The 121,896-nt window shown below is 46.7% G+C and overlaps 5 protein-coding genes and 1 long non-coding RNA gene across 13 annotated transcripts; 2 read left to right on the plus strand and 4 right to left on the minus strand.

Annotated features, from left to right (window-relative positions):
* Window positions 1–11,899: 11,899 nt before the first annotated feature.
* On the minus strand, window positions 11,900–14,297 carry LOC133625624 (UPF0598 protein C8orf82 homolog; the record flags this gene model as incomplete). Its single annotated transcript, XM_061998100.1, has 2 exons — window positions 11,900–12,421; window positions 14,252–14,297. Coding segments are annotated over 2 exons (552 nt in total), but the record flags the coding sequence as incomplete, so codon positions are not given.
* Window positions 14,298–40,168: 25,871 nt separating this feature from the next.
* On the minus strand, window positions 40,169–42,784 carry LOC133625617 (uncharacterized). Its single transcript, XR_009818900.1, has 2 exons — window positions 42,321–42,784; window positions 40,169–42,005 (listed from the first exon to the last, which is right to left on the minus strand). It is a non-coding gene; the product is annotated as an uncharacterized LOC133625617 (long non-coding RNA).
* On the plus strand, window positions 42,700–91,884 carry ZFYVE26 (zinc finger FYVE-type containing 26). 6 transcript variants are annotated; one of them, XM_061997847.1, is made up of 42 exons: window positions 42,701–42,820; window positions 43,277–43,489; window positions 44,451–44,529; window positions 45,366–45,455; window positions 45,991–46,543; window positions 47,822–47,952; window positions 48,774–48,938; window positions 49,184–49,272; window positions 49,562–49,722; window positions 52,447–52,629; window positions 53,206–53,859; window positions 54,799–54,888; window positions 55,602–55,670; window positions 56,244–56,395; window positions 57,628–57,826; window positions 58,164–58,427; window positions 58,610–58,729; window positions 58,996–59,160; window positions 60,065–60,292; window positions 61,651–61,756; window positions 62,557–63,296; window positions 63,841–64,037; window positions 64,912–65,016; window positions 65,565–65,687; window positions 66,395–66,571; window positions 67,681–67,927; window positions 69,008–69,106; window positions 70,891–71,048; window positions 71,977–72,140; window positions 73,425–73,453; window positions 75,404–75,525; window positions 75,617–75,837; window positions 76,442–76,589; window positions 77,644–77,853; window positions 78,689–78,904; window positions 80,444–80,641; window positions 80,963–81,165; window positions 82,045–82,186; window positions 82,754–82,813; window positions 83,512–83,694; window positions 84,327–84,371; window positions 91,605–91,884. In XM_061997847.1, exons 2-42 carry the CDS (start codon window positions 43,299–43,301, stop codon window positions 91,614–91,616), a joined length of 7,488 nt encoding a protein of 2,495 aa, XP_061853831.1. In that variant the 5' UTR covers window positions 42,701–42,820; window positions 43,277–43,298; the 3' UTR covers window positions 91,617–91,884. The 6 variants fall into 6 exon arrangements, with proteins under 6 accessions (XP_061853832.1, XP_061853831.1, XP_061853827.1 ...); XM_061997843.1 differs by lacking the exon at window positions 91,605–91,884 and adding an exon at window positions 85,151–87,517; XM_061997846.1 differs by lacking the exon at window positions 91,605–91,884 and adding an exon at window positions 85,151–87,517 and having other exon boundaries at window positions 73,428–73,453.
* Window positions 87,728–95,285, minus strand: RDH12 (retinol dehydrogenase 12). The gene is made up of 7 exons (XM_061997851.1): window positions 95,119–95,285; window positions 94,408–94,526; window positions 93,473–93,628; window positions 93,082–93,186; window positions 92,512–92,721; window positions 91,554–91,743; window positions 87,728–89,698 (listed from the first exon to the last, which is right to left on the minus strand). The coding sequence occupies exons 1-7, from the start codon at window positions 95,196–95,198 to the stop codon at window positions 89,596–89,598; spliced, it is 963 nt and encodes a 320-aa protein (XP_061853835.1). The 5' UTR covers window positions 95,199–95,285; the 3' UTR covers window positions 87,728–89,595.
* A 1,084-nt stretch (window positions 95,286–96,369) lies between these two features.
* On the plus strand, window positions 96,370–107,323 carry VTI1B (vesicle transport through interaction with t-SNAREs 1B). 3 transcript variants are annotated; one of them, XR_009818898.1, is made up of 7 exons: window positions 96,370–96,540; window positions 98,707–98,765; window positions 99,822–100,013; window positions 101,295–101,468; window positions 103,283–103,344; window positions 104,336–104,611; window positions 104,870–107,323. XR_009818898.1 is itself a non-coding variant. In XM_061997852.1 (6 exons), exons 1-6 carry the CDS (start codon window positions 96,426–96,428, stop codon window positions 104,430–104,432), a joined length of 699 nt encoding a protein of 232 aa, XP_061853836.1. In that variant the 5' UTR covers window positions 96,370–96,425; the 3' UTR covers window positions 104,433–104,701. The 3 variants fall into 3 exon arrangements, 1 of the variants encoding a protein (XP_061853836.1); XR_009818899.1 differs by having other exon boundaries at window positions 104,792–104,876; XM_061997852.1 differs by lacking the exon at window positions 104,870–107,323 and having other exon boundaries at window positions 104,336–104,701.
* On the minus strand, window positions 104,675–120,987 carry ARG2 (arginase 2). Its single transcript, XM_061997850.1, has 8 exons — window positions 120,830–120,987; window positions 120,427–120,499; window positions 108,341–108,518; window positions 107,995–108,154; window positions 107,107–107,201; window positions 106,876–106,980; window positions 105,934–106,070; window positions 104,675–105,045 (listed from the first exon to the last, which is right to left on the minus strand). The coding sequence occupies exons 1-8, from the start codon at window positions 120,944–120,946 to the stop codon at window positions 104,849–104,851; spliced, it is 1,062 nt and encodes a 353-aa protein (XP_061853834.1). The 5' UTR covers window positions 120,947–120,987; the 3' UTR covers window positions 104,675–104,848.
* Window positions 120,988–121,896: the final 909 nt, after the last annotated feature.

Genomic DNA, 121,896 nt, shown 5'->3' on the forward strand with positions numbered 1-121,896 from the left:
CCCACCGAACCTCCACTTTTCCACTCCAGACTCCACCAAGCCCGCACTTTTCCCCTCAGAACCCCACAAATCTCCACTGTTCCCCCTCAGCAGACAACCAACCCCACTCTTTTCTCCTTAAAGCTCTACAAAAACCTTTATTCCCCTCAGAACCCCACAAAAAAACCACTTTTCCCCTCAAAACTCCACCAAACGCCCACTTTTCCCCTCAAAACTCCAGTAAAACCCACTGTTGCCCTCAAAACTCTGCCCAAACCCATTTTTCCCCTCAGAACCGCACCAAAAACTTACCTTTACCCTCAAAAATCCTCCAAATCGCCACTTGTTCACTCACAACTCCACTAAAACCCCTTTTCTTCTCAACACTCCACAAAACCCCCACTTTTCCCCTCAGAGCTCCACTCAAATCCCACTTGTATCTCACAAGTCCACCAAACCCCGACTTTTCCCCTCAACACTCCACCAAAACCCCACTTTTCCCCTCCAAGCTCCTCCCAATTCCCACTTGTTCCTCAGAAATTCACAAAACCCCTCACTTTTCCTCTCAAAACTCCACCTTTCCCCTCAGAACCCCATTAAAAACCCACTTTGCCCCGCCGCCCCTCCCCATCCCCGCCCCCCGCAGCGGGCACCTGGCCGGGCTTCCTCCGCTGCTCCCGGACAAAAGCCGCTTCCCAGCTCTTCAGCAGGGCCTTGACCTCCCGCTGCCGCTCCATGGCGTGCGGAGCGGGGCCGTTCCCCGGCCCGGGGCGATCCGAGACCTCCCGGAGCCGCGCAGGGACCGCAGCGTCTGGGGCTCAGATCGAACTTCCCGCTGCCGCCGCCCTTCAGCCAATAAGAAGGGAGGAAGCGATGACAGACACGGCGGCAGCCAATGGGCGGGCGAGGATGGCAGGCGGCACCTAGTAATGACGCCGGGCCCGCCTTCCGTGGTGAAACTCTCGCTCTGATTGGCGGAGGGGCGGTGCCGGGGTGCAGTGCCAATGCCTGGAAGCGCGGCCGTGAGGGGCCCGGCGGGAGCGGGGCGGCGGGCGGGAGGTGAGCTGAGGGGTCCCCGGGGACTGGGGGCGTGAGGGCAGCTGAGGGGGACCCCGGGGATTGGGGGGGGTGAGGGCAGCTGAGGGGTCCCCGGGGATTGGGGGGGGTGAGGGCAGTTGAGGGGGACCCCGGGGATTGGGGGGGGTGAGGGGAGCTGAAGGGGACCCCGGGGATTGGGGGGGGTGAGGGCAGCTGAGGGGGACCCCGGAGATTGGGGGGGCGTGAGGGCAGCGAAAACTCCACTTTTCATCTGAAAACTCCACCAAAACTGCATTTTTCATCTTAAAACCCCACCAAAACCCCACTTTTCCCCTTAAAACTCCACAAAAACTCATTTTCCTTTCAGTGGACCACCAAACCCTCTCTTTTTCCCTCAGAACCACAAGACACCCCGCTTTTGCCCCAAATATCCACCAAACCCACACCTTACCACTCTAAAGTCCACAAAATCCCACATTTGCCCTTAAAAATACACCAAACCCACACTTTTAATCTAAAAGCCCCACCAAAACTCCACTTTTCCCCTCAAAGCTCCTCCAAAATCCCACTTGTTCCTCTTAAGTCCACCAAATCCCCACTTTTCTTCTCAAACCTCCACTTTTCCACTTAAAACTCCACAAAAAAATCCATTTTCCCCCTCAGAATCCCATCAAAAATCCACTTTCGCCCTCAAAAACCCATTGAACAGCCAATTTTCACTCCAAGCTCCACCAAAACCCCACTTTTTCCCTCAACACTCCACCAAAACTTCACTTTCCCCCTCAAAGCTCCTCCTAATTCCCACTTGTTCCTCAGAAGTCCACAAATCCCCCACTTTTGCCCTCAAAACTCTGCCAAAACCCAGTTTTCCTCTCAAGACTACACCACAAGCCCACTTTCTCCCCACAACACCATCAAAACCCAATTCTTTCCTCTCAGAATCTCACCAAAACCCCACTTTTGCCCTCAACACTCCACCAGAACCTTACTTTTCCTCTTAAAACCCCACAAAAACTCATTTTCACCTCAGATCCACACCAAAAACCTACTTTTACTCTCAAAAATTCATCAAATCCCCACTTTTTCACTTCAAACTCCACTAAAACCCCTTTTCTTCTCAACACTCCACAAAACCCCCACTTTCGCCCTCAACACTCCACAAAACCCCCACTTTTTCACTCCAAACTCCAGTAAAACCCACTGTTCTTCTCAACACTCCACAAAAAACCCCACTTTTCATCTGAAAACTCCACCAAAACTCCACTTTTCCCCTCAGAACCCCATCAAAAACCCACTTTCGCCCTCAAAACCCCACCGAACCTCCACTTTTCCACTCCAGACTCCACCAAGCCCGCACTTTTCCCCTCAGAACCCCACCAATCTCCACTGTTTCCCCTCAGCAGACCACCAATCCCGCTCTTTTCTCCTTAAAACTCTACAAAAAAACCATTTTCCCCTCAGAACCCCACCAAAACCCCACTTTTACCCTCAAAAACCCACCAACCCCCCACTTTTTCACTCCAAGCTCTACCAAAACCCCACTTTTTCCCTCAACACTCCACCAAAACTCCACTTTTCATCTGAAAACTCCACCAAAACTTCATTTATCCCCTCAAAGCTCCTCCAAATTCCCACTTGTTCCTCAGAAGTCCACAAACCCTCCACTTTTGCCCTCAAAACTCTGCCAAAACCCATTTTTCCCCTCAGAACCACATCAAAAACTTACTTTTACCCTCAAAAATCCTCCAAATCGCCACTTGTTCACTCACAACTCCACTAAAACCCCTTTTCTTCTCAACACTCCACAAAACCCCCACTTTTCCCCTCAGAGCTCCACTAAAATCGCACTTGTATCTCAGAAATCCACCAAACCCCCACTTTTCCCCTCAACACTCCACCAAAACCCCACTTTTCCCCTCCAAGCTCCTCCCAATTCCCACTTGTTCCTCAGAAATTCACAAACTCCCCTCTTTTCCTCTCAAAACTCCACTTTCCCCCTCAGAACCCCATCAAAAACCCACTTTTGCCCTCAAAACCCCACTGAACCTCCACATTTCAACTCCAGACTCCACCAAGCCCGCACTTTTCCCCTCAGAACCCCACCAATCTCCACTGTTCCCCCTCACCAGACAACCAACCCCACTCTTTTCTCCTTAAAACTCCACCAAAACCCATTTTTCCCCTCAGAACCACACCAAAAACCTACTTTTACCCTCAAAAATCCACCAAATCGCCACTTTTTCACTCCAAACTCCACTAAAACCCCTTTTCCCCTCAACACTCCACCAAAACCCCACTTTTTCATTCCAAACTCCAGTAAAACCCACTGTTCTTCTCAACACTCCACAAAAAAACCCCACTTTTCATCTGAAAACTCCACCAAAACTCCACTTTTCCCCTCAGAACCCCATCAAAAACCCACTTTCGCCCTCAAACCCCACCGAACCTCCACTTTTCCACTCCAGACTCCACCAAGCCCGCACTTTTCCCCTCAGAACCCCACAAATCTCCACTGTTCCCCCTCAGCAGACAACCAACCCCACTCTTTTCTCCTTAAAGCTCTACAAAAACCTTTATTCCCCTCAGAACCCCACAAAAAAACCACTTTTCCCCTCAAAACTCCACCAAACGCCCACTTTTCCCCTCAAAACTCCAGTAAAACCCACTGTTGCCCTCAAAACTCTGCCCAAACCCATTTTTCCCCTCAGAACCGCACCAAAAACTTACCTTTACCCTCAAAAATCCTCCAAATCGCCACTTGTTCACTCACAACTCCACTAAAACCCCTTTTCTTCTCAACACTCCACAAAACCCCCACTTTTCCCCTCAGAGCTCCACTCAAATCCCACTTGTATCTCACAAGTCCACCAAACCCCGACTTTTCCCCTCAACACTCCACCAAAACCCCACTTTTCCCCTCCAAGCTCCTCCCAATTCCCACTTGTTCCTCAGAAATTCACAAAACCCCTCACTTTTCCTCTCAAAACTCCACCTTTCCCCTCAGAACCCCATTAAAAACCCACTTTGCCCCGCCGCCCCTCCCCATCCCCGCCCCCCGCAGCGGGCACCTGGCCGGGCTTCCTCCGCTGCTCCCGGACAAAAGCCGCTTCCCAGCTCTTCAGCAGGGCCTTGACCTCCCGCTGCCGCTCCATGGCGTGCGGAGCGGGGCCGTTCCCCGGCCCGGGGCGATCCGAGACCTCCCGGAGCCGCGCAGGGACCGCAGCGTCTGGGGCTCAGATCGAACTTCCCGCTGCCGCCGCCCTTCAGCCAATAAGAAGGGAGGAAGCGATGACAGACACGGCGGCAGCCAATGGGCGGGCGAGGATGGCAGGCGGTACCTAGTAATGACGCCGGGCCCGCCTTCCGTGGTGAAACTCTCGCTCTGATTGGCGGAGGGGCGGTGCCGGGGTGCAGTGCCAATGCCTGGAAGCGCGGCCGTGAGGGGCCCGGCGGGAGCGGGGCGGCGGGCGGGAGGTGAGCTGAGGGGTCCCCGGGGACTGGGGGCGTGAGGGCAGCTGAGGGGGACCCCGGGGATTGGGGGGGGTGAGGGCAGCTGAGGGGTCCCCGGGGATTGGGGGGGGTGAGGGCAGTTGAGGGGGACCCCGGGGATTGGGGGGGGTGAGGGGAGCTGAAGGGGACCCCGGGGATTGGGGGGGGTGAGGGCAGCTGAGGGGGACCCCGGAGATTGGGGGGGGCGTGAGGGCAGCGAAAACTCCACTTTTCATCTGAAAACTCCACCAAAACTGCATTTTTCATCTTAAAACCCCACCAAAACCCCACTTTTCCCCTTAAAACTCCACAAAAACTCATTTTCCTTTCAGTGGACCACCAAACCCTCTCTTTTTCCCTCAGAACCACAAGACACCCCGCTTTTGCCCCAAATATCCACCAAACCCACACCTTACCACTCTAAAGTCCACAAAATCCCACATTTGCCCTTAAAAATACACCAAACCCACACTTTTAATCTAAAAGCCCCACCAAAACTCCACTTTTCCCCTCAAAGCTCCTCCAAAATCCCACTTGTTCCTCTTAAGTCCACCAAATCCCCACTTTTCTTCTCAAACCTCCACTTTTCCACTTAAAACTCCACAAAAAAATCCATTTTCCCCCTCAGAATCCCATCAAAAATCCACTTTCGCCCTCAAAAACCCATTGAACAGCCAATTTTCACTCCAAGCTCCACCAAAACCCCACTTTTTCCCTCAACACTCCACCAAAACTTCACTTTCCCCCTCAAAGCTCCTCCTAATTCCCACTTGTTCCTCAGAAGTCCACAAATCCCCCACTTTTGCCCTCAAAACTCTGCCAAAACCCAGTTTTCCTCTCAAGACTACACCACAAGCCCACTTTCTCCCCACAACACCATCAAAACCCAATTCTTTCCTCTCAGAATCTCACCAAAACCCCACTTTTGCCCTCAACACTCCACCAGAACCTTACTTTTCCTCTTAAAACCCCACAAAAACTCATTTTCACCTCAGATCCACACCAAAAACCTACTTTTACTCTCAAAAATTCATCAAATCCCCACTTTTTCACTTCAAACTCCACTAAAACCCCTTTTCTTCTCAACACTCCACAAAACCCCCACTTTCGCCCTCAACACTCCACAAAACCCCCACTTTTTCACTCCAAACTCCAGTAAAACCCACTGTTCTTCTCAACACTCCACAAAAAACCCCACTTTTCATCTGAAAACTCCACCAAAACTCCACTTTTCCCCTCAGAACCCCATCAAAAACCCACTTTCGCCCTCAAAACCCCACCGAACCTCCACTTTTCCACTCCAGACTCCACCAAGCCCGCACTTTTCCCCTCAGAACCCCACCAATCTCCACTGTTTCCCCTCAGCAGACCACCAATCCCGCTCTTTTCTCCTTAAAACTCTACAAAAAAACCATTTTCCCCTCAGAACCCCACCAAAACCCCACTTTTACCCTCAAAAACCCACCAACCCCCCACTTTTTCACTCCAAGCTCTACCAAAACCCCACTTTTTCCCTCAACACTCCACCAAAACTCCACTTTTCATCTGAAAACTCCACCAAAACTTCATTTATCCCCTCAAAGCTCCTCCAAATTCCCACTTGTTCCTCAGAAGTCCACAAACCCTCCACTTTTGCCCTCAAAACTCTGCCAAAACCCATTTTTCCCCTCAGAACCACATCAAAAACTTACTTTTACCCTCAAAAATCCTCCAAATCGCCACTTGTTCACTCACAACTCCACTAAAACCCCTTTTCTTCTCAACACTCCACAAAACCCCCACTTTTCCCCTCAGAGCTCCACTAAAATCGCACTTGTATCTCAGAAATCCACCAAACCCCCACTTTTCCCCTCAACACTCCACCAAAACCCCACTTTTCCCCTCCAAGCTCCTCCCAATTCCCACTTGTTCCTCAGAAATTCACAAACTCCCCTCTTTTCCTCTCAAAACTCCACTTTCCCCCTCAGAACCCCATCAAAAACCCACTTTTGCCCTCAAAACCCCACTGAACCTCCACATTTCAACTCCAGACTCCACCAAGCCCGCACTTTTCCCCTCAGAACCCCACCAATCTCCACTGTTCCCCCTCACCAGACAACCAACCCCACTCTTTTCTCCTTAAAACTCCACCAAAACCCATTTTTCCCCTCAGAACCACACCAAAAACCTACTTTTACCCTCAAAAATCCACCAAATCGCCACTTTTTCACTCCAAACTCCACTAAAACCCCTTTTCCCCTCAACACTCCACCAAAACCCCACTTTTTCATTCCAAACTCCAGTAAAACCCACTGTTCTTCTCAACACTCCACAAAAAAACCCCACTTTTCATCTGAAAACTCCACCAAAACTCCACTTTTCCCCTCAGAACCCCATCAAAAACCCACTTTCGCCCTCAAACCCCACCGAACCTCCACTTTTCCACTCCAGACTCCACCAAGCCCGCACTTTTCCCCTCAGAACCCCACAAATCTCCACTGTTCCCCCTCAGCAGACAACCAACCCCACTCTTTTCTCCTTAAAGCTCTACAAAAACCTTTATTCCCCTCAGAACCCCACAAAAAAACCACTTTTCCCCTCAAAACTCCACCAAACGCCCACTTTTCCCCTCAAAACTCCAGTAAAACCCACTGTTGCCCTCAAAACTCTGCCCAAACCCATTTTTCCCCTCAGAACCGCACCAAAAACTTACCTTTACCCTCAAAAATCCTCCAAATCGCCACTTGTTCACTCACAACTCCACTAAAACCCCTTTTCTTCTCAACACTCCACAAAACCCCCACTTTCGCCCTCAGAGCTCCACTCAAATCCCACTTGTATCTCACAAGTCCACCAAACCCCGACTTTTCCCCTCAACACTCCACCAAAACCCCACTTTTCCCCTCCAAGCTCCTCCCAATTCCCACTCGTTCCTCAGAAATTCACAAAACCCCTCACTTTTCCTCTCAAAACTCCACCTTTCCCCTCAGAACCCCATTAAAAACCCACTTTGCCCCGCCGCCCCTCCCCATCCCCGCCCCCCGCAGCGGGCACCTGGCCGGGCTTCCTCCGCTGCTCCCGGACAAAAGCCGCTTCCCAGCTCTTCAGCAGGGCCTTGACCTCCCGCTGCCGCTCCATGGCGTGCGGAGCGGGGCCGTTCCCCGGCCCGGGGCGATCCGAGACCTCCCGGAGCCGCGCAGGGACCGCAGCGTCTGGGGCTCAGATCGAACTTCCCGCTGCCGCCGCCCTTCAGCCAATAAGAAGGGAGGAAGCGATGACAGACACGGCGGCAGCCAATGGGCGGGCGAGGATGGCAGGCGGCACCTAGTAATGACGCCGGGCCCGCCTTCCGTGGTGAAACTCTCGCTCTGATTGGCGGAGGGGCGGTGCCGGGGTGCAGTGCCAATGCCTGGAAGCGCGGCCGTGAGGGGCCCGGCGGGAGCGGGGCGGCGGGCGGGAGGTGAGCTGAGGGGTCCCCGGGGACTGGGGGCGTGAGGGCAGCTGAGGGGGACCCCGGGGATTGGGGGCGTGCGGGCAGCTGAGGGGTCCCCGGGGATTGAGGGGGCATCAGGGCAGCTGAGGTGTCCCCGGGGATTGGGGGGGGGTGAGGGCAGCTGAGGGGGACCCCGGGGATTGGGGGGGGGTGAGGGCAGCTGAGGGGGACCCCGGGGATTGTGGGGGGTGAGGGCAGCTGAGGGGTCCCCGGGGACTGGGGGCGTGAGGGCAGCTGAGGGGTCCCCGGGGATTGGGGGGGGTGAGGGCAGCTGAGGGGACCCCGGGGATTGGGGAGGCGTGAGGGCAGCTGAGGGAGACCCCGGGGATTAGGGGGTTGAGGGCAGATGAAGGGGACCCCGGGGATTGGGGGGGATGAGGGCAGCTGAAGGGGACCCCGGGGATCGAGGGGGGGTGAGGGCAGCTGAGGGGGGTCGAGGGGTGTGAGGGCAGCACAGGGGGGCCCAGGGAGAGAAGGGGAGTGTTGGAGATCCTGCTGTAGGCTTCCTTTATGGGGTGCTGGGGGTACCCCTCATTAAGAGGGGTGGGTCATGGGTCCTGCCCTGGAGTTCCCTATTGATGGGGAGCTGGGTTAGGAGTGCTATAGGGTGCCCTATTAATGGGGGATAGGATTAGGAGTGCTATGGGAGGTCCTATTGAGAGAGGGCTGGGTTAGGGGTACCCTATTGATGAGGTGCAGATCTAGGGGTGCTGTGGGGTGCCCTATTGATGGGGGGCTGGATTAGAGGTGCTATAGGATGCCCTATTGATGGGGGCTGGCTTAGGGGTGCTATACGATGCCCTATTGATGGGGGCTGGCTTAGGGGTGCCCTATTGCTACGCGCCTATTGCTGCGCGCCACCCTCCGCTCGCCCTGCGCCCCCCTGCGCCTGCTCTGCCGCGACTTCCACGCCGAGGAGCTCTCCGTCTCCACCGTCGTCTCCCTGCTGGACTCCCTGGAGCCTGCCGCCGTCCGCAGAGTTGTTTCACGCTTCAACAACCTGGGGCTGGCGGGTCTGTGCGCAGTGCTGCCTCACCTCGGCCGCTTCCCCGCGCTGCGCAGCCTCAAGCTGCCCTACAGCAACGTGGACGTGCGCCGCACAGCCCCCGGGCACGGACGCCGGCATCCGCTGCTTGGCCGCTCACCTCCGGGCCTTGCCTGCCCTCAAGGAACTCGATTTGTACTCCTCCAGGCTTTCTGGGAGACTCAGGCAGCTCCTGGGGTAAGCTGCCCGCTGGGGGAGGGACCCCAAAACCTTCACACGCTGCAGCGGGAGGGAATGTGTGTGTGTGGGGGGGTGGCATTGGGGCATCACCCACATCCTGTGGGGGCAGATTTAAGAGGGGCTGGAGTCCATCGGTAGCTCTGCACTACCTCAGGGGGTGGTCTCAGGGGGTTTTGGGGAGAGGGTTTGGAAGGTTTGGCATTTGCCCTGTGAGCAAAGATTTAAGAGGGGATGGAGTCCCACAGCAGCTCTGCCTCGGCTCAGGGGGCTGGTCTCAGGGGGTTTTGGGGGGAAGGTTTGGCATTTGCCCCGTGGGCAAAGATTTAAGAGGAGATGGGAGTCCCACAGCAGCTCTGCCTCGGCTCAGGGGAGGCATAAAAGAGGGGTTTGGGGTGCCTGAAGATGTTTTGGGCAGCCTCAGGGTGTTTTGGGGTTGGGGTTTGGCATTGGGGAACTGTCTACACCCTGTGGGCAAAGATTTAAAAGGGGATGGAGTCCCACAGCAGCTCTGCCTTGGCTCAGGGGGTTTTAGGGGAGTTGCCCAGTTTGGCACTGTGCAACTGTCTACACTTATGAGGAGATGGAGTCCCAGAGCAGCTCTGCCTCAGCTCAGGGGTCTGGTCTCAGGAGGTTGGGGATACCTCACGGGGGTTGGGGGAGACTGTGGGGGAGCTGAGGGATTTTGGGGGATCCTGGGGGTGGAATTTGGGCAGCCTCAGGGTTTTAGGGGTCTGTGGCTGGTTTGGGGAGGGCCTCAGGGGATTTGGAGGTGGGGGAGCCTCGTGGTGGTTTGGGGGTGCTTTGGGGGTTCCCCACTCACTCTGCCACCCCACCCTGTCCTCCCAGCGGGCTGCAGACTCCCCTGGAGAGTCTGGCGCTGGCCTTCTGCTGCCTGCTCCCCTCCGACCTCATCTTCCTGTCCTCGAGCCTCCACGCGCCCTCCCTGCTCCAGCTGGACCTGAGCGGCCACAACTTCACGTCCCCCAGACTCCTGCAACCCTTGCGGACGCTGCTGGAAGCCGCTTCGTGCTCGCTGCTGCAGCTGGAGATGCTGGAGTGTCAGCTGGGGGACGCGGAGCTGGAGCTGCTGCTGCCGGCGCTGCGCCGCTGACGCCGCCTGCGCTGCCTCGGTCTCCTCGGCACCCCCCTGAGCCCGGCGGCGCTGGGCGGCCTGGCCCGGCCCTGCGCGGCCCTGCCCGACCTGCGCCTCGTGGGCTACTCGCAGCCGCCGCGGGGCTCCGGCCACCACACCCCCACGCAGGGGGAGGAGGGTTTCCCGGCGGAGCTGTGCCGGCTGCTGGCGAGCGCGGGTAGAGCAGACGCCGTGTGGGCGACCAGCCTCCAGCGCTACGGAGCCATCGACTACTTCAGCTTGTAGCATCCCCCCCCCAGGGAAGCTTCACCTCGGGGCGCTGTGCCGGGCTCTGGGCTGTGCCACTCGCTTATGGTGAGTTCATTAAAGCCAACCCCACCTTGCCTGATTAACCCAAGTCCTCCTGGGATGCTTGGCAGGAGGAAGTGGCAGAGCTCAGCGGAGGGGATGGAGCTCTTCTGCTTTTAATGGACCAAGGAGAGAGCTGGCTGCTGTTCTGGCACACAGGGCACTGACCAGAGAATCATTACAGATGGAAAAGCCCTTTGAGCTGCTGGAGTCCAACCCTGACCCCACAGTGCCACAGGCACCACTGAGCCACGGCCCTCAAGCACCTCAGCCCCACGGCTCTGGGACCCCTCCAGGGCTGGGCACTCCCCCAGCTCCCTGGGCAGCCTGGCACAGGGGCTGACACCCCTCTCAGGGAAACAGTTCTGCCTCAGCTCCAGCCTCAACCTCCCCTGGGGCACCCTGAGCCCCTTTCCTCTTGGCCTGTAGCTTTTAACTTGGGAGCAGAGACCGACCCTCTCAGCCACAGCCAGGGAGTCAGAGTGATCAGGTCTCCTCTGAGCCTCCTTCTCTGCAGACTGAACCTTTGCCTCAGGTACCCTCATTTAGCCCAGAGCTTCCCAGTGCATCTTCTCTCCCTGCAGCCCCTCAGTGTCCCTGTGGCAGTGAGTGAGGGGGCCCAGCACTGAGCACAGCCCTAGAGCTGCAGCCCCTCAGTGTCCCTGTGGCAGTGAGTGAGGGGCCCAGCACTGAGCACAGCCCTGGAGCTGCAGCCTCCCCAGGGCCCAGCACAGGGGACAATCCCTGCCCTGGGGCTGCTGCCACCCCACTGCTCAGCCCAGCCAGGCTGCCACTGGCCTTCTTGCCCCCTTGGGCACGCTGCTGGCTCCTTGCCCTCGGGCAACCTCAGCCCATGGCCACATCCCTCTGAAGAACTTCCCTTCCCTCTACACACCAGCCAACATCACCACAGTGGCACCCACAGTGTGGCAGCAACACTGTCACCGTGGCAGCACCCGTGGGGACACCCACACTGTGGCAGTAGCACCGTGTCACCCACCACAGCTGCACCAACCTCACCATAGCAGCACCAACCTCTCCACAGCTGCACCCACACTGCTGCAGTGGCACCCATCACCTCTAGGCTCATTTCAATTGCCAAAGACCTTTAATATCACAGTGGGGGACCCACACACAACACCCACATCCCTGGCACCAGCAACGCCCACCTCACCACAGCATCAGCCACACGGTGTGGCTGAGCACCAGCTCTGCCTCCTCCTCCTCCTCGCCCGGGGCCATGCAATGCCCCTTCCCACCCCCTCCAAGCCTCACCCCCGCCCCGCGGCCCCGCCGCTCTCCGCCTCCCCCGCCCCTTCCCCTCCCCGCAGCAGCTGCACCAGCTCCCCCGTGAGCCGATACCTCTTCCCCTCCCACCAAAAGTGAGTCGGGGGCTGCTCCGGCCCCTGCTCGTACTCGAAGCGGGACCCCCACTCCAGAGCCAGCGCCGAGCGCACCGGCCCCGCGCCCCCCGCCCAGCCCGGCGCCGGGTGGTACAAGCGCCCGTTCTCCGGCAGCATCACCAGCGCCTCGGGCCGGAAAGGCACGGCCAGCCGCTCCCCACCGCCGCAGAACGACAGCACGGCGCGGCGGGAGGAGGAGGAGGCTGAGGAGGAGGCGTCCGGGGGCAGGAGGCGGGTGAAGACGATGGGTCTGTGCTCGCAGCGCAGGAGGTTGCGCTCCGCGCCGCAGCGGGACACGAACGGGAATTCGCGCTCGTAGCGGCCGCTGCGGTTCCGCTCCAGCCGCGTGAAGAAGAACGTGAGGAAGGTCACGTCTGCCGGGATGGACCCTCATTAACCCGCGCCTCTCCTTAATTAACAGCCCCCCCTTTTAATTAAGCCGCATCGCCGCTCGGGAACGGCCGCTGCGGGGCTGCGAAGGGAGGGTGAGGAAGAAGAGGAGGAGGAAGGCAACGTCTGCTGGGATAAACCATCATTAACCCCTTCCCACAATTAACTCTGTGTGCTCCTAATTAACCTAACCCTCCTAATTAACCTCCAGCCCCCCCTAACTAACCCCCAGTGTCCCCATGATTAACCCCCTTGGAACAACTGCGGTTCTAAGGGAGGGTGAGGAAGAAGAAAATGAGGAGGAGGAAGGCAACGTCTGCTGGGATAAACCATCATTAACCCCTTCCCTGAATTAACTCCCTGTGCTCCTAATTAACCTCCAATCCCCCTAATTAACCTCCAACGCCCCTAACTAACCCCCAGTCCCCCCATGGTTAACCCCCTCAAAACAACCGCTGCGATTCTAAGGGAGGGTGAGGAAGAAGAAGATGAGAAAGGCAACGTCTGCTGGGATAACCCCTTCCCACAATTAACCCCCAGTGCTCTTAATTAACCCCAACCCTCCTAATTAACCTCCAACCCTCCTAATTAACCTCCAACCCTCAGTCCTCTCATGATTAGAGCTGCTCAGAACAACCACTGCTAAGGGAGTGAGGAAGAGGAAGGTGATACCTGCCAGGATGGACCCTAAGTAACCCCACTAATCAACCCCTAAACCTCCTAATTAACTCCCACCCTCCTAATTAACCCCAACCCTCCTAACTAACCCCCAATTCTCCATAATGAACCCTCCCATAGAGGCTGCCGGGGTTCAGCTCCAGGTGAGTGAGGAAGGCAACGTTAATTAACCTCACACCCTCGTTAATTAACCCTCCCCTAATTAACACCGGAGAAAGGGGGGTGTTCCTTAATGGGAAAGCGATTTGAAGGGGCTGAGGGAGGTTTGGGGGACGGGGGGGGGGGGGACAGGACACGGGGGGGGGGGGGGGGGGGGTGAGTAGGGATCAGTGTTACCAAGTGCCTGGGAGCAATTAAGGGCAGGAAGTGGTTAATTAAGGCGGTGATTAATATGCAAATTAGGTTGAGAGGAGGATGTTTTGGCACCTACAAAGGCAATGAAGGGGATGAGAGTATCTTCTCCCCACTCCACAGCCCCCCCAATACAGATGAGACCCCAAATAAAGATGAGTCTCTAATTAAAGACCCTAATTAAGGCTAAAACGCTACTGAATGGTGATGGGGAGGAGGGATTTTGGGGTGATTTGGTTTTTTGGAGGGGTTCTGAGGAGATTTGGGGGGGTTGGGGGGATTTTGATTGCTTTTGGAGAGAGTTGGAGGGGATTTGGGGGATTTTGGGATTTTTGGGGGATTTATTTTGGAGGGACTGGAGAGGATTTGGGGGTTTCTGGGGGGCTTTTGTGTTTTTTGGGGTGATTTGAGGGGATTTGGAGACTTTGGGGATTGTTTGGGGGGATATTTTGGGGGGTTTGGGTGGATTTTGACATTTTTGGGGGGGTTGGAGAGAATTTGGAGGCTTTTTGGGGGGGATTTGGGAGGTTTTGGGATGCTCTGGGGGGATTTGAGGGGGATTGTTGGGATTTGGGGGCTTTTGAGGTCGGGGGGAGTTGGGGTTTGGTTTTTTGGGAGGATTTGGGAGGCTTATTTGTGGGGGTTTTAGGGTGGGATTTGGGTCTTTGGAAGGGGTCAGAGAGGATCTGGGGGATAATTTTGGGGGGATTTTGGTTTTTGGGGGCATTTTGAGGGGTCATTTTTGAGGGGGAGGATTTGGGGGGGTTTTGGGGGGATCCCAGTACCTTTGAAGCAAGTGATGAAGTTCTTCACTTTGGTGTCATCGAGGAAAAGCTGCAGAAAAAAAGGGGAAAAGCCTCAAAATCCCAAAGCAGGTGCAAGGGCCAAATGGGATCTGGCTGGGACCCATCCAGGGGCCATCTGGGATCCATCCAGGGGTCATCTGGGATCCATCCAGGGGTCATCCAGGCTCTGCCCTGGGTCCATTTAGAGTCTTTTTGTGGGGGTTTTGTCCAGGATCCGTTTTGTCTCTGGGCTGGGATCCATCCAGGTTGTGTCCTGGGTCCATTTAGGGTCTTTTTGGGGGGGTTTATCCTGGATCTGTTTTGTTTCTGGGCTGGGATCCATCCAGGTTGTGTCCTGGGTCCATTTAGAGCCTTTTGGGGAGGGGGGGGTTTGTCTGGGATCCATCCAGGCTCTGCCCTGGGTCCATTTAGGGCCTTTTTGGGGGGGTTTTGTCCAGGATTTGTTTTGTCTCTGGGCTGGGATCCATCCAGGTTGTGTCCTGGGTCCATTTAGGGTCTTTTTGGGGAGGTTTATCCAGGATCTGTTTTGTCTCTGGGCTGGGATCCATCCAGGCTGTATCCTGGGTTTATTCAGAGCCTTTTGGGGAGGGGGAGGTTGCCTGGGATCCATTTGGGATCCATCCAGCCTCTGCTCTGGGTCCATTTAGGTCTTTTTGGGGGAGACTGTCCAGGATCCGTTTGGGATCCATCCAGCATCCATCCAGCCTCTGTCCTGGGTCCGTTGAGGTCTTTTTTGGGGGGTTCTGCCCAGGATCCATTGGGGATCCTCTCGGATCCTTACAGACACCCCTTTAACCCTATAGACACCCACATATATCCCTAGAGACATCCCATAACTGTACTGACACTCATACAGACACCCCCTTAACCCTATAGACACCCACATGTATCCCTACAGACACCCCCATAACCCTACTGACACTCATACGTACCCCTAGAGACACTCCCATAACCTTACAGACACCCCCTTAACCCTATAGACACCCCCATAGATCCCTATAGGCATCCCCCATAACCATATAGGCACCCACATATATCCCTATAGACACCCCCATAACCCTACTGACACACACACACGTATCCCTATAGACACACACATGACCATACAGACACCCCCATAACTCTGTAGGCACCCACATATATCCCTATAGGCATCCCCGAAGCCTATAGACACCATATATATCCCCCCATAGCCTTCTCATAGCCCGTATAGCCCCGTATAGCCCCCCATAGCCTTCTCATAGTCCCTATAGGCCCTTCATAGCCCCCTATAGCCCCCTCATAGTCCCCCATAGCCTCCTCAGAGCCCCCATACCCCCTTCATAGCCCCCCATAGCCTCCTCAGAGCCCCTATAGCCCCTTCATAGCCCCCTATAGCCCCCTCATAGCCCCCCATAGTCTCTTCATAGCCCCTATAGCCCCTATAAACCCCTCATAGCCCCCATAGCATCCTCATAGCCGATATAGCCCCCCATAGCCCCGTTATAGCCCATATAGCCCCCCATAGCCCATATAGCCCCTTCATAGCCCCTACAGCCCCCCACAGCCCATATAGCCCCCCGCAGCCCCCCACTGACGGGCTCCAGAGGGAACGAGCAGCACCGGCCAGACGCTTTTTATTCACACACCGTGGGGGGAGGGGCGGGGGGTGGTGCCTCTGGACCCCTCCCCCCAATCTGGACCCGTCCCCCGTCCCCCATCCCCCCACACCCCCGGCCCACGCGCGGGGAGGGTCCCACAGCCGCGGGGGGGGGGGGGGGGCTCGGGGAGATGCTCGGAGTCGGCTTCATAATAAATAAAAGGCTGAAACGGAAAAAAAGGGGGAAAAAGGGGAAAAAGAGAGAGGGGAAATACAAAAGCTGAGGGGGGGAAAGGGTTAAATGGGAACAGAGGAAGTGGAGACCCCCCCACACACCGGTGTCACCCCCCACCCTCCCCCTGTGCCCCCTCTCCCCCACGCCTGGCAGTGAGCAGAGCTGGGAGGTAGTGCTGGGGGTCCCCCCACCCCGGGACCCCCCTCACCCTGTGACATCCACCTCGGGGACCCCCTGTGCCTTGGGGATCCCCCGATTCTCCAATTCTCTGGAAAGAATTCTCTATCTTTTATACTGTGTGCACAAAGTACATTCCACGAAGCCCTCCAATTATCATCCAAATCCTGCAACTTTCAGATATATACCAGCATTAAATTCAGAGGAGTAGTCTAGTTACCAGGCACAAAATCTGTATGTCTAAATCTGTGCACACTATAAAATCAATCAAGTCTTTTAATTATCAGTCAAATCCTTTCAGTTTCAGAAAGCTGCCTGCAATAACTTAAGAAGAATACTCCAATTCTTAGATAACAATTCTGCACTTTTATACTGTGTACACAAAATACATTCCACCAAGTTCTCCAATTATCAGCAAAATTCTGTAACATTCAGATATATACCAGCATTAAATTCAGAGGAGTAATCGAGTTATCAGGCATAAAGTCTGTATGTCTAAATATATGCATAATGTAAAACCAATCAAGTCTTCCAATTATCAGCCAAATCCTTTCAGTTTCAGAAAGCTACCTGTCATAAATTCAGAAGAATACTCCAATTCTCTGGAAAGAATTCTGTATATTTATACTGTGTGCACAAAGTACATTCCACCAAGCCCTCCAATTATCAGCTAAACTCTGTCACTTTCAGATATATACCAGCATTAAATTCAGAGGAGTACTCTAGTTGTCAGGCACAAATTCTGTATGTTTTATTGTGTACACACAGTAAATTCAACCATGTCCTCCAATTATCGGTCAAATCCTTTCAGATTCAGAAAGCTACCTGTCATAAATTCAAAAGAATACTGTAATTCTCTTGAAGGAATTCTGTATATTTATACTGTGTGCACAGAGTACATTCCACCAGGCCATCCAATTATCAGCCAAAATTCTTTAACTTTCAGATACATACAAGCATTAAACTCAGATGAGTGGTCTACTTATCAGGCACAAATTCTGTATGTCTAAATCTCTGTACACTGTAAAACCAATCAAGTCTTCCAATTATCAGTCAAATCCTATCACGTTAAGAAAGCCACCTGTAATAAATTCAGAAGAATACTCCAAGCCTTGGACGAGAATTCCGTATTTTTATACTGTGTGCACAAATTATATTACACCAAGCTCTCCAAGTATCAGAAAATTCTATAACTTTCAGATATATACCTGCATTAAATTCAAAGGAGCAGTCTAGTTATCAGGCACAAATTCTGTATGTTGTATTGTGTACACACAGTAAATTCAAACATGTCCTCGAATTATCAGTCAAATCCTTTTAGTTTCAGAAAGTTACCTTTCATACATTCAGAAGAATATTCCAATTCTTAGACGAGAAATATGTATTTTTATACTGTGTACACAAAGTACATTCAATAAAGCACTCGAATTATCGACCAAATTCTGTAACTTTCAGATCTATACCACCATTAAAGTCAGAGGAGTAGTCTAGTTACCATTTTTAACCAACACCGAGCATTTACAGCAGAAGACAGCTTGCCTTCTCTTCCGATTGGCTCGGGCGTTGCTAAGCGACGCCGACGGGAGATTCCGATTGGCCGCGAAATTCAAAATGGCGGCGAAACGACGGCGCTTTCCGATTGGCCGCGGGCGGGCACGTGAAGCAGGAACAGGCGACGCGCGATTCCGATTGGCCGAAAAATCCAAGATGGCCGCGAGAGGACGCGGCCTTCCGATTGGCTCGGGCGTTGCTAAGCGACGCCGACCGGAGATTCCGATTGGCCGAAAAATTCAAGATGGCCGCGAGAAGACGCGGCGTTCCGATTGGCTCGGGCGTTGCTAAGCGACGCCGACGCGCGATTCCCATTGGCCGAGAAATTCAAGATGGCGGACGAAGCGACGCCGCTTTCCGATTGGCCGCGGGCGGACACGTGAACCGGGAACGGGCGACGCGCGATTCCGATTGGCCGGCAGGTAAAAAAGCCGAAAAAATTCGAAAAAAAGCAGAAAAAACCCAAAGAAGCGGCAGTAAAAAAGCAGAAAAAAAACCCAGAAGCAAGGGAGATTAAAGGCGGAAGCGAGGGAGCGATCAGGGAGAAGAAATTGGCGAAGAAAGGCAGAAAAGTGGCAGGAAAATATAGAAAACCGCGGGAAAAAAGCAGAAAACGCACAGAGAAAAGGCTGAGAGAAGGCAGAGGGAGGACAGAAGAGAGGCAGGAGAACGGCGGAAAAAAATAGCAGAAGAGAGACAGAAAACGTTGGAAACGAATTTTGAAACGACGGGAAAAACGGCAGTTCAAAGGCTGAGCAACGGCACTAAAACGTGGGAGGAAGCAAGAAGTAAGGCAGGAGAAATACAGAAGAAAGGCAGAAAACCGCTAGAAAATCGTTAGGGAAAAGGTAGAAGAGAAAGGCACAACAAACAGATGAAACGCAGATTAAAGCCTGCGATCTCGTTTTCCGCCACTGGGTGGCAGCGCCGCGCGGCTCCCGGGCTGCCATCTCGTTTTCCGCCACTGGGTGGCAGCGCCGAGCGTCCCGGGCTGCCATCTCGTTGTCCGCCACCGGGAGGCAGCGCCACACCGGTCCCGGCTGCAATACCGCCCGTCGCCACCGGGTGGCAGCGCCGAGAGCACCGTGGCCCGTTTCCGCCAGGGGGCAGCACCGAGCCGCTCTTCTTGCGGCAACGCGGGGACACCCTGAGCGGGCCCGGGAGCAAGGTCCCGGGGAGACGCAGAACGGCAGGCAGAGAAGCAAAGGCCTGAAATCGAGAGCGGGAAAACACGTTGAAAAGGCAGCTCTGATACGGAGGGACAGTTTCTCTAACTTATTTTAAAGCACTGTTTTACCTACCACGGAGGCAAGGATGATTATACCTAAAACTGGTAAAAACCTGAGCAGTTATTCCTCACTGTAACTCACCTGTACTAAGGTTTCATGAGTGAAATGCTGGCAATTCCAAACTGTAGACAGACAAGTACCAGGGAGGGTGTGGAGGCTCCTTCCTTCGAGGTCTTCAAGACCCGCCTGGACGTGTTCTTACGTGACCTGATCTAGCTGGACCTGCTTCTGCAGGTAGGTTGCTCTAGATGATCTCTAAAGGTCCCCTCCAACCCCCACCATGCTGTGATTCTACGATAGGTACAGTAAGAACCGTAATAGTACTTGCCGGTACACGCTCTTGGACTGAATAGTACTTGGGGTGGGGGGGGGGGAAATGCCCTGTATCACCATCAACGTAAAACAAATATGGGTATCGAAGTCCCACGAAGCCCGTAACACCTGCCTTTATAGGAGTTCCAGAGTAACAGCAAAATATTCCTTTCACATTTCTCAGAATAAAGCAAAGTTGTTACGATGAAAGCAAAAAAACCCAAAAAACCCACCAACTAAGGAAAAGAGTCAGTTAACCATTTACAAGGGAAAAAGAAGCTATTAAAGGTATCGGTTAAATAAGGATGGATACACTGCTACAGCCATAGAGAAAGTCTGCAAAGACATTACAATTCCTCTTATACAATTCTTTGGTTGTTTTCTGATTTAGGGGCTGGCTAAAGCTAGCTGCACCACTAAGTCTACAGCTGCATCTCGAACACGCTAGTCTTTCTATAGCCTCATAAAATCCACTCCCTCGCTTGACACAGAAGGACTATCCACAACGGATCTTGCCAAAAAATGCCCTTGTGCTGTGGAGGACACGGGAGTTTTTCCATCAAGACCGCTCTAGTCAACGAGATGTTTACCAAAGAAAACACCCACAGCCGAGATAGCCTCAGATTTCAGGTCTTGTGCACGTATACGTGGGAGAAGACCTCCGTAACTCACGCTACTAGCATTACAGGGGAAAAAAAAACGATGACGAAGGAGGTAACCGGAAGAACACCTTATTTAGGAAACAGCTCCCGGAAAAAAAAAACCAAAAAACCACAACATACCACGGTAGCAATGCCAGAACATCTGGGCAGCTGGGCTGCACTGCACTTTGTTACTAGCAAACATCTCTCTAGTGCGGACATCGTCACCTCATACTTATTCCCCGTCTTGCCCAAATTCCCTCAGGAAGCTCGTGGCAGAGCAGAAAATACTGTGACAAGCACCGGGCCCGGCCAGCCCCTTTATAGTTAGCCAGACTTCCCTACTCTTTCAGTTTGGAGAAAAAAATCCCCGGTAAGAGCACGTGGCTCCTCGCGTCCCTTTGTGCCGAGCTGGTAACTGCCTGGGTTGCAGTTATGTACAGATGCTACAGTCAGACACCAATAGTAACAAATTAGCAGAGAAGTCTGACCATCTGGTAAAGAGTTGATTTCTTTACTCTTCACCGTGGTAGACCAACATAGCTCAAGATCTCGCCGAGTCGGGGTATAAAACATATGGTCACGTAACCCAGCCAGGTCAGGGTCCCAGCTGCCTCCCACCCAAAAGCCCTGCATGGGAAACCTCTCCCCTCACTCAGCAGTTCCCAAAGTCAATCTCAAGCAGCTGCACCGCAAGGCAAAGGCAGCTCAGGCTGTCAGCGCGGAAAGAGGAAAGCCAGAAATCTAACGGGTATGTGCAGCAGCCCGGGAAAATGTAATCAAGCTTTAAATACGGACTTTTCCTAAAAGGTCCCAGGTGAGCCACTGCAGAGAAGGCAAACTGTCTTCTCTGCTATAAATGCTCTGCTGTATGCAAGGAGAGAGCAGCTCTCACCTGGCACCGCTGCCTCCTCCAGCCAGGGCACACCACCAGCCCACAGGGAAACCGCGATGCCTCCAGTACGGAGAGGGAAAGCAATAAGCAAACCTTAGGAGGACACTCAGCTGGGCACTAGCTACCTGTTCTTGGAATTAACTTCCCCGGGTTGGCGGGATCTCTACTTTCAACTTGGAAACCAGCTCTCTAGCTGTGTGGGGAATGCCAGAGCTGGACTGACTCAAACCTCAGCTAACAAGCCGTCAGCTCAGCTTCCCGCACGCTCACTGTCCCGAGCATCTGCTGACACTCTTTCCAAGCAGGATGAGTCTCTTTATCTCAACAGGACTCACAAGGTCAGAGCCCACGGCCGAGCCTATAGCAACATCTTTTAGCTCTTAAAACAAACCAGAAACAACATAACGAGAGAAAGACCCTCACCTTACCAAACCTCTGCTCTGTTCCTTGAGGGACAGTCAGCCCCGCAGCTATGCCAAGGAAAGCTACAGGTCCCCAAAACCTCAGGAAATCAAAGGCCAAAGCAAACCAACAGCAGGTAGAGCAGAGACGTGCCAGCATGGCATCAGGGCAGTCAGTGGCCCCACAGGGATGGGGCAAAGCCCACCTCTCTGCAGCAGCCAGGACGCTGCCTGGGCTGACAGACCGTGTCCTTCCGTGCCTTTTAAACCCATCTCTGCTGTGGGACGGTAGGTCCCACGGAGACACTGAAAGACCACCTCTGAAACAGGAAGAGTCCACAATATTTCAGCAACCTCCTCTCCTTCCCGCTCCCCCGGGCACAGCTCGGGGCTGCAGACCCGGGCTGAAAGACAAATGGATCAGAAACACACGCCTTACCCCACAGCAGGACTGCCTCATCTTAAACACCTCCGACATCTTTCAGCAGCTCCTCAGACACCCCATCCCGCTTCTGCTCATCCCTATCCCTGAGGCTTTCACCTGCTTCTCGAGCTTCAGGCAGCAGCTCCCACAGAGACGGTTCACGGGCACCACCGGGAGCAGTGAGGTGTTGACCAGCTCCCCCAGACTCACCCCCTCAGGCATCCACTGTGAAAAAGAGACCAGAACTGTCCTCCCAGAGACAAAAGGAGCACAAGCAGAGAGGGCGACCCCCCCGAAACCCCCACACTGTACCCTTCCTCTGGGTTAGAGGACAGTCTTGGGGAACAGGGCAATCCCAAAAGCTGGTCCCGTGGGAAGCCCGTGGCAGGGTGAGCACAGCTGCCTCTGCCAGGAGCTCTCAGCAGCACTTTGGGTTGTATGGGCCCCCCCAATCCCCCCTCTCCTCCCCTCGTGCAGATGCTTTCACCCATTTTTAACCAACACCGAGCCCTTTTCAGCAGCAGGACACCGGAGCCCTCATTACAAGCCCGAGGCCAGTAACGCAGCAGGAGGAAAGCCACGTGTATCCCCGTATCAGGTGCCTCTGGGAAAGAGGAGAAGCAAAGCCCACTAAACATTGATCAGTATCCTGTAGCTGTGGCACAGGCCTGACGTGGCCCTCCCATCCTGCAACCAAGACGCCCTGAAGGGACAAAAAAGGGCTGAGCTGCCCCAAGGTCTCCTTGCTCACCCCTGCCCCTCACTGAGCCAATCTGCTTGAACCCTTGAAAAGACTCAGTTGCTCATATACGTGGGGACAAGGACAGGAAAACTCAGTTCCTACTTGGTTGCTACCTTAGAGAGCAGTACTCGGAGGCAAGGCACTGATCCCAGGCATCACTCAGCTGGGTAAGAGCCAGTCAGCGCCAGCACAGCCCGGTGGGATGTGGACAGCCAGGCACTCCCCAGGCCAGGCAGGACTCTGCCACAGCACAACCAAACTCAACCTGCTGCCTCCAGCTCCTCCACCAAGCTGGAAAAGCCTCTTTTTCTGCTGTTTAGGTTACGTTGCACATCAAGAGAGCTGTGCCCTGTGGGTGCTGTTAGGAAGCTGCGTGTTTGTGTGTGTGTGTGAAGGCAGTGGGGCTGCACAGCCTCATACTCACAAACTGCCGCCCGAGCTTGGCTTTGACGCGCTCGGCCTCGCTCTCAGCGGGGTGCGGGGCGTAGCTGAGGGCACCCATGCGGTTGCTTATCCACAGACGGGCTCTTCCTCGTGTAGAAGGAGCAGCTGCGGAAGCAGCTGAAGGGAGCGTCCTGCACGGCCGTGCCGAGCTGGGGGTCGCAGGGGGGATGTGTGCAGTCATCCTCCAGGCGCCAGGCCTCCCCTGGGGAGCAGAAGGACAAACCACCCCGGTCAGAGCCACAGCCTGGGCTACGTCCTACCGCTCCAGCCATTGGTGGGGGTCCCAGTGGACAGCCCAGCCCAGCCCCCCTCTGCCCACCCCACACCCAGCAGCACGGAGTCACAGAACGGTTTCAGCTGGAAGAGAGCTTGAAGCTCGTCGAGCGCAGCCTTTGTCCCAGCCCTATCGCCCACCAGCCCACTTCCCGTAGTGCAACATCCACCCGGCTCTGAAATCCCTGCAGGGACGGTCACTCCTGCACCTCCCTGGGCAGCCGCTCCAACGCCTGACAACCCCGTCAGCAAAGAAATTCCTCCTCAGATCCAGCTTGAACCTCCCCCGGTGCAACTTGCGGCCGTCTCCTCTCGTTCTATTGCTTGCTACTGGGGAGGACAGACCCACTCCCACCTCGCTACAGCTTCCTTTCAGGTAGTCGCAGAGAGCGAGAAGGGCTCCTCTGACCCTTGTTTGCTCCCCCAAATCCCTCCGTGGGCACCCTACAGCCCCCACAGCTGGAGGGCACATCCCTGCCACAAGCCCCTGGCCATTCCTTGCCCCCACCTGCCCCAGGCAGCACTCCCTGCTCCCGCCCTGCGCAGCCTCGTGTACCCACAGCTCCCAACATCTTTCTGGCAGGAATCAGTTAAAAACAGTCAAGCGTAACAAAGACTTGGCCAGAGTCAGGACCTCCGAGCGCTGCTGCAGGATTCAGTATTATTACTCAGAATAAAGGGAAAATCAGAAAATTAGAAAGACACGATTCACTGTAAAATAACACCATGATAAGAAACCTCAGCTCACTGGAATTCGAACCAGTAGAGGCCTTGAAGACCCCGAATGCTGAAAACAAAGAAGCTGGAGGGCAGACAGCTGCAGATAAGAAGGACTCGGAATGTGGAAAACAGAATTGCTCGCGTTCTGCTCCGTGGCATGGAAATCTACTGGAGACGCTGCACAAGTACAAACCGGAAGGAGCCTTACACCACAATATGAAGCGGGGATAGGTCATAAATATGTAATAGGCACTTCTGCGTACCCCTACCTGTACCCTGTACGTAGCCCTTTGTTATACAATAAGGTGCACGGGCTGGGCAGAATTATCTCCCTCGCACCCACCGGCGCAATACATACCTGGTTCATAACCCTTCACCGTGTGGTAGAGTTTGTTCCGCACGTCAATTGGCGAGCCAGGCAGGAGACCCTCTCGGCCTGGCTGCTGGACCGGGCGGGGCGTGGGACATTCTGGGTGCGCCACCAGACTGTTTCTCCAGAGAGTCTCCCATCCCCATCCCATCGCTGCAGGGGAAGAGACCGACTGGCGAGCGGGCCGGGAACGTAAACTGGGAAGCCTGCAGGGGTATAGGGGATGAGCCCATAAGCCGCGTACGGGACACCTCACGCTGTGACGGGGAGTAGCGGAGATCACCAAGACCCTGTAAGTTGTAAAGGGGGGTATAAGTACGCCTTGCGCCCGGGTGAGGGAGCGATACTGCTCGCCCCTGGGGAATTAGCGAGTTCGCTGGTACGGTAACTTGGGCGCTCCTCGCTGGGACAGCGGGGGCACTGTGTGTGGTATATAATTGCTTGCAGAATTGCTGTACCGGTACCGTGCATATTTTAGCATGGCTAAAGTTACCAAAGCAAGTAGCGATTATGCATTGCAAAGCTCACCAAAACGGAACAGCTGCACAAGAGGTAGCCAATTCGGCGGCAGATCAGGAAGCAAAGACAGCAGCTGAAAAAGGTACAGCAGAGATACCCTCTCTGATTCCGGATGGAAAAATCCCAATCAACCAAATTCCTAACCATTCAAAAGACGACCAGAAATCGATTCAGGATTTAGGGGGAAAAACAGAGAACAACGGTTGGGCTACACCACCACAGGTGACAGTAGCGGTGCCGAGCACGTTACTTTTGGGTTATAATCCTGGTTGAACATAGAAAGTCTCACTGGGGAGTCAAAGCCCTACGTAAGTATCTGAGCAAACGCATTGTCGCCTATAACTTGTACACAACCATCAAACAAGAAACGCAACATGGACAGTGGTGGCAAATTGACTTTTCAGAACTTGAAAGAAAAAGGGGGTCTCAATATCTACTTGTACTAACTGATACCTTTTCAGGATGGCCAGAAGCATTCCCTTGCCAAACAAACAAGGCTAAAGAGGTAACTAAGGCTTTACTACATGAAGTAATACCGAGATTTGGGATCCCAGCAGTAATATCCTCAGAGACCCTCATTTTGTGACCAAAATTACCCGACAAATTAGTCGGGTTCTGGGGATAGACTGGCAGTTGCACACTCCCTAAAGACCCCAAGCAACTGGCCAGGTAAAGAAGATGAACCACTTCCTTAAATTACAGATTGAAAAACTGTGCTGAGAAACCGGACTAGCCTGGCCTCTGTTACGACCTCTAGCCTTGTTGCGAACAAGAACCAAACTGAGGACTAAGGAGACATTAAGTCCCGTCAAAATACTCTATGGAAGACTCTCTTCAGTTCAGGGGGGAACCTCAACAAAAGCTGCTGCCGAGATGTTAACTGACTACATAATAAGCTTAAAAAAAAAATCCACCTCAGAAAAGTAGAAAAACTGGTTCTGGGGAACAGAGCTCCTGGCTTGGAGCAGGCTAATGGACAGGAGCTTTTCTGTCCCTGAATTAGGTGAAAGAATCAGCTTTCGGCTGCCGCTCTGGAAAGAGAGGAGATGTGAGCATGCTAGCAGGCAGCAGCACGGCCAGGTGCATCCCACCACCCAGAGCCCATCAGCACTCACCAGCCCGAGCGGAGGGACGGTCGGTGGAGCAACACGCCCGTACCTCTCAGGCGTCCAGCTGCGGTTGAGATCGGGCTCGGAAAGTCTCCTCTCCCCCGCGCCGAGAAGAGAAAATGCCGTTCAAAATGGCGGCGAAAACGGCGGGAATTTTCTGATTGGCTGCTGGCGCGCGGGGCACCCGGCAGGAGAGAGAGCTTAAAAAAAGCTGCGGTATGGCTTTTGGCCACCGGGTGGCAGCGGCGAGCGCAACGTTCCGATTGGCGGCGGCGTTGCCGGGCAACGGCGACGCGCGATTCCGATTGGCCGCGAAATTCAAAATGGCGGCGAAACGACGGCGCTTTACGATTGGCCGAGGGTGGGCACGTGAAGCAGGAACGGGCGACGCGCGATTCCGATTGGCCGAAAAATCCAAGATGGCCGCGAGAAGACGCGGCCTTCCGATTGGCTCTGGCGTTGCTAAGCGACGCCGACGCGCGATTCCCATTGGCCGAGAAATTCAAGATGGCGGACGAAGCGACGCCGCTTTCCGATTGGCCGCGGGCGGCCACGTGAACCGGGAACGGGCGACGCGCGATTCCGATTGGCCGGCAGGTAAAAAAGCCGAAAAAATTCGAAAAACAGCAGAAAAAACTCAAAGAAGCGGCAGTAAAAAAGCAGAAAAAAAACCCAGAAGCAAGGGAGATTAAAGGCGGAAGCGAGGGAGCGATCAGGGAGAAGAAATTGGCGAAGAAAGGCAGAAACGTGGCAGGAAAATATAGAAAACCGCGGGAAAAAAGCAGAAAACGCACAGAGAAAAGGCTGAGAGAAGGCAGAGGGAGGACAGAAGAGAGGCAGGAGAACGGCGGAAAAAATATCAGAAGAGAGACAGAAAACGTTGGAAACGAATTTTGAAACGACAGGAAAAACGGCAGTTCAAAGGCTGAGCAATGGCACCAAAACGTGGGAGGAAGCAAGAAGTAAGGCAGGAGAAATACAGAAGAAAGGCAAAAAACCGCTAGAAAATCGTTAGGGAAAAGGTAGAAGAGAAAGGCACAACAAACAGATGAAACGCAGATTAAAGCCTGCGATCTCGTTTTCCGCCACTGGGTGGCAGCGCCGCGCGGCTCCCGGGCTGCAATCTCGTTTTCCGTCACTGGGTGGCAGCGCCGCGCGTCCCGGGCTGCGATCTCGATTTCCGCCACTGGGTGGCAGAGCCGAGTGCTGTGTGCATAAAATATATTCCACCAAGCCCTCCAATTATCAGTCAAATTCTGTAACATTCAGATATATACCAGCATTATATTCAGAGGAGTAGTCTAGTTATCATGCACAAATTCTGTATGTGTAAATATATGCACACTGTAAAACCAATCAAGTCTTCCAATTATCAGTCAAATCCTTTCAGTTTCAGAAAGCTACCTGTCATAAATTCAGAAGAATACTCCAATTCTCTGGAAAGAATTCTCTATCTTTTATACTGTGTGCACAAAGTACATTCCACCAGGCCATCCAATTACCAGCCAAAATTCTGTAACTTTCAGATACATACAAGCATTAAATTCAGAGGAGTAGTCTACTTATCAGGCACAAATTCTGTATGTCTAAATCTCTGCACACTGTAAAATCAATCAAGTCTTCCAATTATCAGTCAAATCCTTTCAGTTTCAAAACGCTACCTGTAATAAATTCAGAAGAATACTCCAATTCTCAAATGATAATTCTGTATCTTTGTACTCTGTGCACAAAGTACATTCGACCAAGCCCTCCAATTACAAGCCAAATTCTTTTACTTTCAGATATATACCAGCAAAAAATTCACGTGAGTAGTCTAGTTATCAGGCACAAATTCTGTATGTCTAAATCTGTGCAAACTGTAAAATCAATCAACGCTTCCAATTATCAGTCAAATCATTTCACTTTCAGAAACCTACCTGTCATAAATTCAGAAGAATACTCCAATTCTCTAGAAAGAATTCTATCTATTTATACTGTGTACACAGACTATTTTCCACCAAGACCTCAAATTATCAGCCAAATTCTGCAAATTTAAGATGTATACAAGCATTAAATTCAGAAGAGTAGTCTAGTTATCAGGCAAAAATTCTTTATGTGTAAATCTCAGCACACTATAAAATGAATCAAAGCTTCCAATTATCAGTCAAATCCTTTCAGTTTCAGAAAGCTACCTATAATAAATTCAGAAGAATACTCCAATTCTCTGGAAAGAATTCTCTATCTTTTATACTGTGTGCACAAAGTACATTCCACGAAGCCCTCCAATTATCACCCAAATCCTGCGACTTTCAGATATATACCAGCATTAAATTCAGAGGAGTAGTCTAGTTACCAGGCACAAAATCTGTATGTCTAAATCTGTGCACACTATAAAATCAATCAAGTCTTTTAATTATCAGTCAAATCCTTTCAGTTTCAGAAAGCTGCCTGCAATAACTTAAGAAGAATACTCCAATTCTTAGATAACAATTCTGTACTTTTATACTGTGTACACAAAGTATATTCCACCAAGTTCTCCAATTATCAGCAAAATTCTGTAACTTTCAGATATATACCAGCATTAAATTCAGAGGAGTAATCGAGTTATCAGGCACAAAGTCTGTATGTCTAAATATATGCATAATGTAAAACCAATCAAGTCTTCCAATTATCAGTCAAATCCTTTCCATTTCAGAAAGCTACCTGTCATAAATTCAGAAGAATACTGTAATTTTCTGGAATGAATTCTATATCTTTATACTATGTGCACAAAGCACATTCCACCAAGACCTCCAATAATCAAAAAATTCTTTAACTTTCAGATATATACCAGCATTAAATTCAGAGGAGTAGTCTACTTATCAGGCACAAATTCTGTATATATAAATCTGTGCACACGGTAAAATCAATCAAGTCTTCCAATTATCAGTCAAATCCTTTCAGTTTCAGAAAGCCACCTGTAATAAATTCAGAAGAATACTGTAACTCTCTGGAATAAATTCTGTATCTTTATACTGTGTGCACAAAGTACATTCCACAAAGTACTCAAATTATCAGCCAAATTCTGCAACGTTCAGATATATACCAGCATTAAATTCAGAGGAGTACTCTAGTTGTCAGGCACAAATTCTGTATGTTGTATTGTGTACACACAGTAAATTCAACCATGTCCTCCAATTATCGGTCAAATCCTTTCAGTTTCAGAAAGCTACCTGTAATAAATTCAAAAGAATACTGTAATTCTCTGGAAAGAATTCTCTATCTTTTATACTGTGTGCACAAAGTACATTCCACCAGGCCATCCAATTACCAGCCAAAATTCTGTAACTTTCAGATACATACAAGCATTAAATTCAGAGGAGTAGTCTACTTATCAGGCACAAATTCTGTATGTCTAAATCTCTGCACACGGTAAAATCAATCAAGACTTCCAATTATCAGTCAAATCCTTTCAGTTTCAAAACGCTACCTGTAATAAATTCAGAAGAATACTCCAACTCTCAAATGATAATTCTGTATCTTTGTACTCTGTGCACAAAGTACATTCGACCAAGCCCTCCAATTACAAGCCAAATTCTTTTACTTTCAGATATATACCAGCAAAAAATTCACGTGAGTAGTCTAGTAATCAGGCACAAATTCTGTATGTCTAAATCTGTGCAAACTGTAAAATCAATCAACGCTTCCAATTATCAGTCAAATCATTTCACTTTCAGAAACCTACCTGTCATAAATTCAGAAGAATACTCCAATTCTCTAGAAAGAATTCTATCTATTTATACTGTGTACACAAACTATTTGCCACCAAGACCTCAAATTATCAGCCAAATTCTGCAAATTTAAGATGTATACAAGCATTAAATTCAGAAGAGTAGTCTAGTTATCAGGCAAAAATTCTTTATGTGTAAATCTCAGCACACTATAAAATGAATCAAAGCTTCCAATTATCAGTCAAATCCTTTCAGTTTCAGAAAGCTACCTATAATAAATTCAGAAGAATACTCCAATTCTCTGAAAACAATTCTGTATCTTTTATACTGTGTGCACAAAATACATTCCACCAAGTCCTCAAATTATCAGCCAAAATTCTTTAACTTTCAGATATATACCAGCATTAAATTCAGAGGAGTAGTCTAGTTATCAAGCACAAATTCTGTATGTGTAAATTTGTGTACACTGTAAAAACAATCAAGTCTTCCAATTATCAGTCAATCCCTTCAGTTTCAGAAAGCTACCTGTCATAAATTCAGAAGAATACTCCAATTCTCTGGAAAGAATTCTCTATCTTTTATACTGTGTGCACAAAGTACATTCCACCAAGCCTTCCAATTCTCAGCCACATTCTGTAACTTTCAGATATATACCAGCATTAAACTCACAAAAGTAGTCTAGTTATCACGTACAAATTCCATATGTTTTATTGTGTGCACACTGTAAAACCAATCAAGTCTTCCAATTATCAGTCAAATCCTATCACGTTAAGAAAGCCACCTGTCATAAATTCAGAAGAATACTCCAAGCCTTGGACGAGAATTCCGTATTTTTATACTGTGTACACAAATTATATTCCACCAAGCTCTCCAATTCTCAGAAAATTCTATAACTTTCAGATATATACCTGCATTAAATTCAAAGGAGTAGTCTAGTTGTCAGGCACAAATTCTGTATGTTGTATTGTGTACACACAGTAAATTCAAACATGTCCTCGAATTATCAGTCAAATCCTTTTAGTTTCAGAAAGTTACCTTTCATACATTCAGAAGAATATTCCAATTCTTAGACGAGAAATATGTATTTTTATACTGTGTGCACAAAGTACATTCCACAAAGTACTCAAATTATCAGCCAAATTCTGTAACTTTCAGATATATACCACCATTAAAGTCAGAGGAGTAGTCTAGTTACCATTTTTAACCAACACCGAGCTCTTTTCAGCAGCAGGACACCCGAGCCCTCATTACAAGCCCGAGGCCAGTAACGCAGCAGGAGGAAAGCCACGTGTATCCCTGTATCAGGTGCCTCTGGGAAAGAGGAGAAGCAAAGCCCACTGAACATTGATCAGTATCCTGTAGCTGTGGCACAGGCCTGACGTGGCCCTCCCATCCTGCAACCAAGACGCCCTGAAGGGACAAAAAAGGGCTGAGCTGCCCCAAGGTCTCCTTGCTCACCCCTGCCCCTCACTGAGCCAATCTGCTTGAACCCTTGAAAAGACTCAGTTGCTCATATACGTGGGGACAAGGACAGGAAAACTCAGTTCCTACTTGGTTGCTACCTTAGAGAGCAGTACTCGGAGGCAAGGCACTGATCCCAGGCATCACTCAGCTGGGTAAGAGCCAGTCAGCGCCAGCACAGCCCGGTGGGATGTGGACAGCCAGGCACTCCCCAGGCCAGGCAGGACTCTGCCACAGCACAACCAAACTCAACCTGCTGCCTCCAGCTCCTCCACCAAGCTGGAAAAGCCTCTTTTTCTGCTGTTTAGGTTACGTTGCACATCAAGAGAGCTGTGCCCTGTGGGTGCTGTTAGGAAGCTGCGTGTTTGTGTGTGTGTGTGAAGGCAGTGGGGCTGCACAGCCTCATACTCACAAACTGCCGCCCGAGCTTGGCTTTGACGCGCCCGGCCTCGCTCTCAGCGGGGTGCGGGGCGTAGCTGAGGGCACCCATGCGGTTGCTTATCCACAGACGGGCTCTTCCTCGTGTAGAAGGAGCAGCTGCGGAAGCAGCTGAAGGGAGCGTCCTGCACGGCCGTGCCGAGCCGGGGGTCGCAGGGGGGATGTGTGCAGTCATCCTCCAGGCGCCAGGCCTCCCCTGGGGAGCAGAAGGACAAACCACCCCGGTCAGAGCCACAGCCTGGGCTACGTCCTACCGCTCCAGCCATTGGTGGGGGTCCCAGTGGACAGCCCAGCCCAGCCCCCCTCTGCCCACCCCACACCCAGCAGCACGGAGTCACAGAACGGTTTCAGCTGGAAGAGAGCTTGAAGCTCGTCGAGCGCAGCCTTTGTCCCAGCCCTATCGCCCACCAGCCCACTTCCCGTAGTGCAACATCCACCCGGCTCTGAAATCCCTGCAGGGACGGTCACTCCTGCACCTCCCTGGGCAGCCGCTCCAACGCCTGACAACCCTGTCAGCAAAGAAATTCCTCCTCAGATCCAGCTTGAACCTCCCCCGGTGCAACTTGCGGCCGTCTCCTCTCGTTCTATTGCTTGCTACTGGGGAGGACAGACCCACTCCCACCTCGCTACAGCTTCCTTTCAGGTAGTCGCAGAGAGCGAGAAGGGCTCCTCTGACCCTTGTTTTCTCCCCCAAATCCCTCCGTGGGCACCCTACAGCCCCCACAGCTGGAGGGCACATCCCTGCCACAAGCCCCTGGCCATTCCTTGCCCCCACCTGCCCCAGGCAGCACTCCCTGCTCCCGCCCTGCGCAGCCTCGTGTACCCACAGCTCCCAACATCTTTCTGGCAGGAATCAGTTAAAAACAGTCAAGCATAACAAAGACTTGGCCAGAGTCAGGACCTCCGAGCGCTGCTGCAGGATTCAGTATTATTACTCAGAATAAAGGGAAAATCAGAAAATTAGAAAGACACGATTCACTGTAAAATAACACCATGATAAGAAACCTCAGCTCACTGGAATTCGAACCAGTAGAGGCCTTGAAGACCCCGAATGCTGAAAACAAAGAAGCTGGAGGGCAGACAGCTGCAGATAAGAAGGACTCGGAATGTGGAAAACAGAATTGCTTGCCTTCTGCTCCGTGGCATGGAAATCTACCGGAGACGCTGCACAAGTACAAACCGGAAGGAGCCTTACACCACAATACGAAGCGGGGATAGGTCATAAATATGTAATAGGCACTTCTGCGTACCCCTACCTGTACCTTGTACGTAGCCCTTTGTTATACAATAAGGTGCACGGGCTGGGCAGAATTATCTCCCTCGCACCCACCGGCGCAATACATACCTGGTTCATAACCCTTCACCGTGTGGTAGAGTTTGTTCCGCACGTCAATTGGCGAGCCAGGCAGGAGACCCTCTCGGCCCGGCTGCTGGACCGGGCGGGGCGTGGGACATTCTGGGTGCGCCACCAGACTGCTTCTCCAGAGAGTCTCCCATCCCCATCCCATCGCTGCAGGGGAAGAGACCGACCGGCGAGCGGGCCGGGAACGTAAACTGGGAAGCCTGCAGGGGTATAGGGGATGAGCCCATAAGCCGCGTACGGGACACCTCACGCTGTGACGGGGAGTAGCGGAGATCACCAAGACCCTGTAAGTTGTAAAGGGGGGTATAAGTACGCCTTGCGCCCGGGTGAGGGAGCGATACTGCTCGCCCCTGGGGAATTAGCGAGTTCGCTGGTACGGTAACTTGGGCGCTCCTCGCTGGGACAGCGGGGGCACTGTGTGTGGTATATAATTGCTTGCAGAATTGCTGTACCGGTACCGTGCATATTTTAGCATGGCTAAAGTTACCAAAGCAAGTAGCGATTATGCATTGCAAAGCTCACCAAAACGGAACAGCTGCACAAGAGGTAGCCAATTCGGCGGCAGATCAGGAAGCAAAGACAGCAGCTGAAAAAGGTACAGCAGAGATACCCTCTCTGATTCCGGATGGAAAAATCCCAATCAACCAAATTCCTAACCATTCAAAAGACGACCAGAAATCGATTCAGGATTTAGGGGGAAAAACCGAGAAAAATGGTTGGGCTACACCACCACAGGTGACAGTAGCGGTGCCGAGCACATTACTTTTGGGTTATATTCCTGGTTGAACATAGAAAGTCTCACTGGGGAGTCAAAGCCCTACGTAAGTATCTGAGCAAACGCATTGTCGCCTATAACTTGTACACAACCATCAAACAAGAAACGCAACATGGACAGTGGTGGTAAATTGACTTTTCAGAACTTGAAAGAAAAAGGGGGTCCCAATATCTACTTGTACTAACTGATACCTTTTCAGGATGGCCAGAAGCATTCCCTTGCCAAACAAACAAGGCTAAAGAGGTAACTAAGGCTTTACTACATGAAGTAATACCGAGATTTGGGATCCCAGCAGTAATATCCTCAGAGACCCTCATTTTGTGACCAAAATTACCCAACAAATTAGTCGGGTTCTGGGGATAGACTGGCAGTTGCACACTTCCCTAAGGGAACAGAGCTCCTGGCTTGGAGCAGGCTAATGGACAGGAGCTTTTCTGTCCCTGAATTAGATCAAAGAATCAGCTTTTGGCTGCCGCTCTGGAAAGAGGGGAGATGTGAGCATGCTAGCAGCCAGCAGCACGGCCAGGTGCATCCCACCACCCAGAGCCCATCAGCACACACCAGCCCGAGCGGAGGGACGGTCGGTGGAGCAACACGCCCGTACCTCTCAGGTGTCCAGCTGCGGTTGAGATCGGGCTCGGAAAAACTCCTCTCCCCCGTGCCGAGAAGAGAAAATGGCGTTCAAAATGGCGGCGAAAACGGCGGGAATTTTCTGATTGGCTGCTGGCGCGCGGGGCACCCGGCAGGAGAGAGAGCTTAAAAAAAGCTGCGGTATGGCTTTTGGCCACCGGGTGGCAGCGGCGAGCGCAACGTTCCGATTGGCGGCGGCGTTGCCGGGCAACGGCGACGCGCGATTCCGATTGGCCGCGAAATTCAAAATGGCGGCGAAACGACGGCGCTTTACGATTGGCCGGGGGTGGGCACGTGAAGCAGGAACGGGCGACGCGCGATTCCGATTGGCCGAAAAATCCAAGATGGCCGCGAGAGGACGCGGCCTTCCGATTGGCTCTGGCGTTGCTAAGCGACGCCGACGCGCGATTCCGATTGGCCGAAAAATTCAAGATGGCGGACGAAGCGACGCCGCTTTCCGATTGGCCGCGGGCGGCCACGTGAACCGGGAACGGGCGACGCGCGATTCCGATTGGCCGGCAGGTAAAAAAGCCGAAAAAATTCGAAAAAAAGCAGAAAAAACCCAAAGAAGCGGCAGTAAAAAAGCAGAAAAAAAACCCCAGAAGCAAGGGAGATTAAAGGCGGAAGCGAGGGAGCGATCAGGGAGAAGAAATTGGCGAAGAAAGGCAGAAACGTGGCAGGAAAATATAGAAAACCGCGGGAAAAAAGCAGAAAACGCACAGAGAAAAGGCTGAGAGAAGGCAGAGGGAGGACAGAAGAGAGGCAGGAGAACGGCGGAAAAAATATCAGAAGAGAGACAGAAAACGTTGGAAACGAATTTTGAAACGACAGGAAAAACAGCAGTTCAAAGGCTGAGCAACGGCACCAAAACGTGGGAGGAAGCAAGAAGTAAGGCAGGAGAAATACCGAAGAAAGGCAGAAAACCGGTAGAAAAACGTAGAGAACAGACAGAAAAAAAAGCCGATAGAAGGCTGCAATATCACTTTTAACCACCGGGTGGCAGCGCAGAGCGCAATTTTCCGATTGGCTCTGGCGTTGCTAAGCGACGCAGACGCGCGATTCCGATTGGCCGAAAAATTCAAGATGGCCGCGAGAGGACGCGGCCTTCCGATTGGCTCGGGCGTTGCTAAGCGACGGCGACGCGCGATTCCGATTGGCCGAAAAATCCAAGATGGCCGCGAGAGGACGCGGCCTTCCGATTGGCTCGCGCGTTGCTAAGCGACGCCGACGCGCGATTCCCATTGGCCGAGAAATTCAAGATGGCGGACGAAGCGACGCCGCTTTCCGATTGGCCGCCGGCGGCCACGTGAACCGGGAACGGGCGACGCGCTATTCCGATTGGCCGGCAGGTAAAAAAGCCGAAAAAATTCGAAAAAAAGCAGAAAAAACCCAAAGAAGCGGCAGAAAAAAAGCAGAAAAAAACCCCAGAAGCAAGGGAGATTAAAGGCGGAAGCGAGGGAGCGATCAGGGAGAAGAAATTGGCGAAGAAAGGCAGAAACGTGGCAGGAAAATATTGAAAACCGCGGGAAAAAAGCAGAAAACGCACAGAGAAAAGGCTGAGAGAAGGCAGAGGGAGGACAGAAGAGAGGCAGGAGAACGGCGGAAAAAAATAGCAGAAGAGAGACAGAAAACGTTGGAAACGAATTTTGAAACGACAGGAAAAACGGCAGTTCAAAGGCTGAACAACGGCACTAAAACGTGGGAGGAAGGAAGAAGTAAGGCAGGAGAAATACAGAAGAAAGGCAGAAAACCGCTAGAAAATCGTTAGGGAAAAGGTAGAAGAGAAAGGCACAACAAACAGATGAAACGCAGATTAAAGCCTGCCATCTCGTTTCTCGCCACTGGGTGGCAGCGCCGCACCGGTTCCGGCTGCAATACCGCCCATCGCCACCGGGAGGCAGCGCCGAGCTCACGAATCCCGGGCTGCGATCTCGTTTTCCGCCACCGGGAGGCAGCGCCGAGCTCACGAATCCCGGGCTGCAATCTCGTTTTCCGCCACTGGGTGGCAGCGCCGAGCTCACGAATCCCGGGCTGCGATCTCATTTTCCGCCACTGGGTGGTAGCGCCGAGCTCACGAATCCCGGGCTGCGATCTCATTTTCCGCCACTGGGTGGCAGCGCCGAGCTCACGAATCCCGGGCTGCGATCTCGTTTTCCGCCACTGGGTGGCAGCGCCGAGCTCACGAATCCCGGGCTGCGATCTCGTTTTCCGCCACTGGGTGGCAGCGCCGAGCTCACGAATCCCGGGCTGCAATCTCGTTTTCCGCCACTGGGTGGCAGCGCCGAGCTCACGAATCCCGGGCTGCAATCTCGTTTTCCGCCACTGGGTGGCAGCGCCGAGCGCACGAATCCCGGGCTGCGATCTCGTTTTCCGCCACTGGGTGGCAGCGCCGAGCGCACGAATCCCGGGCTGCAATCTCGTTTTCCGCCACCGGGAGGCAGCGCCGAGCTCACGAATCCCGGGCTGCAATCTCGTTTTCTGCCACTGGGTGGCAGCGCCGCGCGGCTCCCCGGCAGAAAAATGGCATAAAAATATAGAAAATGCCAAAAAAAGCTGCTGTATGTTTAACTGTGTGCAAACTCGAAATTCAGCAGGGTTCTCCAGTTATGAGAGGGAAAATCTCTAAGTTTAAGATATGTGCTCACAAGCAATTCAACAGAATGCTCTAACTACCAAAGAGAAAACCTTTAAGTGTCAGATATATGCATTAAGTATATTCAGCACATTACTTTAATTCTTAGACAGGAATTCTGAATCAATAAATATATGCACACAATACCTCCCACGGACTCCTTCGATTATCAGTCAAATCCTTTCAGTTCCAGATAGCCACTGGCAATAAATTCAGAAGAGTAGCCCAATTCTCAGGCTAAGATTCTGTATGTTTAACTGTGTGCACACTAGAAATACAGCAGGGTTCTTCAGTTATGTGACAGAGAATCTCTAAGTTTAAGATGTGTGCACACAGGTAATTCAACAGATTGTTCCAAGTACCAAAGAGAACACCTTACAGTTTCAGATATGTGCACAAAATATATTCCGCAGATTACTGAAATTCTCAGACAAAAATGATGTATCATTAAATATATGCACACAATACCTTCCACAGACTCCTCCAATTACCAGTCAGATCCTTTCAGTTTCAGATATCTACCTGAAATAAATTCAGAAGAGTACTCCAATTCTCAGATACAAATTCTGTTTGTTTAACGGTTTGCACACTATACATTCAGCAGAGCTCTTCTGTTTTCAGACAAAAACTCTCATTGTTTAACTCTATGCACACAATGTATTAAAAGGAGTACTTTCTCTCACAGTTTCAATTGTGTACTCACAATACATTCAACAGATTGTTCCAATTTTCACACAGAAAATCTTTAAGTTTCAGATATCTGCACACAGTAAATTCAGAAGAGTATTCCAAGTCTCAGACAAAATTCTATATGTTTAATTGTTTAATGAATTCAACACAGTGCTCCAAATATCAGACAGAAAACCTTTCGGTTTCAGATATGTGCACACAACAAATTCAGCAGACAACTCCAATTATCCTACAGAAATGCTCTGTTTTGTAATGGTGCAAGCAATATTCATTCAAAGATATATAGAAGCTAGGTAATGCACGTACAGCGACATGCATGGGCAACATAGTGCAACCAACAGGGTTGAGACTAAGCCATCCTTCCTTTGCTAGCTTCCGCCCATGTAATCACCCCGGGGCCAAACTGATTAACTTGCAGCCGCTGTTTCTGATAGTTGGAAGTAGCTTGCCAGCTGCATTAACTTGTCCCTACCATCTTTATTCAAGCTGGCTGGTCCAAGTCATATTTGTACCTACAATTCCCCCCTTTTTCTTTTTGGACCAGCCAGCCTTCAGCAACACGTTTCAAAATTAAAGGTGCATGAAGAAAATGTAAGTATTTTAACCATGGTTTTACAACAAAAGGTAAATAACAGCCACATCACTGAACAATATAACACAAAAATCCATACATTCAAAATAAATGTAATCTGATACATGTTGCTAGGAGGGACGCACACTGGCGAGAAGGCATGAGTTCTCTCTACTTCAACTGATATTTCTGTTTGCTGAACGTAGTTTCGGACTTTTCTTCAACGTCTTAAGCGTGCTTATGTGTGAGCATTATCTGTGAGTTGGAAATATCCCTTCATCTGTAAAAAACACACCATTTTTGCTTTCAAGTTTCCATTGGCCGTCTTATTAAGTTCTTCAGTTCTTTTAATGCAATACAGATTGCTGGAGGAATTTGCAGCAACGTAGGTGGCACCACAGTTGACAGGTTTTACATTTTAATAGGGTGATGGATTGAGGGTGGATCATTTGGGGGATTGTTTTTTCCATTGGTCTTACAGTCATTAAGTCCTTTTACTTGATATGGCTTGATCCACTTTGCCAGAATCCACCGGGGACCTTGATCTGTAAGAACACAAGCATAGCCTCTTCCCCACGTTAACAGATCTGCAGGTCCTTGCAGTAGGACCTCTTATTCTTATACCTGGGATTCTTATACCAAACTTTAGGTTTTTTAGTAAAATCCATTAATCCCGACTCATTTGGGCAAAATGTGTTAATGCTGCTGCTTCATTCTGGTTTGCCACAATTCTTAGATGATTCATTGTAATCATGGCTTTTGTAAGTCTGTCTTGAGGCCTCACCCCGTCTTCCCGTTTTTTGTTTTTTTAGCAGTCCTTTTAAAGTCTGATGAGTACGTTCCATAACGGCTTGGCCGGTAGAATTGCCTGGGATTCCAGTAGTATGCTTGACACACCCTAAGTTCAGAAACTTACGTGTTATACTGGCTATATGTCCCGAGCCATTATCAGTTTTTATCTCTCGTGGAATGCCCAGGACTGCAAAACAACTCCTCCCATGTCTTAGAACGTCTCGAGCACTGTCGCTTGTTGAGGCAACATCTTTAACTCTATGCACATAATATATTAAAAGGAATACTCTATCAGATAAGTTCCTTCGGATATGTGTACACAATAAAATCAGCAGAGTACTCCCATTCTCAGATAAAAATTCTGTATATTTAACTACGTGCACACAGTAAATTCAACAAGAGTTCTCCAATTTTCAGACAAATCCTTTAAGTTTCAGATAGCTATCTGCAATAAATTCAGAAGAGTACTCCAATCATCCAACAGAAGTGGTGTATGTTTAACTCTGTGCATATGATACATTAAAAGGAATACTCCATCAGACAGAAATTTCTTAAGATTTAGATATCTGCACACAATAAATTCAGCAGACTACTCAAATTATCTGACAGAAATGCCGTATAACTCTGTGCACATAATTCAACAGAGTTCTCCAATTATGACTGAAATTCTGTAACTTTAAGATATGTGCACACAGTAAATGTAGCAGTTCTCCAATTTTCAGAGAGAAATTCTTTCAGATATGTGTACACAATAGATTAAGCTCAGTATTCTAGCAGACTTGCCAAGACTGCTGCAAATCAGTTTGTTGGATCAGTTTGCTGCAAATCCAGCGTGTCGGGAGGTTGGGACATCCCTTTTTTCTATGGTAGCTAGCAACAGGACAAGGAGTAATGGGATGAAGCTGGAACACAAACAGTTCCACTTAAACATAAGAAAAATCTGTTTCACTGTGAGGGTGATGGAGCAGTGGCACAGGCTGCCCAGAGGGGTTGTGGAGTCTCCTTCCTTGGAGGTCTTCAAGAGCCGCCTGGACATGTTCCTATGCGACCTGATCTAGGTGAACCTGCTTCTGCAGATGGGTTGGACTAGATGATCTGTAAAGGTCCCTTCCAACCCCTACCATTCTATGGTTCTATGAAATATGCTGGGGAAGAAAAACTTGTCTACACAAAGTCAGAAAGTAGAGGCATCCTTTATTTGACAACGTGCACCGGAGAGAGGGGAATCACTCCCAAAGAATGGCCGACAAGGCATTAGAATTAACAAATAGTTATCCCCAACATTCTTTTGTTCTTTATTACTCTGCATAAAAGCCTGCTTAGAATTTTTCATTAAATTTACTCTTTACCTTGATGGGTTGTTACTTTTGCATGTTACATCACTCTAATCAATTGGTCCCTTATTACACAAGTTAAACATATTCATAAATATTTCAAAAATGTAAATATGCAAGACCCAAAAAAACCCCAAGAGAAGTCTAACAGGACAGCTAGAAAATTAGACAAAACAGGAGAGCAGGGTGATGCCAACCCTGCCTTCACGTCCACAAATTTTTCCTGCCTTCGACTGAGCCCACATGGGATGCTCCAGCCTTCTGCACCCTCGCTCTCCCCAAAGCCCAACTCCAACTGCCTCACAAGTGAGAATCTCCCAGAACAAAAGAACCATCTGGCTTGAATCTTCCCTATAAAGCACATCAGAACCTCTCCCCAGTCACGTCTCGCTGCGTTGCTCGGTACCCACACTCTTACCTCAGCGTTCACCGGAGCTCAGAGTATTCTGCATACGCAACTCAGAAACCTCCAAACCATCAGAGCACACACCCAGGACAGTCCCAGGAGCAGAATGAATTCCCAGTGGAGCAGCTGTGGCTCATATACCCCTGGTCACACCTGGCATTTACCACCCACACTTGAGCAGGAGAGGGGTGAGCTCTGAACTTTGAACTTACTGCCCCTCTTTTTGGTTTGTTTGGAGTTTTTATCCATCTCCTCACCCCCTTCGCTTTTAAAACCCTCTTTTTACATTTACTTTCTTCCCTTTGACACCTTTCAAATATTCCTTCTCTCAGTGTACTCACTGCTTTGACTTTCTCTGCAAACATTTTACTCTGTCGTTGCTTTCTCTCATTGTTTCTGTTTATTTCAGGCATTAAAATAATTCTGTAAAACATCAGATGGAGTTGTGCAAAATCAGGACTAATTCAGATTGGCTACAAACCATACTATGGCACACAAACTCAGCCATATTTTATGGGGGCAAAAACTCCTTTTAAGGTAAACTATTTCATCTTACAGTAAAAAAAGTCTACCCTATGTTAATAAAACAACCCTACTTTCAATTTATGGCAAAACCCCCTTATTGTACTGCTGTCATGTTTTCAAAGAGCCACTCAGCTACTGGCCGTGTCCTCCCACCCAGCAGGGATGGGGAGGGGAATCCTGAGAAAAAGGTAAAGACTAGGGGGATCAGATAAGAAAAATGTTATCATCTTCAGTCCCCAGAAGAAAAGACTCAGCCTGGGGAAACTTATGGTCAGACCAGGCTACTCAGGGAAGAAAACAGAAAATAATTTAATCCAACACCAACTAAAACATAACCACAAAACATAACCAACGTTAAACAACACAGAGTGGTACAATGATGAACAGTACAACCAGCCCTTTAAGACCACCTCCTCCCCACCCCTCCCCTCTTCCCGAGCTCAGGGCCCTGATCCAGGTGTCTTTATCTCCTCCCCTGCTGAACAGCCCAGGGGGGGCAGGGAATGGGGGTTTCAGTCAGTCAATTCCTGATGGCTTCTGCCATTCGTCTCCCCTCAGGGCAGGCGGCTCCACACCAGTCCTCCCTGCACCTCCACGAAGTCCCACACACAGCAGCCTTACACGGGTAGTTCCAACGCAATAGGCGGAGATTCGGCGAGGATAACGGCACCGCTGCCCATGCGGGCCTGCAGCAAGCGGAGACGCTGGCTCCAGCCAATTAAGAGAAGCGCGGTTGTCGTGAAGTGCTGAAAAGAGCAGAAAAATTAAAGACAAGACAAGAAATTTAAAAAACCCACTCATGTTACAAGAGTAGAAACGAGAGGAGTGAAAACAGTAGTGATGAACAAAGAAAGAAAACGAGCAAAGGAGAAAAGGAGCAGAAAAGGAGAAATGCACCACAGAGAAGTAAGGCAGAATAGCAGCAGGAAAAGAGCAAAGGAGAAAAGCAGGAGAAAAAGGAGCAAAGGAGAAAAGCAGCACAAGAGGAACAAGGCAGATAGGTAGCACAAGAGAAGCAAGGCAGGAAGGCAGCAGAAGAGGAGCAATGAGAATTGTTTCACCGAGAGGTTTGTTCGATGGTGGCTGAGGTCACCCAGCGAGGTGGTAGAGTCCCCATTCCTGGAGACAGCGCAAAGGCGTGTGGCAGCTGACACGCTGAGGGTCACGGGTTTGCCATGGGTGAAGTCCGCGGCTTGGACTCAATGACCTGGACGGTCTTTTCCAACAGAAACGACTCTGATTCCATACAGACCACTGTATATAGTGGGGTATACATATCGGGTTATCCACACCGGCAAGGGAAGAGCAGCTGTCCGTGTGTTCACCGCGGTGTGTGAAGGCACCGAGCGGAGCCTTACGCGGAAGCCAAGCGCGGCGAGGGGCGGGGCCGCCGCTGCCCGGCCGCCCGGGACGAAAATGGCGGGTTGTTTACATCCGGCCCCCGCGAGGCCAATGGGAGCGCGCTCGCCCGCATGCTCAACTGAGGCGGCGCCCAAGATGGCGGCGGAGGGAGATGTTGCCGGGTAGCAACGTACAGCCCAGCCGCGGCCTGCGCCGACAGGTAATGCGCGCCGCGCCGCTAGCGGGCCCTGGCGGCTGCCGGGTCGGGCCGCTCCTGGCTATAGAGGGAGGGAGGGAGGGAGAAGTCGCAGGTGGGTGCGCGGCAGGGAGCGCGGCCCGGGGCGAGCTGCCGCCGCCGCCCGCAGAGACGATCGCTCCCCGCCGCCGCCCGCAGAGACGATCGCTCCCCGCCGCCGCCCGCAGACACGATCGCTCCCCGGCGGGCCGCGAGGGGAACGGCGGGAGCATCCCGCGGGTGCTGGAGCTGCGCTACGCGGGGCCGAGCGGCGGCCGTGCTGTCAGCCCGCGCTGTCCTGCGGGAGGCACCCCCTCGGAGCCCGGCCTGGGCCCGAAGCCCGGGGTGAAGAACTCTCGGGGTGATGGACTAACTAAATCGGGGCTGGTGCTCCAGCGCGGCCTTACGGCATCCACCGTCACCTATGTCTCCCCGCCCCAGGTGTCCTTCTCGTCCCGGGAAGATGCATGCGTTTGGAAAAGAAGCAGTGGTATCTCTGGAGCGGCTCTTGGGGTTTTTCTGCGAGTGCGTACGGCGTGGCGACTGGGAGCTCGCGCGGGCCTGTGTGCCTCAGCTGAGCCGGTGTCAGGGGGGTGTCCCTGAGAAGGTGGAAGCAGTTCTTCAGGCGCTGGTAGCTTGTCCCGAGGGGGTGAGGTAAGTGAGGTACTGTTTTGAGTTCGATAGGCTTGAGCCTGAAAGGAGGAACAATTAGTCTAGTGATGACCGTGGGAGACAGGTACTCTTGGAAACAGGACTTACTTCGGTGATGAGATGGATTGGATGTGTTTATATGTGCTGTTATCTGAACCGTAGCACACCTTATCACTGCCCAAGTGCACAGCAGGCTGCCCAGACCACTGGAAAAATGACCTATGTTCGTTTAAGCAGTTGACATGTTGATTGATACAAGGTTAAAAATATTTGGAAGTATTTCAGAATCGGTTTTATTAGGCTTTACTGAAAGATTAGAAGGAGGAGGAACATCTCCTGAATTTGTCTTTCTTTGGCACTGAGCTTATGTTAATTTAGAAGTGTGTTCCTTAGCTGTGTATGTTTTGGAATGTGTGTAGACGTACTGGACCATGTGAAAAGCTAATGGGAATTAGCAGTGTTCTTTGCTTAATTAGCATGTTAATTCACTTTTCGTTTGGACATAGAGCTGCATTTGTGCTCCTGTGACCTAAACCCTAGTTTCACTTCTATTTTTGTTGAGTAGAACTAGATAGAACAGGAAATAGCAGTGTCTGGCAAGTGGTCAGATACCAGAAAATCTACTGAGGTGCTCAGAGAGGACTGTACAGACTGAAGGTTACACCAGAAGTACACTTCTTTATTTTGAGGTGGAGAACTGTGTCAGTAGTGTTGATATTTGACAGATCTAAAAGCAGTTACTTGCACAGCAGAAATCGTGGAGTTAATGTGTAAGCAGTACCAATATTCTAGTTCCTCTCCGTTCTTATCTCATCTGGCTCACCTTCAGCTGTTCAGTCACCCTTGGGTTTGTCTTACACAAAGAAATACAAAAATCAGAATTACCCGTGACAGTGTTTTCCTGGATCTTGGGTGTGGGAATGACTACTGTGTAATACAATGTGTGTGCTTATTGCTTTTGTAGTTGGAGACAGAACTCTAGTCCGTGGAGAACTGCATGGCTTTGGCTTCTTGTGCTGGAAAAATGGCTTGCCACAAATCAGGTACAGAAACACCTATCTGACTTCCAAGTGTGACTTAAAGCTCTGACTTCCAAGTGCCAAGTGTCTGGTTAGTTGCTTGTTTAAATCTAGACTTTCTGATGTTTTATGGAATTAAGTTCTCAGAGATGCTGGAGAGGTGCATTACTCTTGCTTTCACAAACTTGTCAGGAAACAACAGTTAATCTTCACCACACTGGAAAGAAAACTGATATTTTTTGGTTTTGTTCAGGTAACAGAAGTTGGCTTTTTAGCATGGAGCATTTCTGCAAAATAAAAATGTATCAAAGTATAAACGTATCAACTTTTGCATGTGTGTAGCACCCTTCTTGCATTAAAGATGGAATAGCGCAGACATAGATGAGTCTTTATAAGCTTCAGAAGGTGAGGAATATGCTTGCTGTATTGCTGCTTTCAGACAGATTGGTGCAGTATGTTTCCTGAGTGAAGGAGAAACTAGTCTTTTTCCCTTTTGTTTTTAATTGACACACTGGGATGTGTAGTCAGACTTGTTAAAAAAAATTCATTTGTTCTTGTCACTACTTAGACTGGCATTTTTTGTTTACCCTCTGAGGAAAGATGTCTCTAATTGGGATTGTAGTTCCTGAAAAAGTGGCACTTGTCTCCGTTTCCAAATGTGTAGACCAATGGAATCCACTGCTAAGCGGGCAGAACATAACTGGAGTAACTTCTTTAGTTGAGAATTAGGTATCATCAGGGAGATACTTCAGTCTGCCTCAAAATGTTAATGAAACAGCTAAGATTAGGTTTACGTGGTAATATAAATGAGTACAAGTTTTACTGGCCAATGGCTTTGCCATTTTCTGATACTGTTTCAGAAAAATGTTCCAGTTGCTCTCCACAGAGAAACTGAATTTTTATTGTTCTTGGAAGAACTACAGAAAGATGTCTCTGAGGAAGTCCTAAAGGTGAGCTCCTTAGTATGCCCTGCTGCTTCACTTATGTAGACTGTCCAGTCTGGGTTTGCTTCCTACTAATGTGCCTGCCTGAGCTGCCAATTATTAATTTTCTATGCAACTGAAAGAGACTGTCATTCGGATCCCTCTCTGAAGTTAATCCCCTGTGCTTGCGAGCGATTCCTCTGGCTAGAGAGGACAATGTAGGCAGGCAAGGAACAAGGTTTTTCACATGGTCTTTCTATCACTCTTCAGTCCTGACTGTAGCTAATTGCCACAGTCTTGTATCTACAGGCACCTTTAGTAATCGTAAAGCCAAACCTTACTGTGAGCCAAAATAAACCATAGTCAGGAAGCACATTTTAAAGTATGGGTTTCTTCTTCCTCCTAAGATCTTAATTTTAATCTCCTTGGCACCCCTTTGCCCTTATTAATAGATTTCAATGTGAATGTTCCTTCTTATTTTCAAGTTTCTCCTATTTTAAAAGTAATTTATTTCATATTTTTGATAGATTCTGAAAGGCTTACTCTTTTATTTCTCCACCAGGAGCTGTTTGAAGCATTTGAGTGCACCCAGAACAAGCACATCACAGATAGGAAAACAAGAGATGACTGCTCTCACAGATTCAGTTTGGATGTTGTTTCAGCTCTCCGGAAGCTTTTGCTGCGGGCTCCCCAGAGGGCAAAAGCTCTACTGGAGTTCTTCCAGGGGGAACAAGGCACACACAGCTTCTCGCTCCAGCAGTATTGCTCTCTACAAAACATCTTTGTTGATTTTCTTCGTGACTCCTTGAAATCTCTGCAGAGACTTCAGTGCAGTTCTGAGACTTCAGCTGAACTAAATCAAAGAGAATTAGTAGACACAATTTACACCACTCTTAGCATAGTGACTTTTGAGGTGGAGCATCAGGCAGAGGAAGTGCGACACCTATTCAGGGAGCTCTTGGATGTATGCTGGGCTGAGGGAAGCCCTCTGAGGGAGGAGAAGCTGCTAAGCTGTCTGCTGAGGAAACAGAGCCATGGTCTGATAAGCCTATATAGCAGTGTACTCATAGAGAGAACAAAAGAAAAATTCCTGGTGTTAAAATTGATACACAGAGGTTTGTTTTAACATTTTGCTTCATTTTCAGTTATTGTCTAACAGTCTTTGAGGCATTTAACAGGCAAGCTGTCAGGAAGTCAGCAGTGTTCCTCCTGAGGTGACTTCACAAGCCATGGAGTCTTACAAAAGCTGATGCTAAGATGAATTAAAGCAAGGAATTGACATAAGAACCCCAGGACTCTCCCTACTTTTCTGCAGTCTGTGCTGTGTTCTTTTTTTGAGCACTACCACCCCTTGTTGTGCTCTTTCAATGTACTCAGCATTTCTCCTGCTGAAGGTCTCATTTGTAACTAGAAAATTGAGTCTTCGTGTGCATATCAAGTTTTTATTGGTTCAGCTCCGGCTTCAGGTCATCTGTATTGGAGGATGTTTCATTTCAGGCCAGGAACACAGCTACCTCAGTAATCCCAAAATGATCAGATGGCTTAATAGTGAAAAGGAAAACTAGGTATGGAAGGAGATGTGGAGTTGGGCTAGTATCCCAACTGGAAAGAAGATGCAATTTGATTATCTGCCTGCTTGCCTGACCTCAGTTATTGGATTTGTACAGGCTGTAATTTTACAGCTTCTGTCTAGCTCCCTGTGACTGGTGCATTTAGTTGAGGAATAGCAAGTGGTGCCTACGCAAGGAGAGAAAAGCCAGAACACCTGCCATCTATCTTTTGCTCGCTTTGTACACTGAGGTATAGGTCAGTGAGGTTTGCATCCTCTCTCCTTCCTTCATTCATGCAGATTGCTGAAGGGAAGTTTGGGTTGATGTGGCAGACTGGCATTTCTGGCAAGAGCTACAGTTAGTGTTTCCTTGTGGGGAAAGAGAAATGGAGGTATGGATGCCTTCACTCTCAGTGGGAGTAGTTCAGTTCTCCTTTTGCACAGATCTGAGAAGTTCTTGTGCTGGAGAAGCCTCTGCTAAGACCCTGCAAAGCATCACAATGTCTCAGAGTACCAGTGGGAATTCCTGCAACATACAGATAAGCTGTGTACAACTGTAGAAAGAAAGGCAGCATGACCTCAGCTCATGCAAAGAACTTGTGTACTCAGTAGGCTCTTGGTACCTTAACAGCTGTCCAGTTTCCTGGATTTTTGCCTGTTATGCTTATTTTCTGTCACATTTCTCTTTGGCTTTCTTCTTGTCAGTCTGAACCATTAATGTGTAACAGATGGTTAATATTTGAGGAACTGTTGGGTGTTTCTCAGTTTAAATTAATAGCAACTGTGCTTCTTTCAGAGGTAACCTTTCTGTACTGGAAGGTAATCTTGCTGTTGTGTTTTTTAGGTTCATCTGAGCAGCTGGATACAGAACGAACTGTTATGAGTTTGTTCTCAGATCCCAAAGAGGCTCCGTCTTGGAAGACAGCCTATTTGTACTGCTTGAGCAGCAGCAAGCACTTTCTGGAACAGGTTCTGGTATGGCCATAAAATCATTAAGAAGGAAGCCCAATGGTGGCGAAAGTCAGTCCCTGTATTGCACACACCATGGTAGTGCATAGAAGCATTTAGCATTCAGATAGTCTATACTAGGGGTCTTGGTTTGTAGGAACAAGGAGGTAACTGGTGATAAATCCCCTCCTTTCAGCTGTGCAGTGAGCTCAGAATATTCAGTGAGATTTTTGTAACGGCTTACTGCATGCAGCCTGAAGATTAAATCTTAAGGATTTAAGAGGTTGTGTGTTCTGCTTGTGTTTGTGTTGATTATGCCACTTGATCTACCTCATGACCTTGTTGTTTTCTGATGCTGGTAGACTTGGGGCAGTGAAACTAGTTTGCACAGCAAAGTCTGTGTTTTAAAGAGGTTGAAGACCTGGTGGAAAATAACTCTGGTATGAAATGATTTGGCTATATTTACAGAGATATAAGATGTACGATGCAAGTAGACAGTCACTGTTAAAATGCGAGTTTTTAAGGTTGGACATATTTCCACCTCTAAATAATATTCAGTTTTATTACATGATGCCCTTGACAGAGACATAATCAATAGAAAGAATATAAAGATAATGTAGTAAGGGAATGTGAGTTGCCTCTTTGTAGGCATTTGACATGATATGTTTTTTCCTCATGACAGTCTTAATAAAGAGTTACCTCATGGCTTGGAAAACAGAAGTTTAGGTTAGTTATAGAAGAAAAACTTCGCTATTTTAGTAAAGCTAGTTATTGAAATGGCTTCTCACTTAATCTGGTAGTCATTATGGGTCTCTGTGTTTTGGAAAGATAAATGTTTTGTTTTCTAGGTGACTGCATTAACTTTCCTGAAAAGAGAAGACTACTCAGGCCTGAAGAGCTTGTTGAGGAGAGAATTCAAGCCCCTTAGCCGTCTCTTGGTATTGCTAGGATGGACTCATTGTCAAAGCTTGGAATCAGCGAAAACATTGCTGTGGACTTTTCACAAAACTCAGGTAAACCAGCAGAAAGCAAGTGGGAGTATCTCAGCCTGAGACCAGATAATGCAGTTTGTTTGCAAAAAATAAAAAGGAGTAAACCCAGGGATTTTGCAGTGAGAATGTTAATCCTTCTCAAAATGGAATTAAAAAAGCTAAGATGTTAGAGTTGTGTGCAGGTAACATTATTGGACACTTGCCTTCTGACTGTCTGACTTGAGGATTTGTTGTAGAGGGATTTTTTTATTTGTCTTTCCATTTAGGATCTGTGCAATGATTCAGTATTGAAAGATTTCTGTGATGGCCTGTGGGCTCAGGTGGAAGTCCTTGAATGGTGCATACAGCAAAACAGGTACATTTGATCAGAAGGACTTTTTCTCAAACTGTCTTGTCAGACCTGCCTGTTAGTCAATTTATGTATGCAAGTAGAACTTGTGTTCTTTTTTGTGAGTCTTGGCTGATCATCTCTTAGTGACTGTATATCACAAGCTCTAAAAATTGCTTCTTGGGCATTAATGATGCTATTTGGTTTTCTTTTTGACTGGCTTTGGTTAAATCAGAATTAAAGTTTGAGAGTCTTTAAACGTGGTTGAGAGACCTAAATCTGTTTGTACCACCTCTTTCTTTGTTCTCTCTTGCAGTATTACTATCCCAAGGAAGGTTCTTTTGCAACACTTGCACAGTCTAGATTGTCACACTGCAGTGTACTCCCTTCATCATCTCACTAATCTTCTGGCACTGAACGAAGACGATGCTATTGATCTGCTCCAGAAAGTTCCTGCTAGAGACCAACAGATGCAGGGTAAATTTGTAGGACTGTGAGAACAACACTGATTCATTGAGTTTACGCTGCTCAGTATTTCTGCTAGGAAGAATCTGTTCTTTTGACCCACTTCTCTAGATAAGGAAGATAGCATTTATCAGCTGCTTCATGGAAGAAAACTAGAGGGCACGTGGAAGTTATTTTGTAATCCTTTTAGGGAGTCTCCCAAGAAAGAGTTGTGAGATCTTTTCGATCTTACAAGGACAGATTTCTGAAAAAGCTTTCTCAAAATGGTAACAAGTCTTCATCATGCTCGTAAGATTGTTTCCCCATTGTAACTTGCATACTCCATAGTACCCTTAGCCTGAAAAGCAAGCGTGTGTTTTGGATTTTAGCCGTCTGTGCATTTAAATGTAAAGTCCAAGAACAAAGCCAGATGAAATTAACAGTATCTCATACTACATCTTCATCTTGGAAATATACAAAATGGTGTGGTTCTTTTTCTGATATTAAGTTCAACCAAATCTACTTTAATATTCAAGTCACTAAGGCTTACCTACATCCCCCTTGCCTTGCTTCTCTCACTTCACCGCATTCCACTTTGGTTCCTAAAATAGCTGAGATTACTAAGCACATCACTTAGAAATGACTCTCGTTTTACATGCTTTTGGTTGTGGCCTATGTCCAGGTTCAGCTGCTACTATTTTAATGCTGTTTTCTGATGAGGCCTTTTAATAATGATACAGAAGCTCGGTCTTCCTGTATGTACTGAAACCTAAGAAGCTGTATTTTTTCTGAGCCTTATTCCTTCTAAGAATGGAAATTTTTGTTTGTGTAATTATGACCTGAGTTGCCTGGAGATCTCTCAGTGATAGATCTTGCACAGATTGTCCATCTTCCTTAGTAGGAAGCAGTTTTCTCTCCTCCCAGTATAATATTGTTAAGATGTTCGTTTCCAGTCCTATTTTCACAGGTTTTGTTGTTAAAATTACCATGATGATTGTCTTGAATAGTCTTAAATGATGTAATGATTGAGATTCTGTATAGATCTCTGGTTTCAGTGTCCTGCTTTCTGAAATTGGTTTGTTGTTTCTGATGTTTGGGTGTTTTTTCTGTAATCACTTCTTGCATTTTCATTCTTTTCTGCTGAAATTCTGTCCAAACCTTTCAGAAACAGGAAGACGCAGTGCCATCATATCTTCTGAGAGTTGCATGGCGGTAGCAAAAGAACTCTAGCTGTGATTTTTCTGCTTTTTTCGGATCACTTTAATTTACAGAACTAGTTAATGGAAGACAAGTCCTCCCTCTTTTCAGACCAGTGTCTTTTCAGACACAATTTAATAGAATTTAATTTAAAAAAAAAAAAACACCTATTTTGAAACTTAAAGGGAGGAGTTGTGAAGTTTTGGTTTGTCTAACTCAGTGATGTTAGCAGGCCTTTTTCTCCCTTTGTCTGCCTTCTTTCTGACAGAAACCTGTCAGCTGCAGTAGGGAAACTGAAGTAGTGGTACTGGTAGAAGTGTTGTGTTCGGGCAGCCCTCAGATCAGTCACACTGTTGAAAGGAATGATGTACAGAAATTTCCTCGTACATTACAGGATTCAAGAATGAGGTGTTAGTATTTCTGGCATAGATAAAACAAGTGCTTATAGTTAAAGGGTATTTGTTCAATACAAGGAGAGGGGTTGGTTTTGATCTAAGTACTGACACGGACTCCCTGCATTCAAGTCTTTCCACAGGGGAGGCAAAAGTGTATTAAACTTGCATTTGAATACCAGTGTGTGTCTTATAGTACCAGTGCTTTGTTGAAAGAAAATAATAATGACTAATGCTTCCCCTGAGTGAAAATAGGCAGATGGGTCATCTGCCGCTTAGAGAAGAGCATAGGATAGTGGATTCAAGCACTAATTTATCACTTTCTGGGGTTTTGGGGATTTTCTTTTATTTGTTTTTTAAACTTTGTTAATAGTTGGATCATTCATCTCAATGCAGCGTAACAGAATACATGACTATACAGTGTTCCTGGGTGAAGGGGATGATGGTGTGACTTTTATGTCATTGGCGGCTTTGTTGTTCTCTTGTACTCAGAAGGATTAACATCTCTCCCACGTGATACCTTCTTTCCTCAACAAAGGAAAAGGGGGAAGGAGTTGGTGTAGTATGTCTATGTGTTGTCTTTATCATAAATGTGTGAAGGAAACTGTGGGACTGTGCTTCAGTCAGTTATAGATTATATATTATCTGCATGGCCGACCCTTGGGGACAGAAGCAACCATGACGTCTGTTATTAGTACCTATGTGTAGAGGCAGTGGTACTGTATTCTCACTATGGTCTCAGCTAGCCTACATTATCTCTCTACTTAGCTACTGTGTAATAGAACATAAATTTTAAGGTGCTGGAACAAGAAAGAGTTGGTCTCTGTGTTGTAAAAGCAGCAATGCAGCTTAAATACGTGGCTCGTTGTGAGCAGACTGGTCATTCTGTGCTGTAGCCTGGTTCTGTAGGACAAATTCACAGAAAAGTTCCTTTTCAGAGGGGATCCAGGCCTGACTTTTCTGTGCCTATCTGTTATGTGTTGTTTCAGGGTTTGTTTTGGTTTTGTTTTTTCTGAATGTTGTGAAGTTACAGTGAGAGCAAAGCTAGGGTGGAGGTGTGCAAAGACTGGATAAATATTGCTGTGTGGGAACTGGCAACTGCAGGAGAAAAGTAATTTGTTTTCTTTTCTGTCTCCTACCCACTTACCACCCTTCTTTTCCTCCCCAGCAGCAACAGCCCCCAGTGCCCTGAGCCAGCAGCGTGACCTGGCGCTCTTCCGGGCCTTCTGCGCCATGAAGTACGCGGTCTATGCTCTCTGTGTGAATGCACACCAGCATGCCAAGTGCAAGCACTGCCCACCCAGCCTGACTGCTCACAGCCACAAAGACACAACTGATGGACAGCCAGCAGGTGATTGGCCTCCTTTCTCAGTACTTCTCTGTTTGCTGGGCTCTGAATTGCCACCTGGTATTGGGACAGTCCTGCACCCTGTGTATATACCATGTTTTTATTCACTGTGCTCAGAATGCTTTGCAAACAAGCATACTGACATTTGTTTGAGCTGTTGTTACTGTTAGTAATAAAGGTATGAGTAAACTACCTGCCTGGTTCTAAAACATTTGAGATAATGACATTAAAAATACGATTCCAAAAGAAGGTGATATTAGATATGGGATGGTAGTGGCAGGGATGCTATTCTAAGAGCTTATGATTTCCCAGAGCTAAAACTGATTTAATGGGTGTAATCTGAGTTTTGCACATCAATTGCAGAAGGTTTGACATTGGACATTACTGGGAGGAAGGAGGCACACAGCCTTTTTAAAAAGTAAAATGTTGGATGTATATTGACTTGATTTGTGGAGGAATTATTGTCTCTGAGCCCCTGGGAGTTTCCTCTTCTAAGATTTTCTTAAGGAGCAAAGGTTGGAGGAAGGAGCACCTGGAAAGTGTGGTAAATAGTCTTTATTTTTTGTTTTAATTATACAGGTTGCTCTTCAGTATTTCCTCAGTACCTTGTGAAGTGTAAGCAGTACTTAAGGAGCATTCCTGCCCCCCTGCGCCTGGAGGTTATGGAGAACATCTTCTCCTTGCTTTTTGTTTCCTACAGTGACCTCCATGCTGAGACCCTTCTACCTGAGGACTATGCAGAGGATGATGATCTTGACAAAAAGACTGCTAGTCTGAGTGCAGAAGGCAGTGCTAGTCGAAAGTCTTCCACCTCAGAAAGCCCACAGCGCTTAATGGAGACCGAAAAGAAATTAGAGGGGCATCTGCTGGCTGCTCAGACAGTTCACACACATACCCAGCATCTTCATGACTCAGTGCTGGGTAGCAAAAGCTGTGAAACCTCTGGGCTGAGCCACCTGGATCTGAAACATTTTACCAGTGGCGTTACTGGGTTTTTAGTGGATGATGTAGCCATGGATGGTTTTCTCACATTACTTCTCAGCCACCTGGAAGAAATTCAGAGTTCTCTCCCATGGGACTCCAGTAATGTGCCTCACAAAGAGCTAGAGCTTGCTGAATGCTTGAACCTTTCTGCAGGCAGAGATGCCTTTGGAAGTCGCGTGTTACAGTTTTCCAAATACCTTTCTGAAGCTCACTGGCGATTCAAGGTGGTGATGAGTAACAGGAATACAGGTAGGCTTTGTATTTGGCACTTAATGTTGTATTTATTGACACTATTCTGCTACAGCTGTCCTGTGCTCTTGAGAGTAAGTTCCCTGAGCGTCTTTCTGAGGGAGCATGTTTTGGCAGATGTTAGGAGAGCGGCATACTTGGAGATCTCCTGGTTCTTGCACCATTCTCTATTAGGAGTCTTCTCTGTTCTAACTGGAAAGTTTGGGTTTTCTTCTTTTTTCCCTTCCCTTTGTGGACACACCGCAGTGCAGTGACATGAAGGGGCGTGTTTGTGTGTGATCCAGTGCAAGCCAGATAGACTCAGCTCATTCATGGATAGAGTTGATTAAGCTTCATCTGAAAACCTTAGGAACATGTGTCAGAGAAAGTTGGAAGTGTTCTGGGATGCAGACCACTCTACAGGAGCAGCTATAACAATGGACTCAGGAACCTATTTCCCACCCTCCCTCAGCTGTTAACTCAGTCAAGGTTCATACTACTCTGAATTAATGAAGAACCCAGTTGTTTCAGCAAAACCTTAATGACAAATCAAACTCTCTCTTTTACTATTTTACTCTTTTCACCTTTTTTCCATCTCCTTACCTACTTGGGCTATACCTGTTTTTCTGTATCACTAGAGTCACAGATTCATGGTAGGTTGGAAAAGGCACTTAGTACTCATCAGAGATCTGTAGAAGGTATGGTACATTCTGAGCAACATTGGATGTGGATGTGAAAACGACAGTGTTAGTTGAATTGCTTCAAAATTACTTCAAGGTGTTGGTTTAAACTTCATTGCAGAAGAGCTCTGAGCTGAGATCAACTGTGTTTCCTTTGGAGGTTGGCCATCATAGTTCTACCTGTGTAAATGTGCTGATGGATTGTTTAAGGTAGTCAAGTTGACTGCTTATGGTCTCTCCAGCTATTTGGTAATTTTTTTTTTGCCTAAATGTTTCACAGAACATCAGCTTGCAGCTTCCAGGAGATACTGCTCTTTAATCAGGTGCTCCAGCTTTAAGAAACGAAGTAGATCTCAAAGGTACAAGACAGGTGAGTTGAAAGTGACTTGGAAAAGACATCTCTGAAATAGGTGCTGTTTTACTGAGCTCATAGCTGAATGCAATTAGCTTAAATAGACAAAGAATAGAGAACTAGATTTATTTCCTTCAGTTTTCTAATTGCTTTGGAGTGTCTTAGTCCAGTTCCGCTTGGATTGAGGTTTTCCTAAAGCTCACCTGCACAAAGATAATTAACTTTAAATTTAGGTAAGAGGATAACTTCTTTCATATATAGTCTGATTTAGGGCAAGGGAGAATTTTGCAACTACAGTAAGAGTTCTTCCCTGTCTCCATTGTATTCAATGACTGTTTGGTATCTTAATTTCCATCGCAGTAGTATCTAGGATGTGAATGTATAGGAATTTGTGGCTTAAGCTGGCAACCTGAGGAGAAAGTTCCTCTCACCTTTTTGCTATTTATCCATTGTAAGGTATGTCTAGTTCTGGAGTGGGATGTTCCAAAATAAGAAACTTTAAAGCATCTGACATGAGTCGGTGGTGGGTCACCGCAACTTAGTCTCTTGCCTAGCATTTTCTTCAAATCATCAGTTTTTGCATGGATCATAGCCATCAGTGATGGCTCACCTGCAAGATATTCTTGAAGGTCTCTTGTAGTTGCCTGATCTGTTGTTTGCGGTAAATTTTAATTATCTTGTTTAGAAAAAAGTGCATTTAACCTGCTGGTTTTGACTTGTTTCTATTTTAGATGGGAAAGAGGAAGCTTCCAGTGCATCATTAGAAACTACAAGTAGTGAGCTAAGCACCAGCACCTCAGGTATTCAGCCACAAAAGTGATGTTTCTTTGTCTTGTTGATGTGCATGATGAAGTATTTGCTTCACTCGTTAAAGTGGATTACTTCTGTGTGCAGGGCAGAATTAGAACTTTTCACTCCTCAGAGTTCCAGTTTTTGGCTGACTTTTCTTTTTTTCTAGTTAGGATAGTAATAGATCTCTTCTGGAATAAGAAAATTAGATTTTTCTTGATATTTTTGACTTGCAAAGGAAACAATATGCAGTGCAGTGAAGCAAACCATCAAAAAAGCTTATAGACTGGTAGCCACATAATCTAAAACATGCTTGGGTATGCTAAATTGATTTGATAGGTCCAATACTTAAGACTTCTCCCTTTGTCCATATTGAACCAGTGCCCCAGCATTGCATCCACAGTGTTACATTTGGATGAGTTCAGTGAAATGTTGTCATCATTTTGAACAAGATGTTTATGTCGACATCTTCACTCGTGAGTGGTGATACATGTTTGTGTTCAGTGTGAGGAACTGTTACCTGATAGTTGGCTGTTAAAAAAGTTTTTTTCCATAACAGCAGGGTGATTCATTCTGTTTTGCAGAGGGAAGTACCAGTAATGTGTCTGGCTCCAGTGGTGTGGAAAGCAGGGTGAGACCACTTCAGCAAAACCCTCTCATTCCAATGATGCTTTCCCCACCGGAATCACTGTTAGTGTCTTGTGTTTTGAGAGGAAACTTTGTAGAAGCCCATCAGGTAAATGAGTTGCGTAACTAAAAGTCTGGTTTGGTATTAATGGTTGTGGTTGGGATAGCTGATGAAATTCGTGCTTCTGCATTAGCAAATAGAGGGCTGAAGCATCTCATAACAAGTGAAAGAATAAAGGTATCTCAGAGGGGGCTGGATGGGTTTTTCCATGTTATATAAACATGCTTTCTCTAAACTTGGGTTTGCCAAGTGTGACAGTGTTTAAAAGCTGGCCAAGCTTAGTGTTTCAGCTGAGTGAAGAAAAGAGCTCTTGTGAAGCCTTATCTGAACTGCAGCATCTGAGCTGCTTGCTTTAGTCGGTGAGTCAAAACTGTGACACTCAGAGGCTTGAAAGCTTGGCAGGTGATTACGTTTCTTTGAGGCTAAATTCACCCTGCTGAGAACAAGAGAGACAGAAAGACTGGAAGCTGACAGTCTGTGCAGTTGCAGTTCTTGCTCCCACACAGCTGTGTGTACCATTCTCTGTCGGGCTTTTGGGCTGATGCTCTGAAAAAGCATCTTGAAGGTGCATCAGTGACTGGATCCTCCGCAAAAAGCAGTGACTTGGCTGAGTTTCAGATAGTGATACTGAAGCAGTTCATAGCATTCAAGGATTACCTTAGCAACAGGTTACTGTTCAACTGATCAGTTGTTTTTGATGTCAAGTATGCCACTTCATCTTTTCCCTACTTACAGGGCCAAAAGAAGCATTTTGTTTTGCTTTGTTACTTTTATTTTCAGTACTGCCAGTGATAAAGGATTGAAGCTTGACTTGTGTTCTGTTGTTGGTTTGATAATAGAAACTTGCACAGCTATGTTTGTATCTACTGTTATTAAATTTCTCGAAGGTATTCCTTGCTTAATAAGAGTTTGTTTAAAATAGTTAACTTTGAAGGCTGAGCTTTGTAGATGCCTCCTGTTACACAGTGTGTTGAAATCATGAAGAGTCACTCCGAAAGCAGTGATTTAGGAAAATTGATTCAACTCTAGCCTTGCAGCAAGTAAGCGCTGAGCTTTATGGAAGTAGTTGAACAATGTCTCTTAAGGTCTTGTATTTTTCAGGCACTTAAAACTCTGTACAAAAAACCCCACCATTTCAGCCTGCTGTGGCTGTGGGGGTGTTTTTGTCGAAATACCTGGTTTTTTTTATTCTCCCACCTCTAAAAACTCCCAAATCATTTTGACCTTTGGAAACTTCTTTTGGTGTGCTCTGTAATTACATCTATGGTTATTTTTGAAAGGTGGCTTTGATGTTTAATCTGAATACTTCACCTTGCTATGGTGAATTGGTTTTCATGGAGCGCTACCAAGAGGCGGTACGAGAAATGGCAAGAGTGGAGCACAACATCGAGAATCAAGCATCCGACGGTACCGGAAGCATCAGGAAATCTGGCAGTGGCCGTTCCACACTGCAAGCAATTGGGAATGCAGCAGCAGCCGGTAAGGACTGGGTTTGTTGAGTCCTTCTCATAAAAGGTAAGGGAGAATTGGAAAACAGGAGAAAGCAATTTCTATACTGTCATAGTGAGTGCAACAGTTGTTCAGAAGACTTAAGTGGCAGTTTTTTAACTTAAAAGGAGGCTCAAAATGCTGTAATTTGTTGTCAACACCCAATTGATGGACCAGTTAGTTTTATCCATGTTGCAGTAGTTTGTCCACGAAGCAGCCCACCTATTGAATTCTTTTCCTTAAAGATTAGATAATAACTATCCATGACAGAATCTGAGATAAATATACCTGTGTAATTAGTAATTGTGTGTTTTGCTGATGCACGTAGGTATGGTGTTTTACTCCATCTCGGATGTTACTGATAAGTTGCTTGCAACTTCTGGAAGTCTTGCCCCTATTCTGCAAGAAAACTTCTGGATCAGCAACATCCAGCTGGAGCATGGTGATCCCCTGTGGGAAGTCCTTGAGGACCTCAGTCCTTCAGCAATGGCAGCATTTGACCTAGCTTGTACTCAGTGCCATCTTTGGAAGACGTGCAAACAGCTTTTGGAAACAGCAGAAAGACGACTCTACAGCAGCCTTGAAACCCGGGGTAGGCTTTTGATTTTTGTGTTTATCAACATGGGCCTGGGAGCAGAAAATGCCTCTCCATGCTGTGTGGTTTCTGCTAACACAAATCTTACTTAGATCTCATTTTGCACTTTCATGTTAGTTTCTCCTTTTTCCCTTCCTCTGACTTTTATTTTATCCCCTTTTACACGGTGACTTTTCCAGGCCACCGACCCGACTTTGTTTTACTGCAATCTGAAGGTGTAAAAGGTTTCCCAGCAGTTCTCCAGCAAATAAGTAAAATTCTCAACTACTCCTGTACATCACAAGGGCCGTCCAAGCAAGGTAGTATCCTTTGCTGGTAAGACTTTCTGTTGAAATGTGCTTAAATCCAAGTATTGCCTTCTGTTGCAATGGAAATTTGAACTTTTCATATTTTAGCTGTTCTTAAAAGAAAAAAAAAGTGGAAGGGCAAGGTCGATTCTGATTAAACTGAAACACATTGAATTTGGCAGACTAGTAGTATTATATACAGTTTTTGTTCTGTGGGCTTTTTTCTGTGGAAAAATATTTCTGTCTTCCTTATAATTGCTGTTTCTTTCTCTTTGTAGAGGTCTCAGATGAGAAAATAGGGAGTAATTTTCGATGCAGTATTGTAGACTTTCTTCAAGCGTGCTGCCCTGCCTTGACTGAAGAAAGTATTTTTAATGAAATTGTTTTATCACAAAATCTGGATCAAATCTTGAAAGCACTGACACATGTTGAACATTCTGTGGGTGAGTTATTTTTGTGGTCATGAAGACAAATGGATTGAGATTTTTGTTTGATCCTGTCCTGCTAACTGTGAATCTAGTAGTAGTGCTCTGACATATGCATAAATATACATTTCAAAAATCATAAACACAAAGTGTAAAATTGATCTGTAATTCTTATATTCTAAGCATTTCTTTTCAGAGCTAAAATTGTGAACTTGCCAGAGAAGAAAGTTGAGGTTATAATTTCTCTTACCTTTCTTCAGTGCTAACCAGGACTTGTTTAAGTGCGTTTTAATCTGACAACATACAGATAATAAAGTGTATCCTTACTGCTGTGTTGTTTTTTTTTTTTTACAAAAGGGAGATAAATGTACTAAACTATTAGAACAATACCTTCCCATTTTCATAGCTCTATCATAAAACTTCTTGTCTTTTCCTGAGGTCTTCTTGTTAGAGCTCTTTTCATTACAAAGCACTAGAGTGTTTTCTTAGGCTTTTTTTTCCCCGCCATTCGCCAAATTATAAATGGTGTGCACGTGTTTACAGATATTTTTCTGAACAATGAGCAAAACATTTGGGAGAACTCTGAGCGCTAAATGTTAAGGAGCAAAAGGACTTAACATCTGTGTTTTAGAATAAGCTTATGTGTTAATGACACACAACTAGATATATTTTAGATCTGTCTCAGTGTGTTATTTCTGACTTGTTAGGAACATGGGTACCAATTTAGATAGACCACTGATTTGTCCTGCTGTGAAAGTTTCTCTTGCTTTCAATAAAATTATAATGCCCAGACTGACATCTGTAATTGCAGAGCAGAAATGACGTTAAAGCATTTCTTCCTCACTTCTATGCTCCACCTCCTTCCCTTATGGCATTTGATACTTAATTGATTCTTGGATGTATGTTTGTTCTCTGAAACCAGACTCTAAAGGAAGCCTGCTTAGCACCTTGGTGGAAGAGGCCTCTCTCAAACCAACGGAGCTGGAGAAGCACCTGATTTGGAATCAAACACAGATCCTGCTGAGAACACTTGACCAACACGTCCAGACTCTGCTAGAGAGCAACACACGGACAAATTTTGTGAAGATCGTCTTTGAATATATCACTACACTGGCTGCTGTTGTGTTACGAAGCCTGAATGCAGAGCTGGGTAAGTGACTTCTGTTGGAATGTCTGAGCCTAAGTGAGGATACTCAGGCTGTGTAGTCTGGCCTGAATCTGGACAGTAGTTATTAGAAAACGGTTTGTTCTCAAATGTGCCTACTACCTGTGTGCAGTGAGATCTCTTGATTTCCACTGGTTATTGCACTGCTTTTTCAATTGTATTTCTCAACACCAGACTTAAGGTAAAATTATCTGATTGCAGTAGGAAAACAAGAACAGAAATGTTAACTACTGACTTAGATTCTGCAGTTGATTAAGAGTAAACAAACAACCCTTGGCCTTCAGAAATTCTGATCACTACCCTGTAAGATGAGATCAAGTAGATCAGCATGCTGAGTACTTCACAGCTCCCTTTGAGGCAACCAGTGTCCTGCTGTTCTGCAGGGATAAGAGGAGAGTGTGTAGGAGGCTATGCAGAGGTAGCCAGGCAGATTTTCTTCATGAAAAATCAGCAGATGATGGTAGTCCATGAAAAGAAATGCACCATCAGCACATAAAGCTGTCAGAAAAACAAAACAGTTCACTGTGCTAGAGGAAAAATGCTTGTTAGTTTTTTAAGGTTGACACGGAGCTGCACTAATGTAAAATAGCACAGCACTGACTTCTGAGAATATCTTCCAAGAGGATAACAAAGGACCAAGATCTGGTTTTAGACACACTTGTTCAGCTCAGGTCACTACCATGCATAACTTCTGTTATGGGCATGATTCAGTCCTCATTGACTAACTGCCAAAGCCAAAAAACCACACAGTATTTTCAGGTTGAGTGGATTCTGGAGAAGTTTTATTATATTGGGAAATATAATAAAATTCTGTAGTAATTCTGTATAATTCTTTAGTGGTTTACAAAGGCTTTTCTGCAATACTGGCCAGGATTTCACACCTTTTATAAAAGTAGCTGTGTGTCTGGGAGTTTCCTCTGTCTACTCACTTTGACTTGAATAGAGCATGAGTTTACCAGTCTATGTGCAGACTCACGAGAAGCTGGTGCTGCATATTTTCTTTCTCTCACCACAAATACATGTTTTGGTGAAGTTTGAAGTAAAATTGCTGAACTGTTTGAACCCAGATCTCACTTAAAGGCCAAAGACTCTCCACTCTTATTTGTTTTGATTATAGGTCCAGTAACGTGAGCCAGGGTTGCCAAGTTTGAGGCACATCATAATAGCTTGCAATTTACTCTGGATTTCATCACAGTAATGTGAGTGTAGATCACTGAATTTAGTCAAAGAGATTTCAGACTCAAGCTCTTAATATTTGTGTTCCTAAAATAAGACCTGATTGGTATTTTCAACTAATGTTTGTAATATAATAATATAATGTTCTGACTGGGTTTTTTTTAAAGATGGATCTACAGAAGTGAAAGTGGGGAATCCTTTCATATTGTTACAGCAGAGTCCATCTCAGCTGCTCTCCCAGCTTGTGTTTGAGAGACAAGTTCATCCTGACAGGTTGGTGCTTTTCAGATTGTATACTTGACTAGGCTACTTTGGTGTTGATGACTTTGGACCTCACTCAGGATTAAATTCTTCCCTGGGTACTTAGTACAGGTAGTAAAGCCTACTGTGTCCCAACAGCTGATTGCTTATTGCTGCAAGTATTGGGTGCAGGGAGCACCTTAATCAGTGTCTTCTCTGCCAACCTAAAGATTATTGATAGGGAAACCTATGACTTCATACTTTCAGCAATTACTGTCTGTTGTGAAGAGAGAGTGTATTTAAATGGATTTTTTTTTCTTAACTGAATGTGTGATAATTCATAGTAGTGGACTTCAGCTTAGCAATGTAACAAAACATAGGCCAGCAGGACTTCTTAAGAATACCACTGGGCATGGCTCTTGCCCTGGTCAGTGGACCAGCTGGGTAATCTAAGATCTTCCACCACAAATTACTAAGTTAAGCTGGGATAGAAAGTGTCTGATTTGACAGAAAAGCTCAGGTGAGCCATATAAATAAGTGAGCAGTAATGATGAACCACGTTAATGTGTCGCGTTTAGGTAAAAGTCTGTTCGGTGAGTAACTTCGTTTCTTTAAAGGAATGGCATCAGAAGCTCTGATGTTATTGGTGTTGTGCTGTACACATTGTTTTTCATACTGAGCAAACAAAGGATATGTACTCTTCCCCTGTATGTTCATGTGAAGAATATTAGGGGGCTTGTGTTCAAAGATTATTTGAAGATCTATGAGAATGTGTAATTGTAAAGTACTTTTTATATGTGTTGGGTAAGCTGGTTCTGTTTTCAATCCTGCAGGCTTTCTTCTCTCTTGGCTAAAGAAGAGTTGAACTTGAATGTACAGCAAGTCATTGTTAACTGTTGCTGTGAAGCACTGTCCTTGTCCAGTGCAAGGCAAAAGAGACAGGCAAAGTCTCTTCTGATCAACATCAGCAACTTAGCACACCAGTGTGCCTCCCACTGTCTGCCAGATGTTGAAATACCTGTTCACAGTTGTGCACTGCCCTCTGAGGATATCTCCACCCAGGTTCCATCTTCTGTGAATGAGTTGAGCCAGCACACACTCACTGCCACCTCCCTGGACTTCTTAAAGTCTCAGTCAAAGCTAATGGCCACAGTGGCATGTCTCAGTGCATCTAACATACAGAAAACTCCCAAATCCAGTCTATCTTGGATGGAATTTCGGGGCAAACGGGAGGTGCCCATAGGTTTGGAACAGATTTCCAAGGAGTGTGAGGCATTGTTGAAAGAGTTCCCAATATTGGAACGATTTGTTCTTGCTATGTTTGAGCCACTTCAGAATCAGCAAGAAGAAGGTAGCAGTTTGGCTACTGTCTTTTCTGGCAAGACATACATATCTCTGGTTCTTCTAGGACTGCATTCCCCTACAGCTGTTAAAGTACTAATGGGAGTCTTTGAAAAAGCTCTTGCTGCAAAGGACTGGGACAGAGCTCTGAAGGTCTTGGATCTGTACAGTCAGGATGTGGAGGAACTGGTCAGTGTGAAGGATGCTGTGCTGAGCTGTGCAACAGCTGAAGGTAAGAAGAATTAAGTCAGAGTTTTTGTCTTCATCTTTTTTATTAATGAAGAAAACAGCCTGGATCAGGATGTGGAAACTAAAGTTGTGGTCCTTGGTCACATCTGAAGACAGAAATGGATCCCTTCCTCCGTCCTAAATTTGCTTTGATAGTGTGGTTTCTGTTTTGCAAATGTGCAGATACCGACCAATTCAGTGCAAGAGGACTGGGATGAATCTGTGGTGTCATTTTTATGTCACGAGGTGAATACGTCAGGAGACAATCATAGTGTAGTTAATGGGAATCTTTCAGAGCAGTGTCGTTGTCGTATATGGATGATATTTCCTTTGAAACTCTTGCCTTTTGGAATCCAAAGATAGTAGGAATTCCATGCTAGCTTTTGGCTACTTCCTGAGACTCTGCTACTTGGTTTGAGTATCACACAGGTTGTTTTCAGCACTATGTGCTGTTTCTTTTGCTGAACATGATTCAGTGAGGAGGAGGATTTATTGTTTTTAATTTTCCAGACACTGAGTTTCAAACTATTGTTTTGTTTCCTCCACAGATAGGCATGGTTGGCAGCACTTGTTCCCAGTACAAAATGCAGCGTTGAGAAGTAGGCTGGCCCTGCACTGTCTGGAGAAATGGCCCCTTGATGCCTGTTTGGAAATCCTGGCTTACTGCATCTCTGATTTGGGTGTAACTGATGAACTAAAAGCCAGTTTGCAGAGCAGGAAGAAAGAACTTCAGATTTATCAAAAGGTACAGAGTCATTCTTTGAGTAACCAGCAAGATGAAATAAGCAGCAGGGAGCAAATACACTTGCCCTTTGAAAAAAGTTTTAGCCCCTGGTTCTTTTTTGATCATCAGAGCTTTTCAAATCTTTCATCCAAAATAGTTCACGTGTTTTCAGTCCTATAGTATCCAGTTAACACTCTGCTTCCATCCTTCATAACTTTCCCACTCTCCTACTAGCATTCAAGTCTGCAAACATGATTAGACATCAGCGTCTGTGTGAGGCCACTTTTTTGCAAAGGATTTGTTTTCCCACTGAATACAAATACTAAAGCCTCTGGAGGCTTTCTGTGGCAAGTTTATAAGCTGTAGAAGTGTAGATGTACTTAGACATGGTGCAGTGTGTTGGTACTGCAGTTAGTTCTTCTAACTGCAGGGTAGCGCAAGTGCTACGTCAAGTCAGACTAGCTGGCCTGGAGTTCAGCACAGACTGAAAAGCCAAACAGAGCAAAAACCAGGCATCATATATTCCTGCTGGGATCTGTCTGGTGGCTGTTCTGCTAACTGACAGTTATCTCATTTGTCTCTGTTAGTGCCAGCAATGTCTTCGTTATACGTATTCTTACTCATCCATAGTTATTGCCATGTAGTCTTTTAAAAAGTTCCCTTATAAGCACGCTTTGTAGACTGGTACCTCTGAGAAAATTGCATAGTCTTTTGTGGAGTGTAAATGCATTGCATAATCCTAGACAGGGGCTAGTGGTAAATGTGGGTCTCTTTTTTTGACTTTTTTCTTTGTACTAAGCAGCTTTTGATGTGATTAGGTCAGCTGTCTTCCTAGACTTGATTGTTGTAGATAAACCTTTTAAAACTGATGTTACCTTAATACCGACTTTTTCAGATTTTGAATGTGCAAAATGAACCATTGTGGAATGACTGGCAGGATCTGAAAAAAGCCTGCACCGATGACCCCCAGGCCGTCATGAATATAATTCTGAAAGCAAAGGTTAGGCATCATCACGTCAGTTTGGCTGAATTAGAATGCATTAAACTTTGAATACATAAATTTGTTGAAACAGCATCTTGAGACACCAGTCAATTAAGATTGTCTTGGGAGGAAGGATTTCTTTACTCAGTTCTGTGCTACAGAAACTAATACAGATCTGTGTTTAATGTCAAGATTTACATGTAGCTGATAAATTCTGAAGACTTCTGTAGTGTGGCTTTTGGCATAATATGGGCTTGGTTATTATATAAGTAGTGACACGGTATATCTGTCTGGCTTCAAAAGTCTCTATAAAAAGCCAGCTTGCTTACTGTGAGATGAGAACGTATTCTCAATGCAGACTGTGGCACCTGACAAAACTATCATCATCTTCCCCTTGTCAGTGTATTTATTTACTTTTTGCATATGGGAGAACAGTCTAAGCTGCAGAATTTCGTGAAGTTGGTGAGAAGAAGTTGGTGAAGTTTGGGAGAGACAACTGTATCAGAGAGGGTAGAGTTTTTGTTCTTTTATATTTACTTTTATTTATTTATTTGCTTGTTCTTTAGGATTATGAGCTCTGTGAGGAATGGGCACGTTTGTATCCAGTCCCAAGAGAAGACTTGATTAACCTTCATCGTGAGCACCTTCTCCACCTACTGGAGATGGGACATGTGGAAAAAGCATTGCAGGTAAGACTAGGACTCTTTCAGCCTTACATCCACAGGGCAAATAAGTTGAGAATTGTTCTCTCTGCCTTCCTTGTGTGCTTTTCTTATGGCTGGTTTGGTTCCTTCCTAAGAGGTACTGTTTTCTTATGTGGTTTTCCCTTGTTCCTTAAGTGCAAATCCACTTTGGCAACCTAGGAGCATAAGTGTCACTTACATGGACATTCAAGGCACCTTTTATTTGAACAAACAAAATGAAGAGGTTCTATGCTGCTTATGCAGAAGAATCAGAAGTAAAACTAACAGGAATTGGTCGGTTGGGCTTCAGTGTCCAAATTCTCAAAGTGTGAATTCTTCTCATTTTAGTAGTTACGAAGCTGTTACTAATAACAGAGAGCTCAAAATAAAGTGCAGGCTCTTCCAGATTATGGAGTTTTGAAAATACTCTGGAAGCAAAGTGGGGACTTCTGATCATGCCACCTTCTATCCCATTCCTTGCTTAATTTTTTGCTTACTTTAATTTAAAAAATCATTAGATTAATAAATGGAGCACACAGGCAGTCAGTAGACTATAAGTGGATTATTCAAATCATCCATCCTTATATGTGCAAGAGACTTGGAAGTTAATTTGCTTGCTGGACCATTGTAGGGCAATAATCTGTCGTGGACTGCCCATTATAAAGACTACTTCCAGGAATGTAGTAGGGATTCACTGTATTTTGTGTTTGTAGCTTTTACAAAGAGTTGAAGACCCTGGTATTTGCCTTGCCATCAGTGAACAGTGCCTTGACCAGCATCCAAACTTGGCAGCTTCCCACTTCTTGGCTGATTACCTCACAGCTCACTTCTATGCGAGTCTGACAACGGCACGTTGCAAAGAAATCCAGGCACTCTACATAGGATCAAAGGTGAGTAAAGCTCCTGCAGTGTGGGATTGATTAATGGGAATACATAAATACGTAAGTGGGTTTATAGCAAATAATGTATGTCAAGTCTGTAGATTTTGCCAGAGCATTCTCACCATATCGGGTCTAAGATCCTGAGTCTCAGGATCCAAAGGAAAGGTAGAGGTGTCCTAAAGTTTCTCTTCTTCTTCTCTGCCTTTGCAGTTCCTATGTTATGAGGTGCTTGTAGCTCCCAGTATGAACAGAGCAGGCTTCTGTTTGAACTGGAAGGAATGTGGTGTTTTATCAGGACAGTTGCTATCCTTGCCACAAGTGGAAAAGAAAGCATCCTCATCTTACTCTCTGTGTCAGTAACACCGCCTGTATGTATGGTGGTCTTTGGCACTCACATGGCATGTTTCCCCCAGGTTCCTCACAAAGGTACACAGCATCACTCCTTTTTGGATGACTGTTGCCTTTAGCAGAAGTCACACAGGTTCTGTGCTCAGCCTGGGAACAGATGCAGGAACCAGTGATTACCTTAGCTGAATTCATTATATGTATGCAAAATGCAGGGGTTTTAGGAATGTATGTTTTGTTACAGGACTACAAATAGAGCTTGCTCCAGTGTGTGCCACAACAGTATTTTGCTGGGCTTCGTGTTTCTTTGCTTGTCTACTCTGAGCACACAATTTAATTTGGCAAGTGTCCATGTGACGTCCTTTTTCAAGACAACTGCTCTTATTTTCTGCTCTTGATGTTTCCTCAAATGACAGGAGGATAAGGATTGGGCTAATGTTCTTTTTATAAGCTTATTTTAATAAGAGAATATGCTTTACCCTGCTACACTACTACAGGGTCCCAAAATCCTTTCCACTCTTCAGCTGCCTCTGAAATCAGTCAGTGTTTTATAGAATGGGAAAGTGGAAGCTAAGTAATTCCTGCAAATCCCCTCAGTAATTCTGTAACACAAGTAGGAACAGATCTGAAAAGTCCCACCTCCATTTTTTGGCCTCTGTATGTTAATCTAGTCTCTGCACAAGCTGTTGTGATAGTTTCTTTAATCTCACAGAAGTACAGGTTTGAAGGTGTATAATTTTAACATAAGCTTTTTTTTTTCCCTTGTGTCTCAGATGCTGCTGACTCTGCCTGAGCTCTCCCGTGTTAACTACTTCCACCTCTCCTCCAGGCCACTGCTCATGCTGGAACAGCTCCTAATGAATATGAAGGTGGACTGGGTAGCTGTTGCTGTGCAGACACTGCACCAGCTCTTAGCTGGACAGGAGATTGGTTTTACGGTAGAAGATATTGACAATTTGCTCTCCAAGTATGCAGAAAAAGCTCTCAACGTCCCGTTTGCATTAAAGGAAAAGAGATCAGGTGACTTTTCATGAGAGGGCTGTTTTTCAGTTGGGAAAGAGGAACCAATTTTCCCCCAGAATCACTTTATCAATTGTGCCATAACACTTTTAGATGTGTGCCTCCAGTCTCCCTCTAGTCCAGAACATGTTCTTGAACTCTTTGCCTTTCTTGTAAACTGAAATTCTCAATGACAGCTGCTTTAAAAGTTTATTGAACTTTCCTCTGTTCCTCCTTTTTGGGGTTTCTTTTCTTACATAATATTGTTCAATTTGATTTCATTCCCATTTAGCACAAAGTGACTGACGACTTAAGTAGTTCTCAAACACATAGCCAGCTGCAGCTTCCCCCAGATAGATTCCATATTCTTACCTTCCACTGCAGTCCTGCTCCTTTTTTATGCTGTAAAAGACTTTGAAGCTGATAGTTCTGTTTCACATTCTCAGCACAGTTCTCTCTGGTTTGCCAGTCCCTTCTCCTCTGTGTTGTGTCCCGTTCTGCTGCACTCAGTCCTCTTCTTCAGCACTTTGGCGCTGGAACTGCTGAAGGTGCTGCAAACCAAGTCCACCGTCTGTGTCTGGTTGTGTCCTGCACCCATCTGTATCTATTTACATCTACAAACATCGTACCAACTTGCTTTATGCTAGTTTACAAATGTTAACTCGGTTTCATGCTTTAAAGATGCAGCTCTTGATAACATAAAGGCATCAGATAACTATCTTTTCCTGCCAAATGACTTATAACTGCAAGCATATTCCTTCCACTGTGATGTGAAGCATTTAATATTGGCCATGAGCACCTTGTGTCAACTGGTTGTTTTCACATCTGGTACTTTCTGCTGTATTATTCCCGTGCCCATCGGTAGTCCATTGCTTTGATGAGGATCCCTTTCTCTGTGTTTTAGGTCACTGCATTTTATATAGTTTTGCATGAATAGTTGTGGGCTAATTTTCATGAAAACGTAGTAATTTGTAGTTACATAACCAGCCTGTTCTGTGTTGATGTTCTTGCATACTCCTGTGAATGGATTCCTCTAAAACCAGATAGCTGTATGCCAGTATTGTTCTCTGATTTGGTTTTTTACCATTCCCTTTGTCCTAGATTCTCTGATACGTATCCAAGAAAGTCTCAATCAGGTATTGGAGAGTGAAGCACTGTCTAAATCAGGATCATCAGAGCTATCTCCTATCAGCTTTACTGGTAAAGTTAAGACTCTGGTGCCCTTTCAACCGGTTCTTGTTTGTTTTCTCCCCTCCATATGTGTGTCCCACCACTTAATTTAGGTCGCATTTTGTGCAGGTTAGTAGGTCTGTACTTTTGAGTGCTTTATGCCCAAGTAAAAGAAAGCTTAAAAGGGAGCACAAAGTGTAGGGCTTTCTTTTGATTTTTGGTTGGCACCTACAAACTGTCTGGCAGATCAGCAGAAAAGTATTCCATTCCAGACCCTACAGAATGAACAGAACATAGGAAACAGGACTACATCTGCAGGAAAAAAATAACCCAACCTCTTTGCCACAGCTGTGTTTCTAGGAGGCGAACAGTGCTGCAGGTTAACCTTTCTGTATCTTGTCTGGAAGCCCATCCTTGTGGTATTTCTCACTGTCTTCCTATTTTTTTCTCAGTAGTTTTTTCTGTTCTGGATCTTAACTTTAGTTTTACAGAAGAAGTCTCATTCATGTTGTTTTTTTTTTTTTGGTCGTTCTTTTGGTCCTTGAATTTATTTTTGTGCCAAGATCCCTCTTATGACCTGAGGGAAATAGCACACCTTGTACTGTCCAAGAGGCTCCAGTCACAGTCCTCAAGTGCAAATAAATAGAAAGAAAATAATTCAGGCCAATACAGCAAAGAAATCTGTGCCTTAAAAAGAACCACAAATCCTTTTTGTAGGATCCATTGAGCATCTAACGCAAGAGATGCACTCTTTGGAGGAAATGTGTTTGGAGAGATGCACAGTGTGTGCTCTTAGGGAATGACTAGCAAAGGATATCTTCAGACTTCCCATACTGGTGATTCCCAGTAAGTGATGGGCCTGAACTAAAGTTGCACAGTGACATCTTGATTTAAAGTTGAGGGTGTCTGAATTGTTCTGTGGTTCTGTGTCCTGAACTGAAGACGACTCTTTGCTTTACCTGCAGGAAGTGACAGCAGTGTCTTGGATTGGGCTGTGTAGCTTATCAGTTTTTCTCACAACGTTCAGCTTAATATCTGTACATTATGACAAAGCTTGAGTGCACTGCTTTCTAATGTTCCTTTGCCATCCAGCAGCTACTTGGATGAGCATGAGTTAGCTTTGTTGGAATGGAGATGCTTTTTCTTTGTTTAGTTCGGTATTTGTCAGCACAGAAGGTGGCTTGCAGGACTGCAATGATATCTTGAACTTTTTAATTAAGTTATAGTGTGACTGACTCACACCATAACCTAAAAGCCTACCTAATACTGTAAACTTGAATCACTGAGTATTTCATTGGCAAGGTCAAAGACTTAAACTTCTTGTAAAGAGGACCAGGCCAGAGAGGAATACGCCTTTGCTAGCCATACCACACCTCTCCTGAGATAACAAAGGAAAGTCTCAGTCTGCAGGAATATCAACACTAGGTATTCCTAAGATTCTGTTTTACACTATATCATTCTTTTGGTATCCATATACTGGGGTATTTTTCTTCTTTCTTTTCGAAGTCTCTGCATATGATACAAGCACAGATTTCAAAAGCTGTCTCATACTTCTCTAATTGTTATGGTAAAGGTTTGCTAGTAAGTATATACTCTTGCTTATCAATATTGGAGTACTATAAGTTTACAGTCTTACAATTTTTGCTTAAAACATACATATTTTCCTTATACAACGTTATTACTCCATGCCTGGATGAAAGATAATGGTAGTTGTCTTCAGAGCCAGAAAAGTCTTAAAGCCTCAGTAAATCTTTAGTGTGTTCAAGAGACTCCATTAAACAGCTTAAATCCCATTCCTCCTGGCTGTTTTTAAGGTGTCACCCTATCTGCAAGCCCCAGAGACAGAAGTCTGCAGCAGAATTTGTTTCCTCAAGAATTTGTGCCTCCTGAGAAGCCACCACCAAAGCAACAATGGATACCTGATGACACTGAAACGATCTGTATGGTTTGCAAAACAGAACGCTTTACCATGGTGAGGAGCAAAACCAAAGTACAACGTTCCTAGAATGCGTCCTTAATATGAACACTTGCTCACAGTCTGTTTTCTAACACACACTAGCTACTCTTGCAGGTTCATCTGCATCAGTGTAGGCTTGACAAGATTGCCAGTCCTTTGATATGTAATCATTGGTTTCTATTGAGTGTGACTTGAGGAGACTGGCAGCAGTTTATGTGCTTGCCAGAGTCCTGTGAAGTGACACAGCCTAAAGAGGAAATCTGGTCATCAGAGAGGAGACAGCCCTTGAGGTCTCAAAGTTATGTGCAATAATAGCAGTATTAATATTTCAAAAGACTGTCTACTTGACTGTGCTGGCAGGAAATAACATGAGCATATGATGATATTCTATGATCGTTCAAATTACCGATACAGAGAACGTAGCCTTTGCTATTGGTTATGCTTTTCTAAACCCCATTGTTTCATAGAGTACTTCAGCAACTGCCTTGTGCTCTAAGAGAGATGAATTTTGAGTTGTGCAGGTGTGCTGACAGTCTGTTACCTTTTATTGTTCAGAAATAGTACTGTTTTTCCAAACTACCTGTTACCTTGGAATTTGGAAATCGCTAAGATGGTGTCAGAAAGACAACCTACATCTTCCTGTTTTTCAAAGAGTTGATCTAATTAGTGCTGTGATTAAAACTGGAACAACTAAAACAGTGGCAAGTCCGAGACTGCAGCCAACATGCATTAAATGCTTGCCTCGGGGGATTTTCTTTGCTATGTCCCACCCACAAAGGAATTGTAGCAGTGCAAATCAATCATAGTATAATTCTGCCAACCCTTGTCATGCACAGTGCTTCCTGTCTTCAAGTGAAGTGAGTTTACTGATGAGTGAAAGCAGATACGGGAGGTGACTTTAGTGAATTCTTGCTGTTGCTCATCCGTGACCTCTTCTGCTCAGTTCAACAGGCGGCATCACTGCCGGCGCTGCGGCAGGCTCGTGTGCAGCTCCTGCTCCACCAAGAAGATGGCCATAGAAGCTTGCAGAGAAAATCTGTCTCGTGTATGTGATCAGTGCTACAGCTACTACAACAGAGAATATCTGCCTGACTTGATACAAGACACGTAAGTCCTTCCACTGCAGTTGTCCTCAGTTCCGTGTACACAGCAGACTACATGAATGGAATAAGAGAGGAATAAGCATTTGGGTTTATCTGGATAATATATTCTAACATCAGCTTTTTGGTCTCCAGCTGTTGGGATTTCCGGGTTTGATACGTGTGGAGATAGTCCCTCGGTTTACTGTTCACGTTAGAACCCTGGAGAGACAGGCAACAAAGGCTTTAATTCTCTAAGCATCATTAAACCTAAGAATTTCATGCTTTGATGCAAAAAACAGTCAGCACAAACTACTCCAGTGTGACCAAGTTTCTTACAGTTTACTCAGCTCCTAGATTAACGTCACACGCTGACTAGCTCTGCTGAACATATCAGTACTGTAATGTTGTTCCATAATCCCTTGATTACGAATCCTTGAATCCCTGCAGATTCAAGAACAGGTTCATGATTATATAGGCTTTGAAACTGTCCTTAATAGAAGGGACAGCTGTGATGACAGATTTTTGTGATGTGGTTGCTTTAAGCTGAGAATTGGACTCTCTGTGACCCTGCCAAGCCTATTGACAGCAGTATCGGCTGTGGCAGAATCAGCAGGCTTGGCAGGGTCACAGATAGCCAGACTTACACTTTTCAGTGCGCTCTCAGCTGCAGTTGCTCTTTTCCTAGCAAGCCTGCAGATAGCAGTACCTGCCATGGCAGTACCAGCAGCAGGCTCGCTAGGAAAAGAGGCATATTGTGCATATCTGAAAAAGAACCTCTAAAACACCAGGCAGTCACCTCTAGCTAGACGAGTTTGCAAAAGAATGGTTGCTTACACTGCCAGATTAGGTCAACAGACTGTGGCAGCTTGAATGCCACCTGTCATATTTTAGGTGCTTGAAGCGTCTGGGTTTTTTTTATGTACTTGCCCCTATTTCTGTAGCAAAACCAACTAAGTCTTAAGAGCAGAGACCCAGATGCCAAACCTTTCTTTTAGCTCTGACTAGCTCTGACTGATACTGGCTAGTTCTTCTCACTGCTTTTTTGTGATGTGTGTAACAGCAGTATTCCTACAGAATAAGAACTAATTTCTTAGTGTAGTTGAAATACAGCAATGCAGATCATAGATTTCCAGATCTTTTAGGGGGTAGAGGGAGGGCAATGGATCAGAGAGGGCCAGGAGGGAGAGATGTCAGATTTTTGCAAGCCGGTATTCTGAAATGACTGGCCATGTTGATCTCTCTTTTAAAACCATGTTTTCCCCAGTGTGCTGGAGTAGGCGTGATGTTTCTTTCTGTCATTTTATTACAGCAGAAAAGAAGATCGGGACCAGGTGGAAGGTAAGGAATGGGATAATGTTAACCTTCAAGTTTTTAAGGTGCCTGGTTAGCAGAAGAGTCAGAGATAGGAAGCTGGTATATCTAGTTGCAGCTGAAGGGTGATCGGTACTTCAGTTACTAAATATCACTGCTGTTTTTTGCATGTGCAGGCTGAAATTGAGCATTCCACACTTCTGTGAATAGAAACTGAGGTTTAGGAGAGATATCTGAGCCAATATAGCATGTACTGGATGAGGATTACAGGGAGGAACTGAAAAAAAACAACAATTGGAGAATGCACTTTGCATACTAGAAACAGTGAGAGGCTGTAGTATGAGTAGGGATTACTTAGCCCACTGCAGAGCTGTGCTAAGTAATCCTCTCTTTACAAACCATGGTAGTACAACTCTGAATACCTCTGCAGTGTGCTGTGGTGGTTGGTACCCTGCGCTGGCTGGGAGTAGCACAGGATGAGGGCCCTCATGGTTGTGTCAGGGGTTCCGTCTCCCTTGCTGATTGTGTGCGCATGGACTAGTAATTTCTCCTCAGTGCCTCAGATTCCACATATAATGTCATGACATTTCAGGAATAATAACAAAATTTAGTTGACTTTTTCTCTGCTATCTTTCCTCAGAAAGTATTTACTGTTTGTTGCTTGGTCTGGTGTTTGAGGTAATTCTGCAAAATTTTCCTACCCTGGCGTGAAATTCTGGCAGACCTAAACATAGTTGCTTGAAGTGCCTATAGCAGAAATGTGGAATGAGGTGCAAAATTTGCATCTGTGCTACAAAACAAAGGCAGTATTTTTCCTTACTTGTCCTATGTACAATGGGCTATTTGAGGTTTGGTTTTTTGCTACACATCACTGGGCCCATGTGATTCATTCATTAGGATGGAAATAAGAGCAGTGTGGAAATCCTCAGATTGGAAAGGGAAAGTGTATTATTCTGCTGAAAAGCTTACCTGATGAGACTGTGAAGAAGACTTTAAAATGTTTGCAAGCAGGTTTATTGTCATTATTCCAGGTTCCTGTTCAATTTAGAAACAGTGGGAGGGTTTTGTCCTTCACCTACCATTTCCGAGTTACTCAACACTTTAACAGTCCCTCTGTGAAATCAAGAACGGGAATTCTGACACTTCTTTTAAAAAAAAAAAGGGTTTTAATTTAATCCAGGGAAAAGAGGCAGTTGATCAAGGGAAAGAGTAGCAAATTAGCATTATTCCCCATTTCTTAGTGTTGTTGGATTTACACCAGGAACCACAATCACCAGCTGGAGCATCAAAGGGCTTTTACATTCTCAGCTGCACTCAGATGGCAGACAGTGTTTGGTTTGTAGCTACTCTGGGTTACCGATTTCAAAACAGGAATTGCTTTAATCAAAAGGAAAGAAAAAAGGTCTTTCACAGAAATTAAATTCCTTGAATCATTTCATTGAAACTCTGCAGTACTGTTTTATATAAAAACTTAAGGAGTTAGCTCGTCTTCTCCGAATCTGTGGTCTTAAACCTGCCAAACTGTAGGTTCAAATAACCTGAGTGCTAAGAAGAAGGTAAAGAGAATTAAATCCATTTACCCTTTCTTTTACATCTGTAACCCACAGATCTACTTCTCTCCTGCTCAGAAATACCTAATAACTTGTCCGAGGGAAGGCTAAAGAAGGGAGGTTGCTGTGCTTGATATCCAGTAGGATAAGAGTCGGGTAATCATTTGAAGACATGTTATCGGAGCCAATTTTTGATGAGTGGGCGTTGATAACGGTGAGAGTAAGCATAGGCATGATTTTGGCAGCCTACTGGGGAATGGAAATGTTTCTGCAGTCTGTGTGCTGCACAGGTGATGCTGGCAGGATGGCACAATGAGAGGATTACAGGTTGCTTTATGAGAGTGCAGGAATTCTCTGCATTGTGTCCTTAGCAGTTTTGTTGCTTCTTGTATGAGGATTCTACCTGGTGTTTTCCCTTTGGGTGCAGAAACTTCGAATCATGAGTACTCCTCAGTGGTGCGAGTGCCCAAGGCAACTGAGCTTGAGTGGATGTTTTCACTGAGTGAAGAGGAGAATGAAATTGTGCGCAGTGAATTTTATTATGAACAGGTGAGGTCTAGAGAGAGAGAGTCCTGTATAAGCAGTTCCCTGGAGAACTACCTCAATACTCACGTTTGTCTGTCTGTCCTCAAATTCTCAGGCTCCCAGCTCTTCCTTGTGTATTGCTATCCTTAGCTTGCACAGTGACAGCATAGTATGTGGCCACCAGCTGATAGAGCACTGCTCCAAGTTGTCCCAGGGGCTCACTAATCCTGAGGTGGATGCTGCTCTTCTTATGGACATCATGAAACAATTGCTCTTCAGTGCCAAAATGATGTTTGTAAAAGCTGGAAGGAGCCAGGATCTAGCTCTCTGTGACAGGTGATTTATCAGATGCTCACTAGGATGTATTGAGACCATTATGTTTTTTCACTGGGGAGTGAAGAGTGGGAGGATGGTTTTGTGATTGCACTGTGGACATTTTAAAAAAGAGATGTTAATAATGTAGGAGTTCAAACAGTAGAGATTCAACTAATATGACTACATAATAATTACTACGAGAATTCTCAAGAGTAGGGGGAAATGACTCACAAAGACCAGGGTAGTTTATTTCTGATATTGTATATCTGCCTTCAGTCTGCATTTCAGTATAGGATTTTAAACATGCACTTCTGAGAATGTGCATTTTACACTTTCCTCAAGTTTTGTCCTACACAGCTTGAGATGGCAAGTGTAATATCTACATTTCACATGTACTGGTTTTATTTGGTAACATATAGCTGCTCTCTGCAATCAGCATCTGCCAGTGTTCTGCTGAACGTGGCAAAAAACCCAATAAAAATAGTCTGGTATGATGAAAAGAAAAACCTGTTGTCCTGGTGATTAGAAACCACTGTTCAAAGAGTTGTCATTGACGTAGAGCTCTTTAAGTGTCTGATAATAGTGAAAGTGTATGTATTTTTTTAACCTCTTTGTCTTCTCATAGCTATATCAGCAAAGTGGATGTGTTGAATATTTTGGTTGCTGCTGCCTACCGTCCAATACCATCTTTGGATCAGATTCTTCTCCCTGCAGCAGTAACAAGATTAAGAAATAGACTTCTGGAAGCAGAGTACTATCAACTAGCTATAGAGGTAATGGCAGTGGAGGGATGTCAGTGTTAATGATGCTTTTGGCTTTCTTCTTTCTGAGTTCAGATGGATGTGGTGTGCAAAATGGACAATATTTAAATAGCTAAAAGATGGGATTAAGTTTTTAAACAAGGAAGAAATAATGTTCTGAACAGCAGAAAAGAAGTCCTTTTGCTGTAAAGGAGGCTGCTGAAGGGAAGGGAGGGGCCTTGTTTCCACATACAGTTAAAATTGAAACAGACTAACTGTGAGAGTCATTAAATGAAGGAATCTTGCATCCAGTAGGAGGGCTGAGGCACCCTTTGAGGCAGGACTGTATCTCAAGTTTGATGTTTGATTTCATCTGCCTGTAATCCCACAGCAAATGTTAGTAAGGCACTTTTCCCAAGCGTTTATTTGGAAATCAGCAATGGTGGCAAATAACAGAGCTCATCTGATGTGGTTTGTCATTTTCTGCCTTCCTCCTGCTCCTAGGGTTTCTTAAGCCTCTGTTTTATGGCATTGCAGTTTAAGAACAACAGGGTTTTGATACTGCAAACAGGGTTAGGTTTTTAAGGGATAATAAAAAGCAGGAATAGATGAGCTATTTGAATAAAAATTGTTCACCTTTAGGGACAGCTGGTCTACTAAAGAAAGTCAGAAATAAATTTGATCAGCAAAATTATGTGAAATAAAAAATATCCTGGTGGTTCTTGAAGCATGTTCTTCAGGAGTTTAAACTACAAACCTGGTGAATTCTGCTCTCTAAAAACCACGTGGTTTAGAAAATCAGATGTGAAAGTTTCCAGAGTTTAAAGCTGCTGAGCTGAAATCCCTAGATCAATAGTTGCTCAACCTTGTACAGTAAAAAAGATGTCCTTATGCTGAGATCCCAGGTGTTTCCACAGTTGGCATTTTGTGACAGTGGTACAGAAATAATCCACGTGGAGTTTTCATGTTTTAGTTTGATTTTAGTGGAAATGTGCCCTAGGAATTGCAGCCTGAGTAATAAGCCAGTTTTTCCTTTTTTCTGTACCAGGACTGTGTCGTGATATTAACAAGTGATTTTTGAATTCAGGTTTCTACAAAATCTGGGTTGGATCCAGGTGGAGCATGGCATGCCTGGGGCATGGCTTGCCTTAAAGCTGGAAACTTAAGTTCAGCAAGAGAGAAGTTTAACCGATGTTTAAAGCCCCCCATGGACCTAAACCAGCTGAACCACGGTTCCAGGCTGGTCCAGGAGGTGATACAGTACCTGGAGTCCACAGTGAAGCCCGTACTCATTGCAGTAAGTCTTCTGTTCTCTCTGCTCTGAAGGGCTATAGCAAAGCCAAGAGATGATGTTTTCATACACACAGCAATCCACATTGCAGTGTCAGGTAATAGGGTTTGTTCCTTCTTGTGTCATGATTGTCTGTTGCAAACTGAATGGTGCTGAGAAATTTGTTATCACAGTGAATTGGTGGCTGAGAAACAAGTTATGGGATTTTACAGTAATTTGAGGTGTACTTAGTGGAGGGGAAGGAAGCTGTACTGCTTAACATGTTATTCCTGCCATCTGAGGAAACTAAACTCAATCCCAACAGTGTGTTGTGGTGCTGCAGTGACGCCATTTTTATACTGAAACTGGCAACTTTGCAGGCAATCAAAGGAGATTTTACAAATGCTGTCTCACTCTCCTTCCCTTGACAGAAAGCAGCATTACATGGTTTGGGATTAACTCTAGGAGTTTTGTGTAGGTATCAAAACATGACTTCTAGTACTAAGAGACTGCAGAATCGTAATAATTAAAGACCTCTTATAGGAGAAGGAAAAAAAACCCATGTGAACTAGGTTATTGAAGTAGCTGTTTGCGGTGGAGTTGTGTTTAAATAAATAAGCCTCCTGTCTGTCCTTGGAAGCAGCCTTGCTAGCTACAGCAGCATATTCAGTACCTCTGTTGATAGCAGGGTTCCAGTCTAGTTCCAATCTGCTCTAGCAGTACTGGATTCTCACCCCTTCAAAGTGATATCTATTTCAAGAGCAATAAAAGCAATGTTTCAGGGCTGAGTGTCAAGGTGTAACTGAACAGAAAGTTTTCCTCTTGCTCCTCACTTACCACTGAGTCTCTGTTTTGGTGGCAGGATGATGATTTCTTTGCCACATTGAGGGAACTTGAAGCAACACTGAGAACGAGAAGTCAGTCTCTGGAGATGATGTGCGAGGGGAAGATTCAACACAACAGCTACTATCAAGAGTGCTTATTTTATTTACATAGTTACAGCACTAATCTGGCCATAATAAGTTTTTACATGAGGCATGACTGCATGAGAGAAGCACTGCTTCACTTGTTGAATAAGGTGAGAAATATAGTCACCTAGATGGAAATTTGAGAAGCAGTGAGGAGGTCTTCAAGGCCAGTCTAAGCTGGTGATGAGCATCGTGGTTTCCAGTTCTCCCTTGGGAAAAGAGGGCTTAAGAGTGTCTGGAGAAAACAGTTCTGTTGATGCTAAATTACAATTAAACCTAGAAATTATTCCAGCAAGATTCTCAGTAATTCATTAAGGGTGCTTCTTAGGAGACGTGGAGAGTGCTTGAGAGCTGATAAGTGTGGGGGGGTTGTTTGTTTTCTTTTTTAGGTTTCTGTGCTTGTATTTGATTTAGTGATTATTTTTTTATTATCATTTGAGATCATTCTTACTGAGAGTGTACAACTTGAAACACCCAATGCCATTATCTTCAGTGTGCTTATGAGCTTTGTTAATGGAAGATGACGTTGTCTTATCAACTGTGCTTTCTCATTGTATCATCAGTCATTCTAAGCTCAAATACTCCCCTGTGTATAGTTTCCTTTTTAAATGTGTCCTTTATATCAGCTTAAATTTGCTGTTAAAGAAAAGTTGCGTATTTTTGCAGTGTTGATGAATTCATTCCACTGGTTAAGTGACAGACTTTGGAAATGCTCCAGACACACAGTTTGATGTGGAGGTTTGGGATGAGGAGACCGGTAGTGATCATGTGAACTGGGAAGGAGTGCCTTGGGGCTGTAAGGTGCTAGGCCTCTGATGGAACATTTTGCAGGTGGTTGTTTGGAAACATTCTCTGTGTATGGACTTTGCAGTTTGTATCTTACTCTGAGATTAAAAAAAACCTGCATGTCATGTCTTTAAAGCGTTGATGCAGGCCTCGTTGTCACACGGCTTCTTTCCACGGTGACGTGAACGTGTGAGGCAGCCCTTGCAGGACCAGAGTCAGAAAGTCAAGGGCAGTAAAATATCCCCCTCAGTTCACTACTTCAGAGGTTTCATCTGAATTACTGTGCCCAGTTTTGGGTTCTCTAGTACAAAACAAACATTGTAAAAATGGAAGGTTACTGAATTAGCTTCAGTTCTGAAGCACATGATGTTTGAGGAGAATGATAGAGCTATTTTATTTCAGCTTGAAGAGGAGAAGGGAAAAGGAGATCTACGTGCTGTTTTCAGCTACCAAGTGGGTGGTTATAGGGAAGAGGAGTGCCAGGCTTATCTCATGTGTGCACAGTAAAAGGTTAAGAGACAGGAGTCACAATTTGGAGCAAGGGAAATCTAACTGGATATAAGGAGAAGCTGTTTCTTTTCAGTGAGATTATTTAGACCTGGGATCTAGGCCCCAGCATTGTTTTTGAATCGCTTGACTGTGATGCTCAAAGCTAAACTGGACAGGCCCAGAGAAATGTGGCTTACTTTGGACGCTGTTCTTTGAGTGGGGATTTGCACCAAATGATTGCTGGACATCCCTTCCAACCTAAATTATGTATTCATTTTATGACCTCTGTCACTTAATACTCCTTTATGTTGTATAAGCAAAATCAAGAAGTCCCAGTGGCTTTGCTTCAAGCTGTCTTCCTGTGGCTTGTGTAGGAATCCCCATCAGAAGTGTTCATTGAAGGGATCTTCATTCCAAGTTATGAAAGTGGAAAGCTGCATATGTTGGAGAACTTGCTGGAAACCATTGATCCAGGGTTGGAAAGCTGGGGAGTCTATTTGATTGCAGCTTGCAAATACTTGCAGAGAAAGAACTACTACCATATTCTGTATGAGCTGCAGCAGTTTATGAAGGTAAGATGGGGGTCAGTGCCATCTCATTCGGTGAAGGGCTGAATACTGTCAGACAGTTATTTACTTCAGTGTAAATCTGCATGATGGATAAGTATATTTTTGCTGCTTTCCAATCCTGAAAAAACAGGCAGGAAGGCCTGAGCCTGACTAAAGCTGACCTGATATGCATTTGTCATGGATCTGGTGCATTGCAGTAGCTTAGAGAAAAGTTTTAGAGAAAACAGAGCTTTGCTTGCTTTGTGTGAGCACTCTGGTACCAAACAGTAGTTAATGAAGGTGGTGCACTTTGGTCCATCGTAGTGTTCAGTGTTCTTTTTCTAGGATCATGTTCGTGCTGCCATGACCTGCATTAGATTTTTCACTCACGGAGCAAAATCTTACACCGAACTGGGAGGCAAACAGACATGGCTTCTAAAGATCAAGGACCATCTCAAAGTCTATCTGCAGGAGGTCTCAAGAAGTTCAGGAAGGAAAAAAATGGCATTGACTTTTCGGAAGAAAATGTCGGCTACAGATGTGTCAAGGTATGTGTAAAGAGGAAGCTGAGTTACAGGACAGGGGAAAGCCAGGCTATTGTCTCTTTTAATTCCAGCAGTTGTGTTTAATTTGTCTTTAGCAAACACATGCTAGCTGTGCCTGACCCAAACTTGGCTTTTGTGTAGTTGCAAGCATAGGATTCCTGTTACCTTTTCCCTCAAGAACCCTGCCCATGAGATGAGCAATTGTTTCTACTAAAACAATCAGTTTGTCATCTACCTTCCTTTAATGTGAAAAATCAAGCAGAATTCCTACATTGCCTAGACGGCTATACATCAGTCCACAAGATTTTTTGCTTTTACTCTTCCTCTCCACAAAGCAAACCAGATAGGTGGTGCTTAGCTGCCTACTGAGCTTAACTCACAGCATTCAAGTGTGTATAAATTATAGGTACCAGATGTAACTTAATGGCTGTGTTCAAAAGTTGTATAAATTTAGCCAGATCTCTCTTGTATTTGGGCTTTCATATCTTTGTTTTCTTAGGGGCTTTTTTTCTTCCCTTTTTTTGGGCTAGAGTCTAACCTAAGGAGTATGGGGTGAGTGTGTGTGATGAGGCAGAAAAAAAAGGGAGCGTATATTCATTTGGGATCCAGATTTTCTGGCTCAGTCCTTTAAAATAATGTGAACAAATATTCACCTTCAGCTTGTGATGCCTCTTCAGTGCACAGATTTGAAAAGTATCTCCTTGGCTACACAAAAGACAAATGCAAAAAGTAACTAATTAATGTTTGGAAATAGGTTTTATTTTGAAATGTGTTCAAGAAATCAACAAGTTCCCACAAATATCAATTTCCAAATTTGTAAATTATTTGAAACTTACACTTCTTCTGTTTAAAAATGAAGTCAGATTTTTTTCCTTTATCTAGGCACATCAGTACAGTTGATCTGCAGATGGAAGTAACAAAGTTCCTGCATCGATGTGAGAGCTCAGGAACCTCTCAAATGACAGGTTCCTCCTTGCCCACTCTCTTTGGAAACAATAACATGAAAATGGATGTTGCTTGCAAGGTACCTATTGCTATTTCAGACACAACTAACACGAACACATCAGCAATACTAACTTGATACGCAGGTTGAAGCATTTGATAGTTGGAGCAGCCTCTTGTATCTTTCATGGGCAGGTTACTTGTGCATGTGTGCAACCTACTGTTTATGGAAAAATTATGGTTTTCCTCCAGGTAGCAGGGAACAGCACATCAGAACTCTTAAGGTCTTCTCCTACGAGTTCGTTCAGACTTTCAGAGGCAGAAGATCCCAAACAGACAGCAACGTGCCTTTTGACTATAGGTTCTGTTGTGCTTTCAAGAAAGGCAAATGCTGATATTTTTCTAGCCCTTCTTCACTTTGACTCAGTGCCATCTGTAACTGGCCCAATGTGAACATGTCCAATGTGCACTGAAAACAAATCAGCCTGTTCTAGGACCCATCTGGAACCCTCCATTTGCTCTACTTGTTGGGGTAGTGCTGGTTTCTTTTTCTGGTCTCTAGGCAAAATCTGGAAATGCATTATTATTGAACTGCATGTAATGAGAAAAGAGTGTGCATCCCCAAACTTGTCTGTGCTTGTCTTTTCAGGTCATGCTGGAAGGCAAAAACATTGAGGAAGGGTTTGGAATTGCGTTTAGAGTCCTTCAGGTATGGAAAAACTTGACATGACAAGCACTATTATTGCAGAATTAACTCCTGCAAGCAGCAATGGTTTAAGCAAAAGGCTTTTTTTTAGAAAGAAATGTCCTTTAATCCCCAAGATGAAAAACCTTTTTGAACTAGTGACTGTTCTCATGTCTGAAGTGGCCACGTATTTGTTGGAAGCTTGGTAAGAAAATTAAGGTGCTGCTTCAGTAGGACACTTCCAAACTAGTCGGGTTTTACAGAGGAGTTAAGTACAGCTTTTCCTTCACTGTGCACTTTGTTCACTCTAGCAAACCACAGTCACAGGTGTGAGTAGCTGACTTGGTAGCTCTCTGCAGTTTATGATAGCCAAAGGCACAGAAAATAACGAAGGCCAGGGAGCTACTATTCTCCTGTCTGAGAGTACAAAGCTGACTGAAAACTGAAAACTCTCTCTGGGAAGCTCTGCTTCCTCATATCTGGCTAGAAGTTGAGGTGCTTATCACCTCAAAAGGATTATAGAAAGGATTATAGAAAACCTTGAAGCCAGCCCTGAGCAGTAGTGACCAGAAAAATCAGAGGGCTCCAAAAGGAGCTTTGAGTTTTGGAGCATGGTGTGATATTTTGTCCCTAGGAGATACTGTCTCAGTTGTTCAGACTCCCTTTGTGAGAACCTGCTGAGAACATTTAATGTGTTGCTCTGACGTTCCTACTGTGACCAGGACTTCCAGCTGGAGGCTACAGAAGTGTACAGCAGAGTGGCCAAGCAGCTGGTGAAGCTGCAGAAGTACAGTGAGATCCGACGGCTCCTCAAGTGTGTCAATGAGTCTGGAGTTGCAGCAAAAAATGACGGGGATAACATTATCCTAAACTGTCTGAATGAGTTCAAGAACATTCCTGCTGAGGTAATTCTGTCCTACATTGTGTCCCTTTGGAAATAAAACGGGTACATTCAATAGAGGCTGTAGGGAAACCTTCCTGTGGTGCTGAGGAGCCGTAGCATACTCCTACCCAGCACTTCCCAAATGATGCCTCACAGGATCCTGACAAAATGCTCCTGATTGAGGTGGGAGATGTTCCCTTAGGTGAGGCTCCCTTGGTTAACACAGAGGATGTGTGGAGGCAGAAACCTCCTGTCTCCACAGGAAACAATTTTAGGATTCCTTTTGCCTACCACAGTGTGTTTTCCTTGGCAGTATAGGAAGGAGATGCCCTCTATGAAGTTTTACTGATCAGACTAGGGGATGCCGTCCACCCCTTGGGTCAGGACTCCTTCAGAGGTGCAGAGAACCTACAAATTCCTTTCATGCAATGCAGACCTCATTCATGGGAGCCTCTTAGGCTCACAGCATTCCCTGGGGATACTCCTGAGACGTGGCAGGCAGAAGCCTTTGTGTATTCCACATCAGCAGCTCTCGTGGTTGGGATCTAGCTGTGACCTCAGCAGTCCTTCCTCTCTGCAGGGGTCTGGTGCCTAATGGGGTAAAGGTTTGCAAACTGTTGTCATTCTAAATGTGTTTTCCTTCTTTGGATACAGGATCTCGATAATCTGATTCAGGATATGGACAGTGATGAAAACAAGGTAAGTAAAAGTAGAGGAACTCCTTTAGCAAGAGCTAAACAGTGGGCTCTTTATTCTGCATTTATGTAAGGTCTGTTACTGAAAGATGTGAGCTGCTCTAGAGTCAACAACGGAAGAAAATGGCTGGTTTAGACTGTTTGCCATGAGGATGTGGTAAATTAATGCACGAGAAGACTAAGGGGGGATGTCTCTAACACTTTCAAGTACTGAAAAGGTGTTTGTCAAGAGGATGGGGCAGCGCTTTTTTCTGTAGTGTCCAGTGACTGGACAAGGGGTGGTGGACACAGACAGTTCCAGTTACACAGGAGGAAAAACTTTAAGGAAGAGGGAGAAGGAGCCCTGGCCCAGGCTGCCCAGGGAGGGTGTGGAGGCTCCTTCTTGGGAGGTTTCCAAACATGCCTGGGCACGTTCCTGTGTGACCTGATCTAGGTGGGACCTGCTTTGGCAGGGGTGTGGGCTTGGATGATCTCTAGAGGTCCACTATTCTATGATAGGATCCCTGAAGGTAATTTCATGGCGATACAGTGAAGGAGTTCCCACAAGAGGCAAACTTAGTAAAACACAGCTGCGTGTCCATCTCTGACACGGGGATGTGCTCCGTGCAGTGCTCTGCTTCGGGAGGTGCGGGTGCTGCGGCGGTGCTGACCAGCCGCATTTCAGGGGCAGGTGTATGTGCTGTGCCACGTGCTGTGGGTGCTGCCCTGGCTTGTGCGGGTGCTGCAGCAGTGCTGCGTGGGTGCTGTGGGTGCTGCGGCAGTGCTGACACAGCTGCATTTCAGGTGCAGGCGTACGTGCTGTGCAGCAAGCTGCGCTCCGCATACCTGGTGTCGGTGCGGCAGGAGAGGGGCCGCGCGCTGCAGCTAGTGCAGCACGTGCGGCAGCTGGCCGACAGCGCCGGCGACCACGTGGTCAAGGCCATCTGCGCGCAGTGGCTCGCGGGCCACCAGCCCAGGGCCAGGCCGCGGCTGCCACCGGGCGCCAGTGAGTAGCTGCCTGTTGCCGGTGGGGAGGCTCTGGCACGGCTGACAGGCGCCCGGGGCCGGCAGCCTGTGCACGAAGTGGACATCCCTCAGCTGACGCTGGCGGCAAAGAGATGCTGTGAACGTGCCTCTGGTGAAGGGAAGGGAACTAAATTACAAGTGCCAGTCCTGTGCTTTGACAAACAGTCGCTACCTCAGGGTGGTTCTTGGGTATCTTTCTGATGGGGGGGTGGGGGGAAGGGAGCAGTTTCAAACTGAAGAAGCAAGAACTTAATGTATGGAAGAGGACACTTCTGTTGCTGGCTCAGGGTTTGGTGGGAGGGGTGTTGATCAATTTCTTTGAAAGGCATCAAACCTAATTGTATTATTTTATTTTTAACCCAGAAAATGTATACAGAGAGGACAGAAAAATCTCATCAGCTTAGTGTAGCCTGGAGTATACAACCTGTTCTGATGATGAGTCTCCTGTAATTGGAGAAATCTTTTTCTTACAAAGACTGAAATTCAGAGATTTTTTTAAAGCCTCTATACAAACTACTGCTGCTCTTTTTCTCTCCCCTCTAGTACAACGTGCCCAGTTTCTTTAGTTCATTGAAAACGTAGGAACTGATTCTTCATGGCAGGTTTCTACTGCTCAGTCACCCTGTCTGATGGGTGCCACACATGTGGCACCTGAGCCCTTACGGGATGGATGAAGTGGTAAAGGGCACATCCTGTAAGGGAAGTACAAAGGGAAAAGAATCCTTTAAGTCACATACCTCTCTCCATGCTGTGGCAATACCCAATACGTCCTTGAGATGCAGCTTTATCACTAAGCCATCTCCAGTAAACTTCCAAAGCTTTTCAGTAGGTATTGCAGAAAACATTCAGGGAGCCAAGCTATGGTAAAATTCAACAAGCAGTCTGTGTTCCTGTCACACAGGCATTTACTTGTTACTTATCAGAATAATCTGCCCCTGCCACGTATAACAGAACACCAGGCTGATTCTTTATTAACTGGACGTACTGTATAGACTATACTGACAGGCTTTGCTCTCTGAGTGTTAGGCTAACTCGGTTTTGTGGAAAACCAGGAATCTTTGTGTAGTGGCTGTGTTCAGAGATGCTGAAAAAGGGCAGCTGCTTCCCTGCAACTGTGACTGAGGCATGGGAAATTGGCAGAATGGCAGACAGTGGCAGGGCCTTCAAAACACAAGCTAGAACAAAAGACAGTACTCCAGGCGAGTTTGTGTTTGCTGTTTACATGTGTTTCTGCACAAGTGGGAAAACTGGTTTGCTTCTTTTGTTAAAAAGTTGTTTACTTCAGAAGAAACAATAGGTTTTCTTAAGTGTAATAGAACTATAAATAGTTTCAGTACATATAATTGAGACTGTCAAGCAAGAGTTTTGCACTATCCCCCAGCTCACCGTAGTGATAGAATAGAGTTCCATGGTGCTGGACAGGACCCGGTCCACTTCCTGTAGTGCTTCATAAGCAGTGCCCCAATGACACAAACACCTCCTGGGAGGTGATCCCCTCACTAGGGCAGGGCTGGAAGTGTCTCGGAGAGAAGCTGTCAAAAACAACCATGTTTAGCTTTCAGAATCTCCTGACCACAGATTTGCATTATCTCATCAGTGAGCAGTGCTAATGAAAGCTGCTTTATTTTCTTGGCCAGACTGACCTGGCTTTCCCCTAGATGACAGCCATTAGGCTAATCCTAAACTGTGACACTATTCATGTTCTCGGTCACTTCCACCTCTGATTATGGGGAGGACGTTTGTTTGTGGGTGTCCTGATCTGCATTGCTGCAATACCTCCTGTTCTGCTCGAGTTCCTCAAGCTGTACAGAGCACAGGGAATGCATTTTGCCACACAGACCAGTCAGTTCTGTACCTGCCTTTCTTCCTGACCTCTTTGCACTGTACCCAATGCACTTTATGTAGTCTTTGCTGTAATTTGATGTTTCTTAACCTAGAATCATAGGGATCTTTCTCTTACCAGCATAACTGGAATTTTGATCCTGACTAACTGCCTTGTGTCACGAATAGTGCAATTACCAAGGGGCTTTGAGTTTCTGAGCATCAAAAAGGGATTGAGTACTGCCAGTTAAAAAGAACTTCTCTATTAATGACCAAAGTTTGTTTACAATGAAAAAAGAATAAAGTATTACGACTGTTGATGTATCCTCTGTTTGCTTCTTATCTCGGCATAGCCCAGCATCTCTTCCTAGATCTGTATTTGGCTTTTAGCTATGCTTAGGAGAGTAGCTGGAAGGGGAAGAAGGGTTCCGTTGTGCAAAATCTCTCACTGCTACAATGTCATCGACATCTAGATCAGTTGAGATCTCACAACTTTAGAAGTCCTCCCAGTAGCTAGGTGGATAGCTCAGCCTCACACATGGACTCTCACAAACCAGTAATCGTCTTGAAGGAGCTTTGCGAGTTAATCTAACTCTCTCTTACAAGCCTCCCTTTGAGACAGCTAAATGAGCTTTAGTTCCCTCACTTTACAGATCAGCCTAGAAGGAGGTATAAATGACTTGCCCAAGGTCAAAAAAGAGTGGCTGAGTGTCTATGGAAATATGTAGTTCCATGTGTTATGTAAGTCTGCAATCAGACTTCTGTGAGGGCAAAGTATTTCAGCCTAAAGACACTTCCTGCTTTTTCAAAAAGTGGTTTCTGTTGCTCCTGGAAGCAATTTTCAAGATGAGAGAGTCACAGAGAAAGCAAGCAAACCAAGCCTGCAGTGCTGGGCAGCATTCTACTGTAAGACTGTAGTTGTGAACTTGGCTTCATATTCAAATGAAGCATAAAGAGGGAGGAAAAAAAGGCAAAGTGACAGGCACAAACACACAAGGTCTTGAAAATATTACCCAAATGGAGTTCCTGAGTTTAGTAAAGCAGGTGCAGGTAACAGCAACACCAAGTAAACTGATTCAGCATTCCCAAAGGAAGATACAGTTTCCTCTTGGAAAATGGCTTTATTTGGTACTGCTCAGAGGTAGCACAGGACTGATCTGCATAGATAGCATCCAGGGAGAATGAATCAATCATGAAACTAAGCAGTTGGTCCCAGTGGTGTGTTCATATGCAAGTCCAAACACTTCCATACTTGCATTTCAGAAGAAGAAGTGAATCTTATGAGCTGTGGCACTTGTTTTCTAACTGCTTAACTCTTTCTAACGAGACTGCTAACGTGGATTGACCCAGCTGCCTTGTGGAAGTTGCAAGCTATGCAGTACTGCAGGGCCAGGCTGGAGCTGCTGGCCAGACAAACGTAAGGTTCTCTGTGCAAGTCTTAATTTCCTGGCCCTGTATTTGACTTCATCATAGCAACATAGTCCCAACCTCTGCTTCAGCTATTTATCTGCAAGTAGTCTGCTGTCATTTAAAGCTATGGTGTCAGCTGAAGCTTAAGGTAGTTGAGCTGTTCTGTATTCATTCTGCTCTTGTCTGGGCTCTGCAGCCATTTAAAGTGCAGTGGGGGCTTTACTGTGACAACTTTTACCCTGTCTTTGCTCAGTGCTTCGCAGGAGAGATGTTTATTTTTTTCAGTGATAACTTGCCTATGCACAGTTGTGTCACTCGCACCTTTTAACCTCCCAGCCACCTGCACTGAGTCCTGGGCTCTCAAAAGCTGCACCCACCCTCAGTAAACTTACTGCAGTCAGTGGGAAGCTGCAGCCAAGAACCTTCTGGGGCTGGAGTACTGCTTCTTACAGGAAATAGAGAGAAAAGTTACTGATTCCACTTAACCTTGCAGGTCAGCACCTGTTTCTGTGTGCTTGAGAGCATTCGTATTGCGAGTCATTGCCAGAAAATCTAGTATCTTACAGTACTTTCACCCTGCAAGTCAAATAGTAGGAACTGAAAATAACCTCAACTACCATACATTGAGTTGTACCTTTTTACTGTTACTGTTAGAAAAGAAAACTTTAAAGGTAGTTCTTACTTCATAACCTAACCCTAAGACTGTAACCTTCATTGCTATTCTACAGCCAGAGAACAACAGCCTCTGGCTGCTGTGTGAGATACCAAGCAAAGGTTGGTCCCTGTGTGGGTTCTCTAATTCTCCAGCTAGACAAGGGGAATGGGTAGCTTACAAATCTCAATCCTTAAGTGTAATATTCCAGAAATTCACATCGGACAGTGTCCATAGAGCCATCGTGAGGGCAGCTGAAGTGTCTTCATTCCTGTCTGGAGGTCTCTCAGCAGTGCTGTTCCCAAAAGTCGTCCAGGCAGACAGGTGCGACCTGTGGTGCTCAGACCCACTGGATGCCAAGGAGCTCACAGCTCACACTCCACAGCTTCTTTGCAGTCTCCTCATCCCGGCCCCTTGGTGACACATATGCTGGCTGGCAATCACTGCAACAGCAACACTTCTTACTTTTATTTTTCAAATCAAAGATCTCTATTAGCACACTGAGGTGTCTGTGTTGAACTAAGGGAGCTGCCATTAGCTTAACTGCCACACCAACTGAAGAAGAGCGGGAGGCTATCCAGCAAATGAGCAAGGGCTGGTGCTAAGCCACCTTGTGAAAGTTTTCTCTCAGCTGGCGAGGCTTGAGTCTCTCCAAAGGGCACCAAGAACTGGCAAGCAAATCAAGTCCTCTCTGTTGTCTTAAGTGTTTCAGAAACCTGTATATGCTCTACTATTTACTTTTCAGTGTACATTCCCGTAAGTACCACTAAAAAGGGCTATAAATGCTAACTAAGCTTCTTCAGGAGCCTCTTTTCTACCAAACACTGCAAAAAAAAGCCACTCGGCCTTTCATTCTAAACTATTTATCCCGTCTTCTTCATCCCATCATCCTGTAGTAACCATGCATGGTTATCTCCTTTTCCATTATGCTCTGAACTGGGGCTCCTTTCCTCCTCAGCTCCTACCATCAGACAGCACTCTGTCTGGGGCAGAGATTGGGTGTTCTCACCTGACAATGTTAGATGCTGCAATAACGTGGGTGAGAGAACAAACTGCATTTCCTCAAATCTGTACCCAGCCTTAGTGTTTTTAGACCTCCAAGTGCACAGTCTCTGATATTCCTTCCTGACATGACTCTCATTGACTTCACCTATCTTGCTGTGGCACGCAAATTCTCTTATTAGTCTGTACTTGTGCTTTATATTCTCTTGCCTGGAAAGTGAAAAGGATTTTCAGGTAGTCCAATCTAAATTGTGAATTACAGTTGAAACTATTCATTTCCCACCCAGTTCAAACCTCCCGAGTTTAAAATCCAATAAAGTTTTTGGTACTCCAGCACATAAACTCTCCACATCTATCCTGGACAGTCATCCAGGGAAGATCAAGACATCTATTTATACATTTGTCTGATTAAGATGGTGCAAACTCCCACGTGAAGATCAGACCAAGTCATTAGAGAGACTAATCTGATGTCGTATGACAAGAGGCTGCGTCCTGCAAAGGCTCCAATGTGTGAAGGAAAAAATGCTCAGTACTGTCACAGCGCTTTACACCCACTGGGAAGCTGACAGACACATCTGCATGAATCTGCTCAAATGGTGGTCTTCTAACCTAGGATGATAATTGAGGGGAAAAGGCTTGGCTATGCAGGGCCCTGGAGTAAATCAGAGAAGTCAAGTCTTTCTTGGGCTTTATTTCTCTCTCTTTTTTTGTTCTCTTCCTTTTCATTACTATTATATACTTTAGTATTGCTATCTTTTATTTCATTTTATTCTTATCTCAATCCATGAGGTTTGGTTTTTTTTTTCCTGATTCTCCTCCCCAACCCCCCTGGCTGGAGTTAAACCACAAGCACCAGGAGCCCTCCCATCTCCATGGGAGCACGGGCCCCTTCTGCTCCAGTGGGGTAAAACTATAGAGAACCAAAGTGATCTTCCCAGGATTGACTCAAGTGACCTCATTAACTAAACAGCTTTACTGAAAAGTAATTTGCCCAGGTCTGGGGCAGATCAGGATTAGATCTCTGAGCGTGTGACAGCCCGCTTGGAACACGAGGGTGTTCTTAGCACTGAAGCACCTGCTGTTGTGTGCAGTGTTGCACAGGTCAGAGATTTCTTCTAACACAATATCCACTGCAAAAGACCTGCAAGGGGTATTGCTCTATTATTTGTCACCTTCAGTCTTATCATCCAGCCTCTTTACCCAGTTCCTTCTTAATGAAGAATTATAGTAATTGTTATTTTCTCCAGACAACAAGGTTGCCTTCCACTGTATAGCACTCCATCTGCTTGTACCCACCTGAAATACTGTCCTGTCACAGAGTCTAACTCCTCTGCTACTGCACAGTAGATGCTGGTCTGAGCTCCTTCCCAAGGTGTCTTCAAGAAGAACGAGAACGTCTTCCACAGCCACGACATCACCAATGAGTGTCGGACCAGCTCCGAGCGGACAGACCCAGGATGGAGAGCATTTGCTGTGACTTTAGTGCCTATGCCAAAAGAAACAGCCTGAGATAAATCTGCAGGCCTTTAAAAAAACTGCCTTAAAAAAAAAAAAAGTTGATACACTCCTCCACCGTCTGCAGATATTCAACTTAGAGGAGTCCAGGCACGGACACAGGGCAAGTAAGTGAAGTCCTCTGTAGTTAGTGCTTGCTGGAGCAACCCCTCACTTCCAAACACTGCAACCCCTACATGCTTTCTGCAGAGTTATGTGCCAGGGAGCCTGGCTGCTAAAACAGCACCAGTTTCTATCAGTCCTGATGCACTGTTTCCTAGAGAAACTGCTGCTGTTTTAGTAAAATAAATACTAGTGAAAAGAACTGAACGATATGGCTGTGACAGATGGTGTGACTTAAGAAGTCCTGTGCTTCTGTTCTACAGGCCATCAACACTTTAGGCAGCTGAGTGTGCACTAGGTTTTCTATTGGAGGCTGCAGCTGTAGTTCAGCTCCTGTTTTTTCAGCTTCCTTACCACCATTGCCTGCAAGGATGCAGCTGGTTTTTGACAAGTGGCAAAAAACCCCGAAATCTCTTGAGCTGCACCAAGATAGTGAACTGCTGTGCCCCACTGCAGTTAAGAGGTGTTTGAAAATTCTCTCGGCTCCACAGACAAGAGGTATTTTCTTGCTGCAAAGAGGCATCAGTGCCCCTTGCCTCAAACCCTTTCCTTTCTGCAGAGCCAATTCCCAGGTGTTTCTTGGCTCCCCTGTCCCCGCCACATGTTGCTCAGTAGCCCTGTCTGTGCTGGGACTTGCCTTGCAGCCGCCTGGCTAGCTCCCGTGTGAAGAGCACGTTGGCCAGCTTGCTGTGGCAGTAGGCCAGCCCACGGTTGTAGCTCTTCTCGCCCTGCAGGTCATGGAAGCGGATGCGGCCGCCGTGGTGGGCCAGGGAGGAGACATTCACGATGCGGGCTGGGGCACATTGCTTCAGCCGCTCCAGCAAGAGGAAGGTCAGCAGAAAATGGCCTGAGGGGCAGAGGAAATGTCATCCTTCCCACAAGGGGCTCCCACTGCAATGTCAAAATACTTGCACCTTGTCATTTGGAGCCCAAGGAAACGACCCTCCCTGCAGCAACGGCCCAGCTTTTATGGGCTGCTCAGTTCTGCCCCTCAGCTTCAAAAAGCTAGAGCTGTCAAACATTTCACATGACTCGGGCAGCATGTACAGATACTGAAACCACGCCCGTGATAAGCAAATGTACTGCATCTCCAAAACCTAATCCTTCCCCAAGAAGAAAGGGTGTGGAAAAGAAAATCTGAAAGCAGGATTTTCCTCTGGCATTTTGCCACAGATGCTGAGTGCAAACATGACTGCACTGGCCTTACCGAGGTGATTCACTCCCAGGTGCATCTCAAAGCCATCAGCAGTTTTGGAGTAAGGGCATAACATCACACCAGCATTATTAATGAGAATATGGAGTTCTTTCTCCTCTGCAAGAAACAACAGATATCCTTATACAGGGAAATGGGGGCCAAAGGCAGACAAGAAGTTGGCACAAGTCAGCCAAGGAAAAAACCCCATGCCTGTCCTGAGTTGCAGCCACATCACCTCAATAAGTCTTCTACCATGACCTAGCTCATGGCCTCTGCGAAGCCGTTGCTGCAAACCTCAGTACCCAACAGGGCCCAGAGATCCTTATGCCAGGGATTTGGCACGTGCCAGGCGAGCAGGCAGTGGTCTTTGCTCAAATATGCTCACAGAAAAGAAGATCTATACCTGCTAGGAATTTCTCGGAAAACTCCCGGATGGACTTTGTGTCAGCCAAGTCTAGTTTTTTCACAATGACTTGCTGGTTCCCTGTCTCAGCTCGGATTTCACTGGCTGCAGCTTCTGCCTTCACTGTGTCTCTGCAAGCAACAATCACCCTCGCACCTGCAAGGAGGCAAGAAAGCAGGAACGGAAGCTGAGTTCACTGGATGCTCAAGGCTACGACAAGCAGCCTGACTCCTCGGTGCTTACCAACAACATAGTGTTTCTTTAGGGGATTAACACCAGTCGAGAGCAGCTAGGATGGACAAAGCCTTTCCTACTATGTTGTTAGCTCTGATCCAGCCCCAAGCTGTCTTCAGATCAGGAAAATACACATTTGAAGTTCCTCTGTCCAGGTTTTCCCAGGTCAGGAGTGTGTACCACAGCACTGGTGCAACAGGGTTATATGTGCTCCTGTAATGGGAACACCAAGCCAGGAGCACGTGAAGGGACTTGGATTTCAGCCAGAGTAATTGCTAAATGTGTTGGCAACAGGTAGTTTAATCCCCTTACCGGTTACTCAAAAAGCATTTAAACCAAATTGGTTTGAAACATGAAAAACTAAAGCACACAGCCCTGGGCCTACTGGATTTTCCAGCTTCATAAAAGCAGAATCTAGGGATATCAATAACTTCTCCAGCCCTCTCAAACCAGCTGCAGTGCAGAAGCATTTCCATGTCACGAGGCACACTTCTGGAGCTCAAGCAATGAAACCAGCTGAGGAACTGGGGAGTTGCACCTCAGTGGTTAACAGCCTCTGGAGAAGCATCACTGCGGCTTGACTGGAATCACTTTGGAATCCAGTTCACTTATAAGCATAAAATACTCCTCCCTTAGACACAGAGAGGGGACTGCTGCCAGGCAGGCGCACACGCCGATGATGATGAAGGCCTGGAACTTGCCTCTTCGTGCCAGGGCCCTGGCCGTCTCCTTCCCGATGCCCGTGTTGGCTCCTGTGATTATCACCACCTTCCCCTCCAGCCTCGCTGTCGACTTACACTGGCCTCCGGCGACATACTTCCTGCAAGAGAGAGCGGCACCGGTCACGGTCTCTCTACAGGGAACCCGGAGCACCTGAGCACTGAGGGACCCAGGTTCCGACCCGCCGGCCGCGCCAACCCGGGGGCCCCGGGAGCCGCAGGCGGTGTCACCTGCACCGGTTGGTCACGATCGCCTTGGGACCGAACCCTCGGCCTATTGCCGCACGCAGCGGCCCCCGGCCCGGCCGCGCCGCTCCGCCCCCACGGCCAGTGGGGCCACGGCTCCCATTGGCGGCCGCCGCCAGCGCCGCGGCCTCGGCCAATGAGCTCCGCCGGGGCCGTGAGGCGAACGCGGGCCCCGCCCGTCTCCGGCGTCCGGGACCGACCCGCGCGGGAGCTGCGGGCGGCCGGTGGCTGATACACGGCACTGAACCGCCGCCGCCGGAGCCGAGCCGAGCCGAGCCGAGCCCCGGCAGCACCCCGGCTCCTGCTGCGGCCGCGTTACTGTTACTGAGGCGGCGCGAACGCCGCCCTCCCCCAGCGCGGGCTGTGAGAAGGAGCCCGTCGCATTCGGACTCCCGTCAGCCGGCCAGACCCGCCGCTCGCGCCCGCCTGCACCCGCGTGGGACACACCTGATGTAGGGCGCTGCCACCAGCAGCAGCACAGGCACAGAGACGGCGGCGCCCAGCGCGACCCCCCAGCAGCTCAGCATCTCTCCGGCCACACTGCAGCAGCCGCGACCTCGGCACCACCCGCCTCAGGTCAGCACCGTCCCAGCCCCAGCGCGGCGCCGCCCGCCTCAGCTCGGCACCGCCCGCCTCAGCTCAGCACCGCCCCAGCTCGGCACCGCCCGCCCCGGCTCAGCACCGCCCCAGCTCAGGGTGTCTCGGAACAATCTGACGCTCCAATTGCACTCTCCGATTAATAAACCGAGAAATATCTAAGGAGAAAGCCCAGCAACTGTCTGGAAAGAGACTCAAAACACGTTTTCATCACTGCACGCCGCAGTTTCTGACGCTAACCGTAGGAAAATGTATGAAACGGTCATGGAATCACAGGATTGGTTTGGTTGGTTGGAAAAGATCTTTAAGATCAAGTTGAGCCACTCCCCTCACCCTACCGAGCCCAGCACTAAGCCACGGCCCTCAGCTCCACGGCTTTGGGATCCCTCCAGGGCTGGGGACTCCTCGCCCCCCCCCCACCGTCTCGTCCCTGGGCAGCCTGGCACAGGGGCTGACAGCCCTCTGAGGGAAACAGTTCTGCCTCAGCTGCAATCTCAACCTCCCCTGGGTCAACTTGACGCCGTTTCCTCTTGTCCTTTCACTGGTTACTTGGGAGAACAGACTAATCACCACCTCGCTCCAGCCTTTCAGGGAGTTGTACAGAGGGATCTCCTTTCAGCCTCCTCTGGGCTGAACACTCCCAGCTCCCTCAGCCACTCCTCATCAGACTTGCTCTCCAGACTCGCTTCGTTGCCCGTCTCTGGACAAGCTCCAGGCCCTCAGATGTCATTCTTGTACATGTAAGCACGTGTTGAGGGCTTGAGACGCTTTGCCGGAGAACACAAGCGACGAAAGGCCGAGGGCAGCAGCTTGCGTTGCGGCCGCCTTCCCAGGGAGACTACAGCTCCCAGCAGGCAGCGTGCGCGGAGAGGCCCACTCCGCACCCACCGCGGCCGCCCGGGACGGCGCCTGGGCACGGACAAAGCCCGCTGCAGCGCGGGAGCGGCCGCCGCACGGGGAGCTCTTGGTGTGCCCCACACGCCCGGCACGGCGGGGCCGGCCCGCGCTCGGGCGCCGCTCGGGGAGCGCGCTTGGTGTGTCCCGCACGCCCGGCACGGCGGGGCCGGCCCGCGCTCGGGCGGAGGCCCCGTGAAGCCGCCGATGGCGGAAGTGCCGGGCGGCGGGCGGGCGGGCCGAGGCGGAGGCTGCCGTGCGCCATGGCTGGCCGCGGCTCCGCGTCCTCCGAGCACCTGGAGCGGCTGCACGAGATCTTCCGTGGCTTGCACGGAGACCTGCGGGGCATCCCGGAGCGGCTGCGGGGCAGCGCGGCCGGTGAGGCGGCGGCGGCCGCGCCGGGTTGCCATGGGGAGGGCGCGGCGGCGGCGGGACGTGCCGCGCCGCACTGGGAGCTGGGGCTCACACAGCCTTCGGCCTCCCTGCGGCCCGGTCGGCGGCGCTTTCCCTCCTCGGGGGATGTGGGGCTCTCCTGGGGCCTCGCTTGCGTGTCGGGACGATTCTCCCGTAGGTAGACCTGTTTTTACAGCCGGGAGGGCAGAGTGCCCTCGAGAGAGCCCGTGTGCGGGACAGGAGTTTGCCAAGGCAACTGCAGGACTTGAAGGCATCGCATTGGGAACCTTGGACGGGGCGGGTGGCTTTGCCAGGGCTGGATTCGCAGTGTCTTGTTTTTCAGGCGCTGCTGTATTTTTCTGGTAGCTTTGCTGTTATGTGGTAGACCCCAGAAGCGTCAGCGCTGAGTCGTGTGACTCGTCCGGGGCAGCTCCTCTCGAGATCCATAGCCAAGCGCTGCTGTGCTGAGCCTTCAGCTTGGCCTCGTCTCCGAGGAGCAGTTGTTGTTGGAGTATTTCACGCAGTTTCTAGGCGAATTGCCTAAGCTGCAGTGCTTGGGGGGATTTTCTATCTTTTTTTTTTTTGTTTATTTTGGTCATTGTTGGCCTCTTGTTTAAAATCTCATCAACAGAATTAAAAGCAGGTTTTGGTATCACAACTGCCCACAAACATTTGTGGACTTACTGGAGAAGAATTATGTTTTAAATGAATGCTTTTTTCCAACCCGTGGAGTGGAAGAACGTCTGTCAGGGTTTGCAGAGGTGTGTCAGACGCAAAACCTGATTTTGTGGGAATGCTTTATACCACACCAGTGGGGGAAATGCTCTGACAGAACACTTCTCAGCAGGACTTGGCATTGTGCTTCTGATTCGGTTCCTGATGCTTGGCACTGTGCTGAGAACCAGAAAGGGAAGTGATCCTACAAGGACAATTCTATCAGTATCACCAGATCTTTGGTTAAATACTTCCATTGCATGAGAAACGTGACACATGATTGTCATGAGCTGATGTAGCTCAATTTGGGTTCTGCACAAGAAGTAGTAGAGGCTGTCAGCCACGTTCTGCAGTCGTCATTCTCTCAGAATTCATCATTTTTATGTCTTTAGGTGTAAAATCATAAATATATCAGAATATAGCAGTCTGTGCCAGATAGTACAGGCTTTGGAAAGCTTGTGTCCAGCTTCTTACTTGGCTTTCTGTTTTATGATGGCAAAGACTCAGCATTAATTCCAGAAAGAGCTCAAGCCATTGCTAGGTGACTTGGGAGGCAGCATTTCCTTGTCTGCTTGCTTGCAGGTGCAGGGTTGGACAGCAGAGGTAGAGATCTGCTCTTTGTGCTGCTCTTTCTGTGCTGCACTGGGTTTCTGCTTGTTTAGAGACAGCAGCTGTTTTAAGAGTGCGCTGCTTAAATCTGATGAGTGAAATGACCTGTATGAGATAAAACACCGACTTCTGAAGGCTGTTTTCCTGCAGTTTGTGTCCATGATTCCACTTGCAACCCAGCTGCACAAATACCTGCGTCAGCACAAACCTGTGTGTTGGCAAACCGTGGGGGGAGTTGAGGAGAGTGTATTCAGGAGCCATCTAGGGAAGCATTTCCTCCTGAATCTCCTGGGATGTGGATCTGCCTTTCCTGGTTCCAGCTAGTGTGTTGTGTGTTCTTGGTCACAGTGTAGCTTAGTCTCTAGTAGTGCTGTGTGCTACTCAAGGGCATAACTTCTCCTTAGACGATGGGTTTTAATTCTGTCTTAAGTTCTCTATAGTTCAAGTTCTGGGTGTTAGTATGAATTTGAAGTGAAAAGGAGAGCCTGCAGCTTAGGCATGTCATATGTCTGAGAGGACTGCTCTGCAACCACCTGAAAGGAGGTTGTAGCAAGATTGGGGTCACGAAAAATATTTCAGGTTTTAAAAACATCTTCTTTTGTGTACCAGAAGTAGTGACCAACATTGGACAGGAGGATTCTGCTCTCTCCCCTCACCCTGTCTGAAAAAGTTCTGGTAAGAACAGGCTGTTCCTCTTAGAGGTGAATTTTGACCTGGCATCTCTGCAGTCAGCCATCTGTGGCAGCTTCTTTCTCTGTAACCAAATGAGTTGAAGTTCTCTTGTCACTTCTCCATAGCTTCTCTGACATGCTCCTTTGTCTTTGACAGAGGAGAAGAAAAAACTCATCCGAGAATTTGATGAGAAGCAGCGTGAAGCAAATGAGACGGTAAGGCAGGAGCCTGGGCTTAGGCTTTTCTGACTGCTTGAATATTGATTCCTGAGAAAGGACAGTGCTTCCAAATTCTGCTGTCCTTATGGGTCCTATTGCAGCAGGCAGGTGGGGTGTATTTTTTAGCATTTTTTATTAAGTGATCTGATAGATATGTCTGTCAAGACTGGTGTATATATCTATAGACATATTTTGGGGGCTTTTTTGGAGTGCTCTGTTTGGACACAGCCTTCCTTTTATTGAACAAAGGAGAGTGAGAGAGGTGCAATTCAAATTGCTAGAGATTGTAGGGAGGGCACGTAGAGAATCTGCTGCTTTCCCCCCACCCCTTCCCCACTACTGTCTTCTCTCTTATTGGTCCTAACCCACCTGATCTCTGTACAGTAGTCTGATGGTTAAATACCAGAGATCTTGAATGTTTCAGCCTTCTGTTATATAGGCTTCCTGGACAGCAGGTGACATGTACCAGCACTAAAGCTCCCACATGGCCTGTGTTTTTAAGTGAGCTGTTACGGAGTAAGCTTGCTTTTCATACTAAGGTGCTATTTGTTAGGGTGTTTTTGAGTCCCAGCTGAATGTGATGCTTCATTCCCCTGACTGGCTGGGTTTTATTGTTGTGTGTCTGTGCAGGTGGTGTGTGAAATGTAGAGCTGGGATTGTGAGAGAGCTTTAAACATCGTGAATTTGTAACAACCGTCTCTGACAGTTGATGTCAGAGACCCAGAATCTCAGGGTTTACAAATCCAGTTGCCAGGCCCAGTGCAGTGGAGCTCTGCTGAAAGGCTGTGATGAGAAGCTGATACCCACCCTAGAAGTGCTTAAACTATATGACAGTGAGGACTGCAGATTTTGAAGTGAGAGTGATGTTGCAATTGTTGTTTTGTTATTCCTTGAGGCACTGTGTATCTGAAAATCCCTGTGGACTGGATCCCTTAGGCAGAATGGGGATGGTGTTCTCAGTCCCAGAAAAGGGGTATAGGATGGTGAGCTGTTAGCACAGCTGCTGCTAAGTTTGGTGCTTTAACAAAATAACCCCATTTTCTTTGGTTAAAGCTGCAAGAAATGGAGGAGGAACTGAAGTATGCTCCTCTGCATTTCCGCAACCAAATGATGAGCAAAATCCGGGCCTACAGGAGAGATCTCACCATGTTCCAGAGGGAGATGAGGAGCACAGACCTGGGACTGGGCCCTGGCAGTCAGGGCGACATCAAATACGGAATCTTCTCCACAGAAAATGAGCAGAGTGTGAGAACTCGATACAAATTTTATGTATCATTGCTGTGATTGTTTAAAAAATAACATTCCAGATGTTTACAGTGTGTTTACTTGAACTCACTTAGCTGCTGTGCTTGTATAACTCTCTGTATATCTCTTGGCGTGTCAAATGAGTATCTCGGGGAGAAGGAACACCAGTGACTCAAAGGAGAGCCTTTCTGTTCTAAAACAAAGATAGGAGCATAATCAGAGTGGCATTCCCTGAGAGCTGGGTGATTGGTAACTTACACAACATTCTGTACTGAAATGCTGTATTTAATCGTTCCACTACAGCAGTGGAAACACAAAGGTGATGCTCCTGACTGAGCAGAAAGGTTACCTCATCTAGTTTTGGTCTCACTCATAGTGAAGTGTATGAATTAGGCTTCTTCGGTGGAATTCTCTTTCAAGCGATCTCATTGTAAATAATTTCAGGAAAACATCAGAAGTCATCCCCTGGTACTTCATTCACTAGGGATGTGCAAGAAATACACTGATGTAGTTGGTTACCAGCTCCGCTTCCGTAGATCTCAGCATGGAGACTGAGTCTGTTTAAAGTGGAGGTGTAAACTGGAGGTGGGCTTTTTGTCTGTCTTCAGGAAGGAAGGTTTGAGAAAGGCTCTTTCCTCAGTGTCTCCTTCTGCAGTAGATTAGTAAATTTTTGCATTTGATCTGTCTTGGTTGGTTCCTCTAAAACTTGAGAGCAGGGTGGTAGATTAGACTCTCTGGAGCCTAAGAAAATACTTTATTTTGAGCTACCTTTTGACCCCAAGGTCAGCAAACATTTCTTATCCTCTAGCAGAGGATACTAACATGAAAAGAGGATCTTTGTTCCTTAGCAGCCCATCTGTTAGTGCAGTTTGTTCCCAATCCTTTTCACTGTAAACTCTTAATGATCTTCCCTGGCAACCAATTGTGAAGTCACAAATGAGACTGAGTTTAGATGGGAATGGAAGGAAAAGTTGGCACCTGGAAGGCAAAGATACTTTTCATGCAGGTGCTCCGTGATGGAAAAGAAAATTTTTGCAAAGACAGTCTTCATTAATTGTTTTAACTCTTTAGCTGTGTGTCCTTTTCCAAGGTTTAACCAGATTTGGCCATAATCTGACCAGGGGAACCTGAACTCTCAAAATTCACTGGGCTACATCAGCTAAAAACACAGCATGTGCAGCTTCTGTAACCTCATGGCCCATAGAGTCACCTCAGAACTTTTTAGATGTCAGATGCCTCTGTCTTTGGGCTTCCTGGTCAAGCATATATTGTTTTTTCCAGACCACTGTGCAGTCGCAGAGGGTGCTACTTCTGCAGGGAACCGACAGCCTGAACAGAGCCAGCCAGAGCATCGAGCGCTCGCACCGCATCGCCGCCGAGACGGACCAGATTGGCACCGAGATCATCGAGGAGCTGGGGGAGCAGCGGGAGCAGCTGGAACGCACCAAGAGCAGAGTGAGCTGAGAGACTGTGGACAGTGTACTGAAACAGCCTGGCGCCGTCTTAGTGGGGGTTGCATGGCAGGAGGTGCTCTCGGAGTACTCGGGACCTGGGAATGCGGTTGGTGTTTCTGCAGACCGAATCCGGGCTGCCGTGTTTCTGCATTGTCCTCATAAAACAAAAATAATGGCTGCAGAAGGGCCCAAAGCATGAAAGCCAAATGCCTGCTGTTGTGTCTGTGCAGGATTGCGTGTTAGACCTATAAAGCTGATATTATAAAAAATAGCATTGCTGAAAAAATAACAGGTTTTGAAGATGAGAAGGAGTTGCCCACCACTAGGTTGCCCATAAAGCTTTACATCTGGGAGGCAGTTAGCAAATTCTTCTAATGAAATGAAATTCAACAGAAGCTTAATTATTCCTAACCTTACAATATTTGTAGGTTAGCTAAGGAGAAAGTGGTATCAGGCAAGATGCCTGTTCCTCGTAGTTGGGTCAAGAAGCTCTGCTTCTGCTGTGGAAGCTTTAAACAATAGTTCATTTGTTCTGCTTACACACACATGCAAAACTGAGAATCTGGTTTTTAAAGTAACAAACTGATGGGATTTTTCATGTATGCAAGGGATCCTGAGTACAGCTTTTAGGTGAGTGACTGGCTGGGGGGTGCAGTGCTTGTCAGGTGTGCTGAGACAAAACAAAAACCATACCCTCTTCCTTGGGAGCTCCCTCTGCTCTCTGTGACAGAGCCTGGTGCTTTCTTATTGCAGTAGGTTTTTGGTTTCAGTTGGAGAGCAGGGAAGGAAATTTGTAGATAGTATTTTGTCTGTTCTTTTTCTAATGAAAAAAGCATGTCAGTCTGTCCACAGATTGTTTGTGTAGCTGGGACTTTTATTGTGAGCCTTTTAGGCTGAACTGTCTTACACACCCCTTCCAACTGGAAGCAGACCTCCTTCTTGCTTGGTCTTTCATAACAGGTTGGAAAGCCAGGATGCTTTCAGTGGGCTCACTAGTTTTCTCCCCAGCTTGGTCCCATCCATCCCAGTGCAAAGTATTGTACCTACAGGGACACGTTTGCAGATGCAAAAAAACCCCTGCACTTCTCTTCAAGTGCAGAGGGATTGTGCCAGCAGGAGCCTGGGAGAGTCAAATGACCTGCCTTTCTTTTCTCTTCCCTTGAAGGTTTGGGAGTGGGGCCCCAAAACCTTACCTGGAGACCTGTAGTGGCCATATGGCATGAATCCCGACTGGCTGTGAGACAACAGCTTTGTTAGTTGTCTGTAACCTCACTTAATTATGTGTCTTAGTAGCTGGGAAATGCCTGACAGTTCATTTCTGAGCACTACAAAGCCAAAATGGATTATCTATTAACGGTTCAGAGTGCATATCCACTGGGTCACTTGGACCTGCCAGTGCAACTTGTTCTTTCTTTTCTGGGACTTGAACAGCATTTCTAACAGTTCCAAATACAGCCTGGAGAGAACAGTCAGTATCATTTGCTTCTGGTGTCAACAACTAGAGTGATGAAATTAAATGTAATGACCTTTCTGATACATGTACATTAACTACAGATGCAGAAAGGGAGCCTAAATTGCCTGTCTTTGTACCTAAGGGAAAGTACACATGAAAGTCTTAATTCCTCCATAGAATGGAGACAATGCTTCCAGCTTGTGTTGTGTGGTAAGAACAATACTGTCTCTGAATTTTGAGAAAGTATGGTTAGCCTGGGTCTCAGCATTAATTATTGCATATCAACACCAGCTACTTCCAGGAACATCTTTACAGTTGCTGCATACTCTTTCAACTGATGAGTAACTTTTGTTTCTTTGTAGTTGGTGAATACAAGTGAGAACTTGAGCAAGAGTCGCAAGATTCTACGTTCAATGTCCAGGAGGTGAGTAGTGTGACTGACTTAGAGCAGCACCCATTAGACAGCATTGCTCCCTGCCCAGGCAAAAAAATAGTGGTGTGTCAGCTCTAACTGCAGGGAGGCTTTGGGGACCATGTGTGTGCCTGTGGGCAGATGCTGACTTGTGTTTTCTCCGAGTAATTATTTAATGGAGTACAGGTAGTTGAACCCCACTAAACTTTTGCTGTTCCTTTAGGATAATAGGGCATCTTTAACTATCCTTGATGAGAACATGTGGTGAGGACATAAACAAGGGTCAGTGAATTGCTCACATCAGATGTGGCTCCGTGTCACTCGGGCTGGGCTGTAGGTCTGTGCCATTCTGTGAGTGAGAGGGCAGATGGCACAGACACATCTGCTCAGCCACAGCCGTGCCTTAGAGCAGCTGGACTTGGGATTGACTAACTCTGAGCCTGAACACCTACTGCTTTGGTAACTAAAGCCTCAGCTGCTTTAGTTATAGTGTCTTAACTATATGGTTTCATTATCTTTATAAACCAGTACACAGAGTACTTCTGGCATAATACCCTTTCCTTTATACCTGTTGCTAAAGGAAGTTGAGAGAACTGTGCCATTTTCCATAGTAGAAAGTACATTATTTTGAGATTTTATAGTTTTAATTCAAATACATAGTTCAAGTAAAAGCACCACAAGGTGGGTTTTAACACAGGAGTTCAATGCAGCTTTCCCTCCTCACACACAAAGCAGAATGATCTACTTTAGCAGGGCAGGGGAAGAGGAACAAAACTGCTGCTGGTGGAAGATGATGTGAGCAGAATTCCCAGGAAAATAGGAGTAGGAAGTGATTGAGTTTGTCCCTTCCTCCTTGTTAAGTTATTCAAATAGCACTTTGTGGTCTAGCTGAAACAGGGGGCATACTTACAGAAGGCAAGACGGTGATCAGATTACCTAGAGGCTACTTTCAGAATCAAGGAGGAAAAAAGCTACCTTGGAATTATTTTTTTTTTAACTTTAGGGTAACCACCAATAAGTTGTTGCTGTCAATCATCATCATCCTGGAACTAGCCATCCTGGGAGGGGTGGTCTACTACAAGTTCTTTCGCAGCAGATGAACCTTCATGCCTGAGATGAACTTTCCCACTGTCGAGGAAGGAGATGGGCTGTCTCTTCCTCCCTCTGGCTGAGGATGGAACTGTCTCATGAGACACCTCATTCAACTGAAACTGTACAGACACTAGACAGACAGAGAAGGGGAGTAAAAGGAAAATGCAGAGACAGACTTGAACTACTGGTAAGATTAATAAGAAGGTAATAAATATTTTATTGTCTCAATTTGTATATACTTAACTAAATGAATAAATCTTGGTATGTCATAAAGTAACCACAGATCAGTGGAAAAGCTAGTTTATTTAAAAATTGAGAAGGTAACAGTATTTGCAGAAGGTAATAGTGTTGACAATCTATCCACCAGTGCCCCCGCACAGCTCCGTAATGTCCAGCACACCCAGCACTTCGGGTTCCTAAATCCTCACTTGCTCTTCACTGTCAGATTCATCTGGAGAGCTGGGTGTGGAAGTTCCTCAAAAGCAGTGTGTGCTCCTTCCCTTGTCTGCCCAAAGCACGTCGCAATCACGTCCACTGCAAGACTCGCGGTTGCACTGACTTCCTCTTGAGAAGCTCCAAGCAGTGGGTTGACTTCAACCATGTCTACAGCTGAAAGCATTCCTGTGAAAATGATGTACAGCTCTGTTACTGTGTAAAAGGGTATAAAATCAGCTTTTCACTCATTGCAGCAAGTCTCGAGCTTGTGACCTACTCTGCCCCTTAAACAAGTAAAATCAGCTCTCAAAGGAGGGATGAGGTTCTCATTCTTAGATGCACGTTTGTGGTGTTAATTTGGTTTGTTCTTATGTCACCACTACCTCATTCACGCTTTTAGCATTCAAGAAAAACAAGTTTGATGTTCCATATAGGTTTGAGAGGAATGGGTTTTTTTAATCTTGTTTTCTCCCAGTCCAAAAATATGGGGATAGAAAATGGTCTCACCTGGTATTTTTTGCATCCTATTCATGATTTTACTGAATCTTGTCTGATTGTGTTCTTTTCCTTCTTTTACTGCAAATAACTCACTGTTTAGACGCTTTAAATAAAAACACTGTGGTGTAAGGAGGAAAGGCCTCACACACTGAGTCACCTGTAAGGTCCTGGGTGAAAGCTTGATGTGTTAGCCCTGAATCCTCAGCTGGAACTTCAGACTGTTTACAATGGTTTGCAGCTCTTTTCTTAATTTCAGATGCCCATTTTTATATCCTGCCTCGTGTTTAGGAATGGGGAACAGTATTATACAAGGTGACGAACTCATTGTTGGCATCAGTTGTTAGGTATTTTATTGATTTTGGTAAGTGGAACTTTTTGATGGTTAAGTTGCTTCCACTACCTGGGCTACTGCCAGACTATAATAGCATCCTCTTCCCTTGCAGAAGGTTGAATTTACTTTGGAGGCACCTTTAGCTTTGACTACATTTATGTTATGATCTAGTTACACAGGAAAAATGTAATGAGTATGAGCTGGGCAGCCGGCCCTGTCCTTGCTTGGTGGGGCTCAGGTCCTACCTGTGTTGTGTATCTCCTCTGTGATGTACATGCCTTCCCTGTACGTCAGGCCGCCCAGAACAGGAGTCCCAGTTGCTGGAGCCAGTGAGGGATCAAAAGCATCAATGTCAAAACTCAAGTGAATTGGTCTCTGTCTCCTGAGGCAGAATAAACCAAGAAAAGACATTTCAGAACCTTTTACTTTTTCTACATGTATTTCTTACTGTCCAGGCTGATCAGCTTCTAGGATGGAGGAAGCACCAAGCTTGAGTTCCTAGACAGCTCATCAAGGGAAAGATAATATCACATGTTAGTTACTTACTACATGGAGTCTGACAGTCAATGACAGTTTAATAAATTGGACACTGCTTGTCACTGAGCTGAGCTAGTTAAGTACTAAACTGTACTTTCAAGAGATGCTCAGTGGAGAGAAGCATCTGGATTAGCTGCAGCTGGGAAGGGTGAGCACCCCTTCAGGCACATCAGTGTGCAGTACAGGCACATGGTGCTTGTGACCTTCTTCAGAGACCTCTGCTCCGTGGTGAGAGATCACCCTTTTTGACCCTGAGCCCCTCTACCTGGCCCTCGTCTGGTACCTGAACAAGTTTAGCAAAGACTTGAGTATGGCACTGCAGCAGAGCAGTGGTCGCAGTGCCCTTGCCTCGCTGCCTTGGACTCTTGAGTTGATTCAAACACCTTTAAAAACTGCAGCAAAAGACACAAGTCCTTACTTCAACAAGTGATACAAAACAGAGCCCCAGCTGTAGCGACTAACAACCTCTGTCACAGCTTTTTTGTCAAACACTGTGAAATGGTTCCAGTTCAAGGTGTGGAAGTTGAAGACTAAAGGACTGAGACTTTGCTATTTACTGGACACACGAAGTTCTGTTAGGCTGCCTCGGGAAAGGAGATATTCAACAAGTGGATGACAGGAGTAGTTTAAATCAGATAATAGTTTGTTACCTGCCCATCAGTTGTTCAAATGTTCTTTCCATAACTTTCTGGATTCCAAGGCGATCAATGTCCCTCATGGAAAAATACTGGATGTCATAGTTCTTCAAAATATAGCTGTGAAAATAAAGTAAATCGTTACTGGATTAAGCTTGGATCCAGCAGTCCTCGTGAACAGGCAGCTGGGGAAAGCAGCTCAGGATTTCAGCTCTTACTAAAATCCTTCAATCTGAATCAACTTACTATTCAGCAGGATCCACATCTCTCAAGCCAATGTACACGATATCAGATGCTGACAGGCAGGGCTTTAGCCAGGAAAAGCCAGGGAGTTGAGGTACCTGCAGGCAGAGGTTCAGTACTAAGTTTAATGATGGATGTAACAAAACTGTATTTAATGCTTCCCTCAAAACTCTGTGTTTATTTATAACATCCTTTGTCTAAACAGAGAAACTTCATCTACTGAGAGTTTAGCTTCCTGGTTTAATCAGTCCTTATTTTTGTCACACCTTTCTAGCTGAATTGATGAAGTTAGATATCCAAAAGATGTCCAAAAGGGACACGTAGGCTTTAGGTCAACCTGCTGTTCAGCATCTTGACAGTACTTAGGGCTGTTTGTTTGTAATACTTGCCAGTGGAGCCACCATCAGAGCAGCCACTTAAGAGAGATCAGCCAGGGATAGCCCCTTCCAGGCCCCAAGGCTGTCAAAACACGAAAGGGCCAAACCAGGCAGCAGCAGCAGGTGAGGTCTGTAAGCTGCTGGTGCTAGAGGTGAGCTCGGCCCAGTGGGGAGGTTGCCCGTGTTCCTCTTCTGGTACAGCAGCACCTGCCCGTGCCCAGCCACAGCCCAGCTCCTTACAGGGGGACAGCCCCAGTCCAATCGTGTGTGTCTGTGCGTGTGTGTATCTGCATTTCCCTCTGCGTGTGTGTGTGTGTGTGTGTGTGTGTGTGTGTGTGTCTGCATTTACCTGTATTTGTGTGTGTGTGTGTGTGTACATGGACACACACAGAGACTTTTGCTTACACTCAGATAACCAAGGTCTGCATTTGCAGAAGAGGAGCAAGCACTGCACACCACAAAAAGTAAACTGCTCTGGAGATTTCAGTGTGGGCTAACTGTACAAGGCACTTACTTTATCTTGAAGCTCTCTCAAGAGAAATGAAAGGGGTTGTCCATGGAGGCTCCCAGACTGAGTTGTGAGAGGGGTGTTGATGTCAGCGTGTGCATCCACCCAGATCACACCGAGGTGTGGGCACTGCCGTGCGTGGCCACTGACAGAACCAAGTGCCAAGCTGCAAGTACAACAGCAAAGTTGTCACTGTTTCTCTTTCAGAACAACTCTCTGCAACTCTACCCCATGGTATTGCAAGCAAATGACCCCGAGTTGTTTCCACAGGCCCCTTGGTTTTTAACTACATTCTCACTCTCCCCACGTCAGGCTGCAGCATGCACTGTCAGTTGTTTCTGGTTCAGCTCACCTGTGATCACCTCCTATAGTGACACAGCTGTGCCCAGCAGCTACTGCTCTGCTGACGGCATCAGCCAGCACCTGGCTGGCCAAGCCCACGGACCGCGGGTACAGCACCAGGTTGTTGTACAGCTCATCGTTGGGAACCTGAGCGAAACTCAGGTCTCCAAAGTCGTACACTTGGCACCCTGGAAACAGAGCAACAGCAGGAGAAAGGGAATTACTGAAACAAGTACCCAGAGAAACGTTCAAAACAGGGCCCACTCAGGAGATGGCTTGGGCAGTACGAGAGGGAGTGGATTCATCTGACTGTTCACATGCCCTTCCAAAAACTGTCACAGCTAAACAGACTAGAAAGCTTAAGATAGTGTTGTTGCTTTAGTTTAGCAATAAGATACAACTGTCATAGAAAGTCACCTAGTTTCAATTGTTTCTTGACCATTTAACACAAAAAGCCCAGTCTGTATTGCCATCTTCCTTGCAATATCCAGGGCACACTGCATACTGCTTTAAATGAGCTCAGCTGCTCAAAGGTGCCTAGGACTACACATTTACTAACTACACCTGAGTCCTAACAGTTATTTTCCATTTTCAAACCCCACAAGAATCCAGGCACAACAGTACCAGTTACCAATAATGGAGATTTTCTTACAGTATTCGCAGGCAGCTCCGTGGAGGAGGCACCGGTGCTTTACAAGAGAACCCGTCCATTTCCTCAAAGCAAGGTGTTCCAGAAGGCATTTTAATCCTTGGGCTTTTATCCCAACCCAACTCTTCGAGATCCTATCATTGCCAGTTACAACATGATGGGCTGTTGAAGCCCCACAACACTCTGGATCTGAGACTCGGCCTTTCTTAAAATACATTTCTACCTGCTGACCCTGAAAAAGAGTAATTTCCCACCCAACTAGGAGCACACTTAGTAACTGGCTGTTTAATTCTCTTTATGGACATTATGGAGCTCGTCCTTTGAAGCTCTGCTGTCTGATACCATGTGCTTTAACAGCCATTTAGACAACAGCATTTCTAACAGTATTTCACAGCCCAGAGCCTCTCAGTTTCAGATAGGCCTGTGCTGTCACTGCAGGCACTCATCAGGACTGCAAAGGCCCTGAGGTACTTACAGCTACACCAATGGTGGCCTAGTAAGTCAAGACCATCCTGAATACCAGTCATGCCTCTCCCATTTGTTCCTCAGAAGTCTGTTTACAGTTCAAAGCATCCAAGCTACAGCTTAACTTTTTGCCTTTACTGTGGCTAAGAGGGCAATTTGAAAAGTCAAGGGAAGCAAAGCAACATGAAGAAAGCTCACTTGGGGCTCTGCTTAACTCTCTTTAAAACATTAGGTAATGCCCAAGCACAGGCTCTGTCAATTTGCTTGGCAAAAGTAACATAAAGTAGCACTGATTAAAACATGATTTTATTATCATTTCAGCTGCCAAATAAGGAAGCCATTCATTTCCTACCATCACATCAGGTTCATACAGCTTACAAGGTGCCTTTGGTAGAGATGGATGGCTGGACACTTTCAGAGTCCAGAATGCTGACCTCTTGCCCACTTTTCATGGTTCTCCTCTCCTGCATTAAGATGCCTTTCTCTAGTTATTTTTATTTAAGAGCCTAATGTCTGTTAAAGACAACAGATGCCTCCAATGTTTGTTTCCATCTTCAGAAGATTGTTGTTCAGAGTTCATAAACCTTGTAGCAGCCTCTTTTCTCAGCTTTGTGCTTCCTTCTTACTCAGGTCCCCTGTGTTATCCTTAGCAAGCATGTGAAAACAAGTTTCCCAGGGTGATAGGGTTGTTTTACAGCCAACTATCCAACAGCTATCTGATTAAGATCCAGTTACTCTCAGAAGTACTCACTAATCCAGTCCCTAAACACTGATATCTTCCTCCTTTTTCTCCCATGGTGCCTGGAGTTTTGAAAGCTATGATTAAATGACCTTTGGGCAAACGGAAAGCTTGATGAATAGATAGGACACCCCCCTCCCCAAAGTTGCCCAGTACTTAGATAACCACATATCCTGAAGTGCTCAGAAGTGTGTGTGTGTGTGTGTGCATGTTTGAATAGATATTAGGACTGACCAGATACCCAAGAGATTAAATAAATGTGCACGTTTGTCTTAATGCAGCAAAGAGAAAGGATTTATATAAAATTAGCTGAAGTGATTATGGATTATATTTTCTTAGCTTCTATTTAGAGCTCAGATATTAGCCTCATACTCAGAGACCTCAATTGTTTTCCATTTCATCTGCCTGCTTGCATAGAATTTTGATTTAAGGAAACTAGAAACCCAAACCTCTCTCAGCTACATTATTTTGCCCAATATGGGCATTATTTGGCTCAATGGATACACACACTGGAGCACACTGCAGCCTGGGGGATGTTGCTGGTACCTGGCCCTTAGTGAAAGATTCATGTAACCCACCACACCAGACAACATGCATTTATTTTCTTTGGTAGCTGGGACACTGTTAAGATACTAATAGCTATAAACAAACAGCTTTTTAAAATAGCACAGAAGTTAACATGAAGAATACACACAGGCCTTTTTAAAATACAGTGGATGTGTGGAGATAGGAAAGCCAGCTTCCCTACACTCATTACAAAGCACAGCATCCACACCATTTGTCAGTGCAGCAGATCAGGTCTGGCCAGGATTCAAGTTCTTTAAAATGAAACTACTACCAAGTACTTAAACATCACAGACATTCTGCTAGTAAATAAAGAATACGAAATCAAAAGTCTTTTGTTCCCCTTTCAAGCCCTAACAGAAACTACATTCAAATTACAGATATATTGTTTGATTCATTAGTCAATTATCAGCATCACAGAAAATTTATTACAGTCAAGTCCACACAAGTCAGCTCCATCAGCACTCTGGCTCAAAGAGGGTACTTTTTGAAGTGAGGTGAGCAAAAAAAACAGGCTTGATGCATGTATTTCTGTTACAAGGGTTTGAAAAAGATGAGGAAGATAAAGGTGTCAATCTGAACACACAGTGCAGTTACATAAATAAGATGTATATAGGCACGACAGTGCTCCTGTTAGTACAAATGACTAGCGTGTAAAGGCAACACACATAGCTCTTCTACAGCATCAGAGTGCAGTCCTTGGGGGTTCAATGGCTCCTTCTGACAGAGTTTCATCAACAGAGCTGCTTGGGGGCACATTTCAGCCAAAAGTAGTTTGGCCTGAAGTAGTCTATAAAGTAGATCTTTCCTAGGTCAACTTTTGATCAGAAGAGGGAAAGGTCACAGAGGCATTCAGCAGACCAGGGGACGGAGGGCAGCCACTCCCTCAGCCTGCACAGCCAGAACCAGAATTTACCTATATCTGGTAAAAGAAATTAACTCTTTTTCCATAATTAGAAACCCAAGTTATACTTAGGGGGTAAAAGGTAGAAATACAAATCAAGAACATACATAAGGCAATAGTTTCCTACATGGCTTCTCAAATAAACAACTAATGTAGCACTGGGACAAAAGATGCTCCTCAGCAAGCTGTGCGACAATAGCAACGTTCACATCCTATCATCTTTTTATACAGGACCCAGAGCAAGCAGAAGTTGCTATAGTAAGTCATTTCTCTGCAGATTTAGAGAAGATTTTCTCCTTTAAAAGCAGATGACTTGTAAGTCTCGGGACGTTTAACTGGAAAGTGTCTGGGCAGCAGCAAGGAGAAACTCCCTCCCATCCTCCTCCACTCAGATACTGCATCAAGGCCAGAAGCAGCAGTCTGGGAGCAGGAGATGCAGCTGCCTGCTGACATTGCCCAGTGACATGCTGCTGTAACAACTGTAACTCCTGGGCAGCAAACAGGAACGGGAACAGAAGCATCTGGAACATGAGACAGGAATGACCTGACACTGTTTACACTGGGAATTTGTGAACTGGGATGTAAAAAAAATATGTCCTAAATTAGTGGGGAAATTAAATCTTTCCTCTTCTGTGTTTCTAAACCTTGCTGAACTACTTTCAAAAGGATCTGGAAATCCCACAGTTACCCCATGCTATGTGTCATATAAACCCACTCACACAAAAGCGCCACTTCTGCAACTGTTTTCTCAGATTACAGCCCATTTAGTGAATCACCAGGCACAGAAAGGCTTTTCAGGAAGCAGTAAGTATTATCAATAATAATTATAGGGCAAACAGCATTTTCCTTCCTGTGGACACAAAGGGCCATAAGCTGTTACCATCCTTCTCTTCAGTATAAACTCATTGGTTTATGGTACAGACTTCGTAATCCTCTCTGAGACACTCAAAATGTTGCAAAACAACAAACTACTCAATTTGTCATGACCAATGCATTCTCAATCATATTTTAAGACAGCTTTAACCATCCATAATTATCCAGGGTGTGTGCGTGTGTGTGTAAAAACTATACAAAGTGTATACTTTTGTTCTACATGAATACAAGATTAGGTAATCCAGCTTAGATTTCGGCAGCCTTGTTTAATCATCACCTTCTTGCTTGGAAGTTTGTTACACAGTGTCTAATGTTCTTCAAACCAAATATGTATCTGCTGGAAGAAATCTATTATATACAGACATCTGATGGCTCAATAGATTTCTCTGCCAGCTCGTAAAATTTCACTTCTTAAAAGGCAGGTTCATGTCTGTAATTTCCATCCTGTCTTTTGGAATCAATAAATACAAAGTTTCTGTGTCTATTAAAAGGCTTCAGCTCATAAAACAGCACCAAGCAAACCCGATTCCAACTGCCACTCCATGTCTCTAGTCCTAAATTGTCCTTTGCATCAAACAAGAAGTATTTTTTCCACCCCTCAATCAAGCAGCCACTTCATTTCCCTTTGATAACCATTTATAAATTTAATCTCTTATGAAATCCAGTGTGTTTGACCTGAAGAGGTCTCCAAAAACGTCAGTGTCAGGTGTTGGGAAACATTTGCACTGTGGCTTGCATCACAGAGGAGACAAGAGAACCTTGCATGTCCTAGTTCCCTTCAAATAAGCTCAACTCAGGAAACATTCCAGTAACCAGAACAAGTAGGCACAATCATAGGAAGTCATATCAGAACAGCTCCCTGCAACAAGAGCCTTGGGCTTTAGGTCATTACAGAAGTAAGAAGTTACTAGATTAGTTAACAGAGATAACACTTCAGAGGAAGGTAGAACAGACCACAGAGTGCTGAAGCTTTCTCTCTCCCTCCCTCTTACCAGCTGCAAGGTAAGAGTGTTAGTCCAGCCTGCTTCTTCACCTCATTTGTTTTACTTCAGTGCCTCATTCCCTGCTTTTCACCAGGTTGGTTTACAACAGAAACTTCCACCTTCTACCAAAAAATAATCTCCTGTACCATGTTCACAAATACATGCCTGACTTGGGTATCTTGGTCTTGTAAATCCACAGTGAGAAAGGATTAAAGTTTCAAGTGAGAGAGCAATAACAGATCCTGTGCAGCATAAAGCAGATCAGAATCCAACTCGTTGCCTAAGTCTTCCCTCTATCATCTTCCTTTGTGCCCTTCCCCAGTAACTTCTCTCCTTCCATACCACTCATGGTAAAAAAACACAGTTAAGAAAACCCAAACAGCACAGCATGTGATCTAAACTTATTCCAACCCAGAGGTAGTTTTATGGAAGCAGGAACTCAGATAGTTCATGTACTACATAAATTTTATAATTTAAAGATACCAAGGATGAAGGGCACCACCATAAAATCAAGTAAATACAAAACCCTGAAGAGCTCTGGGTTTTGGTCCTTTAATCTCCTTTTATTGAAAGATTAGGAAGAAATAATCAATTCAGGGTTCCTGATCTGCATCAGCACAGCTTGATTTTTTTAGATGTATTTAAACTAAACTGATATGAGGAACAATTACAATCACAGCACCGACTGAACTTTCCCTCAAATAAACAAAGCTTCTTTTAAAGCCAGCTCCAAGGATAATGCATAAGATGCACCAGACAAATAGGAGAGGAAAAAGACAAACAAAATCAAACCAATGACTGACACAAAGCTTTTCATTCCAAAGCGAAACCAAATAGATTGTGTCCTCCATCAGTGTGGGGAGGGAGAATTGATCTGACCTTCTGCAAGGAACAGTCTTACTGTGCTTTCACTGTTGCCATTTTTCTAGTAACCAAGGCTAGTTGTGATCATTCAAACATCAATGGGTCCAGCATTCAAAAGGATAAGCCATAACTGCTGCCAGACCACACTCCCCCCACTTCTAGGAGCTCAGCTTCCAGTGCTCAATGAGGTCTGTTGTAAAGCAGCCACCTAGAACCAGCCTGAGTGGAGGCCTCCCCAGAAGAGCTCTCAGCAGGGCTCCTGCTGCCTGCCTGGCTACAGGAGCCAGCTCCTGACTGCATTCCCTCACAGAGTACCTGCCCTCAATGCATTCTGACAACAGGCATCATTTCAAAGACTCACTGCAAATGCCAGTGACAACCAGCCCATTTGGCTGTGCTTTGATTTCTGTCAAACCACTGGTCTTTGGAGTTAATCAATCATGGCTGATCGACCGCTGAGGTAAACAAGAGTAAAACAGCCTCTTGGATCTCATTCTCTCTCTGCATAAATAGAATGAGGTCATTTATTCTAGTTACAGAAATAAGCTGCAGCACTACATAAGCAGGTTTTACCAATGCTATTAGATAGAGGTGTTTGTGTGTGCTTGTGTCTAAGGGGAAGAAAGGAAAAAAGGACTGACAGTTACCTGTTCTGCTTCAGAGGAAAAGGAAGGGGAAGGTGTGTCTAAGAAGGGCAATTGCCACTTCTGCTTCATAGGGCAGAAGACTTGGCTGTTAGTCAAACATCTTTATGCTCTATCCTAACCCATTTCTCGTGAGAACGTTCCTAGCAAAGTAACAGACCTAGCTGTGACAGTGCTGACAGCAGAGGTGATCAGAACGAACCCATGAACATGCAGAGATTTAACTACACAACATGCTGCTTAAAATGCCAGCAGATACTTCAAATTTTGCCTGTCTCCCGTTTCATCAACAGCAGAAAATGTGAGGGAACAGGCTAAAGAGGACAGATCTTGATATTATCTTTACAGTTAAATTAAACTTTATTGGAATTCTACAGATTAGAGATATTTGACTGGCTCTACTAGACTAGAAAGTCTTAAAAAAACCTTAAGTGCTGAGCTTTGAAGAGAAACAATGGAGATCAGAGCTAGTGCAAAGCCAAACTAGATTCTAGCTCAAGAATACTGGATTCATGACACTTCTTGTTTCTAAAATAAATGCATCTGTCAAACTACAGCCTGTAAATTCAATCTTAATTCAAATACAGGGCAACTAGAGTCTGCAGGGACACTGACAACTCTTTTAATGCTTATTTACTAGATGGGCTGATAGTCATTATTTTAACCAACCCTGCAGCTGTAACTCTTGCCAGTCCACATCTGCTGAACCCCAGGCACCAGTACCTCATTAAGCATAGCTTGGTGCATAAACTTACTCCTAAACTAACTGAAAAGATCTAGGTGAAAAAAAGAGGAAATATATGTAGAAGCAGCTATTTCACGTTTAATTGTTAAGACTTTACAGAACCCCATGAGCAATGCTGGTGAGACAGCAAAGTTGAATTGCTGGTTTTGGCAGCAGATTTTAGTACGGGTCCAGTGGTTTTAGGCAAAGCAGGAGAGTATGTCCAGTCACATGAGGATTAGGAGCTCCGTTTCTCTTTTAGAGGAGGTTGCTCTTGCTGACCTCCCAAGTCCTATTACTGAAAAGCTTTGATCCAGTCAGACAAAAAAAAAAGTAATATTATGGCCATTCTCTTTGGCAAATCCAGCTGCACTTCTGCCTGTAAGCCACGTGTCTCTCCAGTCCAAGTCAACAACCTGGATCCAAGCTTTGCTCATCCATTCCAGAGTAATACAAACCCAAGTGTGGTTAACTCAACACCCCAGCCACATCCTGCCCTAAATAAAGGAGAAAAAACTCCCAAAACAATCAAGACCTGCCAGAAATCAACAACAGTTAACACACGAGGAGTACTTGGGAAGAAATTTCATACAGATGTTGTTCCCAACAAAAGAGGTGCTCTAAGTCACCTCAGGGGCTATAGTAATTAACACAACAGCTATCTATTGCCTATAAAAGTATGCAAGTGATCCTTCTCTCTAAACAAGAGACTAGGCAACACTCTGGATTTCGGTTGGAATGGATTCTCTGCTTAATCTGCAGCAAACACGGCAGAAGCAAGAAATTCTCACTTTAAAGAACTTTGTACTTTACATCTTCTATAGCTCAGGTCAAGTGCACACCACTCATCATCCCCACTCCTTTCCACTAAAAGTCCAAGAGCCTCCACATATTGAACCCATTTCTCTCTACTGCCAGAGCAATACACAGTCCCTGCAAGCTTAGTGCCTCTTCCTCCTCCATGCCAGGGAACCTATTTTCGTACAGCACTCTTCCATCTTACCAAAGAAATGAGAGCTGTTTAAGGTGTTAACATTTCAGTTTCCCTCGAGAGAAGCAGCAGAGCCAAAAGACAACCACCACCAATGTGAATAAAAAGCCCCACAGGCTTAGTCAGTTATGTTTTTAATTATCCCTGCTACAGACTTGCACACTCACTGGCTTTGGCTTGGGATCTGGAGTCCTGCTCTATTATAGCCTCGTCTCCTGAGTACACCTCGAGCTACTAGCAACACGTAACAGTGTTCTCTCTGCCTCTAACAAGGGGATAAAAGTCACGTTGGTGGCTCAGATTCATCTCCAACAGTCTGGTGCAGACGAGAGATACCATCTGCCTCTAAGCTCCCTCCTCATATTTCAGCCTAGGCAGAAACAAGCCATTCATAGGCACTCATCATTTTAGGCAGCCAAGAATTTATCATACCATGTAGGTATAGTCACAGGCTCTTTCAAGGTATGGATCCCACCAAAAAATAGAAAATGTAGTAGCTCAAGGCATTGCAATAGGACTGGGGAAGAACAGAAATCAGGGTAAGGTGAAAGGAATGATAAGATTTCCTCCCAAAGACACCAGCCAGTCCCAAAGACACCAGCCAGCAAAAGCAAAATGTAAAACAGCACAAAGATGAAGAAACAAGGTTCTAGTGCTTTCACTCTGATGTGGCTTAAGCACTGTCAACAGAAGCCATGAAGAAACAAGGGTCTAGTGCTTTCACTCTGATGTGGCTTAAGCACTGTCAACAGAAGCCATGAAGAAACAAGGGTCTAGTGCTTTCACTCTGATGTGGCTTAAGCACTGTCAACATAAGCCATTACATCAGGCATACAAAAAGCCACGTGCTTGCTTGATAGCTAAAAGTAGCAAAGTATTTACACATAAGACTAAAACCAAATAAACACAGAGCATCAATCTGACTACCTGGGCACTACATTTTAGGAGATGGTCTGAAGTCTCCTCATTTTATGTAAGTTGAATTGAATTTGAATATGCAAATGAAAAATTAACAAATAAACTTTACAATTTCAGGCAGAGAGAAGAATCTGGTCACGAGAGGCCTGTCCCACTCAAAACAAGGGAGGACAATTTCATTTGAGAGGTACTGTTAATACATGAACACTGCCTCTTTCCTCCATCTATACTTCCTTAGAACACCCACAATCCACCCTTGCTCTCCGACTAAGAAGCATCTTGCCTCATGCCTGGTTCCAAGCTCTGAATGACAAGGAAAATCATGTTTATAGAACTCCCTCACATCCCAGCAGGGGATGCAGGCAAGCAGCAACAAAAGCTTCAGAAGGAGCCAACACAGACAGAAGCCCTGTATCTTGGATAGATGTTATTTCGTTTTAAAGGAGAGATCTGATCAGCTGCAGTATTACAAGCAACAAAGTACCACAAAAACTTTTGATGCTTTCAAGAGATAAATAGCATGTCCACGTTAATATTGAGAAGAAAATCCTGTGACTATTGCCTTCTTCAGAGAAGAAAAATCATGGTGTTGGAAAGACAAAGCAGCCGAAGTGTTACTGCCAGTCCCATGTACCACGGGAGCCCAACCAATGGCACCACTATCACAGTGCTACAGGAAAAGTTATCCTGCCAGCCCAAGGAGGTAAAATAAACATCCCACACACAAACCCAACCATTTGTTAAGTTTCCATGAACAACAGATGTGCACAATAAAAAAGGCTGCATGGTGGCATCCCCCTCAATCCACCATCCTACCCTCCAGCAGATTGGTTTTGCAAGATAAACAGCTCCCCTGTGCATGCTGGTGACTGTTCCTGTTCCAGGATGAGCCCTCACAGCACAGCCTGTCACAATCCATGTGCCACCTGAACCTGTTCCTGAGAGAGCTGCAGAGATTTATGCAGCAACAAACATCAACATGAGTGGAAAAAACCCAAACCCTGCTCCAGTGGAAGAGTATGTTAGCAACAGGAAACAGAAACTGCAGGAGGAAGACATCCCTGTTGCAAGGGAAGGGCAAGAAAACATCTCCATGTGCATTACTGAGTAAACAGTCCATAAGCACGTAAACAGTCAAAGTACTTTTCACCATCCATTATTTTTTGTTCAGCTTGCTTCCTTTCTGTCCCCACAACTTTTTGTTACTGGAATACAGAAAGGGCTTGTATTCCCCTTTGTACTTTTTCCAAGTTCCCATTGAAGTCAGCTTGTGTCATGCAAATAAGGATTTTTTTCTAGTTTTTGGAGGAGTTGTGTGTTTCTGGGTTTTATTTTTCCAAAAGAGTTCTTATCAAATTAAAGTATTAGATCTGAACTACTTGAAAGAGAATCTCAAACCTTCCTGTAGAAAACTGTTATTGATATAGAAATGAACTGCTGCTTATAAGTCTTGTCTAGACTAACAAGCACCCTCCTTTCAAAACTGGTTAAATTGTTAGTTTTAAAGCTCAGTGACACCCAAACTTGCTTTTATTCCAGCATATGTCATTTAGACACACACTTCTGTATTTGTAGAGGTTATAGATCGCATTCACGAGAATTCAAGTATTGCCAAGGAAGGCATATATCTCAATTTCACATAAAGCAAGACAACAAAAGAATGTCTACTCATTTGATTGCAAATTGAGACTCTTCAGTTTGCAAATCACAGATCTGCTGGATAAGCCTACCACATAACAATAGGTTCTGGTTTAAACTGGCCTTATAATTCAGAAAAAATTTGCTAGAGGGTTGTGAGGCAATTATCCTTCCTCTGCACCATCTAAACTCCACTAACATTAACCATACTTAAAGCACTTAACAGTTCTTTCCGTGGTCCACCCTTGCAATCTATCCCCATCATAGTGCTTTCAGGAACTCTTTTTAAAGATTCTCCAAGATAGTCCAGCTTTACTTCGTGTCCTTTTTCCAGTAACTGCAATACAACCTTTTGCAGGTCTCAGCTTTCAGAAACACCAGATGGGAGAAGCTGAAATACAGATAAGTGCATGACTTTGCTTGAACAGCAGTAGTGGCAACAGTGAAGAGACCAGAAACTTTCCATTCACACGGCGCTATCTGCAAGTGTTTTCAAAGCAAAACTTCAGGCAAGATGTCCCAGGCAAATTTCTCCAGACTTCTGTAGAAAGTTCTGCATTTCATCACTTGAAAGCATGCAAGCACCGTAGGAACAAGCTAAGTAGCTGGTGATGAATACGAAAGGAGAACACATAGGATGCGAGAAACCGACGGACACGACTAGTCAAGGGAATGACTCGACTGGATGGAGAGCACGTAACCTCTCCGCCAGCCTCTCGTTTCCCCGGCGCTGCTGAAGCCGCGGCGGGCAGCGCAGGGATGCGGGCGCACATCCCACCCCATCTCATCCCATCCCGCTGCCCCGGGGGGCGGGGGCAGACCCGGCCGCTCTTTGTTTTAAGGGGAGCCGACGCGGTGCCCGATGCGGCCGGTGTGCGACAAGCCGCTCCCTCCTTCCCCACAGCGCAGGAACGCAGCGGCGTTGCCTTCCCCGGGCACCGGCGGCTCAGCGGCATCCCGGGGTTCGTGACTCACGAGAAGGAACCTCCGCCACCTCCTCCCGCCCGCTCCCCATCCCAGGCTGAGTCACGCTTCACCGAAACGAGGGGTGAAAGGGGTGCCCCGCCAGGGGAGGGGGCAGACCGGGGCAGCCCCGCAGTCCTCGCCGCCGCCCCCCACGCTCCCCCCGCCGTGCCTCACCGAGCCCAGCCAGCCGCTCCACCAGCCCGGCGGCGCGGAGGGTAGCGGGGCCGTGATCCACTCCGCGCCGTTTCTGCGAGACAAAGAGAGGAGGGATGCGTTAAGCCAGCGCTGCCTGCAGTCAGGTACGCGAGCCCCGCCGAGGGCAAGGCGAGCCGAGCGGCTGCGGAGCCCGTCAGCCTCCTCAGCGGGGCGAGGGACGGCTCTCCCCCCCGCGGCCCCTCGAAGAGCCACGAGATGCCACCCCCCCCCCCCCCCCTCCAGCCGAGCGGCCGCAGCACCCACAAACCCCCTCAGCGGGGCGAGGGACGGCTCTTCCCCCCCCCCGCGCGGCCGCAGCACCCACAAGCCCCCTCAATGGGGGGGGGGCAGGACGCCTCTGCCGCCCCCGCGCGATGCCCACCTGCCCCCGGGACAGCGGGGCTCCCACCAGCGCCACCGAGTGCGCCTGCCGGGACAGCTGCGGCCCCGCGCCCGCCCGCCTGCGGAGGAGCCGGGCGAAACTGCTGCGCAGGGCCATGATCCAGGCGCCGCGGAGCCACCGAGCGATGCCGGCGGCGGCTGCCGTGCCGCTCGCTTTAAGAGGCGGCCGCCCCCGCCCCGCACACCCCCGCGCGGCCGGGCCAACGGCAGCGCGCGCGCACGGAGGTGTGTCCCGCGGCGCACGCGGCCGAGCGCGCGACAGCCCTGGGCGCGGGGGGCGGGGCGCGCGCGGCGGAGCGCAACCAAACAGCGGCCCCGCCGCAACCAAACGGCGGCCCCGCCGCAACCAAACGGCGGCCCCGCCGCAACCAAACGGCGGCCCCGCCGCAACCAAACGGCGGCCCCGCCGCAAACAGCGGCCCCGCGCCCCCCGCCCCCGGCCGCCGCCGCCGCCGTGGGGTTTTTCCACTGGCGGCGGGCAGCGCTGCCAAGGCCCCCCCCGGTGCGGCGAGGCCCGGCCCCTGTACCGCCACTGCACCGGGGCAGCTGCGGCAGCGGCTCTCGCTGCCCTGCGCGGGCACAGGTCTCAGGTAATCCCCCTTTCCCGGGGTGCTGGTGAGCGACCAGCCTCGGGGGCGGCGCTTGGCGTGGGACGGTGGAACTGGTGGCAAATGATCCCCCTCGGGCGAGCTGGCAGCGCTGAGCTCCCGGGAGACACCTCCCAGGAACGCTACTGCTCGGGTTTACTGGAGAAAAATGGGGGTGATGCTCTTCATCTGATAACCCTGATAAGGCCTTAGAAAAGCCGCCTCTTTCTGAAAGCCCTCACTGTTCCTCTTCGTGGTGCGTTTGAAGGATTAAAGATTACAAACTACACAGCTCTTACAAACAGCTTGTAAGAGCTCCCACCTTTCCCCTCGTGGGAAGGAAACGTGGCTCCCACTGTCAAATGTGCAGTCTTCAGAGCACGTGTTAAAGAAGGGCCATCAGTGTTCACGAGAGCAGTGATAGCACAAACGTGGCTACACCGGAGCTTGCAGTGACACA

This window comes from Colius striatus, chromosome 6 (assembly GCF_028858725.1).
Source record: "Colius striatus isolate bColStr4 chromosome 6, bColStr4.1.hap1, whole genome shotgun sequence".
Taxonomy (NCBI): Eukaryota; Metazoa; Chordata; class Aves; order Coliiformes; family Coliidae; genus Colius; species Colius striatus.

Excerpts from the sequence above, each read along its gene's own strand:
- ARG2 (XM_061997850.1), bottom strand. The coding sequence starts at position 120,946 with ATGGCCCTGCGCAGCAGTTTCGCCCGGCTCCTCCGCAGGCGGGCGGGC. Across the intron at positions 106,981-107,106 it reads GATGTGGATCCTGCTGAATA|CTATATTTTGAAGAACTATG; the intron begins GTAAGTTGATTC and ends TTATTTTCACAG. Across the intron at positions 105,046-105,933 it reads AGAGGAGATACACAACACAG|GAATGCTTTCAGCTGTAGAC; the intron begins GTAGGACCTGAG and ends TCATTTTCACAG.
- ZFYVE26 (XM_061997843.1), top strand. The coding sequence starts at position 43,299 with ATGCATGCGTTTGGAAAAGAAGCAGTGGTATCTCTGGAGCGGCTCTTG. Across the intron at positions 46,544-47,821 it reads GTTAAAATTGATACACAGAG|GTTCATCTGAGCAGCTGGAT; the intron begins GTTTGTTTTAAC and ends TGTGTTTTTTAG. Across the intron at positions 82,187-82,753 it reads AAATGGATGTTGCTTGCAAG|GTCATGCTGGAAGGCAAAAA; the intron begins GTACCTATTGCT and ends TTGTCTTTTCAG.
- RDH12 (XM_061997851.1), bottom strand. The coding sequence starts at position 95,198 with ATGCTGAGCTGCTGGGGGGTCGCGCTGGGCGCCGCCGTCTCTGTGCCT. Across the intron at positions 94,527-95,118 it reads GTGGCAGCGCCCTACATCAG|GAAGTATGTCGCCGGAGGCC; the intron begins GTGTGTCCCACG and ends TCTCTCTTGCAG. Across the intron at positions 89,699-91,553 it reads GTGACAGGACAGTATTTCAG|TGATTGCCAGCCAGCATATG; the intron begins GTGGGTACAAGC and ends TTGCTGTTGCAG.
- VTI1B (XM_061997852.1), top strand. The coding sequence starts at position 96,426 with ATGGCTGGCCGCGGCTCCGCGTCCTCCGAGCACCTGGAGCGGCTGCAC. Across the intron at positions 100,014-101,294 it reads CCACAGAAAATGAGCAGAGT|ACCACTGTGCAGTCGCAGAG; the intron begins GTGAGAACTCGA and ends TGTTTTTTCCAG. Across the intron at positions 103,345-104,335 it reads CTACGTTCAATGTCCAGGAG|GGTAACCACCAATAAGTTGT; the intron begins GTGAGTAGTGTG and ends TTTTAACTTTAG.